We start from the raw sequence: 144179 nt of genomic DNA, 5'->3' as shown, positions 1-144179 counted from the left end.
GCCGCAGCGTGGCGCAGCCAAAGGGCTTGCGGTGCCGCGCTGCAGCACTTTCTTGTAGATCTGCCCGCTGGTGAGGAACCGATGGACATCACCCATTGGCAGGCTTGGCGAGCTGGAAACTACTGCAAAGACTGAATTTCCAGCTCGTCTTTTGAAGCGATAAGCAGCCGATGTCCATTGGGGGGTGGGGTGAAAAATGCCACAGGACCTCAGCAGCGGCTTCAGCAGCCTTTTATTTTTCAGGGGAGTAGGTTGATGGGACAGAGGATGAAAGTAGATAGGTCTCTCAGTTAGTTCTCGGCTTGAAGTCCAGCCCTATCCAAGCCATGCCCCCTTCTCATACTGCACATTTTGGGGCTTATTTATGAGCTCCTTGCAGAACTTTTACCCCGCCAGTCCATCACTTTGTTGAGGCACTGGCAGCGTAAATAATGCGCCATGGTGCGCCATATTTACAAAGTGACGCATCTAGGCACATGGGTCACTTTGTAAACCCCTGCGCGACATTATACCTGCATCAGGTATAATGTATGCAGGGTGGGTGTTCCCCCACAGGAAAGCCTTGTAGAGGTGGCGTAACAAAATCCATCAGATTTGGCGTAGTGCAATCTATCAGATTTCACTGCGCCACTTCTAGGGCAGCACTGCGTTAAAACCTTACGCCTGCCTCACAGCAGGCATAAGGGTGGCGCAGGTCCTTTCACATGGAGCTTGCCCCATGTGAAATGACACATTGCGTCTGTTTTCATACACACCCCAGCAATTCGTCACTTTTGCGCCTGCAGATAGGTCAGGATTGCTGAAGTATCTATAAATTCTTGCGACATGGAGCGCCATACAGTAAATACTGTGCATCCAAGGTGTCGCAAGAAGGGCGCATTGAAAAATGTCACATTGCTGGTTTCCCCCGGGGATATGACACTTTTCATAAATGACGAACTTTATTTTCAAGTTGTAAGAACCAAGTTCACACAACAAATTAAACCCTTACATAAACAGGGTCAAAGTGATGCAGACTTACCTAAACTGAGCATAAGCTATGACTAAGAATGTTACTGTAAGGTGGAAAAATAAAAACGTTACCCAAAAATAGGAATCTTGGGTAGTAAAACTGTTTTAAAAAAATCTTTCATCAGTGCTGTTGCACAAGTTACGAAAAATGCATAGGTTTGGATATCAGATAAGCTACGCTAAGCTTATGTATGTTGACAACAGTACTGGTTATCACTGAAATATTTGCTTCACATATAGATTTTGAAATATTATTATTTTGTCCCAGTATTACTGGTAGCCTATTTTAACTTAATTGAAGGCTCTTTTTACCTTGTACTTTTATGGATATGTTGTTTTTATCCGAATAAAGTTCATATTGATTGATAGATTGATTGATTGATTGATTGTCCCAAAACATGAGCTTTTCAGTATTTATTAATACACATATTTTTCTATAAAAATATGCTTTTCACGTTTGAAAAACGAACTCATTGCCTCCAAATAAATGCCTGTGATTTTCAAAGAACATCTACATTTTGGCCTGCAATATCAGCCTTTTCAGTTTTAGTACATACATGTTTCAGATTCAATTATTGCATCATCAGTTTTATCAAGTGCTCACATATACCACTACCACATTGATAGATTCTGCCTTGCATGTATTGCCAACTTGGGCAATTGATGTCCACACTATGCGAATAATTACCATAAAATGCTAAAACCATCTGTATACAATAAAATATCAGATATGCCTTATGAAAATGTAATTTGCAATATTTTCATGTAAAAAAAACTAACCTTCGTATCACAACATACAAAAAATCATAGCGAAAATCCAGTGTAAACAAAAATAGAGAGGATAGCACTCCTATAAAGCAATAGTTATAACAGTAAAGGCAAAAATAAGTAGCCCCTAGTATGTGAAACTCTAGTATTTATAGAGTAAACACAAAGACATGCAATAAGGTGACATTCAATGGCAATGATTCAGATATAGAGTTCTGAGATATAGTCCACTTGTTTTTTATTATCTTCAATCTTTATTCTTATGATTCCAAAGCACAGGTTATTCCAGCAGGATTAAACATCACCAACACGTGTTTCGTCCTACACAAGGACTTTTTCAAGGCTTGGTAAAAGGTGAGCTAAGCTGTCCGATGGGTGTCCAAAAATAGAGTGGTAAGCCAAAATTATGGAAGAGAATAGGATGTCAAGCTGCACAAATAAGCAAAAGTTGTATAAAAGTCAGGTTCTCAAGAACGAACACACGAGCGTGGACCGGGATAAATGTAGTAGTAGAAGACGACAACCATGATAAGTTGAGACGCCTAAGTTAGGGCTGTTACATGACCTCAATCAGACAGTATCTGGAGCGCGACAATCCAGTGTACATGTCTGGCAATACTCTACCTATTTCTGTAATGCCCCTTAGGCACCACTGTAGATTTGGGCCAGACCAAGCACTTTTAGGAACCGCAGCCCAGACATGTCCTTCTCATGCTCTATCATTGACGTCCTTCGCCGTCCTTCGTTACCTATTAGGCTTATGTGTTATGTTGTTATGTTACAAGTTTTATATAGCGCAGAGCTGCCCCAGCAAAGGGGTATTCCAGCGCTGACAGGCAGGAATTGGGAGGCTACTAACTGAAGGCAGAACCTAATGCAGAGGAAAAAGGTGCATTTTAATGGCCTTGTGTAGAAGGAGCGTCCTCCTGCACGCACACTCCTGAATCGGGGAACAACCGCCAGATACTGGCCCGTAGATCAAAGTTGGTGGGTGGGTGTATTGGGTAAAAGCAGGTTTGCCAGGGTTTCTGGAGCAGAGAGATTCATAAGTTTAAAGGCGATGCAGAGGGACTTGACCTCGATGTGCCTAGCCACCGGCAACCAATGTAGTGGGCGGATGGCGTTAGAGTTCTAGCAGCTGCATTTTCAACCCTCTGCAGAAGTAGAATTTCAGCCTTGTTGACCCCCAGGTAAAGTGAATTGGCATAGTCTAGCCTAGACATGATTGAGGCCTGGATGATGACTTGACAAATAGAAGGATCAAAAAAGCCCAGCGGCAGTTTGAGCCCATGCAGGAGTCTAAAACGGGTCCCTGCAATTTTTTTGGTTTGGACCTGGAAACTGAGGGCCGAGTCGACCCATACACCCAGATTTGTAACCACCTGTTTGGGGGTGGGTGCACATCCCAAGGTCGCAGGCCACCAACGCTCCCTCCATAGCTCAGAGTCTCTCCCAACCAGCAAAACCTCAGATTTGCTAGTGTTAAGCTGGAGGCAGTTGGCAGTCATCCACTCTACAACAGCTGCAAGATCGCTCTGGCACATGAGAGCATCCTGTGTGGAGTTGTCAGAGAGTGCTACCACCAGCTGAGTATCAGCATATGATAATACTGTTAGTTCTCTGCTCCTGACCACAGCTGCTAACGGTTGGACATACAGATTGAATAGTGTAGGGCTCAACGCTGAGCATTTTGGAACCCCTTTTTGATAGTATGTATCAGGGAGGCGAATGGGGGTCCGTCCCATGGAAAGTTCTCTCAGAAAGAAATGTGGTGAACCATCTCAGGGCCGTGCCCTCGATGCCAGCCGCCTCCAACCGTTGCAGCAGGATCTGGTGGGATACTGTGTCGAACGCTGCACTGAGATCTAATACAATTAGTGCCGAAGTACGTCTGGCATCTAAGGCTACCCCCAGATGTTCGGTGACAGCTAGGAGAGCAGACTCCGTGCTGTGACCCGGGCGGAAACCGTTCTGAGAGGAGTCAAGCGTGCTGGTATTTTCCAGGAATCCCATCAGAATGGAATTGATGTAAGCCTCAGCGATCTTGGACACCCACGGAAGGAGAGAAATGGGGCAAAAGTTCTCAGGTTTGGTGGTGTCCAATGTAGGTTTCTTTAACAGAGGGACTACCCTGGCTTGTTCATAAGCCCTAGGAACAACGGCCATGGACAGGAACATGTTTATCAACTGACAGAGAGGTCTAAGGAACAAAGGTAAAGATTTCAAAAATTGCTCAGGTTTTAGGGGATCTGTTGGAGAACCAGATGTAACCCTGTTACATAACGTACACAGCTCATCCTGGGAGATCGAAGTGAAGGTGGCGAGACTGAGGGTGGAGAGGGGTCTATGGGCGGAACCTAAACTCATCAAGATGAGGGGGAACGTTCTATAGATGTTCTCCACCTTCTTGATGAAGAAGGCTCAAGAACCTCACATTGCTGGTCAGACGAAATCAAAGGCGCTATAGATGGCCCTGCCGCTTTAAGATCTTAAAGTATAGAAAAAATACTTTTAGCGGGATTGCTGCTACTCCTGATTTCGACCACAAAGTAGGCCGCCCTTTCCTTCTGGATAGCCCTGTGATAGTTCTTGATGGATGCCTGATAATGCCCCCTCAGAATGGGGTCATAATCCTGTCCAACCTATTGCATGCTTTCCGCATAGTTGCAAGCTTACTGTTATACCATGGACTGGATTTACTATTGCGACTCTTAGACCACTTTGCAGGGATAAGTGTGTCCAGAGGCCGCCGAATCCAGTCAGATAGAGCTTATTCGGCTGCATTGAGATCATCAGGCATGCTGTGGGTATTTATAAAGAGGAGGGCATGAAATTGATCAATGTTCAGTTTGTGCCAGAGACGTTTAAAGGATGACTTCTGAACAACCCTTTGAGAGGGCTCTACTCCTGAGAGTGCCATAGGTATCAAATAATGATCAGACAAACTCACGGGATAGGAGTATTAACTGTGAGGGTGGAAAGTTTAGAAAAAACTGGGTCAAACAAGTGGCCTGCAGAATGGGTGTGGCCTAGAACCAGTTGAGTCAGCTGACAGACAGCAAGATCTGCTAAGAAATTAACCATTTCCGAGTCATGTGAACTATCCAAATGCAGGTCCAAATCGCCAATAATGCTAAAATTGGCAGATCTCATAGCCAAAGTGCTGCCCTAAGCTCTTTAGACGGCCCGGGCGGGCGGTAGACCATTAACCCGGACATAGTATAGCTGGTGTTAAAGGAGATCCCAAAACGCGCGCACTCACAGCCAACCAAGACTTCTTTTGCAAAGGTGCATGTGTAGCAGGATTTGAAAAAAACTGCGACACCACCACCTCTCGACTCTCTGTTGAGAGTTGCAATGCTGAAGCCCTGGGGAAGCGCCAAAGCTGGCTCAGCTTCCATGTCAGCTGAGAGCCAAGTCTCTGTTAGAAAGAGAATGTCGGGACATTCGTCCTGCAGCAGGTCGTGAACCTCCGCAAAGTGCTCTGCTAAAGAGCAGCAATTAAGGCTGGAAGGAGAGGGAAAAATAGGGGAGGATGTAATGGCCCAAGAATTAAAGCAGCAACTTTTACAGCAGAACTGGCCCTCAGGCAAATTACATGGAGGGTGCTCGCAAAGACTGACCAGTTTCCTGATAGCCTGAAGGTCATTGCAAGAGTAGGTACCAACTGAACCAGTCAAAACGTGTTTAAATTTGGGAGAGCGGCGAAACTAGACTGCCCCCTCCGGCCCCGGAAGTGAGTCAACAGCAAGGCAGGGCAGGGCAGGGAGTGAAAGTGGACGCCCTCCACACAAACGGCATGCAGCCACAGTGGAAAGGGGCAATTAGAGAAGCAGACATCAGGTAGGAAGCGTCAATAATGCATATAAAGTTAAAAGCGCAGGTAAAAGTCAATGACCATCAATAGAATACAAAAAGTGAGAGTAAAACACACACAGCCTCACCAATAAACGCATGCTATTTTCTACATTTTTCCCTTTAGAAACAAATCAGCATTATAAACAAGCATTTGCAATGCAATAGGTCTCGCATTAGGAAAGTTTGAGCTATTGGTATTGTAAATGGCAAAGTTTTTATTTATGTGTTGTTTTTGAAAATAGCGAAATTAATAGCTTTGTCATTTACAATGCCAATAGTTATAGCTTTCGCAAATGTGATACCTATAGCATTTGTAATGCAATATGTACTCCTCTGTAAATCTATTATCTTATTTATCATAAAATGCAACTGGTTTCCCTTCTTTAGACCTCTGCCTAACATATATATCATACGGGGAAATACAGAGCTAACCAGAACTGCCGGCGTACATACCACACATCTACAGGCGTGCTTTTAACTCTCACATTCCATTCCATCACAATGTTAAGCACACGATCATTAATAACTCGATAACTGCACTTTGGTACTCATCCTGCGCAACCTACAACTACTTCCCACAAACGCTCAAAACAAGGAACGCACCCTCCCAGCCACATTCCCACATGGTGTAGCTTACCATCCGTGCCAGTAAGGGCTTTAGCACTCCACGGAGGGGGGCTTCATCCTCTGGATTTCCATGTCATGCCCTGGCCTTGCAGCGCTGGTTGCTGGGGGCTCGCAGGAGGTGCTGCAAGGGGCGGGTCCGCCTCGGTAGCACGCCATCCCTGGGCTGCATAAAGCTAACCAGTATGCGCGGAAGTTTCTTTTCGAATCAGCAAGTCACCGTGCGCCGGGTGTGTGTGACTCACACAAGGTCGGAAACTGTAGGTGGAATGCCCAAACGGGTGCCTCTCCCCTTGCGGCACAACGTCCTTGTTTACTTTTAAAGCTAGCACAGGTAACAACCACGGGTGAAAAGAAACAGCTGATTGGCTGGCACAAAATGCAAGCTTTCTCCTTATCAGGAGGTGCTGCAAGGGGCGGGTCCGCCTCGGTAGCACGCCATCCCTGGGCTGCATAAAGCTAACCAGTATGCGCGGAAGTTTCTTTTCGAATCAGCAAGTCACCGTGCGCCGGGTGTGTGTGACTCACACAAGGTCGGAAACTGTAGGTGGAATGCCCAAACGGGTGCCTCTCCCCTTGCGGCACAACGTCCTTGTTTACTTTTAAAGCTAGCACAGGTAACAACCACGGGTGAAAAGAAACAGCTGATTGGCTGGCACAAAATGCAAGCTTTCTCCTTATCAGGCAATCGAGTATGGAGACGCGGGCGCTTCAGATCTAATCAGTATAACTAAAAATATTTATAGAGGGCACAGCTACCCATATACGGGCTTCCCGGCGCTAACAGCACACAGTCAGGGCATGTGGAAAGTATTACTCTGTTTGGGTGAAAAGACACGTTTTCAGATGTTTCTCAAAGCGGAGAAAATTCGGTCTCATCTTAAATGAATGAATAGTAAGTGTGTTTCAGAGTTTGAGACGAGGTAGCTAAAAGACCCGCCCTCCTTCTTTAGCCGCAAGTCAGAGTTTTAACCCTAGCATCCCCTGAAAGGTGGCTGCCCGTGGTGACCCTGGGCTCGTCGTCTCCATGTTCCTCGCTTCTTTCTATATCAACCGTGGAAGATAAGGGCTGCCCTCGACTGTATAAACAAGTAACATCACAAAATGCAGCAAAAAGGAGTGAGGAGACACGGTAGACAAAGGATGGTGAAGAGGGCATAGGTAAACAATACCGCAAGTCACCGCCTTCCGTCACTCTGCCGGCCTGCGACCAGGAAGTCAGGCAGGCCGGCGCGACAACAGGAAACAGGAAGTAGGAGGGCGGGAGCCTACCCCGCCTCCCACGGAAGAGCCGCGATTGCATGGAGCCGCCGTGTTTGGAACACCGGAGCAGGCAGGAGCCTACCCTGCGCCCCGGTGCCGAAGGAGGGAAGAAGAGTCCTGCTGCCGGGCCCTGCAGCTGAGGAGAGCCGCTGCACGAAGGAAGCCGGTGAGTGGGTTGCTGAGCGGGGGAGGGGGGAGGCGGGGGAAAGCATGTGCGCGCGCGAGTGCGGGCGGGCGGGCTGTGTGTGCGTGCGTGTGACTGTGGGGGAGGGGGGTGTGTGTGTGTGTGTGTGAGCGAGTGTCTGTGTGGGTTGCTGAGCGGGGGAGGGGGGAGGCGGGGAAAAGCATGTGCGCGCGCGAGTGCGGGCGGGCTTTGTGTGCGTGCGACTGTGGACGCGCGCTCCCGCGGTGAAAACTGCGAGCGCGTAACAGATTGGTGTACCGTTTTTCAGCATTCTCACTAACGGGCCACAATAGGTCTGAAGCAGACACCTCAATGCTCACGCATTGAGGGTGAGGTCTGCTCGACCTAATAAAAAACTAGGGTGCACAATGCAACACAAGAAGAAAACTCCAGCCTCAACACCGACCCTAGAGAGGAACGTCGCACAACCACTCCCCTAGAAGAGCAATTTACTTCATTCAAATTTGGAAAAGCTACCAGCTGCCTCCAAAGGTTCACAGAAACCACCTGCCTCCCTTTTGGACTGAGATTAGATACTTCCAATTCAGGAAAGAGTTTAAGACTCATCTCTTTAAAGAACACTACATCACAATGCATTAACAGTCCACAACTCAGTTTCCTCTCCTATTTGTCGTTGACTTTAAGCTTGTCTTTGACGATGTACAGCGCTTCGCTCCCTTTTGGCTGGGTTTGTGCTATGTAGATGTTGCCTGTACCCCCGAAGTCAAAAAGAAGCTGCCGTCCTCACCTCTATATCTAGAGGAACCAATTTTTCTCAACATCTGGCAATGAAAGAAAAGTGCTTCTCCACCTCTTCTGAGAAAACCTACTGCCTCATCTTATGTCCAATGAAGCCCCATTTTCCCCGCCCATCTGGCACAGTGAGGACTGTACACCACATATAATTCATCCATAGTAACCCACTTTCCCCCACACCACCCTCTTTATACATTTCTCATGAAACCTACCTGTTTCATACCCTTCCACAGAGAAACCACCTGCCTCATTCCCTTCCCTAGCGACTCAATCTACATTATACCCTTACCCTGGGAAAGTAGATGCTGTATACTTTCCCCCGTGAAACCACCTTCCCCACCCTTTGCCAGAGGCTCCTCAACATGACTTCCAGACAAACTATCACCAAAGAAATGACCTGCTTCAGAGAAATCTTCTGCCTAAACCTCGGCTCCACAAAAATCATGTCTCTTCCTCTGTACCAGGAAAATCACTGCTTTATCCTCTGTCCCAAAGAAAGAAATTGTAATACTCAACTGCAGAAAACAAACCACTGATTTCTTGGACTTCATCACTTTCTCCTCCATAAAAAACACCAAATATGTCAGCCATATACGACTTCCAAAAATGAATGGAAGTCATTTTTGCGAATCCCAAGACTGCCTATCCTCCCCCTGAGAAACACTGTTCACCCTGAGAAGCACTGTCTTCCAATCTTTCCAAACCTTCCGCTATCACCTCCCACAACACTGCTATCTTCTACTATCAACAGTACTCCATCCCCTCACCACACCTCACTATTTCCTTTTATAAAATCCTGTCTCATATCTTTCACAATTCCTTCACTCCTCTTCCCATCTTACCTGTCCCACACAGTAGGCCATAATAAAAACAGTTGTAGCCGGCACTGGGAGCCCAATAACACCATAAGCTTGGCTGGATGATGCAGATCAGGCCAACAGAAGTGCTTGCACAGCAACCACTGGTGGTAGATTGACCAATCCAAAACCCAAAGCTCAGCCACACAAGCAGGCAGCAGGGTTCAGTCCCTTCCATGCTCCCCCAAACCAATTCAGGGTCTCCGTAAGCACTGTCATGGTCCACTGGTACCTCAAAAGCATAAGGTAGCTGAAAGAGGTGGTGGGTCGCCCCATCTGTCTGTCACCTCCGGACTCACTTCTATGCCTCAGACCTATTCCTGGGATATAACAGAAGTGCCTCAGTAGCAGATCTTCTCAGGTGTCAACTGTCCAGACCCAACCGATTTCTGTGGGAATTCCATCATACCTAGCAACAGTGTATTATGCAAGCCCACTGTGCTATGCTGTGCTGAGCTCTGTACAGTGTGGAAGGACTGACTGGATACGGATGGTCATTTTCTAGTTTAGTTGAGTGTGCTAGCCAGTGGGTCTGTCAAACTTCTTGTCCTGTTTCTTTATCTCCTTGTATGCTTGTTTAATGAGTTTATCTTGATTTCTCTATCCTTCATTTTTTGTCTTTGTTATGTGTAATGTTTCTCAGACATGAGACTCTTTGATAGCAAACTTTTTTTTATATAATCCTTCTAACTTGCTTGTTGCTGCTTGCTTTCTAGCTTGTTTTAGTCCATTTACCTATCCTTACTGATCTTTTGATCTACGTAGCTTGTTAGTATCGGTGAATGAAATGAAGAGTTTATATAGCACTACACATACCCTGAGATGTCTAGGCACTTTAACAAGGGTAGGCAAGCAAAGGTGAGGGAGAAAAAACATTAGTAGAGTCAGGTTTTTAGGCGCTGTCTAAAATTAAGCAGATTGGATTCTTTTTTGAGAAAACTAGACATGGAGTTTCAAAGTTTGGAGGTGGTGTTCACAAAACGTTTTCCTCCCCATTTAACTTTGTACGCCTTGGGGATGATGAGGTTGCGGCTGTCTGATGATCTGAGTGATCTGGCCAAAATGTAAGGATTGTAAAGTTGCGAAAGTTGCCAAGGACCAAGACCAGGTGGAGCCTTAAACGCAATGCACAATGATTTGAAGTGAATGCGTTTGCTGATGGGCATCCATTGTAACTCTGCGAAAGCCTTGGAGGCCGAGTCATAGCGGGTAAGCCCAAGCAGGACTCTAACTGCAGCATCCTGCGGCATCTGAAGTTTATGTATGCTATGCCTGCTTGCACTAGTGAGAAGGGTGTTGCATTAGTCCAGCCTGGAGGCAATAAGCGTTCTGACTACTGTTTTTCTAAGCTCAAGTGGGATAAGTGGAAGTACTTTTTTCAGGATTTTAAAAATGAAAAAGCAAGCAGATGTGGTGTGATTAATCTGGGTTACAAAGGACAGTTTGATGTTGAAGAGAACTCCAAGATTTTTTACTTTATTAACAGGTGTCGGAGGAGAGCCCATATGATTCGGCCACCATCTGTGGCTGTGAATGACAGAGTAATTCTTCTGAACAGACCTTAATGGGACGTTGTTTAGTTTTTGAATGGGTTTCTATATATATTAAGGCCTTTTACATTTATAGCTGTAAACGTTGTACTCACCCACATTAATTGTAATGCATTTGGTGATGGCACTGGCACTCACTTTTCCATCTCAGTTACATTTTAACCCCTTCAGCGCGGCGCGAATTTTCGCGCTGTGCTGAGGGTTCTAAGGTTCTAACGGGCTCATGACGGAACGGTTCCGTCATCAGCACAGCTCACCCGTAGCTGATGACGGAACCGTTCTGTCATCAGCATGGAAGGGGTTAAGGGCCTAAATCAGTGCCTTATATGCTTGGCTGATTTAAAATAGTACTTGAAAATGGATAAAAGACCCATCAGTCACCTAGATATATAAATTTAGTTCAAGTGGCTCCATTCAATTAACACCATTTGGTGTGACAGTAGAGACAGGCACATCAAGAAGAAATCTCCACTTTTGAGTCCTAGAGAAAAAGCAACAGATGGAACAAGTAGCATCTCGTCAACAGTGGGTGTCGCTCTAGTGTTCCTGCTTATTTTGCTCTGCAGTCTGTAATGGCAACACCAAGATGGTGGCAGTAGCAGTGGTTGGCAGGGAACCCATAGAAAATCTGCCTCCAGTGCCATTGCTGAGTTCCATAACAGGTACTTGCTTACCTATTGATGCCTGCTTAGCCTGGCATACTGAGGAAAGTTCAAATGGAGTACTGCTGAAGTATTATGTGGAGCAGGCATGATTGCAGCGGTGCTTAGATCGGCTGCTGTGAAGTCCCACCATCATGCTGCTTGTTAGAAATGGGGATCTCTAGTTGGTAGCGGTTTGCACCTTTGTCCAAGTAGGGACCCTTCTTCCTAGTCAGGGTAAGGGGGATACACTTTTAAAATAACCCCTGCCCACCCCCTTGGTAGCTTGGCACGAGCAGACAGGCTTACCTCAGAGGCAGTGTGTAAAGCATTTGTGAACACATACAGTAATACAGTGAAAACACTACAAATGGACACCACACAAGTTAAAAAAAATAAGCATGACTCTTGAAAGGTAGAAACAGTTCTGTTCAAAGAAAATGTGGCATGCGACACTTTTACACAAAGGACCTTGGATGCGTCAAAAAATGCAAGCAAAAAGGGTGACAGGGAAGGTGATGCGTCAGTTCCTTACACTCAGGGAAGGCGACATGTTAGTTACTTAAACTCAAGGAGGGTGATGCGTCAGTTCCTTACTGTGGGGGATGTGATGCGTCGGTTTCTTATCGGAGAGGAAGTGATGCGTCGGTTTCTTACTGTGTCCCCCAATGATGCGACAGACTTGACACTGCAATGCAATGCGTGGCAATCCTGTACGATGTGATGCGTGAAGACCTGGGATGCACTGCGATGATTTCAGTCGCGTCCCCCTTGATGCGTTGGTTCTTCCACAACCGGGCCTGCGTCAGAATCAGTGCGGTGATCTCAGATGTCGGAGATCAGTGCACAAGACTTGTCACATGGCAGACACTTCATCCGAGAGCATACGCTGTGTCGATTCCTCAGCGGAGGTGATGCATTGAAAAATTCTTCTCGCACCGATTCGATTTGTCGGAAACAGGCAATGCTTCTATTTTCACAGTTTTCAGAGAGCTGGAACACTGGCAGACACCTCTCAGCAGCTCAGAACTCCCTGCGAAGGAGTTCAGACGAGGACTGGGGGTGAAGTCTTTGCATCCCTGAGACTTCAGAACAGGAGGCAAGCTCTATTTCAAGCCCTTGGAGATCTTCCTCAAGCAGGGGACACAGCACGCAGTAAAGTCCTTCTCCTTTCCTTGACAGAAAGTAGCCACTGCAGCCAACCCCAGACAGCAAACAGCACAGGGGCAGTCTTCCTCCTCAGTCTCTACATCTCTTCTCCTTGGCAAAGGATCCTCTTGATTCCCAGAAATGATCTAAAAGTCTGGGGTCTGTGTGTCTCTTTTTATAATACAAAATCCTTTGTTCTCTGGGGCAGAAAAGCTTTTTGCATATCCAAAACCAGTTCTGTCCACTCTGGTGCAGCTTCCTGGCAGGAGGTGGAGACAGCATTGTCCTTGGTAGACCAGGCCTATTCAGGTGTGAAAGAAATCTCCTCCCCTTCTCTAAATGCAACCCTGGGATATTCAGCCCAGCCCGGACTCACCCTGGAAAGGCAGGACACACCTAACCCCCCCCAAGTGGCTGTCTAAACAGAATGCACATCCCCAGCCCCAGTCACTCCAAAGTCAGACAGTCAATATACAACCCAGCAGAGGCACACTGGATGATTAGGCAAGAAAACACCTACTTTCTAAAAGTGGTATTTTTTAACCCGGAATGTGAAAATCACCCTCACTAAAAGATGCATCTTAACATTCTGAGTTCAGGCATATGAAACCTTATTTTCCTATCTTGATCCTGTGGGCAGTAATGCTCATAAGATGTTATGAGCAAAACTCCCCATTCTTTCCTGTGAGACAGATAGCCTTACAATAGTGAAAAACAAAATTGGCAGTATTTCACTATGAAGGCATGCCACACACATCAGGGCATGTCCTACCTTTCACATACACTGCACCCTGCCCACAGGGGTACCTTGGACTACCTTCGGGGGGACTCACATGTAAGAAAAGGGAAGGTTAGGGCGTGGCAAGTGGATGCCCTTGCCAGGTTGACATGGCAGTACTAGACTGCACACAGGCACTGCAATGGCAGGCCTGAGACAGTGTTGCAGAGCTGATTGTGTGTGTGGCACAATCAGTGCTGCAAGCCCACTAGCAACATTTGGTTTATAGGCCCTGGGTACACATGGTGCACTGTACTAGGGACTAACTAGTAAACCAAATAAACCAATCATGGAAACATCAATCCTTAATAACAATTTACTAAGGGAGCACTTACACTTTGGCACTGAATAGCAGTGGCAAAGTGCCCAAAGCATCTAGACCAGTAAAATCGAAATCCATCACACAGTAAAATACAGGAGGCAAAGGCAAAAATGCAGGGGAAACCCACACCAAGGCTGCCAGGTCTAACACTGCTGAAGGCTAGCCATTTGCTGCATGCTGCTTGTGGTTGTTGCTGATGGTGTTTCAGAGCTTAACTCCTCTGGAGAGACTTCAGTGGATGTTACGACTAGCAGGGTAACCCAGATCAGGATCTTAGTGGTTATTTGATTGTTTTGAAATGTAGACTACCATTCAAGGGTTGCTTTTACTGCCCTCTCAATTGTTTAATCCCCCAGAAGGAGCAGACTCCCATCTTGTATAATGGCTAAACATCCCCAAAGCAAGAAAATGGCCAAAGTTAGCAAGCATAGAAAGCACCAAATGTAGTGGCACACAAAGGAAGGAGGCCTTTTAGTGAATGAAAGAAGCAGACGTCAATATAAGCATGAACTTTAATAATAGGCCAAAAAAGTAAGCAAGCAGTAAAGTAAACATATAAGCAAGCTAGAAGTTAAGAAATAGGCTAGTAACAACATGGATGCACATCTATATTAGCTAACCAGGAACCTCACCGTAAATACCCTCAGAAACAGCAGACAATGTAGAATACTAGCAATAAAGACGACTTACCCATAGGTGGTCTCGGAATCCTCAGTCTAGTCCTCAGCCAGTGCGAAATCCCCAGCAAATCACTGAGGGACAGATTTATCATTGTGTTATGTTGCCCTTTACGTCACTCAAGGTAAGGGAAACACAACACTAAAGTCAGATTTACCAAGAAACGCAAATGGACCTTGCGTGGCTCTGCGGTGCTTGGTAAATGTGAAGTAACTACAGGTAGGGCGAGCCAATGCCTTCCATTAATCTGACCCAGGTAGGCATTCCATGGGTGGAGTGTGGGAGTTCCCATGCATCCACCCATGGATTTTGGCACATTCCCAGATTTAGTGAGTGGTCGACCTCAGAATGCGTCAAAATGCTATGTGTCCCCCGGACAGGCATAACAAGGAGATATATGTTTATTTCTCCTTTGTTTTCCTCTTTCTTAGTCTGCTACATTCTAAAGAACACATAGAAAGAGGAAAAAGCCACCAACGCTAATCATGCCTACAAGGCAGGCACCCTTGCACCACGGATCAAGCATACTGCATTGACGCAAGGTGCACATTGTGCACCAGTGCAAGGAGAGGACATGTATTCACCATATAATGGTAAATATGATGCATTTCTGCCCTGTCTCTTTTACGTAGCGCAGAACAACAAGGAGTCTTGTTGGGCTGCGTTGCATTGCGTGAAAGTCTGATAGATGTGGCCCTGGCTGCTTTTCTCCAGGCAAGATGTAAAATAGTGACAAACTCTCGCTCATGAAGAAGTGAGAATAGCCTACTTTAGGCTTAATAGCAGAAATAAAATCACTAAAACTCTTAATGGTCTATACTTCAACCAAGCCAGACAAAACAGGTTAACTAAACAACATATCAAAGAGGGTCTGCAACAGAAAGTCAAAAAGTCGCAAAGAATCCAAGATCTGGAAAATAGAAACAACATTAAACAGTATGACATTTCATAAAAGAAAAACAAAATAACATCATACCTAACCGGGCTAGCCTTTTAGCTAAGATACAAAAGCGGCCTGCAGGCAGGCGTCTCAATATTCAGAAAAACTCACTGCCCTGATCCAAAACTAACAACCACAACAAACCCCAAGCCAATAGGCAGCATAATGCATCTCACTGAGTTCACTCAAGCAAGAAATATCCTAAATGCCACAAGGAAAGGAAAGCCCCCAATGTGGTGTTACAATTACTGTATATTCACCAGAATCTGGCAAAGGCTAGGATGAAACATTCCTTAACTGGAGGTCTTTAAAGAGCTACCAAAACCTAAGATTTGAAATAATATGTGCAGGAAAATGTAAAAGCAATCCTCAATTACACGACCAAACCATTTGTTGATCTACGGTCTTCAGCATCATTTCCTATTCTTCCTGCCCCATACTTCCTTGTTTCTCGTTTATGTGAAGCATTGATACAAATGAGTCTGCATCACAACGCTGCCGAATCTATTTTTAAACAATTCTGTGCCTAACGTGAATTATTTTTGTTGTTTCCCCTCTCCTTTTTTGGCCTTGGGCAGAAGTGCTCCTGCTGTTCTGTGTGCTGGTGCTGTTCAGTTCTGCGCCGCAGTGCTGTTTAGTGCCAGTCTATCTTCTATCCAGATGTTGAACACACTACTTTCATCTGATCTTGCTTTGGAGTACTTTTTTTGCTTTTTACACTTTTTTCTCTTTATTGTGGACCTTCTCAAGAGACACATGTGGTTTTCACGTATATTTGCCTTAGTGTAAAGCGGCACGATGGCTAAAAGAAGAAGTTATACCTTAGACATCAAAGTAAGGGAAACAGACACTTTAGCTACATTCAGCCTTTTCTCAGGTCCTAGGTGATGAAGGGGAGATGGCAATAATTCTGATTTATCATTTTGCACTAGACCACATAGACACCCACCTCACCTTTAGAGCACCAGAAGCATCCCACTTAATCTCCTTTTCTTCTCCTCTGCAATCGCAGTTTTAGTCAACGTGTTAATAGATGTTTCTCTAAGTCTTCTACAGTTATATTGACTGTCTCTCAGTCTTGTTCCTTTCACTTCCACCGTGTTCAACAACAGAATTCCATTTCGAAAAATGTGTCATTCTCCAGTACTTGTACAGGGTCTGCAAATGCATATTATGGAATGGTTACTATATAATTAAAAGAAAGGTCATCACTATACATTAGAGCACATCACACACAGTGCACTATTCGAGGGATTCCCACGTTGTTGGCATGTGCACAATGAACACAATGAAGCGTAATGTATACATTACTGCTCTTGTTAGGCAAGGTTTTCATTTCGTAAAGCAATCCACTTTCTTGTCAGTTAAACTGGGACTCACTCTCCACAGCACATGCCCTCTGCAAGAGAAAAAGTCAGCGATTGCTCCCATCATTGTAATACAAGGATCCAATGGGTAACAGCTCAACCAACAAGTGTCCCTTGTGAGAACCACCCAAGTTATAATTTAGTGAGATCAAGCTGACTGCTTTGCCAAACTTAATGAAGCACAACAATCATATTTCCAATTGTGGACCACACTCTTTCATGGACAAACAACAACATTCGTCACACTATTAAGTGCAATAGGTTCCTTTTCTCTAGGCTAGCCTCTCCTCTACTTACAACCAATCTAGAAAATTACCTTTTTGGTAACCCACTCTCAATTTAGATGGAAGTATCCATTCTGGGTCTACTTCTATTTCCTAGACCTGCAGCACCTCTTGACAGGGTGAAGGAAAAGCTGGCTAAGCAATAAGGCACACTTGGAAGTGTAGAATCGAGTCCATATTGTGTGCAGGACCTCCTTCACAGTAAATTATAGAAATAAATATCATATTAAGACAATTCACGGTTGTTCTTTGGTTGATTGATTGTTAGTAAAGTGTAGAAGGTAGCACACACACACACACACACACACACATGCACACACACACACACACACATATAAATATGTACCCCTACCCCCACTTGTTTTCATGATGGAAGTCTCTTTTTTATTGAAATTCTCTAACCATTGATATATCCCTTACATCTTTCTGGCCGCTGTCGAAGTTCGGTGCCCTGCATAGCAGTCAAAATCAATTAACATAATTTGTAACAAAGAACGCGGTCCATTTCTAACAAGATTTTTTCCTTTTGCTTTTATTTATTGATTTGTATGCAACTTCGATTGTTCCATGGTTTTCTGTACTCTGGATATTTGCCACAGTGTCCTGCTGTTCTATAAATGTACACTGCTAAATGTTATTCGGATCTTCATACGGCACTGCCACTCGACCCCGAAGGGACATCTGGGCGCTCTGACAGGCAAGAAATGACAAAGGCAGCTAATTAAGACTAATTGAACCTTGTTTTGAAATGTTTTTTAAAAACCCTATAAACGATCAACGTTTTCTAGGCTGTATTAGAGCCAAGAGAAGGAAAGGTTTTCTGCTGTGGACCTTAGCATTTATGTCTGGTTGTTAATAAGGTCCACATTAAAAATTGGTCAGAATAGGGTGGGGCCTTTACCACTTCCAGTAAATAGATTTACTCAAGATTGAGGTGCTCACCATGTGTGGTGGATAACTCCTGTTCTGAGTTTTTAATTGAAAAATGAGGCATAACAATCAGAACTGGTTTTTAACACACCAACCTCTACGTTTCTCTTTTTTCTGGTCTTTTCCCCCCAACAAATTTCTGCACGTTTGACCTGCAGCAATTAATCAGGGGAAAACTGCAACGGTGTGATAATCACCACACAACTTGTGATTCCGATTCCGTGCAAATTCTTGTTTGAACGGGGATCAGCATATAGCCTTCATTTTATAGTGAGGACCTAAGACCCCGATTATGAGGTGGTTGCAACAGGGGGTGCATTTAGCAAACCCCGGCAATAACGATACCTAGGATAAGCTTTACTTGGCGAAATTTGTCACAGGAAAGGGTGGGATTTCCAAAGCCTGCTCAAGCTCATCTTTGTGCAAGGATTAGTAGTTAAACTCCTAGTAACAATTGGGGCACCGAAGACCGTTCACAGCATATTTGTATATTACATGAAGTCAAAAAAAGTACAGCAGTGTACCCCTGTGTGGTAGACTGTTTCTCCAGCACCAACAGCATGGATGTAGCCATCTACTTTGCTGCACTGTATCTGCAGCCACTGCTGCAGTACAATTCAATGAAATACTGTACATTTAAATACTCCTCTACAGTGCAGGTAGGTGTGAGCCATGGCAGTACATGTTATCTTTTGATATTGTATCTGTGCTTTCAAACACCCGCGATGCTGACTGAAATAATGAGATAAGTGGATGACAAATGCACAGCACTACTTCGCCTGCTGTCATTGCAACATTTTAGGAGTCAGGAAGGCATTATCTACCATCCCCACTGTGTTTTCAGAAATAAGAGGCAGATCGTTTAATGTAAGTCTGTAGTACTCTGCAGGAGTAGAGCAACAAGTTCAGAGCAACAGTGTGAAGGCTGCCTTTGATAATATTCACCACTGATGTGCTGTTACGGCTAATAAAAGGGACAGACATGCAGTACTCAAACAAAGTTTTACTTGTATTGAAGCCAAACTAAAGAGCATATTTACGAGATTTACAAATTTGGCAGCGCCGCTCTCCGACATTTTCAAAACACAGGGATGCGCTGTATTCACAAGAATACTGAACACAACTGTGTTTTCCCTAGGGCTGGTGCTAAAATTAGCTGCCTAGCACCTAGGCAGGCACCCTTGCATCATAGTGCACATAAACAAACACTAATGTCGATTTGTCACTTCTATGTGTGCTGCAGAATGCAGCACACATAGAAGCAGCAAATCATCATTATTTAATGATTGTTTATGTGCAGAAAGGTAAAGGGTGTTAAGTAGTTTATTTATTTTTTATCATACATTATTTGTTAATTAATATTAATTCATTTGATTAAACTTTTATGAGGGTAATTGTTTAATTATTTTAGGTGTGTGTTCTGGTGTTCATAGGAGTAAAGGGTGGGAAGTAATGTGTGTTTAATTAACATAGAGTTGTTAATTAATGTTAATTATTTGATATTTATTTTGGGTAATTATTTTTGTGTGTGTTGTTTTTACATTTAAAGGGGTAAAGGGTGGGTATTAAATACATTTGAATTACTTTATTATTAGTTGTTCATAGTAATCGTTTTTATTTTAAATATAAGTTTTAATTGTATTATTATTTTATATTTTAATTTCGGTTTGTGTTGTGGATATTATATTGTTAAAGTATGTGTAGTCAATTCATGTTTATTAGTTTTTTTATTAATTATATTTTTTATTGATTATTAATTATGTTAATTATGGAAGTACATTGTATTTAAAATGGTGAAGTGTTTTGTTTTTGTTGTGGTGTTATAGGGTAGGAAATAAAATAAATACATGTATGTATTGATTAATTATTTTGTTATATGTAATTAACACTATAATATGTTTTCTTTATATATATATGTAACATATTTTATTTTTCATTTGTTAAATATTGTTTAGTTATTTGTATTATTATTTAAAAATGTTATATACATATTTTTTTTAAATGTGTGAGTGTGAATAGTAATTTTTGTCTCTCCAGTATCCAACACTTTCCCTACTGTTGCACTCACTGGAGTGTGAATAGTAATTTTACCCCTCCGCTATTCAACACTTTCCCTATTGTTGCACTCACTGGAGTTGGATTAATCATTTTAATCCTGCGCTCTCCAACACTTTCCCTACTTTTTCTCTCACTGGAGTTGGAATAGTAAGTTTTACCCCTCTGCTATCCAACACTTATCCTACTGTTGTATTCAGTTTGAGTGGTAATAGTCATTTTTACCACACCCCTATCCAACACTTTCCCTACTGTTGCACTCTCTGGAGTGGGAATAGTAATCTTTACCCCTCTGCTATTCAACACTTTCTTTACTGTTGCACTCTTTGGAGTGGAAATACTAATTTTTGCCCCTCCGCTGTCTAACACTTGCACTACTGTTGCTCTCAGTGAATAGGAAATAGTAATTTTTACCCCTCCGCTATCCAACGTTTTCCCTACTGTTGTACTCCCTGGAGTTGGAATAGTGCATTTTATTCCTTCGCTATCCAACACTTACCCTACTGGGGCACTCACTGGAGTGGAAATAGTTATTTTGACCCTTTTGGTATCCAACATTTACCCTACTGTTGCATTGATTGTATTTTGGAATTTAAGTTTAAATATTTTTTAATAGTTTAATGTTTTAGTTTATTATAGATTTTTGTTTTCAATTTTTTTATTTAAATTATAAATATTAGTTTATTAATTGTTTTAAAGTAAATATATATGTATAAATTATTATGTTTGTGTGTTTATCTTTTTTTATTAAGTTTATTTGTTATATTTTATTAAAATGTATATTCAATCTATTTTATTTTGTTAAAATGATATTTAATATTTAATGCATATTATTTTATTATATATTGATATATATGTTGATATTTTATACATCTATATTTTTTATATCAATTTCAACATTTTTAGTCGATATTTTTGTAGTTACCTGTTTAAGGATAGGAGTTGACATTTTTGTTGTCTATATTTTTTACCCCGATATTTTTAACATCAATATTTTTTACATTAATGTTGTGTCAGTGATCCACTATTGTTGCCACCCTCCTACTCTCCCTGCCTGCTTTTCTCTCCATACCGTTTGCGCTTTATTTCTCATTTTTTTTGTCACAGTGAGATTAGAGACTTGTTTGCATTTTTGATTCTGGAATCTACTAGACTTGGCTCGGGACTCCCAGTGGACCTCGGACTGATCACAGCCAGACATCTGGCTCGAGCCTTAACTGGCTCGCTTATGTCTACCACTCACTGGCTTCTCTCTGTCACTCACTGGATTGCTTTTTTCTCGCTCTTTCTTCTCATGTCTTGCTTCTCTCAATATCATTCACTGGCTCGCTTCTCTCTCATCCACGGTGTTGCTTCTTTGTTTCTCTTTCTCCCTTGCTTGTTTTTGTCTTGTGCTCGTGTCTTTTCCATCTCCTCTGCTTCTAGGCTTGTGAATGAAGGTCCTCAATTCACGTTCTTCATGAATGAGACGCACTCAGGAGCAAAATGTATCTCTATTTGTGTTTTGCTCCTTTTGGAAGGACCACATGCTGCTAGATGGAAAAATAATGTGTGGGCATTTCTCAGAATTCTTTAATAAAATCATGATTATCCATCATATTTGCTATAACCATTTAAAATAAATTTAAGCAGCTCCCTAGTTGGTTTCTTCATGTGCTTGCTTTATTAGGTTTACATTTCAAAATGGAAAACTTCACTGCTTTTCTATTTTTTTCTTTACTGGCATGTCCACAAAATCATATCCCAGGCTAGTAAAAAAACATGGAAGGGCCAGGTGGTAACTTTAAGGTCAAGATGAGTGCTTGCCCTAATCAGGATGTGTCTCACGCCTGATGAGGAGGGCTTGTGCCAGAACTTCAAACGTGCCTTTGCTTAGACCTCTACTTTGTGCTGAGCTGTTTTTTGACAACTGAATAGGCAGCAGTAAATTATTTAATCAAAGGTTCACGGACCAAGCACACCTGCTGCATAGGTCCTGAAGTTTTCTAGCTTAGTATACGATTAGTTCATCCAGTACAAGTTGTTTCTTTGCATTCCGAGGTTTCTAGCACTAATGGATCAATAGGACCCCAAATGACCAGAACGCAAAAAAACTGTGGACAGTATGGAAACCTCTCTGCCCAAACATGTAGCAGACATATGCTCCAAATTTTCCATATTTTATATGGGCACTTGAGTTCATTATCTACTCAATGCTACTGCCATTCAATGTTAATGAAGTTTTGAAGTTACTTCAACAATCACATTTATTTTGTTTTTTCATTTTAGTAGCGTATGTGAACGCATTATATAGCACTTTCTACCCTTGTGAAGGCATAACATCATTTACTACTCCGGAAGCTAAGTTTAGTAATTCATTTGGTGTTTTGTTTATTTGGGTTAGGTTTTTGTTTTCAAAATATATCCTTCTATGTATTTACGACCATTTGCGGTGGAATTAACAGTTAGATGTGATTACTAGAGGGAGATTCGGGGGTATGTTAGTTTGTGTGAAGGATTAGTGGGGTGAATCGGCAACGTAGAGAAGGGTTAGAGTCTTGATAGATTGCAAGCATTCAATTATCAGTCTCTACATAAAGGAGATATTATGGGCCATGGATTAGAATATGGTCAAGTCACAGAAATACAAATGGAGTGAAAAATCAGAGGGCATGCAGCTTTTAGGTCGCAGCCTGATTGATAAAGACATGTTGGAGACATTCAGAAAGTTGACCTAGGAATGCATTCTGCCCTTGAATTACCACTGGCTTTCTATTTGCTGGGCGTACTTGCTGTTTCCTATCCAGATCGAGTTTGTCCCTCCTATTGCCCAAACCTTGTTCACTATATTCTAGCATGATATCACTGTCTGTAAACAGGCCCTCAAGTCTTGTTCTTATCTTGCCACATTGGCTGTGTATTCAAAGACAGAGGTCAAATGTCAGGTTGTGTCTTTTAGGGAGCTTGGTGTTTATGTTTTTCTCTTTGACTTCAAAGTGAGGGGATTTATGTGACAATATTGCTGGCTAATGGTCCTTTCAATTGAAGATGTGTTGTCTGTAATGGCAGTATGCTACCATACCATGCATACTACGCACTACCCCACTCCACAGTACTCTGCACCACTCCACCCCACTGCACTCTACTTTTCACCAATCCACATTACGCCATTCCACACTGTGTCTCTGCACTATTATCTGCATCAGTCCATTCTATCCCTCTCTAGTCTACACCTCCCTACTCTATGTCAATGCGCTGTACCCACACTACTCTACTATGCACCACTGTACTCTTCGCCACTACACTCGACACCACTCCACGCCACTCCACTCTATACCACCCCACTCTGCAAGACTAAACTCTATGCCAATGCGCCCTACTCCATACCACTCCATTGTACACAAGTGCACTTTATGCCAATACCCTCTACGCCACTCCAATTTACTCTGCACCAATGCACTCTACTCTGAAAAATCTACTCTACGCCATTGCACTCAGCATCACTCCATTGTACTCTGCACTACTGCACTCTATGCCACTGCACTCTATACCACTTTACTCAAAAACAATGCACTCTACACCACTTTACACTGCACTCTAGCCCCTCCACTGCACATCATTGTACTAAGCCACTGCACTGTACACCACACTATTCTAATCTGCACCACTGCACTCTATGCCAATGTACTACACTCCACTCTACTATATACCACTGCAGTCTACCACAGTATACTCTGCAACACTGTACGTCTGACAGTCGAATTTATGCCACTTTGCAACGCTTAACTCTATGCCACTCTGCGCTCCTCTACTCTGCATCGCTCAGAGCTATGCTACTGCACTCTATGGCAAGCCACTCTAATCTGCCCAGCACCACTACACTTTACAACACTCTACTCTATACTACTACACTCTACGCCACTTCATGCTACTTTTAAACAATTTACTCTATACCACTGCAGTCTACACCACTGTATTCCACGCAGAGCCACTCCATAATACACCAGTCTATTCTACACTGCTGCACTCAACTCTAAGCCATTCCACTATACCTCTCTCTACTATGTTACACTGCACTGTTTGCCACTGCACTCTACAACACTCCAGACTACACGACTCCACTTCACTCTGCACCACTCCACTCTGCATCACTCCACTCTGTAACACTGCACTCTGCACCATTTAACTCTACTCTGAAACAATCCACTCTATTTCACTGCACTATCCACCACTCTAAGACACTCTGCACCACTCCACTCTATGCCAGTGAACTTTATGCTACTCCACTCTATGCCACTCCACTCTACACTACACCACTCTACTTTAAACCACTGCAGGATATGCCACTCTACTCCACTCTCCCTCATGTACTTTACACTGCACCACTCTACACCTCTGCAGTCCACGCTATGCCACTCGTCTTTAAACCTTTGCACTCTACGTCAATGCACTCTACACCACTTTACTCAAAACCAATGCACCCTATGCCACTGCACCTACGCCAGCTACTTTGCACCACTGCACTTCACACCACTGTACTCTACAACATTCTACTCTATGCCACTACAACCTTTCATTGCAGTCTGCAGCACTGTACTCTGTGTCATTGCTTTCTACATCACTCTACTCTACAGAACCCAATGCCCCTGCGCTCTACGTCCCTGGACCCTACTCTGCACCACTGAACTCTAAACTATACCACTGCACTCTATGCCGCTACTCTCTATGCAACTCCAATCGGCCTCCCTCCACTCTACGCCACTGTACTCTACACCTATTTAGTCTATGCCTCTCTATACCACTCTGCTTTACACCTCTGCCCTCTACAATGAACCACTCCGCTCTACCCTGCTCTACTCCACGCTATGCCACTCTACTCCACTCTGCGCCACTCTATTCTATGCCATTGCAATCAATGTGACTGCAATTTACTTTGCACCGCTCTATTCTATGTCAATGGACTCTACGCCAGTGCACTCTACACCTCACCACTTTACTCAAAACCAGTGCACTCTACACCACTGCACTCCGTGCATATCTACTCTGCACCACTGCACTTTTCAACACTTCACTCTAGGCCACTCAACTCCGCTCTATCATACTCCACTCTACGACACGACACTCCACCATATTCCACAATTTGATGCTCAACATTATTAAACTATGCTTCACTAATACTCTACTCCATCCTTTACCACTTCATTCAACAGAACTCTACTCCACTCTGTGACATTCCGCAACACTTCTCCCCTCTCTGATACTCTCCACTTCACTCTGATCTACACCACTCCACCCTGCTCTACACCACTCCATGACACTCTCTACCACTCCACTCTAATACACTCTACTCAACTCTACACTGTACTCCACTCTATGCCACCCAACTCTATATGCTTCCACTCTACTACGCTCTACTCTCTCCATGACACTCCAAAACACTGTATGCTACTCCACAACACTTTACTTCACTCCTCTCTACGCCTCTTAACTCTACTGTATGCTACTCAACACCACTTCATAACACTCTACTCTAATCTACTCTACTCCCCTTTACCACACGCCACACTACCCCACTCTCATTTACCCCACTAACTTTTAGTCATGCTGAAGAGCAGCCACTCTAGTGTACAACATTGCTAAAACATATTGGCAAAACCAATAGTTCTTGCATATGCGACAGCTATTGGCTCTGCCAATATTGATTACTTGTGCTTACTGCCAGGTAAAAACCTTGCTGGTAAGGAACGTTAAAAACATTATAATGCTCCCCCCGTCATGTGAGAAAAAAACTATGTCATAGGGAGCATTATATTTTTTCTTTACAAAAAGAAAATCCCATTTTGAGATTTTCTTTTTGTAAACAAATTAAAATGACCCTGTACTACAGTGCTGTATCCTGTTGATGGAGCTGTGTAGGAGAGAGTAAAATTCATTGACTGTAACCACAGTTACAGCGCTTCCTGCCAATGCTTTTATAATTGACCGCCTGCTTGGCGGTCAGTTATAAATTAGGCGGGTGGTCCCTCCATCATGGAGACAGAGTCATTTACTCTGTCCCCATGGCGGAAAGGCGGGCAATTTGTCTATATATAAATTCTTCTCATTGTTTCTCCAGCACTAGTAAAGTGGCTGTCCAAGGAGTATTACATGAGCAATTGTTTTCAATATGGACACCTAACCTACCACACAGTGACTGTGAGTCTATAAATCTGCCCTGATTCTATTGGCATTCAAAGGGCAGTGAAATACTCAAGACAATGATAGCCCGGACAAATGTGGCCCTGTTTGCCAAGTCCATGAAAGGAAGGCCATATCTGAACTGAAACTTACATCTTTTCACAACCATCAAAAATTATAGATGCATAGAGAGCTGATAGTCAACATATACCATGATTCTTAACTGTAGGGCTGAGTTTTGGTCCAAAGAACGCTGGCTGTGAAAACAAAAATAGAGATGAAATGTCCACTTCCATTCGAAATATTTCTGTTTTTCCAGCATAGAGAGATAGTTTACTCACTCATTTTGCCAATGTATTTTACTTAGAAACATCTCATGCTGTTCTGTCGCAATACGTTCTCCAGATTAACCATCAGTTGGTCTTTTTTTGCATAGAGGGGAACGTGCGGAAGAAACATCTTGAGTAAGAAAAAAAAAGGAAGGAAGCAATTGTAAGACTGTGAGGGAGCAATCAAGGAACCCTGTGCAAATACAATAAACTTTAAATTCATATAGCCCTAAAGGGGAAAAACATTGCAATACCACAGTATTGCCATGTTTATTTTCCATTTCGAGGTGCGTAAACCAAATTTCTGCGGTAATGTGTCTTGATATGGCTTTCCTAGAACCTTGCTGATTTTAGAGTGATCCAGCATAAGTCACCCACCTTGATAAAAGATGCTTAATGAGTCATGAATAAAAAGCAGTGCAACTTAAGGGACATCTATGCTGCCAAAGGACAAAGGCATTCACATTGTAACTTGAGAGATAAACCTTCTGCAGGAAGTCTGAGCTTGCTCTTTCAGTTTCACCTGAGGACGAGATCAGCGGTCTGAATATAGGGCCAGATGTATCAAGGCCTTTGCGACTCGCAAACGGCATTTTTGCATTTTTTCCTGTGTAGCAAAAAATCGCAATTTAAGGAATCGCAATAATTTGCGATTCCTTATTTTGCCATAGCATTTAAGGAATCGCAAATTTTGCGATTCCTTAAATGATATGTATGAAACATTTTTGGTAGAGTGGTGTGGCTTACTGGTTAGAGGCGGCAGACCCGGAAGCAGAGATCAGCCCGGGACCAGGGTTCAATTCCCGACGCGGCAGGGTCGTGGACCAAGGTCAGCGGACTCGATAATTCTCGCCTCGGTGCCTACTCCAACTATGGATCCCGCTCAGCAACTCTGGGCAATAGCTTGCTTAATCTCTACTAATGGCCCCATCAGCGCCGGGGATGCTTGTCTTCACCTTGGAGATGCCCAGGAGGGACCATCTCACAGGGAAAGCCAGGATGGGTTCCCCAGCGGTATACAGCGCCGGGACGCCCCTTTGCTGGGGCAGCTGTGCGTTTTACAAGTATACAACATTTAACATTTAACATTTGAATTGCGAATTTGTGTTAAGAAATCGCAATTTACCACCAACTTGTAGTTGGTGGTAATTTGCGATTTCTTTTAATAATGCCCTATTTGGCATTTGTGAGGGTGGTATGTGACACACATACATGCCCATAGGGCATGTATGTGTGCCACATGCACACACATGTAGATTTCAGGGGTGCAGCAGGGTGTCTTTGAGACACCCCTGCACCCTTGAAATAATTCTGAAATTGCGATTAGCAAATTGCGAATTCGCAATTTGAGAATTATTGCACTATCATTCCCATGGGCCTCCTGGCCCATAGGAATGCATTGGAAATTATTCTTTATTTGCGAATTCACAAATAAAGAATAATAAGGAATCCCCTAAAAATAGCGATTTTGTACATACATACCGTTTTGGGAATTCCAAATAGCGATTCGCAAAAAATCGCTATTTAGGAATCGCAAAACGGTATCTTGATACATCTGGCCCATAGAGCATACTGGCTTGTGTAATCTGTTGATCGTGATTTTCATTTCAAATTGTTACCTATGAAGGATGCTTAGAAGATGGACTATTGTGAACAAGGCATGCAGTCGATAGCCTCTGCTGAGGATGTTAACAACACCAGGGCATATTTACAAGCCGCTAGCACCACCGGAGAGTCACTTTTTTTAACACTCCGTTGGCGTTGAGTGCTGGTCTATATTTACGAGACCATACAGGGCCGCCCTGCATTGCTTTTCATGGCCTTGTAAATCAGGTCCCTTTCCACGCATCACTTTGCGTGAAAGGGTCGTACAATGGGCGTTGCTGTGGACGTGCCAAAGCAACACCCATTGCTTTTTGACACTACCCCAGATTTAGAAGGATGTAAAAATCTGAGAAAGCCCAAAAAAATAACACCATTGAAAAGCAGGCATTAGAGTGGCGCAACAAAGAGAAATAATATCATTTCTCCTAATTATTTTGGCTTTCTGCAGCACACATAGAAGGAGCAGATTGCCGTTAATGATTGTTTATATTTAGGAAGGTGTCCCGTCGTGCACAAAAACAATCCTCCTTGCAACGTGGGCTCGCTGTCACCATGGCGCAAGGGTGTCGGCGTTGGTGCTAGGCATTTGTTTTAGTTCCAGTGCAAGGTAAAACTCTGGGGTGCGCCATATTCTTGCAAATATGGTGATTTCCTGTGTTTTTGATATTATGCAGCGCAGCTAAATTGCTTGCAGCATTGCACCATTTCTTTGTAAATATACCCACTGTCTCCATGAACAAGATGTCTTTTTTGTTTTCACACTTCAGCTCTGACAGCAGACAGAAACCAAATGTTAGGTTAAGGTGTCTCAAGGTATCACTTTCTGATGTTTGATTTGACACTACCTTCTTCAACGAACAAGGGCCTGTTTACAAAGACATTTTCCAGTGCGTAACGTACTACCCCTATAATATTCTTTTAGGTAGTCTTATTTTGGGAATTAACCCCAAAATAATTAAAATGGGAATAAAAGGAGAATGTTTTATGCAATTGGTGCAAATGGACAGGACTGTTCCCTGCTCACACTTTTACTGATTCATTCACCGAGTATAGAGGTTTTGGGGCTGATTCACAAAATCATGTAAGAGTATGTAAAAGAGAGACTCTGGAAAACATATTGTGTAAAAAATGTCTATTGTTCACATATTTCCCATCTTATCACCCTCTTACTTTCCCACCACTGTATCAGAAGGGTGCCCACTCTTCTTTCCCCTTCACCCTGATTTGCGTTCAGAATGTGACTCGTGCTTCCATCTCATCACTCTAATTTGCTCAAATTTCTCTCTCCATATTTTACGCTCACCTACATCTTTCCCATTTCCTCTCCTAAATCCACCTCTCTTATTATCACCACCACTCCCTGCTCAGTTAGACCGGCTGTCTTGACTTCTCTCAGTTAGCTCCCGTACAATCTTCAACCTTGTCTTTAACAACTAACTGTAGCTAGTCATTGATTCTACCTCTCTCTAATCGTCTGCTACACCTCCCCCACCTTCCCACCTATCTTGAACATTCTCTGACGGTTTTTTGACTTAGCAATGAATGCATTTACAACACATACCTTCACCATGCATCCATTACCATGCAGTACCTTTAGCTTTACAGCTCAAGCCTTTACCATGCATATGTCTTTACCATGCATGCCTTTTCAGCACAAGGGAAGTACACATAAGGTAAGTGAAATCTCTATATCTATACTACTATTATAAAGAGAGAACTTGAACCTTTTGGCCAGGTAAACTCCGGAACCACAGCACCAATCACAACACCCAATACAGCGTTGGAAAGGGCAGTTGCAGCAGAAGGACATAGGCTATACATTTGTACAACATATACATTACGAAGGGCAAACAACATTCCGGAGAAAGTAGTTCCTTGTGGGCGTTGTTCTCAATGTGGGCGGTAACATTGGCAGAGGGGCATGTCCCATTCGCTCGGTTTCAAGCACTCAAGCACACACAAAGCAACAGATTCTGCAACCACACACAAGCACACACACAACACAGCAACCAATACATTCTACAACCACACACAAGCACACACACAACACAGCTACTTCTGCATGCACGTCCACTTCAGGAGCGATAAACACCGTTTTATGCACATAGCCTTGAGAGCATAAACATCGTTTTCCTTCAGGAGCATAAACTTAGTTTTCCACAAATATGCACTAAAAGAGGTCGGCAAATTCGGTAATCACTGCCTCCGTAAGGGTTCTGAGCCAAGATAAGCAAAGGGGCGCGGCTTCGGGCCCAAACGGACCGGTAACATCCAATCGCGCAACACTCTTGCCCGCCCCTTCCACCAAACAACCATCCAATCGCAGCACAAAACCTTCCCACGCCGTTTTATACATGTAGCCTTCTGGAGCATAAACATCGTTTTGCTTGATGAGCATAAACATCGTTTTTTTTTTCAATATGTGCACAAGAAGAGGTCGGAAAATACGGTACTCACTGCCTCCGCAGGGATCAGAGCCCAGATAAACATAGGGGCGCGGCTTCCACCAGAAAAGGAACAGTAACATCCAATCACGCAACAATCGCCCACGCATTCCAAAAAACAACCATCCAATCACGGCACACTGTTGGCCACGCCTTCCACAAAACTATCAATGGCGCCACACACACAAACACGCAAGTACCACATTCATTGGCCGCGCCTTCCTGCAAACAACCAATGGCGAGACACACATTACACAAACAACCAATCACGCAAGCAAACACACATGTATCACATTCATTGTAAAGAACAATACGGAAAAACTTCACCCATTGGTCCAAGCATTATTGCTTTCGGGGACACTAACGCGGGCAGATACACATTGGCACAGGCCATGGACAAATTTGCACGCCGAGTTCCACCACAAGCCATTGAGGTTTCAAGTACGCTCTTTACACGCGAATTCCGTAGGCGCACACTGTTGTTGCAAGGGGCTACACAGGGGGCGGCCAGCAACATAATACCCGAGAAATCACAAGCCTCTTTCACATTCTACAACGAGGCATCATCTACGCTCATTACAAGCCATTACCGGACTCGTGCACTGTTGTTGGAAGGTGCTTCACAGGGGGCGGCCAGGGAAATATTCAGGAAAAGAACAAGTCTCATTGCACGTTAATTCACGGCGCTTTACTACCGTCTAACGTTCTTGCAAGGGGGATGCTAAAAAACGTGCTCAGAACACTCCCTGTAAAAACATTGCTGGCAGGGCCACGAACGCGATAATAAATAAATCGGCACTACTTTCACACAAAAAATACTCAGAGGCCAGGGGAACATTCAAACTCTCAATTCCACAAGCCTCTTTTACATTCCACAACAAGGCCGTATAAAGCTGTTGCAAGGGCCTGCACAGGGGGCAGACAGGGAAAATAAAAGCACATTGAACAGGGGGCAACCAACAGTTACATTTCCAAGGGACTGCACAGGCGGCAGACAGGGAAAATAAATAGGCACATTCAACAGGGGGCATCCAGGGAATATACAAAGGCACATACAACAAGGCACAGTTACATTTGCAAGGGCCTGCACAGGGGGCAGACAGGGAAAATAAATAGGCACATTCAACAGGGGGCATCCAGGAAAAATACAAAGGCACATACAACAAGGCACATTTACATTTGCAAGGGCCTGCACAGGGGGCAGACAGGGAAAATGAATAGGCACATTCAACAGGGGGCAACCAACCAACAGTTACATTTGCAAGGGCCTGCACAGGGGGCAGACAGGGGAAAAAAAAGCACATTGAACAGGGGGCAACCAACAGTTACATTTGCAAGGGCCTGCACAGGGGGCAGACAGGGAAAATAAATAGGCACATTCAACAGGGGGCATCCAGGGAATATACAAAGGCACATACAACAAGGCACATTTACATTTGCAAGGGCCTGCACAGGGGGCAGACAGGGAAAATAAATAGGCACATTCAACAGGGGGCATCCAGGAAAAATGCAAAGGCACATACAACAAGGCACATTTACATTTGCAAGGGCCTGCACAGGGGGCGGACAGGGAAAATGAATAGGCACATTTAACAGGGGGCATCCAGGGAAAATACAAAGGCACATACAACAAGGCACATTTACATTTGCAAGGGCCTGCACAGGGGGCAGACAGAGAAAATAAATAGGCACATTCAACAGAGGGCAGTACCGAGAAATATTAAAAGCTTCATAATATTTTTTCACACATTACTTTTCTCCCCCGGACAACGTCGGGACGGGCTGCTAGTAATCTATATTTGTGTGTATGTGTATGTATGTATGTGTATGTATGTATGTGTATATATGTGTGTGTGTGTAAATATATATATATGTTTGTATATAGGTATATAAACACACATTTTTTTTAAATTGGCGGGAAACCCCCCAAATGCCCATTTATTAATCACTTTTACCATCCCATACCCCTCCACCCCTAAACCCTGAAAACACCCTCACCACCCTCTACCCATTCCATCCCCAAACCATAAAAACACCCTACCACCCTATACTGCTACCCATCCGAAACCCTAAAAACACTGGGGCCGATTCACAGAATGAACTTAAGACTCAATCCTAAACTTACTACTGTTTTGGTATTCACAGATTGCACTTACTACTTTTGGTATTCACAGAATGAATTTACTACTTTTGGCATTCACAGAATGCACTTACTACTTTTGTATTCACAGAAGTTAGGACTCCTAACTTTAGGACTCCTAAATGCCTTCTGTGAATATCGAAAGTCTTAAAATTACGATTTTCTCAATTTAGTAGTAGTAAAGTTAGGAATTTTACTACTAGTAAATTGAGAAAAATCCTAATTTTAAGACTTTCGGTATTCACAGAAGGCATTTAGGAGTCCTAAAGTTAGTAGTCCTAACTTTACTACTACTAAATTGAGAAAAATCGTAATTTTAGGACTTTCGGTATTCACAGAAGGCATTTAGGAGTCATAAAGTTAGGAGTCCTAACTTCTGTGAATACCGAAATGAGTAAGTTCATTCTGTGAATACCAAAAGTAGTAAGTGCATTCTGTGAATACCAAAAGTAGTAAATGCAATCTGTGAATACCAAAACAGTAGTAAGTTTAGGATTGAGTCTTAAGTTCATTCTGTGAATCGGGCCCACTGTTACCACCCACTACCCCTACCCACCCCAACCCTAAATATATATATAAAACACACACACTCACCTTATATATACTTACCTTGTGATGTAAAGGCATGTGTTGTAAAGGCATATTTGCTGTAAAGTTTAGTTATGTAAAGCCAATGCTTGGTAAAGGCATTGCATGTTAAAGGCATTGCGTGGTACAGGCATCACTTTATAATGCCTGGGTAACAAAGGCTGGTTCCCTTCTCTGACATCAGTTTTTCCTATTACATCTACCTTTGTCAGGCAGCTTGTTCAATAACTTCCCTCTTGCCTCTACCTTTCCTAGTTTTCATCTCAGCTCACTCCTGCTCCTGTTTCATCTCATGCTACTCTAGGAAATTAAAAGCTTGACATCCGCGGAAGGCACTATGGTCTGGGGAAAGATGTCAGCCAGTATGCCTCCCCCTCTCACGGACACCCAGCAGAATGATCTGGGATCTTTGCACTTCATGTACCTCTACACACATCAAAGGCAAGCCATATATTCGAGTCATTCTGTTCCCTGCACCTCAGAATTACAGATAGCCCATGCATGGGTAGACCCATGAGGTGGCGTAGGTGCAATTACGGTGCATTACGAGGTGTAGACTGTGGCAACCTTCGGAAATTAGGAATCATACAGGAAATCAGAAATATCATACCCTATTGCACTTGTAAAGTCCTATTTCTATGCAAAATGTCACCCAGTAATTTCAGCAATTATTATTAGCTGAATTTTCTGACTCAAATGCACTAGCTCTGTGGAGTTACCACAGATCTTGTAACCCCAAGTAGGCCGATTACCGCTGCCACTTGCCCCATAGGGATTACTATGGGACTTGCAATGAGGCCCTCAAAGAATTTTCTTGCTGGAATTTCATTCATCTCCAGGCAGGAGAGAAAGTGAAAATGCACTGGACATGCAAGTGGGTTCTTAGCCAGACCTCAGAAAGGCTCTATGCCAGGATCGGCTCCTCCGTTGGAGCGGAGAAGCGTCGCCCCACTTAATTACTTCCAAAGTAGAGAAAATAAAATTGTAATTCATTACTATTTTATTTTTCATCCTCCCGTTCTGAACAGAGCACCAGGACTGGGGTGGGGGCGCTGCTGAATGACAGCAGCCGGAGGAGAGTGGGCTGATTGTGCACTTTTCAAAGTGTGCATGTCCCTTTGACGGCCGGCCACACATGCATTTTGAAACCTCTCGCCCAGCTGTCTTAAGACAGCTGGGTTGAAGTAAGTGCAAGGCTCCAGTGTCCTCAGGAGCGGCGACTAAGACCGCTCCATCCGTTCAGGGCGCTGCTCTCACAGCATGAGAGCAGCTCCATGATTGATGCCTGCACTGTAGTGCATCTAGTTCCTGAGACGAGTTCCCAAGTGGAAGGGAGGAGGACTTTGGTTCAGGTAAGTGTTATTTTTTTTAATCCCCTCCCTCAGATACCAGCCACCATTGGCAGTCTATTGAAGGCTGAAATGTAAACAGCGAGAACACGGCCAGTTACGTATGTTTACTGAAGCGGTGAACTATCCTGACGTATGAGTTTGTAAGTATCAGAAGAATTCAGTTTAGAGGGGCTCTTATCCCCTGCATGCAAGATGCACCCCCTGCATGAGGGCTGCTGACAAGAGGGTTCTGAGCCTTTCCAGCCCAGCCGTGAATCCAAATCATTCCTCATCAACATTTTGCAGTAATAAAGTGCATTTTATGGCACACGCAGTCCTGGGCAGTGGGCACAAGCACACTCAACGACCTCTGTACAGTGAGTACTAATGCCTCACAACCCACACTGCCCCGCTGTAGCCCTGTACCAAGGCAAGGCCTCTGGTTATTGCCCAAAACTGGGGAGGGCCTTGACCGTCTTTCATCTTCTGCCAGCCCTACACTTGAAGTTCTACATTGGGACACCACAGTCCTCCTGAGTAAGACTGATATCAGGTGTCAAATGGACCCTTCCTCCTTCCATGGTAAAGCTTTCCCAGTCTTGGCTTCCATGAGCATCACCCAAGATGGCCCTCGAGTTCCCCCCTACTCCTTTCCCCTGCAATGGAGGCTGCAGACCGCTGCCGTGATACAGTACTTCTTGACTCACGATAACAACCTGTGGGTGGCCACTTCACAGTTCTGCATGAAATGGGCCCTGTTGCATCTGTGTAGTGTGTGCCAGACCATACGAGGGCTGCTGTGCCTGCTTGCCTCTTCTCTATTGTCTTAGCACAGAAGCCCTTTTTAGGTCGAGCCTGAGCAATGCATGCATTGCTCTGCGAGGCATGCTGTATTCGAGTATGGAGTTGAAGCTCCGCCCACTCTCCGCCCATATTTTTAACTGGCTTGTGTCGTTGTCCTTTGTAAATGCTGGCATCTGATTCGTTAATAGGTTTGTTAGTCCCTCCTTAGTACCTACCGCCTAGTCTTCATTTGTAACCTCCGATGAGGACTGGCCCTTTTCCCTTTGTTGTTACACGGTATGTCTTTTTTATTTTGTAAGCAATATGGGGCATATTATCAAGCACAGCTTTAACATTATCGCCGTTTTAGCGGCAGAAACCTGCCGCTAAAGCGGCGATAATGGGCTTGATAATACGCCGTCGAGAATTACCATAGAAGCCCATGTTCAGACCAGAACATGGGCTTACACCGGAAATCACAAGGGCGTATTATCAAGCCCATTATCGCCGCTTTAACAGCAGTTTTCTGCCGCTAAAGCGGCAATAATTGTAACGCCGTTTCTTGATAATATGCCCCTATATTCTTTAATGTGTTTCTTCTTCTGCAATCATGACATTCTTTCCTGCAACTTTCAGCGCGCTCTTTCCCCTTCCAAGCAGCCTTTGACAATGCGTCCGCTTCTTTGAAGTGAAATTGGTCTCGCATTTACAAGAGTTTGAGCTATTGGCATTGTAAATGACAATACCTTTTATTAATGTGTTAAATGTCGTAACAGATAAATAAAAGGTATTGTCATTTACAATGCCATTAGCTTTAACTCTCTCAAGTGCGAGACCTATTGCATAGCAAATGCTTGTTACAAGGAAGTGAATAATCAAATGCAAACGCACACTTGTTGCTACATTTTGTTGTAAATGACGTAGCCTACTGTAAACAGCTGCTAGTCAATTTTATTATGGTTATTAGAATTTTTTCAACTAAGACCCTCCAGAGAAATGGGTCGGACTGGCCGTTGTGGGCACTGGGTGTTTATCCAGTGGGCCGCCAGTGTGGGGACCAGTTTTGAGACGGGGACGTTTTTTTGTTACCGGCGGTTGGCAATATCGGTCCCCTGTAACAAAATCGGCCGAAACCGGCCCTCGCAGACTGCTCGGCTGCACCTCCCCTCCCCCAGGAGCGGCCCGCCGAGCAGTTTGCCAGGGCCGTTTTCAGTTCCCAGTCCGGCCCTGCCCGAGAATCACTGTTAGATATACTGCCTTCTTTTATTATTGTTTCCAAATACATAGGGCAAATTGACTGTGGTGTTATCTTCTTAATTCCCTTTTTTTCTTGCATGAATCTCCCTCACCCACAGCACTATAGAACCCTAAAATTTTGGCAAATATCAACAGCTTGTAATATAGTCCAGAGAAATGAGGATGCCCTTGATATGTACGTGTCAGTTCGCCGGGGAGGAGTGGGTATCCATGTCTTGTGCCTCGGGTATAATGATTTGCTGTGTAATCGTAGTCTGGCTGGCCACAACTGCTACCTGCACAACACAACCCTCTGTAAGGGCCTTCCAGCCCAGCCGTTAATTATTCCCGCTTTTATTGTTTTATCCAAATGCGTGCAAGCAGACTGTGTTGTCTTCCTAATTCCCCTAAACAGAGGTGAACATCACAAAATAATGCTTTAGTCCACTGAAGCAGACTGACAGACTCTCTTCACAGTAAATGCGTATTAGCACGGCTGTCTTACCAGAATGTCAATTTTGGGATTTTCCAGCTCCCTCCACACCTCTGAACAGATGAATTTTGAAATTTTCAAACAAGCCCCTTTTCAAAAAGAACGACTAAAAGGATGCTCGTTTTGCCCTTTGGCATGTGGCAAGAGCTTATCTCGAGTAAGGTCTAATGCAGGAGTTCATAGTTACTCATCTGATTACACAGAGCGTTTTCACCATATTTTCAACTCACTGCAACACTGCAGGAGTGTGTTATGCCAACTATGACACAAGGCTTTTCACAAAGCATTAAAAACTTGAATATATACATTCTCAGTCAATACATTTACACAGAACTGCAGAAGAGCACTACTCAGATGTGGAAAATTATTTAAAAAGAGCGTTTTCCTCCTTTCCCTTAAGATGAAAATGTAAAGTATCTATGCTAACATGATCTGAATGCAAGCCGTAATACACAGAGGGGCATATTCTCAAGCACTTATTGCCGAGTTAGTGGCACTTTATCACAGCCAAAGTGGTGATAAATGTATCACCCAATTCACAAGCTGGTGCTACCAGCCGATATCACCTGTTTTCCTGCTATGGCAGCCGCAAAATACATCGCCACAGATAACACCAGCAACTAACACTAATGATACACAGAGTAGGCATTCCTGTGCCAAAAGCCGCAACAACACCACTTCGCAACATTCTCAACGACCAGCCAGATCGTTGATAAGATCCCAAAACAGGAGATAAGGCGCTTTAGCAGCAGGAATTTAACACCTGCTCTTACCTGGTGTAAAGTTGGGCGACAACCTGCACCATAAAATGGAGCCCAGCCCAGAGCCACACCTGAAGAACAACAGATGCCATGGAGCTACTGATCATGCAGCTTGGAACCCCAAGAGGGCCACAACACCCACCCCCAGGCCCTGACCTCTACACCCCGCCCCCTAGACTACCATATAGGCAATGCAGACAAAGACAGCGGACCTTCAGAAAAAGCACAAGCCTTACCGACTTAACACCAGAGGATGTCATTGCCCACTACAGGCTCAAAAGGATAACCATCCTCCGCATCCTATTCATCAATGCCCACATGCTGATGGTACCAACACAGCGAACAGCCAACATCCCTCTGCAGACAAAGCTGCTGGCTGTGCTGCACCTGTTGGCCTCTGGTACCTTCCAACCAACAACCACCTGAGCCGGAGGAGTCTCACAGCCAGTCCTATCAAAGTTGATCACAACTGTCTTCATCATCAGCCATCATCAGCTTGGTACCCCAGGACCTTCGCTTCCCCCACACTGCGCAGGAACAGCTGGAGACCAAGCAAGGCTTTTACGCCATAGATGGCTTCTTGCACGTGTTGGGGGCAATTGACTGCACACATGTCTTACTTGTGCCCCCTGCCGACACTGCACACAATTACTGCAACAGAAAGCATATGCATTCCATCAATATGGAGGCAATAGTGGGCTACCGGAGACTCTTCACTAATGTCGTCGCTAACTACCCAGGCAGATTGCATGATTTCTACATCATCATCATAAGTGCTTCCAGGATGGCACCTATGGAAATCCACTGCTCGTTGGTAAGTACCAAATGAACAAACCACACTCCTCAACTCCACAATCATGCATCTCACCACTCTGAGAATGCGTATGTTACAAACTCACATACAACATGCCCACCTACCAGACACGACAGCACAAATTACTGTGGTAACCTGGGCTAGCCATGTACATAAGCCATCAACGGCATTACACCTCAGCCACACATTTGCAGATTGTGGGGAGAGGTGGGAGCAAGACATGTGTGAAGGAGGCAAGAGACCCATGAATGAGAATGTACACAATACCAAGTGTGGCGTGGATGTGCTGACCAGACTGCAGTATGCAGACCACATACATATCCATGTCGACATACACCCTTGGTGTTTAGAGTGTAGTGGACAGTGGAAACAACCATGTTACCTCAGCCACTGGGGAAGATTGCGGAAATGTAGCTTGTAACATCCCCCCTGTAAGCGTGAGCAGAGTGAGCTGGCTCAGCGTACACCAGGCTATTGTATGGGTGTGAATAAAAAGCAAGTAGCTCTGGGCGTGGTTCTCTTCCGGAATGGCCAACGTGTCTGCCAGGGCGGTGCCTCTCACCCCACCATGAGGCCGACGACATGAGCAGTGTTGCCTACGATCCTGTGCACCCCAGGCCGCTGGTCCCCAGACCATTCTTGTCCACCCCTGCGCACCCAGGCCTCATTGCTCACCTGCCAACACCGGCATGTGTCAAAGAGGGCCCACCACATGTTGGTGCAAGCTCCAAGCCCGAGGTCCACGACCTTGGCAGCCTCCTCAGACAATCGCTGGCCTCCACGACAGAGGCCCCCAGCACTCCTTTCTCATTGACATACACCACTGCCTCCGGCCTACACTGCTGTCTCGTAGGTCACATATTTGGAACTGAGTCTTGATTTCTCAATGGCAGAGTTCATATCATTATACACAAGGAGAGGAGTAAGAGGAAGACGCAGTTCAGTCCGGAGGAAAAAAGGATCATTGTTACGGGTTGATCGAACACTACCAACAACTGCTCTGATGCCACTAACTCTGTGCATCGGTAGCCAACGACACGTGGCTGTGGGCCCCTGCTAACTGCTGCCTCCGGCCTACACTGCGGTCAAGTAGGTCACACATTTGGAACTGAGTCTTGATTTATTTATGGCAGAGTTTATTTCATTCTACAGGCCTCATCGCAGACTGCATCTCCTTTCGGCTCTGGTGTCACCAACTCTTTGCATAGCATTCCATCGACACGTGCCTGTGGTCCCTTGTTGACTACTGCCTTTGGCCTACACTGCAGTCAAGTAAGTCACACATTTGGAACTAATTCTTGATTTATTTACGGCAGAGTGTATATGATTGTATAGGCCTCATCACAGACTGCATCCCCTTTCAGCTCTGGTGCCACTAACTGCGCCCTGAAAATCATGGACACCCACAGGTTGAACTTTGGTGACATCTGAGTATGTGGCCTGGGGTTGTCTTCATCATCATGTAGCTGATTCTGACTTGGTGTTAAGAATGAGTCAGTAGCATTCATCTCCTCCATATTGCCTGTTTCTGCTTGGTTCAACCCTCTGCATAATGCCCTGGAAGAACACCTTCCACTGTCCCCCGAAACACTCCGCGACATTCACCTTGGACATCAACAAGGACCTGCTCAGCTCTCCTGGCCCTATCTCTGTGCACCGTAAGTCATCGTCCCGTGGCGGTGTGCCTGTGCCGGCCGCAGTAAATCCGGTGCCACTCACTCTGTGCAGCTCAAGTCATGGACCCTTGCTGTTTGAAATTTGAACTTCTGATTGTCTGATCACTGTTGTAGTTGTTGCCAGCACCAACCACTCCCTGAGGGCTGGCTTACACCCCACACACATCCAGCACAGGCGTCGCTGGACATGTGACCCTGGCAATAAAAGGGGCCGGGTGCACCTGCCCATAGCCATTTCCACAAACTATCTAAGTGTGTCTGTGTGGTCATCATTATGTATGCATGAGAGTCCAGGCCCTACCACATAACATTGTGCTGTGTACAGCGGGCGCAACCATGTCACCTCAGGCAGTGGGTGACATGGTTGCTGTGTCGTACCCCCCTGTAAACGTAGGCGGAGTGGACTGGTGTACGACAGTCCAGCATACGGGTGTGGTTCATCAACCGGGGGCTCTGGTCGTGGTTAAGTTTTGGCCTTGCCAAGGAAGTAAATAATGCGTGTGTCTCTGTTCAAGTGTCGGTGCCACCTGTCCCGCAATGAACAATGTTGCAATGTAGCATGCCCCCGGAGTGCGGACTCCGCCGAAGAGGTAAATAAGGGAGCGTAAGCCCGTTCTGGGTCCTGGATCATACATGCCAACTGTTGTGTGTGTGGATATTGCCACAGCATAAGACAAAGGTCTACCCTCAACTGCATCGCAAGTTCAGCCAGCCATGAGCTCTACATCTGTGTCCGCCCTATCCTTACCATAGAACTAAACACACGTGGCCACCCACCTTCAATGCACAACATCACCGTGCTGTTGTCAGGCTTGCGGAAATGCGGAGACAGGCATGACAATGGTGTGCCGTAGGAGTGCAAGTGATGCAACTGCGCTGCGCACACTAGTAAATTGGCTCAGGGGGAGGGAGAAGCAGCAGTGAGGCTATGTAATACACATTGATGCCGCTCATTTGCAACAAGCAGTACATGTCAAACAGGAATCACTAAGTCACACATATCACACACCACTGAGTCAGTGAGCCTGCCAATACATTATGCAGAACCTAAAATTAACTCATGTCTCTTTGCACTGTCACAGGTGATCAAGGATATGCACTCTGCCCTTGGAAAATGACACCCCTCCGAGCCCCGAATACACAGGCCCAGAGGCAGTAGAATGCGGCCCACAAACGCACCAGGGGCATAGTGGAACGCACTTTTGGCGTGTTGAAGTCACGTTTCAGGTGCCTGGACATCACAGGTGGAAGGCTACTGTACAGTCCAGGCATTGTGTGTAAGATGATCATTGCATGTTGCGTGTTGAACAAACATATGTGTACCCACCAATGCTCCATGGATACAAGTGCCCGATGCACCGGATGATGATGAGGAAGATGAGGCAGGTGGACCACACCCCACTGCAGCTGCAGCAGGAAAAGCCCGAAGGAACACCATCATTGACAATTTCTTAACATGAGCACGTCACATTGTCACAGTCCTTAGCAATCATTGGACAGTACAAAATGACCATAGGTACAGCATGTGCAAATAAATTAATTACAACACACATTCCCTGAGTGCATGTTACTCCTCTGTACAAGCACATCACTCTGACTAGTGTAAGCGCAACATGTAGTGATAACAATATCATGATTTGAAAATAGATGGTGGGAGTGTCACCTCTGTACAGTGAGGCTGTTTAGGGTGTCACGTATTCGAAACGCCATTTACAGTGTTGCCCCGTGGAGTGCCAACCAGAGTCCTTTACAGATTGTCAAGTTACCCGGAAGTCCAGTTTGCAGGCTGATTGCTGTGTCATTGTTTTGCAAACAATATATGGCAGTCCATGTCGAGGTGCAAGGTTAGTGTCGCAGAGTGTATCGGGGGACAGTGGAAGGTGTTCTTCCAGGGCATGATGCAGAGGGCAGAACCAAGCAGAAAGAAGCCATATGGCGAAGATGAATGCTACTGCCTCCTTCTTACCAGTAAGGCAGATTCATCCTCATCTTCGGCCTCTGACATTTCATGTGCCTCATATGTGGGTGGTGGTGTTTGGTCTGCAGCACTGTGTAACACTGACACATCAGGGGCCGGAGATGTGGATGTAGAAGTAGCAACAGCATTCATCTGCGCAATGTCTTGTGGCATAACTCCCATGATGAGGATCTGCAGGGCATGGATGATCCTATCTACAGCTTTCTCGTGTGCAGCCGTGTTAGTCATTCTTTGTGCCTGCATCCGTCCCATGTTCTCCATGACCCTCCTTATGTTTCCCAAATCACGGATGACAATGCTGGAGCCACTTGGACTAGACAGTTGTTGTCTCTGAGTCATAACTCCAGCGACGCCAGCCATGGATTGTTGGTGGGCAGGGGGCGATGTCCGTTGAAGTGTAAGTGGTCCCTTATGGGACTTAGACACCCACGTTTGGCATCTAGTTTGGCTTCCATGAGTTCGAACCCCATCCGCACCTGTTCAGCCAGCTCCTTCTGGCAGTCTAACGCACAGTATTGGAATGCCATTTGTTCTTCGATGAGGTGCTGGGAGCCAGACGTGGTGGTGGGTGCTTTCTACTATGTGGTCTGTGCAGGTGGTGGGCTCACCTCGATGGTGCTGAGCTGACCTGCTACTGGAGGTGGGGTGCAGTGGTTGTCCATGAACCATTGGAGTTTGTCTAGGTCGATGTCCCGCAGAAGGTGTTCATTGTCCCTCTGCAATGTAAAGGGGAGATGCAGTTTCACAATGTGTTCCATGTATGTTGACGCATTGGCGAAGTTTACATACAGACTGCATGACAATGTAGATTGTGACTGTTTGTCAGGAGATGCCTATTTGATGTCGGACAATGGACATTTGTACTCCATCACAGATGTGAGGTTGTACTTGTACATTGTCATCTCACAGTTTTTTTCTCTGCTTTTATGGTGCATTTTCCTGCATGACGTGTGGGAATTGAATGCCTGTCGCTAGTTATCGCTGATTTTTATATCGCAGTTTTGGGGCATCGCCACTTTTTTTGCATTCGTGTTTCGCATTTTTTAGGCATTGCGTTAATTTTAACAAAGTCATTTGGCGTGTTATCGGGAGACTATTGCATGGTACCGCTGTGTTGAGAATGCAACATTGTAGATATCAATAAGGACTAGCTAAGTAGTGAGAGGAAGACTCAATAGGTACGTGTACTAGTAAACCATTTGGTTTGTTCGTGAAGCCCTCACCCACCAACCTAGTTGGTGGCATGCTTCATCATCGGGCCCACCACAGTGACACCGAATGTGTCCCGGGTATGCTTCAACGGCAGAAATACTGCAGAGCTGGTATGATTGCTGAGTGTGCGGTGTAATGAGTGAGTAAGTGAAGGTTTAAAAGCTATACAGTGGGTCCCAGTACCCGAGGGTAAATAGATAAACTTTAATCACTTGGCCCTTGTTAGCAACTAAAAGGCAGTCGGACGTGCTGGAGTGCGGATTATGACCTCCTGCGTCCTGTGTGGTCTACATGTTTCAACCAGGCCTTTTGAAACTGGCTTTCCTCAGGACCATTGAGTATGTGAAAAAAGTGCTCGGGCACCGCAGAAGGAAGACAGGTCCAAGGAGGATCCAGACCGGCAATTCCGGTCATTTTCTCTGCCAAGTGACCCTAGGAGGATTTTACAGTTCACTAGCCTGTTAAAGCAAGAGGGAATCTCCCGCTAACATATAACGCACCTTAGGGAGTGCGACACATTTATTATAAAAAAACAACACAATCACTATAATTTAGTATTTTATTATTTACTTGCACTTTTTTCACATACTCAATGGTCCTGAGGAAAGCCAGTTTCAAAAGGCCTGGCTGAAACATGTAGACCACACAGGACGCAGGAGGTCATAATCCGCACTCCAGCACGTCCGATTGCACCCGGTCCTTGGTCCAGCACTGGACCGCAAAGGAGCCGGCCAGGAGCTCCAGGCAATTAATGTGGAGTACTTGCTGTTGAGGAGACCAACTCCCGCCGGTGGAAAACTCCCCACACCGCGCACCCCAGCCTGCCCGGCTAGCATCCGACTCTATCACCAAGTCGGGAGCTGAACCGAAGATTGCTCTTCCGTTCCAAGCCTCCATGTGAGAAAGCCACCACTCCAATTCTTCATGCACCTCCTCTGTCAGCGGGAACACCTGCGAGTACGTGAGACCTTTCCGCAGATGGTGCGCCTTCAACCGCTACAGGGCCCGATAATGCAACGGCCCGGGAAGATTGCCTGAATGGACGTTGAGAACAGACCTACCAGACTAGCAATCTGCAGTAGAGAAGTCCCCTGCTTGGCAAGGGTCTGACGGATCTCGCGGCGGATCTTCGCCACCTTCCTGGAGTGCAAACTAAGTGTGGAAGAGATGGAGTCTATCACAAATCCCAGGAAGGAAGCCTTCTGAGTCGGAATCAAGAGCGATTTTTTCTCGTTGATGACAAACCCAAAAGACTGAAGGAGGTCCATTGCCATCTGCAGATGGTCCCGAAGCTGTGAAGGACATTGACTCAGTAGAAGCATGTCGTCCAAGTAGGCGAACAAGCGGACCCCGTGCACCCTCAAGTATTCTAGCACTGGCTTGAGAACCTTGGTGAAACACCACGGGCCGAGGAAAGCCCGAACGGAAGGCAACGGAACTCGTAGGCCTGCCCCCGCCACAGAAACTGGAGCAAGCGCCTGTGTGGAGGAAAAAACGGTACCACCAGGTACGCATCTTTTAGATCCAATCTTACCATCCAATCGAGTGGCAGGAGAACATCCCTGAGCAGGTGAATGTCCTCCATTATGAAGTGCCTGCTCACCAGCCACTCGTTGAATTCTCGTAGGTTGATGACCGGTCTCCGACCTCCGTCGGTCTTGTCCACCAAGAAAATATTGCTGAAAAAGCCCGAGGGATGGACCACTGTCCGACACACCGCCCCTTTGCGGAGCAACTCGGCCACTTCCTCGTCTATCATAGCCGCGTCTGACGTGTAGAAAACTATAAGACGGGGAGGACAGTCTTGACGAGGGGAACCGTAAAACTCTATCTGAAACCCTCTGACTGTTTGGAGTACCCAAGCTTCCCCGTAAGCTGCAGTAGAGAAGTCCCCTGCTTGGCAAGGGTCTGACGGATCTCACAGCGGATCTTCGCCACCTTCCTGGAGTGCAAACTATGGGGGTCATTAGGATGGAGGATTTTCCGCATCCTCCGGGCCGGCGGAAGCCACCGCCGGCCCGGAGGATGCGGAAAATCCTCTGCGGACCCACCAGGATCCACCGCCACATTAGGATGGCTGGTGGGTCATGGTTTAGGTCCGCAGCTTTTCCGCCGCGGCTGGCTTACAACCGCGGTGGAAAAGCACTAAAATGGTGAAGGTGTCTCTCAGACACCGTCAGCCAGATTAGGATGTGCATGGAAACATGCTTTTCCGCGGCAGCTTTTCCGCCGTGGAAAAGCATGTGTAACTGCACTGCAGGGGCCCATTGCGGGCCCCCTAGGTGTAGTGGGGGGTGGGGGGTGCACATGGGGGGTACCTATGGTACCCCCCTGCATTTGCATGCACAATGCAGCAGGCACCGCGCGGTGCCTGCCGCTTTGTGCACGCAAATGCTGTGCATGCATTTTTAACATTGCTGCGGGTGCAGCTTGAAGCTCCACCCGCAGCAATGTTAAAAATAGAGGATGTGACCGCCACCCTGGCGGTCACATCCTAATCTGCACAGAGGGAACGCCGCAGCCCATGCGGACGTTCCCTCATGCTCTGGGGTCGCGGACGGACTCAAGTCCGTCCGCGATCCTAATGACCCCCTAAGTGTGGCAGAGATGGAGTCTATCACAAATCCCAGGAAGGAAGCCTTCTGAGTCGGAATCAAGAGAGATTTTTTCTCGTTGATGACAAACCCGAAAGACTGAAGGAGGTCCATTGCCATCTGCAGATGGTCCCGAAGCTGTGAAGGACATTGACTCAGTAGAAGCATGTCGTCCAAGTAGGCAATCAAGCGGACCCCGTGCACCCTTAAGTATTCTACCACCAGCTTGAGAACCTTGGGGAAACACCACGGGCCGAGGAAAGCACGAACGGAAGGCATCGGAACTCGTAGGCCTGCCCCCGCCACAGAAACTGGAGCAAGTGCCTGTGGAAGAAAAAACGGTACCACCAGGTACGCATCTTTTAGATCCAATTTTACCATCCAATCGAGTGGCAGGAGAACATCCCTGAGCAGGTGAATGTCCTCCATTATGAAGTGCCTGCTCACCAGCCACTCACTGAATTCTCGTAGGTTGATGACCGGTCTCCGACCTCCGTCGGTCTTGTCCACCAAGAAAATATTGCTGAAAAAGCCCGAGGGATGGACCACTGTCCGACACACCGCCCCTGTGCGGAGCAACTCTGCCACTTCCTCGTCTATCATAGCCGCGTCTGACGCGTAGAAAACTGTAAGACGGGGAGGACAGTCCTGATGAGGGGAACCGTAAAACTCTATCTGAAACCCTCTGACTGTTTGGAGTACCCAAGCCTCCCCGTAAGCGCTTCCCAAGCGGGGAAAAGCTGTGCCAGCCTGCCTCCAACTCGCATGTGTGCAGCAGGCAAAACACTCACCATTGGCATTTCCGTTGTTCCCTCTACAGCCTCGGCCTTGGAAACACTGACCTCTGGTTGGATAAAAGTTGTTGAAGCGCTGGTCTGACTGATATTGTCTGCGCCCGGAGCCTTGCCCCCTGCCCTGGGGCTGTTGGTTCTGTCCACGGCCAAACGGGCAGCTCCTGTCCCGACCGGCCTCGCGGAAAACCCGAGGATTAAAAACCATTTTAATATTAGCCTGCGCTTTGAGCAAGGACGTGAACATGGCAACAAACTTCCCAAGTTCGTTTATTAAAGGCTCGGTAAACAGCCCTCCTTGAGCCGAAGCTCCTACCTCAGAACATGCCAAATCCCCACGTTTGGGATCTACTTTTATCAGCAATGATCTACGCCTCTCTGTTGTGAGCGCGCAGTTTGCATTGCCCATAAAACAGATCACACGTTGCGCCCACACTGATTAGATCTCGGGGTCAATCAAGGAACCCAAACTACGGGCCTCCTCTGCCATGTCCAATATCTTGGTCATCGGACCAATGGCATCCAGCAACTTGTCCTGGCATGTGCGCCACGAACGATCCCTTTTTTTGGATCCTTAATAAACTTGGCGAGGAACGTCGCCCTTTTGCCCTCAATATTGGGACTCAGAGACACTTTGCCATCTAGAGTAGGCCAGGGGCACTCTGCTCTCAGTCGGCTCCGCCCCTCATTCTCCAAAGGTTTCCTGAGGCGAGACGCCACATACAAGGCCACCTTCTCAGGAGGGACCCATTCCGCTGAGCGAGGATGTACTATATCATCGGGGTCCAACATATCTGAGATGCCCGCCTTCGGAGGGTCAGTAGACCCCGATGGCCTCCACGACCTCGACTAGCCTGTCTCGTTGTCAGAAGCATCCGGGTATCCCCTTGCTGTGTTGCAGGAAACACTGGTGGAGGGTCCTCATCCGAAGGCGCGGGACCCTGAGGAAGTACAATAGGGGCCGTATGCTCCAGAAACACCTGTTTAAGGTGTTCGAAAGCATCTGTGTCCACCCCTTTGTCACACTTTTTCTTAGGAGGGGGAGGCCCCTGTTCGTACGGGTGGGCCTCTACTGAATCGCCAGACGTCCCCGGGACCACAGAAGGGGGCTGCCCCCTTTTCACACATAGTTTCTCTATCTTGTCAGCTAGTCGCTGCTCCATAGAGGTCATAAGGTCTGTGACCGCCGTGTAAATGGAGTTGTCTACCTTAGCATAAAAATCATCGTCCCACTGCAAATACGCCAATGAGTCTTCCTCCTCATAGTATTCGTGCTCCATGCCCACTGTGATTCGCAACCACCACAAGTAATACAAGTAATTTATAACTGATTAGTACAGTCCTCGTGAAAATTGGTGCTGGGAAACACCAAGGAGCACTCCCACGCGTAGCGCAGTAATTCAGGAACTGAGGATTTCTCAGTGGTGACACACAGCCAATGGCACAGCTTTGACGGGCTTGCGGCCCAAGGACACCCCCACTCCCAACTGTACACAGGGAAAATAGCCGCCTGTCAGGGTGTCCGTGAGGGACCTAACGCGAGGGCCCCCACACAAGTACTTAACCGACCTAACAATCAGGCGTGCTGGGACTGATCCCACAGGGTGCACCGCACCACTACCTATCCTCCGAGCGTCGTGAAAGATTTGGGCAGTACAGACCCAGAAACAACCTGGGCTATAGAATAGGCGGCACGGGTGCGGACATACACTGGTGACCGGAGAGCTTTAAGTTAGTTTCTGACAGAAACACACTCCGGGACCTAAGTACCGTCGCCCCCACAGCGCCCTCTAGTGGGTGGAGGACCGCACCACAGTCCCCATATCAACGGAAAAAAGACCGCTTAAGGAGCGCACAAGCTTTCCCGTGGTCAGCAGGGGATCTGTGGAAGGAAACTGACAACAGTTCAACGATCCCCACAAACAAGTAAGACCCAAGACAATCACTAGGAGACTAATAAATGCACTTATCTCGAGCTGCCGAGATCCTCCACCGAAGAAAGAGGAAGTGCAGGAAGTTGCAAGCTGATTTATGGGATGACGTTCATGGACACTGTGAAAGGATTTGGCAAATACTGTTTTTCTTTTCCCTAGTGTTGTGGGAAATGTAGTTTTCTGTTACTTATTGATGATGAGCTGCTGTGGAAATTTATTAATAAAGGCAAAGAGAAAATATAGCATAATCATCGCCTCCGGTCCTGACATAGAATCATGTAATGGTCTTTTCCCGCTCCCATCCTTCCCATAATCTCAGCGCCACACACTGAAGCCCCTGCATGTATTTACCAGCTGCTGAGAGAAGGTGTTAAATGAGCGTGTTACACCTCTCTGAATAGGAAATACTGTACAGAATCCTGCCCTGTACTTCAGGGTGTGCACAATTATTCTCCTTTACAAGGCATTTAACTCAGAATTGTATGGTACTGGTGAGGTGCTACCGCAGTATGCAACTCCAATTTAGAGCTAAACTGTCATAAATAAGTCATTGAAATGTCACACATATACACAGATCACTTGACATGTAATGCTGTAGGAGGAGCATATTCACACATTGGTTTGCAAATATTAAACAAATGAAACAAAAAGTTAAATGAAACACATACTGGGACTGCCATGCTGTGATTCTTGGCAGGTTGCGAAAATGTTTTGTTCTGCATAAGTGCAGGACACATACCAGAAAGATAGTTGGAGTCCAGTAACTCTAGGAGGCAGAACTGGCCAACCAGAATCTATAGCCTGAAGGCCAAGCAGACTCATGCTTGGTAGAGGCTGGGAGCCTCAAAAGGTGTTGCTAAGCAAAAACTAAGCAGTTCCGAAAAGTTGAAACATTTAAATGTTTCAATTTTGCTCTGCTCAGCTGCGTTCAGAAGCTATTTGTATAATGAGAGGAATGATAATGCCTGTTTCTCGATTCATGTTTCTTCCTTTGCAGCCCCTGAGGCCAGGGGTCGCAAAGGAAGAGCCAGGGGTCACAAGGGGCAAGCTAGGGGTAGCAGCTGTGACCCGCGGTGACCCCTAAATTATGTCCATCAGAATCCTGTCCAGATGCAAGAGCCCTAGTGCCCTTTATCTTTTTGGGCATGTTAGACCTCTATTGTCCTTATTCAAGTACCCAAGAATTAGGTCCCACAGTTTCACAAACTTGCTTGGTTCGCCCTTCAAATGCATAAGCACTTTTCTAATTGGCTAGCCACTGCCATATAATCTGTAACCAAAGTTCCGTTGTGGGGACAACACCCTTACCCATAATCCTAAAATTCTTTAGTTGTAGCAGGAGGTAGGACATTCTAATCCTCCAGACTAAGCATAGCCTTCTTTCGAGGTTCAGACTGCAGTGTCACTCAAGTCTATCGCTAACATTCCTCTTATGACTCAGAAGATCGATGATCAAAAACATGTGATCTTAGGACATGATCAAAGGATGTGTATTTTGTTGACTTTGTCCCTACATTGCCTCCAGCATAGCCTGGATTGTCTTTTATTCAGTGTGCAGTCTGGTGGGAGTGTAGTGCCATCTATACAGTACTTTATACAATGTTCCCAGCCCTGTGTGTGGTGTGTAAAGTTGGTACTGCGAGTAAAACTTGCTTCTAGTTGCTTCTGGTCAAATTGGAGGTCCATGTCTTTTTCCAGCTGGCTTGATATGAGTATTTGCGGTCAGTCGGTTTCTTATTGGGTAGGGCATAATGCCTTGTTTTCATCACAGCTTATTCTTCTCTGAGCTCGGAAGTATACAAAATCCCAACTAGGCATTGCCACTTATTAACACATGATCCGACTTTGAAGGATGTGATTAAATGCGGGCCTACAATGGTCCATGGTTGGGGTACCACACTCAGGCAGACACTATGCTACAGTGCATTCCTCCAGACACGCAGAAGTCTCGGCTGCCTGCTCCGCCTAAAGGGTTCTACAAATGTGGAACATGCAGTTTGGTAATGGACAAAACTACGTCTTTCCATTAAAACATGGGAAAGACCAACAAGATTGATAAATTCATTAATTGCAGCACCAAATATGTTGTATATTCAATACTATGTGTATGTGGCCAAATATATATAGCCCCACCATCAGGCATTAAAAGAACTCTTACAGGAACACCTAAGGTCCATACCTACCAATATGGCACACCATCCAGTAGCAGCACATTATAATGCCTTACACAGAACAGATGAACTAATGAACATTGGATTCACAGCATAGACACAGTTGGTCATATGCCAAGAGTAGGCGACAGGACCGTGTCCCTCAGACAACTGGAAAGCAAATAGATTATTAAGCTCAGAGTGGTGGAAATGGTTTAAACACAGATGAGGAATTATATGACTTTCTCTAACATAACTTACTCCATCTGTTGTGTCACACACATTATCATGCTAAGAATTTTACATCCACTAAGAATGCACTTATGCAGCAGTCATTTTTGTCATATACGTTATATCATTATAAGTGTCCATTCTATATTTGTCTTTCAAGTATCCACTTTTCACTGTTATAAATGGCAATCACTGTGCAATCACAATTGTAGTTCTCTTTCCCCCTCAATGAACCACAGTGTCCAACTTCTATTTGAAAAAACATCAAATGGAAAATAAAATGTAATATAGACCTAAGTAAACATTGATCTGTTTATTAAGTTTATTGCAAAAAAAAAGGTTTTATTAACCAAGCTAAACATTTGTCTAATGTAAAGATTATTGACTATGTAAAAAAGATTTAGATCCCTTCACAACTTCCACCATGGGTTGTGCCCCTAAACATTCAACATTTTGACAAACTAACACATGCATGACGCCAATCATACTATGTTGTAACTTTTTCTCATGCATGTTTCATATATCTTTTATGGATATAGTAATCTTTTAAGTATCCACTTTTCACTTTTATAAATGGCAACCACGGTGCAATCACATTTGTAATCCTCTCTCCCTTTTGGAGTACCTTCAGATGACCATGGTCATGCAAACAAGACCCACTCACTTACTTCTGGGTAACATTTACGTTTGTTGAAGAACTACGGCGCAGCGATGGTACGATATATCGGTAAGCCATATTTAGAGTTGTTCTTTATGGGCGGTAAAGAATGTATATCATTACTTTCACAAGTGACCAGTCACTCACTGGATCCTTTGTTTTCCTCACAGCACTGACTTATCATAGCCCTGCTGCACTTTTGAACATACTGGGGCTTCAATAGTTCAAGGGAACGACTTTCAAGCTAAGGTAAGCATTTAGCTTCTTGTTACCATTTACGTTGCTGATCATTTTCTCCTAACTCTTGTGAGTGACGTTTTAATCACAGGGAAGTGTGTCCTGTTTTCAGCACATTCATGTCTTGGTCTTGCTGTACTCCGACATTTACTGGTGCTCTATTTTATTTACGCGAATTACACTGAAAGCTACGGTAAGCACTTATATCTTATAACTTGTTCATGCCCCTGTGTTTCCTTACCTGTTTGTGGTTTTGTGGCAGAGCATTTACAGCGCTTCCACAACATGAAACTTAACAACAAAGCTTAATTGTTTGTTGCAGCGAGACTAGTTTATTTATTTATTTATAAAGTTTTATATAGCGCGAACTTGATTCCGAAGGATATCAGAGCGCTTTACAATTTGAGGCAAAGGTAACAAATCAGAACATTAGTCTAACATGGGGAAAGAAAAAATGCTTATAATACATTTTCTGGACATTTCCTTTACCTCAGGTAAGAACGTAATCAACTTACGGCGAGTGGGATTTGTGTTGTTACAGCGCCCAGTGCAGGGCAGGAATGAGAGGCTGGAAGTTGCCGGCGCCAATGACAAGTTTGTGTCATCGATTTCGGCAGCCGTGCATTACACTCGCATTCTAACACTACCTTTGCGTTAGGATGGGTAGCAGAAAGCAGCCTGCACCAACAAAATCAGTCTCAAATTGCAGCATGTGGATCACCGTCTACTACAGTTTATCGATAACTTTTCAGGTGGTGCTCAGAATTCAACATCAACATACTGATTACTTACTGCACTGGCCGAACCGCAATAAGCATCAGTGTGAACCGGTTTACACCAATGTACAGAGTTTACACACCATTGGTATGATAGATTGGTGTTTAGCAGTATTGAGACTGTATTCTTGGAAAGATATGGAAGTTTAAATAATGGGTTCTTCAAGACTTGGTCTTATGATGTACATATGGTTGATTTGGGATACAGTTGCCATGTATTAAATACTTGGTTTTATGTCATACGTATGTCTTATTTGGGATGTGGATGACATGCATTTAATCATGCTAGTTGCTTGCAGATAATATTTACAGCATGGAAGGGTTCGTCCTGGGGTCCTTATATTGAAAGCCCCATTTGTTTGTCTGGGGTACACTCCAAAGTATTTGTTTCCCATGTATACCATTACATCTTTCTGAGACATCGCGTACTGCGGATTGACATTGTGTGGTTCCTTCTGGTAAATGATCTTAGATATTCCAAACACAGGGACACCTTACTCTTTTAACATGCTACCAGATTGGTGATTATTTCTCACAAGCACTCACTCCGTCGTACACCATTTAGTATTTAATACATACCTTCTTTCTTTTGCCCTTTGCGGAGGTTGTATCATGATCCCCTTGCTCCTCCCAAGTGCTCCCTCTCCATGTTGTGGTCCGATTTGGTTCTTGGTATCACATCAATTTTAGCACTTAATAATTCTATCTTGTAGATTTTCGTATCTCCTTTCCACAACATAGCATGCAAATACAATTACTGTGATTGGTGCAACATCAAGTTTGCTAAGCTTGTCTAAAATGCTTTGTATGATTTCAAAGCGAGCACGCCAGAAACGCCGGAGCACACCGCGAGTGACCAGTAGCAGAAGCGGGCTCCTGGTAGCTGGTAGCCGGTAGCTGCCAGAACATTGCTGCGAAGAACTGCGAAGAACCGCGGAGCTTCTGCTGACCCACGGCAGCCGATTTAAAAGCACTATCATTAACTGCACAAGCAGGACACCGTCGCGGCCACCATCGCAGCACAGCACAGCCCCTAGCCATCAAACGCAGCATGCCGCACACCTGCCAGGAATCCCGTGCTGAACCGGCTAGGGCTGGGGGCCGGGGGCTGGCTTCACTGAGTTCCTAGCGCAGCGGACGGCAGGCAGAGGTCAGCCGGCAGAGGTCAGCTGGCAGGCAGAGGTCAGCTGGCGCGAGCGAGCCTCAGGGAGCTCCAGCCCGCCTCCCCACCCTCCTCAGCCCAGCCGGTGAGACTGTTCAGGGTCACTGAGGTCGCAGCACAGCTCTGCCGTGAGCGAGGGGCAAGGAGCTGCAGGCAGGCGGGCAGGTGTGAGCGCTGAGTTTTAAGCGCTGTGATAACAACACTGCCGCTGCAGGGGGGGCGGGGTTCAAGGTTGTGGGTGAGGTATTGACAGTGCTACTGAGCCTGGCTAGAGGCTCCGGATTAACTACGCTGAGCACCCGCTGAGTTCCTGTGCCCCAGAGTTTCCATCCACCTGCCTCCTGTGTGGTGCCATTGCCACTGCCACCGCTCCATCCCCTGCACGAGTATAGGCACAAGCACAAGGAGTTTAACTACTGGGGACTGAACAACCGGGCACTACATTGGAACAGTAAGCCCAATTAAATGTAATGTTGTTATTATAGCCAATTATAGCCAGTACAAAATCTGTAAGCCACATGTTCTGGAACTTTCTTGAAAGACGACTATAGTAAGCTACACTGAATCTGTAGTTAACACGTGCAAAAAAGCTTAGCCTTGAGTGGGACAAATTGCCTATATCACCGCCTCTGCCTATACTGCAATCCCACAATCCTCGCATCGTTTCCTTCCTGACGGCAGCTGCCCCAGACTCTATGTGTGTTGTGCTCATATAGGAAGTGGTTTTACACGGCAGAGAAAGGAGGGAGCAGACAGGCTTGGGAGGGCATGCAGGACTTGTGCCTTCAGGCTGAGGAGGGGGAAACTAGGTTTGTCTCAGAGTGACAATGATAGATACAAGGAAAATAGAAATATATAACACAGTTGTTATTATAGTCAATAATATGAGATCAGGAAGGGAAAGGACTGCAGGTACAAAAACAAAACGCGTAAAAAGGATGCAGCAATCTACGGTATCAAAATAGGTAAAAACCAAGGCACCGGGGCTGACCCAGTCTCTTATATCCCCGATTGCACGGATGTTTGAGAAGGCAGGTAAAATACCAGATAAATTCCAATTTACGAAGGACCCAACAGGAGCTCTTATGTCAATGAAATTAGAAGCAATTAAGGACAACCTACAGACCCCCATGAAACCTATGAGTAGCGAAATACATAACATGCCACAAAACAGTAACCAATTGGAGCAAACAGAGCAAAATCTTGATAAAAACCAACTTGTAAACTTAGATATACTGATCGGAGACCAATTGCAATGGATAACTCAGCAAGAACCCTCAATAGAGTTACAAAATTGCAATATAAAGACGGAGACTGATGGAACGGGAAATGCAAATGTAAACGATGATGACTTTACTATAAACAAACTGCACTCACAAGTGCTGGAAACTAACCAACATCATTATGGAGATAGGATGGAGCAGGCGGCCCCAAGTTGCCCGATTGAAGTTAATGTTGAAATCAACAAACGGTTGTGTGTGCCCCCTGAGCAAGTGGAAACACACCTAATTCAACATGGGGAAGAACACGAGCGTGTTAACAAGACTGATATGCCCTTTGAAACAACATTAAAAGAAACCAAAATGTTGGGGGAATATTCTGAAGGAACTCAGGAAAATAATGACTGAGCTTCACTTACTACTTCAATTCTTACTGATAACAATATGGCGGAACAAAAAAATTCCCGGGGCAGCAAACAAACTAAGTCTGAAATGGCTCATAACCCAGATATTGGAAAAAAACATCAAGAAGAAGCAATACCCTGGGATATCTTTTACCAAACATCGACCCTCACGCTAGAAGCGCTCCAGTACCAATCAAATAAAATGGACATACAAATCGACCTCCTAAAAATGATAGCAAATAATGTTGCGGGAATCATCAACAAACTTGCCCAACTAAATGATCTGATAATCAGAGTTCAAATAGAAAATGAAAAACGACTTCTGATTGTATCTATGTACCTATTATGGAAAAACTAGCAGTACTACCGGCAGTTTTAACTAGTATAATAGAAGATACCAAAAGAAACATCAAAGTCAGTCAGGTGAAAGTTATGACGGATAATACGGCTACTAAGGAAAGGGAAAAAAACCAAAACTGCGAATGGCTTTGATACCTCTAAAGGCACAGAATCAAAACAGTCAACAAAACTTCATGATGAAACAGTTAGTTTACCAGTCCACCAGATCACGGAACTACCGGGGAACGAAACTATGTGTATAGTTAACCATGAGGATCAAAACGATAATCATACTGAATCATATGGATTCTCAGCAATGACAAAACGACAAAGGAAAAAACTTCGCAAAGCAAGAAAAAAAGATAAACCGAAATTAACTGCCACTATAAAGATAGACAACGATCCGATATCAGCAACTACTGAGTATACAGAGAAAGGTAGAATCATCTACTTTCCAATCTTTGAGAAAAAACTAACAATTGATCCAATACAAACAATGTGCCACCTAGTAAATGAAACACAAATTCCTATGAGAAACGACAATGGAGTACTGGAAAGGCAAATGGGTAATCGGTCCCGAGATAACCCGCAACAGATAACCAAACTGGATACAAAGTGAAAAGAAGAAGAAAGAGGAGCAAGCAATTGTACCCCTGACAAAATGAACGGAAGTAGTCCAACTAAAACAACCCAAATATTGATTCCTCACCAAATTCACGTCACTGATGAGAGAATAAAAAAAGATTGGGCCCTTACAGTGTCGAAGGTAGGGAATTGTCCCACAAAAACACAAGAATGGGACCATTTACAGATCAAAAGCAGGGAAGGGCAAAAAACAATTAGCTACATACCCAAGCAATTTGAGAAAAAAAATGTCCCTACTGATTAAACCCCCATAATCAGTGAAAAACTCATATTTACACCAGCATTTCAATCCAGAGGTAGGCACGACATACTTAATAGGGGGAACCTACTTAGACTATTCAAATCAATACCGGCACTGACCAATATTGATAGTGAGGACATTTTCTCTGTCGAGTTTTTGGAAGGGAAACCTAATATTCAGACTTCAACGCTAATAACATTAAGATCACCAACAATAGTTGAACAGATTATGAATGAGCAATTGACATTTAAAACCTGGGGCATAGTACTTACCAAACAATTACCAGAGGTTTACCCCACTCTCTTTATTGGGGAGGAAACAACACTAAAGCACAAAAAGGCAGACAAACAGACCATTTCAGTCTTAAAAAATGCACTTGGCAGATCCCTCACAAAAAGCATATGTACCGACCCACAAAACACCATAGATACAAATTTAGAAACAAATGAAAAATGGACAAATATGGCACTTCACAGTAACCAGAAAAAATGATATGGTAGCTCATTACAAGTAGGAGATAAAAGTAACGATAGTGAAATAGTAAGATTATGCTCATGGAATATAAATGGATTGAGAGGTAAGATCCAAAATGCTCAGATAGATTCCATAGTGGGAAAACCACAGATTATAGCATTACAAGAAACCTGGGAAAGTAACCCATTTATGCTACATCGATTCGCCGGCTACTATAAACACGCAAAAAAGAGCGAAGGTGCGGACGAGCTAGTGGGGGCCAGGCAATATTTATCTCTAATACGCTTCAGGTACAGCATGAACAAGTGATAGTAGATAGCACTAATATCCTGATAGTTAAACTAAACTATAAAATAACTAACCAAAACTCTAAAACATTATATCTGATCTCTGTATATATCTTGCCTACCAACCGGAGTAGGGAGGCAACCTGTGGAACCCTGAACAATGTTCTTATTAATATAATGATAGAGGATCCTCTAGCAGATTATCTGTTAACCGGGGATTTTAACCTCAATCTCATGTCATCCCACATAAGAGACGATACAACACTATCGCAAAACCATCAATGGCTAATTCCCGAGCAGGATCTAGGAATAGATAATAACGCCAATGAGAATAGAATGGGAAAAAAATTTGTAAAGGACATGGAAGCAATGGGACTTCGAATTCTCAATGGTAGAATAAAACCAGACGTTCCACCATCATACAGTTACTTTGGGTATACCTTACACTCCAGGATCGATTACACCATGACTTCGTTATTTATGTTTCACAACATTACCTCGTACCAATTAAAGAATGTAAATGAAAGTGATCACGCCCAGCAGACAATTATAATGAACATCGGAGTAAATTCAAATAAGGACTATCAGTCAGTTCAAGGGCAAATTGGTACTACTAATTATAAAAAACTGTTTTGGAATGTTGGAAACAAAGAAATAATGAATGAACAAGTGGAAAGGATCATCGAAGCATGCTTTAAAGAAACGGTAACAAAAACAGTGATAGAGCAATGGGAATACTTCACTGGGATGCTGACCAAAACGCAAATTCAAACACATAAGAAGCAAAAACATAAAGAACCAATCAGGGATAAGGAACACCACTTAAACCTGCCATATACAATAATGAAATTGAAGAAAGAACGAAACAGGACTATCAGGCTAATAAAGAAGCCGGGGATAAAAGCTGGAAATCTGGGAAACTTGAAGCTACTAAATCAAAATCTGAAGAAGCTAATATGGGGTGAAAAAAATCAGGCAAAACACACAACTTGGGCAAAAATATTGCACGCCAGCAAGCAGAAGAATCCAAGAGACTTCTGGAAGATTATTAATGGACTTGCTAGACCTAACAAGCAGGTAATCTCATCACCACTAACTGAGCAAGAATGGGAGATTTTCTTGAGGAGACATTTAAATCAGGACACTTCACAGTCAAGTCCACTCGAAATGCGATATGGGTGCAAAAACGACAATGATCCTGAATTTTCCTTTAAGGACAAGGAGTTGGATATGCCAATACCCATAGAAAAAGGAGAGATAATTAAATTTATAAAAAAACAGAAAAATGGTGCTCCTGGACCAAATGGGATACCGTTTGCTCTCTATAAAGAAAACCCAGAACTATGGGCGACCATCTTAGAGAAACTATATACAGAAGTCATTATAACAGGAATTGTCCCTAAGTCATGGCGAAGATCCTTAATAACCCCAATATTTAAAAAAGGAGATTGGGCTCTTGCCGAAAACTATAGACTGATTACTTTACAAGATACGGATGCCAAGCTATTTGCAAGAATTTTGCTGACAAAACTATCCGAATGGGTGAGGGAAACAAAGAAATTTCCCTTAAACCAAACAGGCTTTATACAAGGCCTAGGAACAACAACAAACACAATGTTTCCCGCCCTACTAATGGATAAATCAATCAGACTGAACCAACCCCTGTATTTATGTTTTATAGATTTTAAATTAGCATTTGATTGTGTCAAAAGAAATCTTCTTTGGAACAAACTTGAAAAAATGAATATTCCAGTTCCCCTCCTCAAGCTGATTCGCCTCTTATATACAGAGACATGGGTAAGTGTGAGGATGGGGGACGTCCGAACGCTATCAAAGGAGATCCCAGCAAAGGAAGGCCTGAAACAAGGCTGTGTATTAGCCCCCCTTCTTTTTAATCTGTTTCTCGCTGACCTAACTGGAATACTGGACGATGAGAATGCACACTGTTGGACCCGGCCCTTTTGGCAGGTTCACCCCGGAACTTTTTGCTTTTTCCTAGCCTGTTTCTGTGACCTGGTGTTGGTGATTTTAGGCCTCTGCGCACTTTTTCACTGTGGTACAGTGTAAAGTGCGTGAGCTCTCTGTGTATGTGTGGTGAGTGACCTGCCCTCCCATAAAAATGAATGGGGAATATGTATGCCCATGGTAGTTCCTGATGTTTCGGGAGTACAGGGACGAGTTTGGTATGTGCGAACTCGTGAGATTGAATGCTGCGCAATGGTATATGCGGCATGATTGTGTCTAGTGTAGAAGTGCCACTTTTAGAAGTTGGCATATTTGTGTAATTTGTGTCTGGCGTGTGATTGGCTGAGGCTGGCTGGTGAGCCTGGCTCCAAGAGTCTGGGAGGGTCTGCCCCGGTGGTGAATGGAGTGTTTAGCATGCTGATGTGAGGGGAGGAGTGAGCCTGGGCCTCCTTGTGGATTGACCGTCTGGTTTGAGGGTCCTGAATGAGGCTGGGTTTTCCCCACACAATGCTGGCTCCACCCCCTGGGGTGCATCTGATGTGATTTGATTTGAATAAAATTTATATTGCGCAAACAATAACCCGAAGGCATCAAGGCGCCTAACTAAGCATATCAAAATTTATGAGCCTGACACCATTACAAATATGCCTGCACAAAGAGATGTGTCTTCAGAGCACTTCTGAATGCCTGAAGAGTGGGTAGGGATCTTAGTTCCAGTGGGAGGGCATTCCACCACTTGGGCGCCAAGGTGGAAAAAGCCCTGCCACCCCATTTAGCTCTTCTAGAGCGAGGGACTGACAGCAGAAGTCTACTAGAGGAACGCAAGTCCCTGGAAGGAGTATAGCGGGACAGGATAGATCCTACACCAGTTGAACTATTTTTCGCAAGGGCCATGTAGGTCATACATAGGGTCTTGAAACGGATACGATCCTCAACAGGGAGCCAGTGTAACAGCTTTCTGGCCGCTGTAGCTGAGGCACGTTTGGGGAGATCCAGCACAAACCTGGCGGCAGCGTTCTGGACTACTTGCAAGCGCTGTAGTAGACCTTTATTCAGTCCAATGTACAGCGCATTGCAGTAGTCCAGACGAGAACCAATGAGGGCAACTGCAAGCTGTTTCCTTGCCTGCAGTGATAGGTAATGCCTTATCCTCTTCAGGATGTGGATGATGCCCCAGCAGGTAGAGATGGTTCTACTAACCTGTTTACCTAGGTTGAGGGCAGGATGTCCCTAGCCTGGTCAGTGTAAGGAATTCCCTATAACCAGTTCTAGCTGGTTCTCACACTGCCTGTGGGCTGTGTCCCCTTCCAAAAGGTTCTTGTTTCTGACTTGAATCCTGCCAGGGGCGTGCTGCTGCTTGGGCCCAGGGGAAGGCTTGCCTCCCTGAGCCCTGCCCAGCCCCTGGATACCTGATGGACTTTCCCTTTCTGGGAGCTGCTGTGCTCCACCTTATGTCCTGGACTATTGAGGTCCTGGACTCCTGAACAACTTTGCTGGAGGATTTCTCCTATTAGGAGCTGCTGCGCTGCCTCCTTGATGCCTCAGGACTACTGGGACCCTTCTTGATGTAGGGGTCATCTCTGGGGGCTTGTGGGTCTGTCAGTGCCCCCAGCGCGATGGAAGCAATTTATTTGGTCCCATAGCACTTGAGAGCGCTTTTTGCTGTAGTGCGAGCGTGTCGCCGTCACGCATTTTGCGTGTGGATTGGCAGGTGCCTACCCTGCGACTTTGCCCACATTTATTTAATTATTTAGCGAGTGCCCACCTCGCTTCTATGTTTATTTTGAACTTCGAGGGTGCCCACCCCTCGTTATTGCCTCCGTTAAAGACACCGCCGCAGCCCGGGGGAAAACGCCGGAAGGAGATGTCCGGCCCGCCGCCTGGTTGTGGGCGGGGCCGGGAAGATGTTGTTTCCGCTTCCCCCTGCCTGGGGGAAGCCATGCTGTGCCCGTCCGGTCTCCCGTGAGGAGAGGGAGACCGGAGATGCTGCGCTGAGGGAGAAGTGAGGCCAGGAGCAAGCAGGTGAAGTCCGTGGGGCTCCCGTGCTACGGTAGAGCCCCGCCTGCTGCCAAGTCCCGCCTGCAGCCAGGGAGGAAGAGGAAGAACGCCGCGACTGCACCCAGTAAATGGGGGCCCCGGGCTGTACTAGAGAGAGGGGGGGCGTCGGGGCACATTGCCGGTGCCCGCCCCCCCTCCTTCCGCTATTTGGCTAAGCCCACGAGGGCTTCAGGGCATTGAAGGCAGTTCTTGAGCCTGAAAGGCTCCAACCACAAGGGCATTATTGCTTTGAGCCTGCAAGGCTCCATTGGGGGCATATTGGCATATTTCGAGTACCCCGAGCGGGACTCCAACGATTGGGATGTTGGCGTCAGAGCCTGTGTGGCTCCAGCAGTGGGCGCAATTTGCTTGAAGGGCTACTGAGGGCCCTGTCGCAGTTTTGTCTCCAGCTGCCCAGCAATTAGTGGGAAGCTGCACCGTTTAGGTGCAATTGGAGAGAGAGTCCCTGTGTGGGACAGAGATGGTACAGAGGTGCCAGGCCTTCTACAGCTGCGCAGCACTTAGTGCCAGCTGCAACGTTTAGGCCTTGTGATTGTCCACAGGTGCCCAGCAAGTAGTGGGCACCTGCAACGTTTACGTTTTGCGCCCCTGACTGGCGCTGCATTGGCAGCGCGCCCTGACATTCTGGACACAGGGCTCTTTAGTCCCTTTATTAGATGGGGCCTGGCATGTGATTTTATATAGGCGCAATGTGATCATCTATGTGATGGTAATTGCCTTATGTAAGTTTTGCGCAATGTGATGTGGTGCTAGGAAATGTAATGCATTTAATATGATAACGCACCTTGATCTTACACCTCTGAATGTTTTTAGGCATCATGTTTTTTTTGCGCTATTGAGTTGTGTTCTGGCACCTCTGAATGTTTTTATGCATCATGTGTCTTCTCTGTCCTTACACCTCTGAATGTTTTAGGCATCATGTGTTTTCTCCGGTACCTCTGAATGTGTTTTGATGCATCATGTGCCTTGCTCTTACACCGCTGAATGTATGTTTTATACATCTTGTGTTTTCCTTCCCTACACCTCTGAATGCTGTGATGCATCATGTGTAATGTGTTCTTGTTTATACCCCTAACTGTATTGTGATACTTAGGTGGTTGTTCTTTCTAGTACAGGTGGTCCTAGTGAGGTCCTGGTTCCCTGCGTGACATTCTCCTAAGGTGGTTAGGGTTGCGTAGGTGGTACTTACCTGTTACCAGTAGTTACTGCTTGTGAGTTATAACTGTTATTTTGTGCTATACTTATTCTAAGTTCTAGAAGTGCTATTTCTACTAAGTATTGATTCTGACAGTGGCCCATGTGGCCCTGTCCTGGTGTAAATAATCCCTTGTGAATATTGCCCGTGCCAGTTGGCACAATGTACATGTGTGATTTCTATCTGATGTGTTTTGACAATACAGAAGTTATTTTTATATAACCTTGTGTGGAGTTCCTTTTTTGGTGTGCCTAGGATGTTGTTGCTGGTGTGTGCTGGCGCAAATGCTTTACACATTGCCTCCGGGATAAGCCTGGCTGCTCGTGCCAAGCTACCAAAGGGGGTGAGCAGGGGTTATCTTGGCGTGTGACTCCCTTGCCCTGACTAGAATGGTGGTTTCTGCCTAGCTTTGGCGTCAGCCCTAGCCAACCAGAAATAGCCAGTTCTAACACACACACACCGAAATTAGCTGATAAGCGTCTCACGAATTTGATGTATGCGGATGACGTCATACTACTGAGCCACACGAAAGTGGGACTACAGCGTCTTATTAGGCAGACTCATACATACTCGAAGGAGAACGGGATGGTCATAAACGAGACAAAAACTAAGATCATGGTAGTGACCAAAAACAATAAGAGAAAACACAAAAGTAAATGGTTTATGGATACAACTGAGCTGGAGCAAGTAGAGGTTTATAAATACCTGGGTGTATTATTTGATGCGAAGGGCAGCTACCATTTACAAAAAAGTGACATACAAAGAAAAGCGAACTCATTAACTGCAGCATTCAGAATCGTCCAAAAGTCACTTTCCAACCTAACCTATGGTCCTCTTCTGAGTATAATTGGCGCAAAACTCTTACCGACTATCACATATGGTAGTGAAGTGGTAATAGGTAAGGATAGCGAAACTCTGACCAAGATCATAACCAGAGTATATCGGGCCCTATTTCATCTCCCAGCAAACGCATCCCCGGCCCAAGTAAGGTTGGAGTTTGGATTGACCAATCAGCAATATGCAAGGCAAGGCCAATTTATAAAAGTATGGAATCAAATAAAAAATGACCAACAAAATGAGATATTGCACCTATTATGGAGAGAAATAAATAATGAGATAAACTCTACTGCAGGGATCTACCTAAGGGAAGCAATAAAAGATTTTGCGATCACGTCAATATGGGAAAACAATATAACCAAGACATCCTTTAAGAAAATAATTAATAAATCTGTAAACCATCTATCCATCTTAAATGACAAAGCTATCCTCACCAAAAGAAAACATGCATGGGCGATAATTAACGGTTATAAAAAGAAGGAAATCCAACAATATCTAGTAACACCCTGGACGGAAAAAAACAAACAGGTGCTCCTTAAAGCCAGATTTGGATCAATGCCAGGCTTGTGTCACCTCCCCCCATGGGAGAGACCGGAAACTCAAAGGAAATGCAGACTGTGTAATAATGGTGAGGGGGATATGCTACATCTTTTGTGTACTTGCCCCGAACTTTTACAGGAGAGAAAATCATTACTTAAGCTTCCCTTCAATGCACGAGGCATAAGGACTTGTAGGCAGGCCTTGATTAAGTGCATGAACTCCAATGATATCATTTTAAATGCTTTCTTTGTAAGGTTCCTAATGATAGTTAAAAGGAAACTATCAGCCAGATTCATCAAGCGAAATTGCGCTCGCAAAGGGCCAGATTCTAAGAATCTGGCCCTTTGCGAGTGCAATTATTGCATTTGGGATTCATCATCCCAAATGCAAAATTCGCAATTTAAGAACTCGCAAATTTGCGAGGAATAGCATTTAAGGAGATTCCTTAAATGCTATTCTTGAAACATTTAAAAATTGCAAATTCGCAATTTAGAACCGCTATTTACCACAAAGTCAAACCTCGTGGTAAATAGCGAAAACTTAGAAAAATGCATTTAAATGCATTTTTCTAAGTTGCATGTTACACATACACATGTCGTTTGGACATGTGTGTGTGTAACATCTGTGTGAATTTACATTTCAGGGGTGTTACAGGGTGTCCTTTGGACACCCCTGCACCCTTGAAATCGCAATCTCATTTGCGATTAGCTAATTGCTCATCGCAAATAAGGAATGACTCTCCATTCATTCCTATGGGCCTTTAGGCCCATAGGAATGAATGGGGAGTCATTCCTTATTTTTAAAGGCCCATAGGAATGAATAGGGAGTCATTCCTTATTTGCGATTAGCAATTAGCTAATCGCAAATAAGGAACCTGTAGGAATCGCAAATAATATTGCGATTCCTACATGAATCCCGCTTTGCGAGTCTGGAATAGCGATTCCTTATTAATCGCTATTTCAGACTCACAAAACTTTACAATGATGAATCGGGCTGTATGTGTTTTAACTATTTTAAATATTTAATCACCTACAATCCTGATGCATTGACATTTTAAGTGTTTTTATTCATGAATACAGTTTTTAGCTTTGTTTGAGATGTGTAATATTGTAAGATTTTAAATAATCACCACAATAAACTATTTTGTACTTGTACTTGTACTTGATTTCACAGCCTTGAAGAAGTCATGTGGACGAAGCATGTGTTGACTGTCTGTTAAAATCCAATTGTCAACACTACAACATATATGGAACAATAAATGGAGAGACCATATTGAACCTCCAAACGACTATTCTTACTTTTTCTTATCAAGGAATATATTGAATCACAAGTGTGTACTGTGGTGCTATTGTTGAAATTTTGCCCTGACTGTTTTTACAGAATGGAAAAAATTCACCCTAGGTGGCTGGGTGCTGCCACCACGTGAGCTCCACAATTGGACTACTTTCTTTTTCTTCCTGATTGGTAGCTGTGTCATATGTTACGTTAGTACACTGATTCTCATTTCAAGAAATATAAGACACTGTAGGATTGATGTGCAGACAATTGGCATAGCCACCACTATTGTAATTAGTCTGTGAATGCTGACTTGCACTCAAAACTAGGTTCTTGCTCAGGTTAAGCACATTGAGTTTTGATGGATTAAGAAATGGCAATGTTTGTTGACAACCGAGATTCATTATTGGATGAGCTATTCAAAAATAACACCACCAGTAGCACTCAATACTGACATAGAGGGGTTAAAATGTAAGTTAATTAAATTTGAAAGTCTTGGAAAACAAGAACTGTCAATGTGGTGGGATGCAAAGGTATTAAAGAAATACATTGCGAAACAACAAGTCCCAAGAGGTTTACGAATACTAATTTTCCCAACACTTGAGAACCTAGACCCTAATCACCTGATGGAATTGGAGCATCTTTTACTCGTGTTATCAATAGGTATGATGGAAATATTATTAAGAGATACAGAGAGAAAAATAAATAATTTGTTGTCAGAAATAAAGACATTAGAAAATGAAATAAACAATCTAAATCTACGTGAAGCAACAGACAAAAACTGCCAGATCCTCAGAGAAGAACTTAAGAAACACCAATTGTACATATAAGACAACAAAAATTCTCAAAATCAAAAGGGATGAGAAGGACTATAAAAATGGTAGAGTATGCACCTTTGCTTGCAGATTTGATTACATTAAAACCTCTTCACCAAAAGATGTACATGGGCAATGTGAAATAGGACAAGGATCAATGCCATCTACTGGTATATCTCATATATTTAGTGTTAATAGTTTGACAAGTGTAGATTCCAACATTTCAGAAGAACCAACTGTCACCACTTCCAATAAAAAAAATGTACTCGAACTACAAAAGGTTGCACAAGGGGAACAGACAGAGATTTATAAGGGAACAGGCACCAAAAAACAAGAAGGGGGAAATCAAGATCGAGAAACAAGAGAACGAGAGCGCATAACCACCAGGTTGGCAAAGCGGGATCAGAAATGATTAATACTGATGTTACTCGTACTGACGATCTTGACAATGACATAGTGGTGATTAAATTATCAGATCATGTGCTAAAAACAGCAGAAATATATTTGGTGAGCAAAGGTTTGGGGTTCTGTCCTTCTGCTTCGCCTACATTTGCAGAGTTGCATGTAGATTGTTTTAGGTTTATTTGGAAACTGAAAATACAGAAATTCTTTGTTACAAAAACTATACCAACACCGCTGTTAGAACAGGCACACCCAGGGGAAAGTGGCACCACCATTAGAGATCCTAGGGACATATTCACCCTGCTCTCCCTATATGATCAATCTTTACCTGACTCCAGTCAGGATTTGAGGATGGCATTGGATATAGATTCATATTTGGGCAATGATAGTGGTCTAAAAAAGAGCTCCACCCTAACTCCATGCTTGCCATCTGACAATGTAATTCACAGATGTTTTCAAGAAGTAACAGGGATCTGTACAAATCTGAAGACAAACCCACACAAGGCCTGACATGACGGAAACATAACATCACCCCACAAGAAAAACAAGCATTACTCTCTCTTAAAAAATACCAATCTATTGTGCTCAGAGAGGCTAATAAAGAGAGTGATGTTGTCCTCATGATCAAAATGGATCACATCAAAGAAATCGATAGACAACTGGCAGACAAAACAGCCTACCAGAAACTGAACAGTAATCTCTTGAGGGACACAGATGACCGGGTGGAAGCATGTTTGTAGCATTGGAGGGACTTAGGCCTAATATCTGACACAGAGAATTGTTATCTTTGTAATACAACCACCAAATGCCCCTGTATCTACATCCTACCCAAAATACGCAAGGGGGGATTTCTCCCCAGGGAGACTGATTATTTTAAGCATATGTTCCCGACCAAAAGATTGTCTGAATATATAGATATTTACACAAGGTGATGGATGGAATGTTGCACATTGGCAAAACATTCGCCCCCAGTCACAGATCTGGGTTTAATCCATCTTTATTTGGCTCACCACGCCACCCCAGTTCAGACATGGTCATATGCAAATCAGTCTTGACCCTGTGCCTCGTGGGAACAGTCCAGCCTGAACTGCCAAGCCATGCCTTCCCTGGACTGGAATCAATCATCCTAGGACCGGTTTCTGGCTATCAGCCGTTCTCAGCCAGGATTGCTTGACTCCAGTGGCGTAGTGAGCACAGGACCCACGTCTGGGTATACCCTTCCCACATAGGGCGAACAGCAAAACATACAAGGTAATGGACGGAATGTTGCACATTGGCAAAACATTCACCCCCAGTCACAGATCTGGGTTTAATCCATCATTATTTTGCTCACCACGCCACCCCAGTTCAACATGGCCGATTGGGACGGGTATGCTCAGACATGAATCCCGTGCTCTCCATGCCACTGGAATCAAGCTATCCTGGCTGATGAGGGCTGGAAGCCCGTAACCGGTCTAGGATGCTTGTTTCCAGTCCAGGGAGGACCTGGCTTGGCAGTTCGGGCTTGACTATTCCCATGGAGCACAGGTTCAAGACTGATTTGCATATGACTGGGTTCAAACTGGAATGGCATTGTGAGCAAAAAACGATGGATTTAGTCCCAGATGGCTGTATTGGAGAGAATGTATGACATTGTTCTGCATTCTGTCCATCAACTGTTGTTTTTGCATGTGTCTCCCTGATTGGGAAGGGTATGCTCAGACGTGAGTCTCGTGCTCTCCATGCCACTGGAATCAAGCTATCCTGGCTGATGAGGGCTGAAAGCCCTTAACCGGTCCTAGGATGCTTGTTACCAGTCCAGGGAGGACCTGGCTTGGCAGTTCAGGCTTGACTGTTTCCATGGGGCACAGGGTCAAGACTGATTTGCATATGACTGGGTTCAAACTGGAATGGCATGGTGAGCAAAACAACGATGGATTTAGTCCCAGATCGCTGTACTGGGGAGAATGTATGACATTGTTCTGCATTCTGTCCATCATCTGTTGTTTGTGTATATAGATATTTACCCTCAACCGTTTGTTCACAACCTGCTCTCCTCCATAAAAGACTCTCATGCCCTACTAAATAAGATTTCGATTTATGAATGTATTGAAGGACATTTTCTGGTAACACTGGACGTATGCGCACTTTATAAGTGCATAACGAAGAATAAGAGCATTGAGGCAGTCCAACATTTTCTGGACACTAGACCAGCCACACTGTTAGAACACACAGAAATGCTATTACATTTGATACGCCTAGTACTTGACAATAACATATTCACGCATAATGGAGATTGGTACCGCCAAGTGCAGGGAGTGACTATGGGAGCCTGCTTTTCACCATCTTTTGCAAATATGCATATGGGTTTGTTTGAAAAGGTACACATTTGGACAGATAGCCCCAATGAGTTTTTGGAACATACATTGTATTGGGGTCGTTATATCGATGATGTAAACAATGTTCTGGTCAGGAGAAAGTGACACTCTGACCAGGTTTTGCACCTATCTCAATAACAATACCTCTAACATTGTACTCACATGGGAATACAGTACAAAAGAAATCAACTTCTTGGACTTGAACATCCGGATGGATGGTCAACGATTACAGACACATCTATACAGAAAACCCACGTCTTGTAACTCAATACTTCACTCTACCAGTGCATATCCAGCGTCTCAAATGTGAGCAATTCCCTTTGGTGAAATGATAAGGACCAAAAGGAATTGTATCGAAATAGATGCCCTGGAGGTTGAATTAGACAACATTGAAAAAAGATTCAACAAGGGGAGCTGTAGGAAGGTCATGCTAGAAAATACAAGACGAAAACTGCCTCATATCAAATGGGATAATCGATTGCTGACTTCAGGGAGGAAAAATAAAATGAACAATAAACCCCAAAATTTAGCTTTCATCGCACCTTATTTTGCTCTGAGCTCGGAAGTATACAACATCCTAACTAGGCATTGCCACTCACTAACACACGATCTAACTTTAAAGCAAGTGATCAAATGCAGACCAACATGGTTGGGTTACCACACTCAGGCAGGCACTATGCCACAGTTACATTCCTCCAGACATGCAGAAGTCTTGGCCTTAATGTACAGTAGTGTCCAAATTATATTTGAAAAAGCATCACTTTGGAAAAGAAAATGTGATATTGACCTAAGTAAATATTGGTCTGTTGTTAAGATGATTGTAAAAGAAAATGTTGTATTAACCAAGGTAAACATTTTTCTAATGTAAAGATTATCGGCTATGTAAAAATAATATATAGATGCATGCACAGTTTCCAATATTGATTTTACACTCAAACATTCAACATTTTAACAAACTAACACATGCATGGTGCCAATAATACAATATTGTAACTCTTTCTAATGCATGTTTCATATGTCGATTATGGACATTACAATCTTTTAAGTATCCAATTTTCACATTAATAAATAGCAGCCACTGTGCAATCACATTTGCCTCTCTCCCTTTTGATGGACTGTCATGTGATTATGGTCATGTGACCACGGCACACTCACTTTTCTTTTAAAACATATTTCATTGAATGTAAAGATTATCGACCATGTAAAAAAGATATAGATGCATGCACAGTTTCCAATATGGATTTTAAACTTATACATTCAACATTTTAACAAACTAACACATGCATGGTGCCAATAATACAATGTTGTAACTCTTTCTGATGCATGTTTCATATGTCTATTATGGACATTACAATCTTTTAAGTATCCACTTTTCACATTAATAAATGGCAACCACGGTGCAATCACATTTGCCTCTCTCCCTTTTGATGTACCATCATGTGATCATGGGCATGTGACTACGACACACTCACTTTTCTTTTAAAACATATTTATTGAGTTTTGGTGTAACACATGTAGGAAGGTGGATATCTGAATATATGGTTACCCCCACTTTTTGCCTAGTGTTTCGCTGGTGTTTAACTTAGTTGGCCTGGGATCCTGCTATTCAGGGCCCCAGGCTATCTGCTCTCTCTGTAAAATGGACTCCATGTACTTTAGGTACATATCCAATTGGGTATTGGGTCACCTTTGTGAGCCCCTGTATAGTGTACCATAGGTACCCAGGGCATAGGTGCATCCAAGGCCTACCAGGGGCTGCAGCATGTATTATGCCACCCCTGGCTGGCCATCCAAACTGACACCACAGGCTGGTCACTCAGCCTGGGCAAGGTTGTGTAATCACCCCTTGCTTAGATATAGTATTCCTATATCTACCCTTATATATAGACACATGTAATGTAAATGTAAATGTAATTTGTACTTGTAAAGCACACTAATACCCCAATTGGGGTGTCCTGGCACTGTAACACATACCGCTGTAGAACCCTTCCTGGCTTTTCCCTGTGAGATGTCCACTCCTGGGCACCCCCAAGGTGAAGCCAGGCATCCCAGCGCTGTTGGAGCCGTTGTGGAGCAAGCTATTGCCCAGAGTTGCAGAGTGGGACCCATGATTAGAATAGGCATCGAGGTGAGAAATATCAGGTCCGTCCGAGGAAATTGAGCCCAAGACCTGCCGAGGCGGGAATTGAACCCTGCTCCCGGGCTAGACCTCTGCATCAGGGTCTGCCGCTCTAACCATTGAGCCACACTTCTCCACATATACCTACCTCCATGTATACCTATAAGTCGCTCCTATTGCAGGCCTTGACAATCCTGAAGGCAGAGTGCTTGGTTTTCTGTGAGATGGTGCTCTAGCATGAGCTGAGCATGTATGCAGCTTTTGGAACCATGTCCTTATAGCTGTTCTATGATATAGCCATACCATATACTCTTAAGTGCATTATAATCCTCGCGGTTAATGCTAACTTTGGTTTGGCTTCATCAAAACATGTTGTGTAAGGTGTCAAACACTTTGGATACTACCCCAGCCAGTTCTGGCGGCGGGGGTAGCATTCCACCCTTCTGGAGGGAGAAGACATGTAGTTGTAGCTTTACCCGGTTAAAGTTAAACAGAGCTTCAGCATCACAAAATGGATGCTGCTGCCACAGACATGAGTCTGACCTCCTGCTGCTGGATGAAACTCCGGCAGGGGAGGCTTGGACAATAGGTTTCCTGCCTTGGGAGGTGCGAGCACTTCCCCAGACAGGCTGTAGTGTATTGGGGCAGGGTGAGTTGAAAGAAATGAGACACTGCCTGGGGCACACAAGGTGCTCCATGCATAGCCCGGTTCAAACCAGTTGCTGGGGCACTCCAGCACCAGCTCTGGCGCGAAACTGGACAAAGAGAAAGGGGTGTAACCACCCCCTTCTCAGGTTCCACCCATAGGAGGGACCTAGCAGGTAATCCAGCCCCTTAGATTAGTATAATGTTAGGAGCTGTGTCTAGAGACATTAGATTATCCTGGAAGAAACTCTGAAACAAACTCTTGGACCATCGACATTCCATTTCGACTGGAAGACTGAAGATATCTCCCTTGTGGTGAAGGAGTGACCACCCTGTGCAAACAGGCACCAACAATAACCCACCGGTTTGCTTTGTCGACACTCCCGCCGGAACCCGAAGACTTAGCGATGCAGCCTCTGAAATTCCAGACTTCTCTGACTCCGACTCACACGAGAGACGTGGGACCGGACCTCCTGCAGTACCTGCTTTATGCTAACTGTGTAGCTTCTGAGGTATCCTCGAAGTTGTGCATTGGGGATTGAGAAGCCCCAACCCCGAGCAGTAAGTGCACTGAAGCTCAGCCCTCCACACTCCACGAATGCCACGTGGGGCCTGTGCCTGCATTTCTCCTCGATGCGTCTTTCTGGTTGCCAGCCCGTTGGGTAGTGGCCCTCCTGAAGACATCCTTTTAAAACAACACCACTTGCCTGGTTGCTCCGGGCTTGCTTCTGCTTTCCTTCTGCCGCCTCCTGCTCCAGCCTGCTCCTGCCTGCATTCCCTGCCGCATTCTTCCTCCCAGAGGCCCCCCGAGCGGACCAGCCTCTGCAGTGCCACCCGCTAGCCCGCTAGCCCGCTAGCCCGCTAGCCCGTTCCCGCCGCAGCTCGCCACAGGCCCCGCCCACCACCGGCCCATTGGCCGAGCCGAGACTGACGCCCAGCTGACCCGCCCATCGTCCCCCTTCTTAAGGAGACAGCAGGGAGAACTCGGGAGTGACCACTGCGCCTTTCACCAGGCCGGGTCGCCCCCTTGCTCCTCCTGCCGCCTCCTGCTCCAGCCTGCTCCTGCCTGCATTCCCTGCCGCATTCTTCCTCCCAGAGGCCCCCCGAGCGGACCGGCCTCTGCAGTGCCGCCCGCTAGCCCGCTAGCCCGTTCCCGCCGCAGCTCGCCACAGGCCCCGCCCACCACCGGCCCATTGGCCGAGCCGAGACCGACGCCCAGCTGACCCGCCCATCGTCCCCCTTCTTATGACGCCCCCGGAGCGACCGCGCAGTGGACGCGCGCAGCGGGAGCACCGATTGAGCGCCAAAGGTGGGCCAAAGGTAAGCCCGTCTGCGCCCGTCCGCGCCTGGACCGCGCCCAGCACCAGGACCCCTGGCCCCCACCGACAGAAGACGACCCGACTGTCCTACAACGCCACCGAACTCCTCGCACTCAACACCAGCGGGATCCCTGGATGCTACCGAGCCACCCCGAGGCGCACCCACGGACCCTTCGGCTGCCACGCCTGCAAGTTCACCTGCATCCGGACCTGCCCCACACCAGCACCCGCCAAGCCGAACACCAGCAGCAACCACCTCAAGTGCATCCTGCTCAACACCCGCTCCGTCCACAGGCACGCCATCGAACTCTGGAACCTCCTCGACACCACAGCTCCTGACGTCGCCTTCCTCACAGAAACCTGGATGAACGACTCCTCAGCGCCCGGCATCGCCATCGCCATCCCAGAGGGCTACAAGATCACCCGAAGAGACCGCGTCAAACAGACTGGAGGAGGCATCGCCATCATCCACAGGGACACCATCCACATCACGACCAACACCGACGACACCCTGAAAACCGCCGAACACCTACACTTCCATATCCGCACTGACCCGAAGACCACCCTCAGAGGCACCCTGATCTACCGACCCCCGGGACCACGCACACAATTCAGCGAGGACATCGCCGACTTCGTCAGCCCGCACGCCCTCCCCTCCGCTGACTACATCCTCCTGGGGGACCTCAACTTCCACCTGGAGAACAACAACGACCGCAACACCACCACCCTGCTCGACAACCTCGCCAACCTCGGACTCAAGCAGCTGGTATCCACCCCCACCCACCTCGCCGGACACACACTCAACGCCGTCTTCTCATCCAGCAAAGACATCGCCTTCAGCCACACCACTGGACTCCACTGGACGGACCACAGCTGCGTCCACTTCACCTTCAGAAGAACGACGATCCACCACCACCAGCAACCGGTTGCTCGAAGAAGCTGGAACAAGATCACAGCCGACCAGCTCGCCGCTTCCCTGAGCCAACACCCCCCCGCCAGCTCAGCGAACCCCAGCCAGGCCGCCGACAACCTCACAAAGTGGATCAACAACTGCGCGGACAAACTCGCCCCACTGAGGACCCCGCCTAGCAGACCCGGCAGCAAGAAGGCCCCATGGTTCACCGACGAACTCAAGAGCTCCAAGAAGAACTGCCGAGCCCTCGAGAAAGCCTGGAGAAGGGAACCAACACCGGACAACATGACCGCCCTCAAGCTTGCCACCTGGAAGCACCACCAACTGATCCGCGCCACTAAGAAAACTGCATTCAAGGACCGGCTAGACAACAACGCACACAATTGCAAGGAACTCTTCAACATCGTCAAAGAGCTCTCCAACCCCAACGCTGGAAACAACGACATCACCCCATCGCAAGACCTCTGCAACTCCCTCGTCTCCTACTTCCACAACAAGATCGCGGACATACACAACAGCTTCAGCACTCAACCGACGCACGCCACAACCGAACCTCCGCCCCCCACCACCACCCTCCGCGCCTGGACTCCGATCAGCACCGAAGACACCATCCGCTTGATGAACTCCATCCACTCCGGATCTCCGACCGACCCCTGCCCTCACCACGTCTTCAACAAGGCCGACGCGGTCATCGCACCCCACCTGCGGGACATCATCAACACCTCCTTCGACACCGCCACCTTCCCGGAGAGCTGGAAGCACGCCGAACTCAGCGCCCTACTCAAGAAACCTACAGCGGACCCCACCGAACTCAAGAATTACCACCCCATCTCGCTCCTCCCGTTCCCAGCCAAAGTCATCGAGAAGACCGTCAACAAGCAGCTGGCCGCCTTCCTTGAGACGAATGGATCCCTCGACCCCTCACAGTCTGGCTTCCGAGCCAACCACAGCACCGAGACCGCCCTCATCGCTGCCACCGATGAGATCCGAGCCCTGATGGACAACAGAGAAACAGCGGCCCTCATCCTCCTAGACCTCTCCGCTGCATTCGACACTGTCTGCCACCGCACCCTAGTGCAGCGCCTCAGCAACGTCGGAATCCAGGAGAAGGCACTGGAATGGATCATCTCCTTCCTCGACGGAAGAACACAGAGAGTCCGTCTACCACCGTACAAGTCAGAGGCCACCGAAGTCATCTGCGGCGTCCCTCAAGGATCCTCGCTGAGCCCCACCCTCTTCAACGTCTACATGAGCCCCCACGCGGCCATCGCACGCCAACACAACCTCAACATCATCTCCTACGCTGACGACACCCAGCTGATCCTCTCCCTGACCAACGACCCCGCCGCTGCCAGAGCCAACCTTCACGAAGGGATGAAAGACGTAGCCGAGTGGATGACGACCAGCCGCCTGAAACTGAACTCAGACAAGACGGAAGTCCTCATCCTGGGTTCCTCGCCCTCCGCCTGGGACGACTCCTGGTGGCCCCCCGCCCTGGGCAGCGCACCCAAACCGACAGACCACGCACGCAACCTGGGCTTCATCTTGGACTCCTCCCTCACCATGACCAGACAAGTCCACGCCGTCTCCTCGTCATGCTTCAACATCCTGCGCATGCTACGGAAGATCTTCCGGTGGATCCCCACCGAGACCAGGAAGACGGTCACCCAGGCCCTCGTCACCAGCCGACTGGACTACGGCAACGCCCTCTACGCCGGAACCACCGCCAAGCTCCAGAAGAGACTCCAGCGGATCCAGAACGCCTCAGCCAGACTCATCCTCGACATCCCACGACACAGCCACATCTCCGGACATCTGAGAGACCTGCATTGGCTCCCCGTCAACAAAAGAATCACCTTCCGCCTCCTCACCCACGCACACAAAGCCCTACACGATCAAGGCCCTAGCTACCTCAACAACCGCATCAACTTCTATGCTCCCAAACGACATCTCCGATCAGCCAGCCACGCCCTCGCCGCCGTCCCCCGCATCCGAAGAACGACAACAGGAGGAAGGTCCTTCTCCTACCTGGCCGCCAAGACCTGGAACTCCCTACCGACCGACCTGCGCCTGACCCAAGACCACCTCTCCTTCAGGAAGAAGCTCAAGACCTGGCTATTCGAGCAGTAGCAGCACTCCCCCCCCCCCCCTAGCGCCTTGAGACCCTCCGGGTAAGTAGTGCGCTATATAAATGCCTGTGATTGATTGATTGATTGATTGATTGTAAAGGGGAAGCTCCACAGACCTTGCTGGTCTGAACAGAACCCGATCTTCTCTTCCTGCATGGGTTACCTTTGCCAAGGCTTGTTGGGTCCACTCCGGATACCGGCACTGCCAACAGCTAGATCCTTTGTGGGACAGTCTGTATTCCGCTCTTGTTTGTTGTTGACGCCTCCTGGTCCACGTGGCTGCAGAGACAAGCTTCATCTGCTTACCTGATTGCATCTCGACATCGCCTGGTTCCTTCCTGGTTCCTTCCTGGTCACTGGCTAGTGACCCAGACTCTGTCCCCTCTGCTTTCAGGTTCTTCACTGCTCTGATCCACCCTTTGATCCATCCGGACATTTTCCCCCTGGTCGCTTGCAGTACTTTCTTGCAGCTCTCCATAGGATTGCTTGACGAAACCCGACACGAAAGAACACCTATGCACCCGGCTTCCCTGGGTGAGGTAACTCGAGTACTCCGGTGCTCCCGTGGGTAATAACTATCCAAGTGTCCTAGTGTAACTGGGTTTTCCCGTAGTCCACCTGGAAGTGTCCGAAATCTACTACTTTGTAACTTTTAGGTTCCCATTGAAAGTCTATGGTAACCCGCGTGTTTGTTTAGACACTGCACACGCATCCTGTGGGACTCCTACTTCCTAACCTTTGGTTGTTCAGTGTAGCCCCAGCGATTTCCTAGGCCTACTCACCTTTCCTGAAGTGGTTCTTATACCACTTACTTAGTATATGGTTCGTGAGGCCCCTAGGGCAGAATTGCATTTGTGCAACTTATAGTATGCTTATTGAGTAACTTGTGCTGTATTTCGAACTCTGTCCTCATAAAGAGTGCAGAGGGGTTGTGTTAGTAATAAATACATATATATTTGATATATACCTTGTGTGGTGTCCATTCATTTGGTATTCAAGGGATTATAATTGGTAAAACAATTGGCTTCACATGCTCTCTGAAGTATTAGCCTAAGACTGCTTTGTCCATGCTACCACTAGGATAGCTGGTCTATAAGGTTGACTTTACAACCATCACCATAAGGGTTGTTTGGACTGATACAGGGTGCCCACTAGAATAGTGGACATCACATATCAGGCCAACAAGTTCTTATACTGTCATCATCTTAGGTTACAAGGCGTGCATTGCATAGATATCTGTTGTTGAATTACATTCAGCTTTTTTAAGTAACCCAGTTAAAGTCTTGGTATCTTCATATTGGCTATGTTCATTCAAATCCTCCCTCAACGACCCCCAACATCCTCCAACTCCCCCCTCCCTCTCCCGCACTATAGGCCAATGCATGCCTCGCCTTCTAATATTTGTCGCCTCTCCCTATTAATCCTTAGTGGGCTGTGTAGTCTTCGTGTTTACATCTCTTTGTCATGTTTAATCCAGTTTGTGACCACATCACACTCACTTACATCTGGGCAACACTTACATTTGTTGGAGAACCACGGCTAATCGAAAGTATGACATATCTGTAAACCATAATTAGTGTTGTTCTAGTACGGGCGGTAAAGAATATATATTAATACTTTTGCAAGTGACTGGTCACTCACTGGATACTTTCTTTCACTCACAGCACTGACTCATCATGCTCCTGCTACACTTTTGAACATACTGGGGCTTTAATAGTTCAAAGGAATCACTTTCAAGCTACGGTAAGTAGTTTTCTGTTACTAGTGTTTACGTTGCTGATCGTTTTCTCCTAACTCTTGTGAGTGACATTTCAATCATGGGGCATTGTGTCTAGTTTTCAGCACATTCGTATTTTGGTCCTGCTGCCCTCGGACATTTATTGCTGCTCTATTTTATTTACGAGGGAATTTCAATGAAAGCTACAGTAAGCACTCATATCTTTAACTGATCATGTCCCTACGTTTCCTTTACGGTTGTGGTTTTGTGGCAGAACATTTACGGCACTTCCACCACATGAAACTTGATAAGCAAGCACTAAGTAATACGCTGAATCAGAGATTGGCTACGGAGGACCACGCATCCCATTAACCTCAGGTGGTCGCTGCCGCACCTCCAACAATGGCGGTTTATGTCCGGCTTGCTGGCTGGCGTTCCCGGTGGCTCTCTCCTCGAGGCGGGCTCGGTTTCCTGGTGACAGCCCTGGGCGATATGCTGAGTGAATTTCCTGCAAGTGTGTACGTCACGGTGCAGCGTTGGTGACTGCAAGGTTTTTGGCGTACATGGGAGAGCTGACGGGAGCGGCCACAGATCACAGAGCATGTTCAGGAAGGTGAGGAGGAGACAGGTGTTTCCCTAATGGGGATTCGGAGCGATATGAGGCCACGACCGAACAATTAAGCATCCACTAGATCCCTGCCATGTATTTAAAACCTCATAATTTAAGAGAGGTTTCTACTGGAGGAAAAGCCTTATAAATATAATAAGGGAAAGTGAACAAGATAAAAAGGTGAAAAAAAAACAAAGATTCAAGGAAGAAGCAGACACTGGGAGACCCCCATGACCCCCATGAGCTGATATAGGCAAAAGGGGGTAGAGAGAGCAAAGGCGATCAAGGTGATCAAAGCGAAGGCGAAGGAAGGTCATAAAGGGACCGCCACAGCCTATAGAAATAAAAAAGATGTCAAAAGTGGGCAAACCTCTAAAACATGGGAATGCCATTACCAAAATTGACTCAGCGGTCCGTCTTAAGGCTAGAACACTTCGAGCCCAGGCTAAGGAGGCCAAAGAGATAACCAGGCTGGTTAGTAAGGAGAACACCTCCAACTCATATGGACTTGACAGTACCCTTGAGAGTTCAGAAGAGGATCTGCCTCCCATAGTATCTTCAGAATAGGTGGATGAAGCAAATACAAGTATAACTGCTGCCATACCCCAGCAGGATATCCCTGTGGCAGAGGGTCCTAATAAGGGGAAAGAGGCCAAACAATTTGCTTTATTCCTGAAGAAAGCTACCTTACAATCGCCTTCTCCAAGCTCTAGTCCAGTCCAGAAACTGTCCAAAGAGCCTTCAGTAATGTCAGCGTCACCTGCACCTGCAACAGATCTGGCTTCTAATAATCAGGAGGAATTTCAATGTAATCCTGAACCTGTTCATTAGACAATTTCTGAGGCATGTTTGGGCCAAGATATGTCATGGTGGGATGAACTCTTTAATTTCATTAAAGGAGCCGACTACTCAAAATACGAGCCAATCCAGGCCACAAGGAATATCAGAAATAAATGATCTAATCGCCTTAAATATGTCAGCAACCATGAGGACCACTTCCCAAGCTGAGATGCAGCCTCAACCTTGTGTGCCATTGCAGGATCAGGCATCGTCAAGTGGCCAGGTGTCTCCTGAAGAAACCATGGTCAGAAATATGTTTCCAGGTGCGGATACACCTCATAACGATCCTTGCCTAAGCACGGAGTTAACAGGAGAATATCAACTGAGTATTAAAGATATGCTGAATTTACTACTGGATGAAGTTCGCTAGATGAAAAGATCTCAGAAAATTTAAATTGCTTCTCTGCACCAGCGATTAGGGAAAATTGAAGAAACAAATCATGCCTTCCTATCAAACTTCAGGAGGCTGAAGCCAGAATTTTAGTGCTAGAGGACCAGATGATCACAGTAATTGGGGAAGTTAAAGAGGCAGTCAGGAACAAAAGTTATTTGGAAAACAAACTTGAAGATCTGGAAAACCATTCTCGGAGGTCCAATCTCCAGATAGTCGGAGTTCCAGAAGGCATTGAAGGCTCCCAAACCATGCTATGGGTTAACTCTTTTATCAAGCAAAAGGCTCTCCCGGAATTTGAGGGTGATCTCACTATTACCAGGGCTCATCGTGTTCCAGCCCAGCCTTTCCCCAATTCACGATACCGCGGACAATATTGTTAAATTTTGCAGACTATCGGGTTAAAGAAAGAATTCTGACAAAAGCAATTCAACAGAGACAGTTTCTTGTAAACTAAACTGTTAAATGTTGTATTTTCTCTTATATGACTGCTGCCGCTGCACGTAGGAGGAAAGAGTTTGTTAAGATCCTACATTTATTTAAAGCCAACAGTGCTCAAGCCTCAATTGCTCAGCAATCCAAATTGAGAGTTCTTGTCAAGGGCAAGTTTTTTATGTTTCTGACCTAGATGAAGCCCAGGCACTATTGAAAGAGATCTCGCAAGACTCTAGGGCCTAAAAAGAAAGGAAAGGTTCAATGTAATTTTACTAGATGGAAAGGGGAGAGCTCTCTATGTCTAAAGGCAATGTTTAAATGTTGATTGGTTAAATGGTTAATTGTTATTTTTGCATTTGCCACCCCGAGTGGGATGGGTATGCTCAGACGTGAGTCCCATGCTCTCCACACCACTGGAGTCAAGCTATCCCGGCTGATAGCCAGAAACCGGTCCTAGGATGCTTGATTCCGGTCCAGGAAAGACATGGCTTGGCAGTTCGGGCTGGACTGTTCCCATGAGGCACAGGGTCAAGGCTGATTTGCATATAGCCATGTCTGAACTGGGGTGGTGTGGAGTGCATAAAAAGATGGATTTAGGCCCAGATCTCTGTACTGGGGTGAATGTATGACATTGTTCTGCATTCTGTCCATCAATTGTTTTTTTTGCAAATGGTAAATCAGTCAACGCTAATGGAATTTTAAATAAACAAAAATACGTGGCACCTTTATAAAATGGCTCATATCTTTAAAGTGATGTTCTTTCAGGAGACACATTTAAAATTACATTCTCCTAAACTATTTTTACCCAGGTTTTTTCTCATGTATTTTTTGCATCAGCTGGCCTTGCCCTGAGAGGAGTTGGCATCTATTTCTCCAGAATATTATCCTGGGAATTTCTACAAGTTCAGAGAGATCCATAGGGGAGATGGCTATGTGTAGTGGCTAGGTTACAGGGGAAAATCATGAATTTTGTAAATTACTATGGTCCGGTCTCGGATGACATTTCCAGCCTGGTCAAAATTAATGAGCTTTTGAGGGAAGTTCCGGGGCAGCTTATCGTAGGAGGGGATTTTAATTTCATACAGGATTCAAAAAAAGACACTTCAAATAAAAATAAAAAACAACTGAAACCGAACACCAAAAGAATTATGGAGGCCTTCAAGCTAGAATATCAATTAGTAGATCCCTGGCAAAATAATATTCCAGACAAAACAAATTTTACCTCCTATTCGCATCGTTTTCGAACTGCATCTCAAATGAATTTTTTTCTTATATCAAGATCTCTCCAGGTCTCTAAGGTAGATAGTGGGTGTAATCCCTTCTCAGATTATGCAAAAATTGAGCTCAAACTTGTATTTGGTGGGGAGAACAGAGAGCGGTGCAGGTGGCAGCTGGACCGCACTCTGCTCCAAGATTAGGGTTGGGTGACGGGCTTTAGAGAATGGATCTCTGAATATTTCAAGATTAACGAAAATACTGCGGAGCCTTTCTCTGTGTGGGTTGGGATGAAGGCGGCAGCTTGCGGTCAGATCATCGCCTATACGGCTGCCCAGGTAAATGTTAGGAGGCTTAAAATAGCTGAGCTACAAACTGCAGTCAAAAAAGAATATGCCCTTCAGCTTCAGCAGTATCCCAACCAACTTGAGCAGGCGAGAACAGGTCTGAAGGACTTTTTTTGTGTTGGAAGAAACTTGCAGTTCAAAAATGTACCAGCAAATGGTTTATGAAGATAGCCAGCTAGTAGGGAAAATTTTGGCTAATACAACAAGAAAAAAACAGGAAGCGGCAATAATATCGAAGGTGCGGGACCCCTAGACTGGTCTGAAAGAGGTCAATGGCGACAAGATTCCACAGATTTATTTAGAACATTTACACCCAATTTATTCTACAGAGTATTTAGTAGGGGAAGAACTGATCCAGGATTATTTTTCTAATATAGACATTCCTAAACTTTCAGATAAATGGATCAGTCAATTAGGATCTGATATAAATTCCGCCAAAATATTGACTTCTATTAAAGTAATAGCCGGGGCAAAAGCATGTGGACAGGATGGCTTCCCCATCGAATTTTATAAAACCTTTTCAAATGAATTGTTGGCACCTTTGAAAAAAATATTTAATTATATTAAACAGGGAGGTTTGGTTCCCACAACTTTTAAAGAAGTGATAATTGTGTCATTTGTCAAAAAAGATAAAAGTCCTGAGGATGTTAACTCCTGTAGGCCGTTAGATTTTTGAACTCGGACTATAAGATTTTAATCAAAGTATGAGCCAAATGTTTTTTATTTGCTGCCCAGGAGGTAATTCATAGAGATCAGACAGGTTTTATAGCAGGGAGATCTATGGCAGCTAATACTGAGTGTTTAATACAAGCCTTGGATTATTTTAAGACCTGCTCAACTCCGGCATGTATTATAATGGTAGATGCTGAAAAAGCATTTCACCTGGTTAATTGGACAACCCTGTTCTTTGCCCTTAGTCAGTATGGTTTTCCATCTCAGGTCCACGATATGCTACGCAATATTTATCAGGGGTCCTCGGCCCAGGTATCAATTAAAGCTAAATGAGCAAGATCTATAAAAATAAACGGGGGACTAGGCAGGGTTGTTCACTTTCACAGCTGCTTTTTACTTTTTTTATAGAACCATTAGTAATTAAAATTAGAAATAGTGCTGCTATCCAAGCCCCTATTCCTCAAATGGCCAAGCTGAATGCCCAATAAAGAAAATATGGAAATTGTATTGAGGGAAATCAGGGATTTCGAGCAAATTGGTGGCTATAAAATAAATCCTAATAAAATAGAAGTCCTTGCCCTCAACACTGATTTAAATCTTCTTCCATCTTGTTTGAGGGTTCAAGCCGCTAGTCAAGATCCAATTATACAACTTGGGATATTTGTAACCAGCCAGTACCATCAGTTATATCATCTGAATTATACAAGAATGAAAAAAAAAATCAAGAGACTCTTGGATCAGTGGCTTTTACTCCCTCTTCCACTAGTGGGCAGGGTTTCACTAATTAATATGTCGATATTACCGCTGCTATATATTTCTGTTTAGTAATGTCCCCATAAAAATTAATTCATCCTTTTTTAAAGAAATGGAAACGATGCTTAGAGGATTTGTATGGGGGAAGAAAGTATCGAGGGTTAAGCTGTCAGTAGTGCAATTATCTATCACTCAGGGGGGCCTAGCATTACCTCATTTAAGAACATATTATGAGGCTGCTTTTTTATATATAGTGGCGGGATTGATAGGATCTAAATGTATTCGAGACAGCTTCTTCTTTGATAAAATGCTACAAGAAACTGGTTCTCAAACTCAAGTGTTTTTAAAAACCTTCAAACTTCCAAAAAAAACTAGATATAAGACCTTAAAGGAGTATTCTTTTAGACTTCAATCCTTTTTCAATAAGATGGGCTCCTCCGGTATCCAATATCTGAGATTGAGAGAGTGTACCAGCCTTGGTCTCCAATTTAGTGTAAGCCATCTAACAAATTGGGAAAATTGTGGGCTACGGGAGCTAAGACATTTTATTAATCAAAACAGAGTGGTTTCCTGGCAAGAGGTGATGGCAAGGGCTGACAACTCTAGGAGACCCATTTTTCTTGAATATTTGCAAGTTGTTCATGTAAAATAAATCTTAATGGCCATTTTGATTCTCCAAATGAAGTTGTGGTAGCCCTTTATGGGCCAAAGTCAATGGCATAGGGAACTGGTACAGGCTGCTAGATTGCCAGGGACAAGTATCATTGATAGAGAGTCATCTGGGTAAAATAGGCCATGAGATACAATGCATTTTCTCCTTTAAGGACTGGGAAACCCTATCCCACCTAGGAAGTGAATCCCTGCGCGCAGCCAATTTTAAAAGGATGGCATTTCTATCACGATGGCTTGCTTACTTGACTCCGGAAGCCTTCGGGAAAAGATATCCGGAGGTTGAAAACAAGCGTTTTAGATGCCGGGCCAATAGTCAGGGTGGGTGGCACCATATTATTTTCCCTTGTCCACGGTTAGAGCCCTTTTGGGAGGCAATTTTTGTGGTTATGGAGCTGGCAATCGGGAAGAGAATTCAGCCCAAGGCTGAGGCGGTCTTATTTGGTGTATGTAAAGATAGAATGATGTTAACCAAGGCTGAGGAAGTGTTTTTGTTCATTTCTTGCATGGTAGCCCGCTCCTTAATCCTTCAGAATTGGAGATCTATTGATGTTCCCTATCAATTGAAGTGGTTCAATAAAAGGAAAAGGACTCGTAACTTTGAAAAAGCATATGCAAGTCGGTGGGAGCCATTAAAAAATTTGAAAAACATTGGAAGTTCTTTGGAAACTTAGAAAAGTTAAAGGGGGGAAATTAACCCTTGATATTGATGTTGAAATTGTAGCAGATTTTGTGACTAAGAGCACTAGCACTTTTCTTCTGTGGTTGCACTTTAGAAGCATTAGCACTTTTCTCGGCTGTTGCACTTTGTAATACTTGCACTTTTTTTGCTGTTGCGCTTTAGTGCAGGTTTTTGCGCATTGTCTTTTTTCCTAAATCATTGATGATGGCATTGGCTGTTACAGTTATATCTTTTTTAATCTTGCTATGGAAAGAAGAAGCTATTTAATGTTTTAAAAGGTTTCAATATTTGTTTATTTTTTTTATTTTTTGCAAAATGTAAATCATGTACCTAATGCTCTGCTCAATAAAAAATGTGATTAAAAAAAAGAAAGAAACTTAACAAGCAAGCTTCATTGTTTGTTGCAGTGGTACTAATTTATCTTTTTTTTTTGTCCTCATTACGCAACAGTTTAAAGTAAGGAGATTTTCAGGGACCCTTCTTATCTTCCCGACATCTCTGAGAAAGGGAACCCCTTACATCCATATACTTGTAAGGAGGAGGATTCTTGTTTCGGATTGGGGTGAGCTAGCCATTATGGCTACTCTTGCAAGCCTTCCTCAATATTGTTGCGGTAGCATAATCATTGGACATTGTAGTGGAGTATGATGAGGAATCCAAGTAGATGACTACCACATTATATACACAAACCATAATTTAAGTCACCCCTTATGAAACTCTTCCCAAATATCCCAGAATTTATATTTTTTAGAGCCTAGCTTCTTATTTTTGTCTAAGTTATACACTTTCAGAACTGACGCCAGCCATTCATTAAGGGTCGGAGGGACAGGATTTATCCATTTTACACAAATCTCCCTCCTTGCCAAAATTATCAGTATGAAAATTAAGTTCTCTTGGGCTTTAGAAAAAGGTCTTACTACATTCATACTTGTCACCCCAAAAATAACTAAGTCCATACTTACAGAAAGTTGTCTTCCCATTACCCCTTCTAAGGTAATACCCACATCTTTCCAGAAGCCATCAAGACTGGGACATCGCCAAAACATATGTAAGTCGTCAGCCATCTGTAAACCACATTTTGGGCAGCTCTTCACTGTGGCCCGTTCAGTTTGGATAGCCTTTTCGGCGTCCAGTAGGCTCTATGAATAGTGAGCAAATGATTTCTTTTGAGAGCAGCAGACGTTACAATCGACCAGCATTTGCTCATAGATACTTGCCATGTATTACTTGTATCCAGCGTCGGCAGGTCTTTTCCACAGATACTCTCTGGAATTCGGAAGTCGTCCTCCCCGGCCGAAATTAGGGCCCAGTACCAGAAGGATATTTCTTTCAAGAATGGTTTTCTAGCCTGCATCTTTATTTCCAGGGAGATATTACCTTTCCTAGTTTCTTTGAGAGACTTGTTCCATCTCAATAGTTGATAATATTTGAAATTCGAAAGAGTGGAGTTTGTACATTGAGATAATCTTTCCCAATCAAGAAGCTTATTTTGAAACAGGAGTTGTCCCCATTCTGTTATTCGAGCAGATTTTAGGGGGATCGCTAAACTGTCCCTAAGGCAGTCTGGTGTAGTCTGAGAATCCCAAATCTGGGCCTTATCGCTATAGAAGGGGATATCTACTGTAGATCTGACACAATACCACAATCTAGCGACTGATTTCAGGACCTTCAATTTAATTTTTTTAAAGAACTTCGGGTGACCGAATTTATATAAAGTGGCTGGTGTTAATTGTTAAATTTTGTAGGAATAATGGGTAGTTTTCGTAAGAGCCCAACAACACTCTACTATTTTTAAATTGGAGGGCCCTGCAGTATTCTAGGAGGTCTGGACTAGCTATACAGCCCTGCTCCTTAGTTCTCCTTAGTTTATGCCAGGCGGTTTCTTGGTTTTTTAGAAGACCATATAAAACTGGATACATCTCCCTGTATCTTTTTTATGTTTTCTTTATTAAACTGGAGCGGGATCGCATTAAAAATAAAGGTGAATTTTGGCAAAATTGCCATTTTTTATGATGTTGGATTTACCCAGGAATGTTAAAGGCAGACCCCTCCATACTTTCAAGAGCTTTTTTACCTCAACCTCTACCCTATGGAAGTTTATATGGGTTATTTTATCAATATCTTTTACGAGATCGATACCCAGGTATCTTATTTTTTCTTTACAAAAAGGGGATACAAAATCTTCATTCCAGCTCATAGTTTCGGTTTTAGTTTGATTTATCTGGTAACCAGATATCTTCCCAAAACGTATTAAGGTCTCTTCTGTTGTTTTAAGAGCCTCTTCTAAGTCTGAAGTAAAAATCATGAGGTCGTCTGCATAAAGAGCTACTTTCATATGCCACCCTTGATAACAAAATGGGGAGATTGAAGGGAGATTCCTAAGGCACTCTGCGATAGGCTCAATATAGAAGTTAAAATGCAAGGGGGAGAGGGGACACCCTTGGCGTGTTCCTCTACCTATCAGGATATTGTTTGTTAGGTTGCCATTAATTAATATTTTAGCTCTAGGAGAGTTATAGATGTTTTCTACGATTTTTAAGATGTTTTCCCCCAAATTAAACTTCTTTAGAACCTCGCTTAAATAGCACCAGTTAACTCTATCAAACACTTTAGCAGCGTCGATCGTAATTATTGATAAAGGAATTTTCTCTAGGATGGCGATATCGATTGCCCCGATCAACTCGTGTGTGAGGTCTTGAAGGTGTCTTCCTGCCACGAAGCCCTTCTGATTAGAGTTTATTAGTGACCCCGCGATTTTCCCTAGTCTTTATGCCATGATTTGGGTGATGATCTTGTAATCACAATTTAGCATGGATATTGGGGCGGTAAGATTCACATCTTTTCGGGTTTTTACCTGGTTGCAAAATGATAGAGATGGTTGCATCATTCCATGACTCCGGGATTCTGTCATTATTTATAAAAATCTTATTAAATAGCACTGTTAATTGGGGAGCCAGTGTGTCTTTTAGCCTTATGTAGAAGTTGTTAGGGAGGGCATCAGGACCTGCTGCTTTACCTCTCTTTAATTTTCTTATCGCTAGGTCTACCTCTTCTGTTGTTATTTCGCTATTTTAAATTTATTTTCCTCAGAGGTTAGAACTGGGATGTTTTGTGCGTCTAGAAATTTGGTTATTTCTTCGATTTTAGGATTACAGTCCTCCGTATAGAGGTTGGAGAAGAAGGCTGAAAATTCCTCCTTTATTACTTGTCGTTCGGACCCATTTTGGGAACTATCTGTTGGGTCTATACGACTTATTTTATTTCTAGCTTGGTCTGTTTTAAGCTTCGAAGCGAGCATTTTCCCGCAGTCCTCTCCATATTCATAATGGGCGAGTTTACTACTTTCCCATCTCTCCCTGATTTTGCCCTCTAGTAATAGTGATACATTTTCCCTCAGTTTAAGCCTTTCCTTAATTAGGTCTTGACTTCTCTGGGATGATGTATCTATCAAGATCTGTCGATCCAGTGTTTTTATATTTTCTTCTATTCTCTGGATCTCTTTTTTTACCTCCCTTGATTTATAGATTGTTAGGCCACAGATCTTGCCCCTTATTACTGCCATATATGCCTCCCAGACCGTTTGGGTTGAGGCTCTCCCGTTGTTGTCCTGGAAATATAGTTCAGTCTCCTGTATAAGTTGGTCAATTATTGCAGGGTCTAGGAGAACTGAACGATCCAGTGTCCATCTCGGGATCGTTATATCGTTAGTTATTTTTAATGTCATTTGGACAGCCGAGTGGTCTGAAAGGTGAGCTGGAAGATGAATCACATTATGAATTTTTTCTACTAACCCCTGATCTATTAAAAAATAATCAATTCTCGATTGTATACCAAGCTTTTTGTTATTAAAGGTAAATCTATCCTGTTCGATGTCCTTCTCTTTCCATACATCGATAAGGCTTAAATCCCTTTTGTATATTCCCAACCATTCCCTCATTTTTGGCAGGCTAGCCTGTTTTCCTCTAGGATTCCGATCTGCTTTTGGATCTAGGATGATATTAAAATCTCCGCCCAAAATCACAGGAGAATTTACCGAAATCAATTGGGAGTATAGTGATTGTAGTGGAGTAGGATCATCTGTGTTTGGTCCATTGTACCCAGCTACAATAAAACTGTTACTAAGTATACTAACCTTAGCTAACGCCCATCTCCCCTCAGGGTCTATCTCAGATGATAAGATTCTTGCTTTCAAAGATTTTTTTATGAGGATAACAACCCCTTTTATAACACACTGTTGGTCAGTGCATACATAATCATCGACCCAGTGGAGAGTTTTAATTATCTCCTCCCACTCTTTTTTAAGTAAGTGTGTCTCTTGTAAAATTAAAATTTCACTATCAATAGATTTTAGAAATTCAAAGATTTTCCGTCTCCTGCTCTTAGTTCCTAACCCGTTACATTCCAAGAAATAATTTTTATATTCTTTAGGTTCCTTCCCATCTCTTTCTGTTAAATAGTTGAATTCCATTATTAACCAGCTGGGCCCTGATTATCTCATTTCCTTTAAGATGAGGACTTTTTTTGTATTTTTCCCTACTTTGCTCCCATCCCCCGTGTCCTCCTCCCTTCTTGAGTGTGCATAAAACCAATTGTGGTTGTGGTTATGAAAAATAAACAGAAATAAAAGAAAGAAGAAGGCACGGGGAGACACACTCCCTCCCTGGGAAATCCTCCCTTCCCTTTGGGCCTTAATTATAGCCCACTTTGAGCCCCTTGCCTGAGTACATAAAAAAAAGCTATTTTGAGGGTGCTACTGTTATTGCTATTACAACCTACACTGCTTCATTATTGGATGTATAAAGTGTATTCAAACTAGGAATGAGAATGTATTTGAATTTGATCGCGCATTTGCACTAAGAGAGAATCAACTTCTAGAGGATCTCTGATGTTATACATCTTATTCCTCCACATTATCCTGAGTGAGGCTGGAAACTTCATTTGGACTGTTGCACCAAGTGATTTTAGTTCGGGCATTTTTTGACCCAGCTCCCATTGCCTGTCTTGAGTCACTTTCGCAATGTCGGATCGGATCCTAAAAGACCAGTCGTCTCTGTTATATGCCCCACTTTTTAGAGCTTCGCTCAGGATCCTCTCTTTGAGATTGTATGATCTAAAGTTCACCAGGATCAATCTTGGGTTCTTTCTCTCTTTGGGTTTCCCAAAAGGATCACGATGTACCCGCTGAATGTCGTTTTCCAGATCTAGGGTTTTACTCCATGGGAAATGTTCTTCTATTAGCGATATTATACATTTCTTTATATCTCACCCCTCCCGCCCTTCCGGAACATTGAGAAATCTCAGATTGGACCTTCTGGACTGATTTTCTAAAGCTTCCAGCTTTTTCTCTATGCTTTTGTCCTTTACTTTCAAGTCTCTAATATTCCGTTCTGTTAACTCTACTCTCTTAGTCAGGCCCACAGCTTCTGCCTCCACTGTGGAGACTCTCTCATTTAACGCTAATAGTTTTGAGTCCAGAGATTCGAATCTGTCATGTAGTTTATTTTGATTTTCCTCTGATACTTTAAATCTGGATCTCATCTCCTCAAACATCTTTTCCATTAAGACCTCCATATTGTTTCTTGATTCACTCTGAGGGTTGTCAGATTTAGAGTTAGTATTAGAGTCAGAGATAGTAATAGTATTCACCGAGGTTGAAGAAGGATTCGTAACTGGGCATTTAGACACAGATACAGATCCAGAAGAGTCCAGAGGTGTACTTTAAGCTTGACTCAAACTCTGGCAGGGAGGTGACCTCGGGATTAAACCCTGAGCTAAAGCCGGCGTCGATGGCCCCTCTTGCAACTGGTTTTCTAGCTCCCTCGTGGAGACCTCTGCCGGAGAGCTACTTGGGCTACTTGGGTCACCTATTAGAGCGGCGGCCGGCTGCTGAGTCCGGTCGGGAGCTCTGTGCCTGAGCTCTCTGGAATGGCGCTGTATGAGGAGGAGGCTGCTGACCATTAACAGCTAGCCACCACACAACTCAGTCATCGGTGCACCCAGGGGGTTTTCCAGTGCTAGTGGGATGTGTCTGTTTTCCGTTCAACACCTACGCAAGTTTCCGAGTCTCTGAGTGTCTGATTGAGTCATTGGTACATTTATGCGACGCGGCGCAGTAGAGACTTACTAGTTTCCCACTGAAAGAGGTCAGGCGTTTCTTCAGTTCTCCATGCTGATTTCTTTCGGAGTCCAGGCTTCGCTGTTGCAGCAGAGGCATTGAGCTCTCGAGCCCTGAAGCGGAGCCCTCACATCGGTGAATCAGCGCTCTACACATGCACAGACGCCGGGAGGTGGGAGGCGGCAGTGCAGGCTCGGCAGAACTGCAGGAGAGCAGTGAGCCGGTTTTCGATCTCCGTTAGAGGTAAGGCAAGGGGGATTGATGTGCTGAGAAGTCGGGCTCGCCTTCTTGGGGGTTACGAAAGCTTTGAGGTCCGTCAGAATAATTGGTTTAAGGCGCAATTGCCCTGCCTGGAATCCCTGATCAAGTTATATTGGCCCCAGTTTAAAAACGTACTACGATTAGCTGACTCTCCCCCTAGTTTGAGAGTCCTGAGCAACTTAAGTGACCCCGATAAACTCATTTTGGTAGATTACTCCGTGGGAGTTCCGGAAGATAAAACACTACCTCACTACTCACAGTTCCAGTACCAATATACTATCACAGGGAGGCTCGTTGAAGTAAAAGTGGAGGGGGAGAAAGAAAGTTCAGATAGTGTTTCCTCATCTCCCGAACTGAGAGAGCAGACCCGGATTTCAGCTAGCTTCCAGGAAACAGGTAAAATTGATACTAAAGTGGATAAAGTATTTATAGCGGATCCTGAACAGCAGGAAAAGTCCTCTTATTGTCTAAGGAACAGGCAATTCCTTAAGAAAACAGCTCTTCCGGTTCCTAAACAGCCTGTAATTCCGTGAATTACAAAGAGAGTTTCACGGAAAGCTCTGAAACTACAAATAGGAAAACCGCTAAATAAAAAGGGGCCGGTAGAAGGGAAGCTGGAAGTAGGCGAAAGGGGAAGAAACTCTAAAATAAAAATCACCCCCTCATTGAGGTCCCATTTCAAAGTGCAGGACAAGGCTCAATTTAAACCCGCTATGGAAAGCTCTGCTTCATCAGTACAAGCAGTGGTACTAGTTTATCAATCCCTTCTCAGGGCGTGCTGGGAATTCAACATCAGCATACTTATTACTTACCGAACTGACCAAACCGCAATAAGCACCAGTGTGAACTGGTATACACCAATGTATATAGTTTATACACCATTGCTATGATAGATTGGTGTTTAGCAGTATTTAGACTGTATTTTTGGAAAGGTATGGAAGTAAAAATAATGGGTTCATCAAGACTTGGTCTTATGATGTACATATGGTTAATTTGGTATACGGATGGTATGTATTAAATACTTGGTTTTACGAGGCACATATGGTTTATTTCAGATGTGGATGACATGCATTTAATCGCGCTACTTGCTTGCATATCGTAGTTATAGCATGGAAGTGTCCATCCTGGGGCCCTTATACTGAAAGCCCGATTTGTTCATCTTGAAAATACTCCAAAGTATATGATTCCCACGAATACCATTACATCTGTTTGGGATATTGTGGACTGCGAATTGACATTGTGTGGTTCCTTCTGGTGACTGATCTTAGGTAGATACTCCAAACACAGGGACACCTTACTCTTTTAGCATGGCACTGGATTGGTGAATATTTCTCAAAAACACTCAAGTCAAATAAACTTTATTCAGCTTTAAAGACCATAAAAGTTTGTACAAACAGACATACAATACAGTCTAAAAATTTCTACATAGCATACTTGAGCAATACCAAGTGAAAAATCCATGCACTCATTTTCAAGGATTAGACAGAAAGAAATATAAATGTTCTTAATATCACATTCACAACCCGGTACAACATAAATCCTAACACTTCATTAGTACATAAATAGAATTTAAAAGGTGAAAGGTAAGATAATTCACATTTGACTATTGTAATTCATAATGTTTTCTAATGATCATTGCAACTTTATAAAAAAGTAGTCACAGCAGTCATCGCAGTGCAAATATCAGGTGTACCCAAGGAGTGCAAAACATCAAAACCTTTATTATAGGTGCATGGTCAGATTACCCTCAAGAAAGGAGCCAACAATGTTCCTCTTGGCTCTGCATAAAAGGGGCAGAACAACATAAAGTGCAGGGTTCTCTGAAGTGCCATATTATCACAAGGGCAAAGTGTGAGTTTATCGACCCATCCTGACTGTTTTGGGAATGCCATTAGAAAGTGCAAGGTGCATAAGTGGAATCTAGTTAAAATAAATTGAGCCCAGATATTGGTAGTACAAGTAAGATCAAAATGCTGTCGAACAGGATGCACATGTGAAGGTCCTGCTCAGCTCCCGATGTGAGCGAAGCTCGCTTGTCCTAGAATAGTATGCCTTTTTTATGATTGTTTTCATATTTGAATTAATACTGGCAGGGTTCTTGTAGAAACGCCCCAAACCTGTCTCATGGAGTCTATCTCTCACAAAATGAAGCCAGGGGATCGAGAAAGCACGGTCTAGCTGAGTATAATCATTGATATTGTCCCTTGTAAATGTTAGTTTCTCTGACAGCCAGATTTTGGCCCATAAAAGAAGAGGGGCGGTATCTATTCGATCCTGTAAAAATTCCAGTCCCAACTCCTGATGACAAAAGAGTGAAGGGGCACTATTGGGGGTCATCAACAGCCTTTTAGTAAATGTATTTTACGGGACCTGAAGTTGGCGGCTTTCGTGGTAACTCCAAACTCCTGAGCCATAGGATGTGATGGATAAACATTTAGTTTTGAATCAAGTAACCAGCTCTGTCACCGGTTTATGACCTAGTTTGACGGCAAAACAGAAAAGCCCCTCCACAACCCTGCTGGTATGCTGCACCCTGGCAGTGACCAGGGGACTCCAATTCATAGTATTATTAAATTTATTCCCCAGGTAGGTAAAATTAGTCAGCGTATCAATAGTCTTTCCCTTTACAGTAAACTTTCTTGTTTTGGTAGATTTAGTGATGCATGCCATTATATGATTATATGAGATTTCATAAAATCGACTTTTAAGTCAAGGGGGGACATGAAATCAGTAAAACCATTGAGTGACTTTTGAAGGCTGTTTGCTGTCAAAGCCATTAGCACTGTATCATCCGCATATGATAATAGCGGAACTGGGTTGCCACCTATTCGGGGGGAAATCAAAATTCTTAGCTATTAAAAATGCCTCAAGGCCATTGGTATAAATTAAAAAAGAAATGGAGCTACACTGCACCCCTGCCGTACACCTTCTGTAAAGACAATGGGCCTAGTCTTTTCCCCGTGCGAACCATACCTTATGGCAACAGTAGTGGTGGCATGAAGTCTGCGTAGAAGAGAAGTAAGAGACTCCTCAGCACCCATTGTCCCCGATAGGGCCCACGGCTTCTCCCACAAACACTCACTCCGTCGTACACCATTTCATATCTAATACATGCCTTCTTTCTTTTGCCTATGCACTATTAACCTTTGCGGAGGTTGTATCATAATCCCCTTGCCCCTCACGAGAGCTCCCTCTCCATGTTGTGGTACAACATGGTTCTTAGTATCACATCAATGATATCACTTAATAATTCTAACTGGTACATTTTGTGTATCTCCTCTCTATGGCACAGCATGCAAAGACAACCACTGAAATTGTTGCAATGTCAAGTTTGCTGAGCTTGTTTAAAATACTGTATATTATGATTTCGCAGCATTGAAGAAGTACTGAGGATGAAACACGTGTCGGTTGCCTCTTAAGATCCTATTGTCCACACTATGAAGTATATGGAACAATAAATGGAGAGACCACATTGAATTATCAAACTACTATTTTACCTTTTTCTTACAAAGGAATGTATTGATTAACAAGTGTGTGCTTTGCTGCTATTGTTGAGTAGGGTAAAACTATAAAGTCTTCAGATTTAATGTTACATTGTTTGAACTTCTGAAAGGGAGTTAGCGGGCAAATAGTTGAGTGTCTTATGTGTGTGTGTGTGTGTGTAACATTCGATGTCGAAGCTGCAAGTAGTGATAGCTCTCTCTATCTGGAACTTGGAGGGTAGCTTTGATATCCTCAAATGGGCTGATTACTCTTGTATGATAAAAGACAAATACTCTATAACATTTCACCATTATCCTGTACTGGAGGGGTTGCCTAACTAAACCTGAGAGTAAGTGTTGCTTACTACCGGGGTCATGAGTACAGATTTGTGTGAGGAAGTCTCTGTGTCTAGTCAGGTAATCCCAGCGATTTAGAGTAACTGTGAAGATTGTCAACACATATAATTGTGATAGTGCTGGAGCTGGAGTTTTGTTATCCACAAAAGTGTGATTTTTAGCGCCAACCCTTGCTAGGACAGAATGTGCTTTCTCGTGCTCAAGTATGCACTCCTGACCCCTTAATGCCATTAATTGTTTACCCAGTTTTTGGAAGAATTAGATTTGTGTTCTGTTCCAAGGGTATCAGTTCCACCCGTAGACTTTCCAAGTTAACTTCCCTCAAGTGACTATCTTCTTGAATACATTTCCCTTACAACTCTGCCTTGATGGCATCCATGGCATGTCTTCAAATCCAGTTACCCAGTATTGTTGAACTTAAAGTACTCCAAAACAGCATCCTGAATTCCATGCACAATAAATGGGTCCCTTAGTAGAGAGTAATTCAGTCATCAAGTTCTGGATGATCCATATTAGGCCAGCCAAGTTCAAGTAGTACCGAGTCATGATCCGAGACAATCTGGCATATCTGCTCCCCCTCACAGCTTCTGATCAACCAAGAAATAGTAAAATCACACATAAGTTTGATGTGCCGCAGAGAAGTGGGAATAGTCTACTACAAGTGAATGTCTGTAGTGCCATGAGTCTACCATGCTAAGATTGAGCAAAAAAAATTCTCGGTGCACTCAGTGGTTTGGCATTAATCAAAAGTTTTTTTTGTGTGCAACTTCACCTTTACACTGTGTCTGGCAGTGCTAAACGTATGCAAAACAAAATGGGTTGGGAACACTCTTCCCTAGGGTGTGTGCACTATTTCTTGAAAACACAAAGGTTTCTTCTCTCTTTCTCAATAATAAAGTTTCAATGTTCAAAATTATAAATCCAATATTTATAATAATTTTGAACATTGAAACTTTATTATTGAGAAAGAGTGAAGAAACCTTTGTCTTTTCAAGAAATAGTACACACACCCTAGGGAACGGTGTTCCCAACCTATTTTGTTTTGTCTACCATGCTAAGGTCATGAAGTAGAGAATTAGTCACGGCAGAAAGGAAGTCCCCGAGACCTCTGATGTGATTTGTCTAATGAAGAATGCAGTACACAACTAAGATCCTCACAAAGGGTCACAGGATACTCTGTGACCCTTTGTGAAGATCTTAGTTGAAGCCAGCTATTTCCTGAACGGCAAGAACAATTAATTTCTTACGAGCCACATTAAGGGCATAATTGGAAGCAATGGTTACCGAGGGATGTCCCCAGCACACAACCACCACCAGCCATCTATCATGCTTGTAAGCTTTCAAGTTGGGGTCTGTAAACTTGAGGTTATCTTCGATCTGTATAGCCACTTCAGCTGTTTTAATGGGAACTGTTGATTGGTTCTGCATCCCCAAAAATCTAAGACTCAGGCAGCGTTGGTCTTTTTTTTTAAGTGTTTCTCCTACAGCAGACAGATGTCCTTCTAGAAAATGTAAATTCTGTCAATACACCTAGGGGCTTAGTTCTGTTATTCTGATACCTGACATTATATGTGATTACTGTAAGTATTGAGTGAGAGGCCATAATGGGACAGAGTTAAAGGAAGACTTACTGAAATCCGTGAGTTTGCTAGTGTATGGTAGTTTAAGTGTGGCCATGATTGCACTTGGTGTATGAGTTTGACCCTCTGCCCTCCCTACTAAAACCCAAACCTGAACAAATGTAGCCAAAAAAATAGAAAATCCTGTCAAGAGGATAAAAGATAATCTGCAGGAGGAATTCTCTCGCTTGTCTCCCACACTATGCATTCCCGATAAGAGTGCACTATTGGGGTATAAAGCCCCATTTACCTATATCTGCATTCCCAGCCCTCAGGACCTCCGCTTCCCTAGCCATCTGCTACAAAAACGCCAATGCCATGAGACCTGGGTGATCCAATAGTTTAGAATTGCAGCATTATACTATTTTCAATATGTTTTATTATCGCTGTTAAAAATATGGTTGTGTGTGATATTGTAATTCATGGCTTTGTTAATAGTATTTTGTAGGGCTTTTTGCTTTTATATATTGTATTTCTTTTTAAAATGTTATTTTGTTTGTAAAATCATTTTAGGAGCTGGATGTTGGTTTTATAGGAGAAGGAGGTGCCATACTTTAATTTTTTACACTTTTTAAGTTTATTATGTTTAACATTTTCTTTGTGTTAGCTTTTTATTTTATTTTCATTTTTAATGTTCAAAGTTTATTTGTAATCTTTTATCTAAAAAAACTGTTTTAAATGTATAAAATGTTTTTGGTTACTGGATAATTTAAAATACATTTCTGTTTTTCTAATTAGTTAAAGCAACTGAATTTATTTAATTTTAATACATTTGTTGGCATGGAAAATAAGGTGTTTGAATAATTTGGGATTTGATTGAGATTTTAAACTTCCATTCATTTCAGCAATTTATTCTTAAATTTTACATTTTTTAAACAAATTATAATCATTAATTTGAATTATATCATAAATATTTGTCATTTTTTAAACGATTTTAATAGGACTCTCAATTTACATGTTTATGATGTAAGTTTTTTTTGGGATACCTCATATGTATTTCTGTAATGTATTCTTTTAAGTGCAATGTCTAATATATAGTGGTGATAGTAAGTTATATTGAAATCTAAAAATATATTATTCTTCCTAGTGTCTGTCTGTCTTTTGGGGTGTGAGAATAGTAAATTTCAGCATTACAAAGTCCAACACTATCCCAATATTGTTCCATTTGGAGGGGAATAGTACATTAGTCCTTATCTTGCTTTTGTTTTCCACTATTGTGATATAGCTGCGGGGATTGTGATTACCAACGTCATCACGATCTTCAGTCTCACCGCAAAAATGTAAAACAGGTTTTAGAGATAGTTGTTCTAGAAATACACTAGAAAAACATGAGTTTGAAGTGTACAGTAATAAACCCCTAGTATGTAAAATACCATAATGTGTGCATATATGTGTTTTTCACTTTATGGAAATGGCGCGACTATAGCGGTTAACTGCATCGTCGCGACTTACTGAAAAACCACGAAAATGGAAAATAGTTCTTAAAAATTGATTTTAAAGAAACTTAGTACAAAAACATGAGTTTAAACATGTTTATAGAACCATGTATATGGTAATATGTGTATCGCAATGTTTAGAATTGACTTTTTTAGTTAATAATTTTGTATGTGCTGATAGCCAATGAATATCTGCTTTGGTTTTGCGATTTTGCCATGTATTCAAGAAGATCGCATCGTGGTCGGGAAGAATCCCAAAAACAAAAAAAAATGATTTTTATAAAGAAAATTAACAATATTTTGGGTACTAGGGTGGCTCTGACAAGAGCCTTTGTGCTGATTGTCTGTATATGACAGCTACACATAAGACCAGATGAAGAGTTTCAGGTTACTTAGAAACACCCTGTTGCCTTCATCTGTAAAGTGCACTCCATCACTTCTATAAATTTCATGCATGTCAAAAGGCAGATTTTTATTATACATACAGCCCATACAATGGTCTTTGAGGAATGCATGACATGACATGTTTCCTGGCTTTGTCAATCTGTGGACAGAATTGACTTGACCACTTCCATTTCGGTCTGTGGCATATATTAGAGTACACTGTGCAAAGGTATCTTTTATTAGGATTTACAGCCCTACCCCAGTCAATGGCCTAGGTCAATGCCACCACAGTGCACAATAATGAGGTGAGGAGCTTTGCAATCCACAGTGGTTTTAACCAAAGGCTTTAACTGATGAAACTTTAAACCTCTCTGGCCAAACCAACTAATTTCCACATTTGCAATCCCTGTCAATACCTCTCTTTTTTGATGCCTCTTTAGCCTGGTAGGCATAGCTGTGACAAACAATCGACACTAAGACTTTTCAAGTTGAGGAGTGTTAGATCTGGGGGTCTCTAGTTGGCAATGGTATTCACCTTTGTCCAAATATGGACCCTTACTTCGAAGTCAGGATAAGGGGATTACACTCCTTAATAACCCCTGCTCACCCCCTTGGTAGCTTGGCACGAGCAGACAGGCTTATCTCAGAGGCAGTGTGTTAAGCATTTGTGAATATACACAGTAATACAGTGATAATACTACAGATGGACACAACACAGGTTTTATAAAAATAAGTATTCTTTATATAGACTTAAACACAAGACCAGAAATGACAAAAATCCACAATACTACACTTATGATTACTTAAAAGAAGATTAAAGTTGCTTAGTTCAAAGTTGATGATGAATGTGGCAAAGTTCTCAACAAGTACATGGAAGCGTAACGCAAAGTAAACAAAAGGCTCTCAAAAGGGGAGATGCGTTGGTTCTGTGATCCGGGGAGATGATGCGGCGTGCCTCAATGCTTGTGCGGAGTAGGGGATGCGTTGTGATCCTTACCGGTACGGAGGTGATGCGTAGATTCTCGGCCTGCGGGCCCGTTGTGGTGCGCAAGATGGTGCCTTGATGCGATGCGATGATCCAGTTGCGATGCGAGAAGATGGCGCCCTTGATGCGGTGATGCGATGATGCCCTGGCATCCTTGCGACGACTCAGTACTAACGAGCCCAACAGGCCCTGCGACATGCTTCTCCAGCGATGCGATGGCGACTCTCACAATGGTGTCACGCTTCTTCCGTGATGCGACAGCAGGCAGCTTCGATGAACACACGCTTCAGGGAGATGCGACGAAGACTTGCTTCTCCGGCGATGCAACGATTTCAGCTGCGGCGGGTACACCCTTCATCTCGATGCGTCGCGCTTCCAGCCAGTGGCATGCAAGTGTCTGGAGTCAGAATTCCCAGCAAGGAAATTCAGTGGGGAGCTAGAGGTGAAGTCTTTTGTCCCTGAGACTTCAGCAGGAGGCAAGCACAGTTCAAGCCCATGGAGAATATTCTGTAGATGAAAGTCCTTACAAAGTTCATTCTCCTTTCCCTTGACAATGAAGCAACTACTGCAGGCCAACCCAGCAAGCAGCACACTGGCAGAGGGGCAGTACAACTCCTGCAGCTTCCTTGGTTCTTCTCCTTGGCAGAAAGGTTTCTTGGCCAGAAGTATCTAATTTCCTGGGATCAGGGTCCCAATATTTGTACCCCAAAATCATTTGTTCTCTGAAGGCAGAGAGGCCTCTGCCTAGTCCAAACCAGTTCCTGAGCACTTTGTTTACATGACTCTCTTCTTCCTTTCACTGTGCAGGGCATAGACATCAGCCGCCCCACAGGAGAAGGAGCCAGCACAGGGGAGGGAAGATACAGCTCTGGAGCACTCTGTTGACATGATTCCTCCTCTCCTTTCACAGTGCAGGGGAGGAGACATCAGACAAGCCACAGGGGGTGGAGCCAGCATTGTAAAGGGAAGGCCCAGCCCTATTCAGGTCCCAGGTGCAACTCCTCCCTCCCATCTAGATGTAGATCTCTCTATTCACCACCGGGCTGCCCCAGCCTGTCTCCTGGAATCCCCCAGGCCTGTCACTCACAAACCCAGACAAGGAATACACAACCCAGCAGAGGCAGGCCTGGATAGTTAGGCAAGAAAATACCTACTTTCTAAAAGTGGTATTTTCAAACACAGAATATTAAAACCAACTTTACTAAAAGATGAATTTTATTATTCTGAGTTCGGGCATACTAAATTCTGGCTGCTGTGCCGTTTGTGCGGAGGGCGGTTGTCGCCATTGTTTACACAATCCCTACTTCCGGCAGGACGCGGTCTAGTTGTCCGCCGGAAGGAAGGTATTTAGCCACACATGCACCAGACGCGCGCAGCCGACGCTAGCAGCGGGCGCGCTGCGGGCGCGCTACGGGCGCACGGAAGGCGCGCCTAAGGCAAGCCCGTCTGCGCCCGTCCGCGCCTAGCCCGTGTCGAGTGCACAGGATGCTGCCAGTTTGCAGAAAAACAGGATATTGTACTCTAAGGAGGAACTTTATGCCATCAATCAATCTAGGGAGGGATGTGAGGTATGCCCTCTTAATGCTAACTGTAGATGTCGTGGCTGTGGTTTTGCCTTTTCGACCTCAAATACAATTCACACTGCTACTCCATTTACGTTAGAGGGCAGCCGGCTATCCAAGATTTTAATGCAGGGAGTCATAAACAAGCTAACGGTTCCCAAGGCATTGAATAAACTCGGCAGTCAACAGTTTGTGGATGAGATGGCATCCAATTTCAAAAGCAAAGTACTGGATATTGTCTGCAATTTTAAAAACCGCTTAGGTGCTCAGTCGGCCCCTAGCCTGCAGGCAGCAGTTGCTGGCACGAGCAGGTTTTTCGAGTTTTCCCCTGTGGCGATTGATACAGTGAGCCATTATATTATGGCTTCTAAATCAGGCTCCCCATCGGACCTGTGTTCGTCAGCTTTTCTGATGGACCTAACAGACCTGGTGAGTCCTGTGTTGACAGACATCTTCAATAGGATGTTTTCAACTTTCCTTCTAGTTGGAAGGAGACCTCTGTTCTCCCGCTTCTTAAGAAACCAACTTTAGATGCCTCTATGACATCGAATTATCGCCCCATTGCACGCCTTCCTCTTCCAGCCCAAATTGTGGACAAAATTATGAACGTCCAATTGACGCAGTTTATTGATGACAATGGGCTGTTGGACCATTCTCAATTTGGCTTCCGCAAGGAACATAGTAACGAGACAGCACTCATTAAGGCGACCGAAGAAATTAGAGCGATTATGGACGGTGGAGGCACTGCGGCACTAATCCTACTCGATCTCTCCGCCGCGTTCGACATCGTTGATCATACTCTCCTGATTCACCGTTTAAAAACTTTAGGTATGGATGGCTTGCCGTTGGCCCTGCTGGCCTCCTTTTTGCAGGAGAGGAGATCAACGGTGTCACTCGACGGGATTAATTCGGAGCCTTACCTGCTGCCTTCTGGAGTTCCGCAGGGAAGCTTGCTGAGTCCATTGCTGTTCAATGTCTATGTCACCGAACTTGCGTTGCTGGTCAGGGATTACGGCTTCTCATTAATATCATTCGCAGATGACTCTCAGATTGTGGTGGCAGCTCATAAAAAACAGAGCTCCCCTGCTAACTGCATGGCCGCCATTAACATCTGGATGAGTAGTCACTGCCTTAAACTAAACTCCGAGAAGACGGAAGTGTTGATTTTTGGCAATCTACAACCTTCCTGGAGCAATCTTTGGTGGCCGGTAGAAATGGGCTCGCCGCCCACTCCAACGGCAAAAACTAAAAATCTGGGCATTTTGATTGATAACAGACTGACGTTCATTCAACAAACCAATGCCATTGTGTCTGCCTCTTACTTCCTGATAAAAAAAAAATCAAGAAGGTACTTCCTTACATCCCTGAGGAAACCAAAAAAGTGGTCATCAACTCCCTTATACAGTCCAAGTTGGGTTATTGTAACGGGCTTTATTTGAATGCCCAGAAGCAGTGTAGTTCAAAATTCAGCGGCTCGCCTTTTGCTGAGCCTACCTCGGCATAAATTCATCTCAGAAGAGATTCAGAAGCTGCATTGGCTTCCAGTGGTGCAACAGATCAAATTTAAGGCGCTTTGTGTAGCCTTTAAAGCCCTGACACAGAAGGGTCCGTTGTTCCTGCAGGAGCTTTTCGTGTGGTACCATCCAGGCAGATCATTCCGCTCTACGGGTGCAAAACTACTAACAGTGCCAAAAATTCGGACACTGCATTGGGGAGGACGGAGTTTCCAGCACGGCACTTCTAAGCTATGGAATCTGCTGCCACCTGAGATTAGGAAGGCTAGCTCTCTTACAAGCTTTAGAAAAAACTTGAAAACTTGGTTGTTTCAGTGACGGGTGTCGGTTGGGGTCTTGTCACGGTTCTAGTGCAAAGACACAATTTTTGGTATTTGCGCGCTTTATAAATATCATTATCATTATCATTTACAAGCCCTGGGCACACATGGTGCACTGTACTAGGGGCTGACAGTTAAATCAAATAACCCAATCATGGAATAATCAATTAGTACATCAGTTTAATATATGGAGCACATGCACTGTGGCCCTGATTATCAGTGGCACAGTGCCCAAAGCATAAAACCAGCAAAAACATATCAAAACAGAGGAGGCAATCGGTCAAAAATGGAAGGGAGACTCACGCCAATGATGCCAGGTCTATCACGGAGCATTAGCAGTTAGGAAAAGCCTCAAGCTGAATGACGTCGTTTTCCAAATGAAAAGCATTTAAAATTAAGGTGTTTCCTTTTTTAAAAATAAATATATATTTCATTGGATGCTGTCAGTAAGTAAGTGAATAAAATTAGGTAGTACGTTGGATGAATTAGTAAGAAGTTCTATTATTGGCTATTATTGGCAGTTGTTTAAAAACAGACTGCAATACAAAAGATTGATATGCTTCTGAATCTGTGCAGTAAGCCACACCTTCTGCACCTCAATTGGAAGTACCATGGTCTTTCTAGAATGTGCTTTGAACGTGTGCCCTACTGATTCCAGTAGGTTGCTACACCCAGTCAGCTAAGAGTGTATTGGAGGGCAAGGGTGTTAACCCCTTGCATGCTGATGACGGCCCCCATCCGATTGCCCCCTCCAGGCCCGCGGTGGCTATGCCAGCCTGGCGGGGGCAATCCGCCCGCCATCCTAATGACCCCCTTAGTATTCACAAATGGAGATAGAATAGTCTAAAATGAAAGATGTGCTTTAATATGCTGCCTTCCTCATGCTCATAGAGTGGAAAGTTGAAGAAGTTGCCATTTTATGGTTGCTTTTTATAATAGGGGTGTACTATTATTGTGCTTAGTTTTCAAATCCTAACGGGTTCCAAACTATGTAAAAAGAGCTCAAAACAACAGTATAATATACAACGTCAGCTAACTGTATGTACATAACTTTTTAGTTATTTCAAAACATGTACATTAGGAAAGAAGACGTATATGGGTGTTTAATAAAAAAAAAGAGTATCACGGTGATATGAAAAAAACACGAGATGAACTGTATCTATCAGAGGGTATGTGTTTAAAATGTTAGTACAAAATGTTTTGGGAAGTAAGAGAAAAATGAATCAGTGCCCCTTTATTCCATTGTGTAGTTTATAGAAAAATAACAGTATAGTATTGCTCATAGTTGTAACGAGGAATGTATTTAAAACTAAAAAAATTTAAATATCTAGGCATCATGTGCATAATAGATACATCTATGTTATTTGCATTCTGGGATTTGTAGTACTTTTCGTCACATTATTACACAGGAGTAGAGTAATCACAAGTAAAACATAACAAAATGTTCTTCACCTGTATATGTGTTATAAGGTAGTAATATATGCTAGGTATCTATTAGGAAGTATTTGTCAATGTTTTTTTTTACTTATATGAGTGGTTGCATATGCTTAGATGGTGTGATTTCTTTGTGGTTGCAGATAGTTGTATGTATGGTGGGACTCGAGTTTATTTAAAGATGCTGAGAACTATATATTTTTGGAAGGATGGCTTAATGGTGTATAGCTATTATGAAATCACATATATGTCTACATAGTGATCTATGTTCTTTAAGGCTAATGAAAAATTCATGTTTGTGGTAAAGGTAGTGCATTTCTTTAAACATGCTCTGTTTAAAATTGAGGAGAGTTTATTTTGGTGTGTAACTTTTCTTTGAGAAATGCTGAATATATGTTTTAAATTCACAAGAAAATCTTGAGAAATTATGTAGGTATGCCATTAAGGAAAGGAGGTTTTGTGCTTTGAAAAAGTGAGATTTGTTGTTTTGAGTTATAGAAACTTACTGAGGCCTGTGCATGCTGAGTAACAGAGCAATGTATGCTTGCAGAGAGGCATGTATTGGATTATATATGAAGTGTGATTTCAGACACATAGGTCATTAGAAAAGGAAAGATACACTAAAAGAGATAGTTTGATACTGGCAAAAGAAGTTAACCATTGAGTTACAGATATAGTAACAACTTTTATGTATCTAACAGCAATGCAGATACGTTTGTTATCCTCTCTGTCCTTGGGATCTGCGTGATGTTAAAATAGGGCCACCTCCTGATCTAACAAAACCCAGAATGCTGTAATAGCCTTGGGTTAAGGAAGGATCAAGCGAGGACAGAGAAAAAGGCGGGGAAGGAATGGAACAGCAGGGAGGGAGATCTGAAAGACAAATAACAATAGCGTTGGTACCAGTTTCTATAAACCCTGTATCAATAAGACATAACAAACAAAAGCTGTACCCTCTACCTGTAAAGGAAACAGAAGTAACTGTAATGTAGAAGATACAGCTCTTCACCAACATCCGAGCCCTGGAAGGACGCGAGCGGTGATACTTCCCCCTGCAACACACAAAGAATAACATCCCTTATCTATTGTTCTATAATTCTCTAGCTGTAGGGTGAGATACTTGTGTGGTTATACATACCCCATGTGGAATGATCATGATGGGAAATATGGAAGAGTCTTGAGCAGTATTCTGAGGAACCCTGTGTTCATTAGCACATGATACAATTAATAATATTCTTAAATGGGTTACGTCACCCAGTAGTATGTATGTATGTATGTATTTGCATACTTATATAGCGCTACACTGTCACCCAGAGGGTATCCTGGTGCTTTGACTCAGCATAGCCGAAACCACCGATGCAGAAATCACACTGCTCTTGGAAACAGGTGGGTCTTCAAACCTCTCTTAAAGGTTAGAAATTCACCCTGACTCCTCAGCAATATCGGGAGAGAATTCCAAAGTCTAGCAGCCACAAAACTAAATGACCGACCTCCCATTCTTACCCTCTGGATTCTGGGAACCGTCACCAGACACGCAGAGGAAGAGCGTAGGCTCCCAGAGGTAGAGTACCATGAAAATAAGTTCTGCAGCAAAACTGGACCCTGTCCATGCAAGGCTCTAAAAACCAGATAGGATGCTTTAAAAAGGATCCGTTGATGAACAGTCAGCCAATGTATATCCAGTAGTGCCGTGGTGGAAGAGGCAGTGCGCGGGCGAGAAAGTGCCAGCTTGGCTGCCATATTTTGTACCCGCTGCAACTTGCCCACCAGCGTTCTAGGCGCCTCCAGAAGCAGTGCGTTGCAATAATCCAGTCTGCTTAGGATGATACCCTGCACTACCTCTGGCCTAGCCTGCGCTGGGAGCAATGGTAAGACATCCGAAGCAGCATCAGGCAGGTGGCTACGGTTTTAATAACGAAAATGTCCAGTTGCAGGTTGGGGCCAAACATGACCAACAGATTACGAGCAGACTCTGCTGCAGTCACTGCCCCAGAAAAGGAGGAAGGCCAGAAATCATCTGGCAATGAGCGCGGGACACGATCATTGGAGCAGTGCAGCACCTCCATTTTTGACCCATTAAACTGGAGGGAGTTGGAACGTAGCCAGTCTGCTGTAGCTGTCATACAACGGTGAAATGTCTCTAAGGAGACGGCGTATTTGCCCTCCAGAGAAAAGACCAATTGGGTATCATCGGCGTAATTAAACACCGAAATACCGAAGGAGCTTATCAATTGGATGAGAGGGCGGAGGTACAGATTGAATAATATAGGACTGATGGCCGAGCCCTGGGGCACCCCCTGCCCAACTTTCCGCACATCTGACCTAAAAGGCGGCAATGCCACCACCTACTGCCTGTTGTTGAGATACGAGGCTAACCAGTCCCTTGCCAACCCCGTGATCCCGATCTCCTCCAGCCTCCGGATAAGGGTGGAGTGGCTGACTGTGTCGAACGCGGCCGACATGTCGAGCAGCACTAGAAAGGCTGCCCGACCCATGTCGACCCGCGAGCGCAGATCATCCAACACGACCACCAGCGCAGACTCCGTCCCATGCGCTGGCCGGAAACCAAACTGGGCCACATCCAACCAAGTGTTATCCTCTAAGAATCTGGATAGAGATCGGGTAGCCAGCTTCTCCATGATCTTAACTGGGAAAGGGAGCAAGGAAATGGGCCTGTAAGCAGGTGGGATCGAGTGTGGGTTTCTTCAGGAGGGGTGAGACCACTGCCAGCTTCCAACTCTCCGGGACAGTCGCGGTGGCAAATGACTGATGGCAGATGGAATACAGTGGATGAAAAAGTTCTTTCTGGAACAGTTTCCAGAATTTATGCGGGAGTGGATCCAGCGGGGAGCCTGATGACACAGTCTGCGCCAGTTTGCAAAACTCATCAAAAGGAGGAAGAGAAAAACGACTCAGCTGGGGTCGACTGGGAGATTCATCCGGGGCCCCCAGACTGAGGGGGGAGCGATTCAACTGGGGTCGACTGGAAGGTTCTTCCAGAGCTCCCAGACTAAGGGGGGAACAACTCAACTGGAGTCGACTGGAAGGTTCTTCCGGAGCTCCCAGACTGAGGGGGGGAACAACTCAGCTGGGGTCGACTGGAAGAAGTACAGTACCTGTGCCACCAAAACAGTAAGTTTCTCTTGGTTTCTTTTTCAGTACTTATTATACCAAGTACTATTTGCTGTTGCTTAACAAGGACTGAAAAGCAATGCTGCAATATATATCACAAGGATCCTCTGCACGAGCCGCAAGACGCAGGCTCTGCCGACAGAGGACCAACTTACCAAGCCTGGTAAGAGGAAACAATATTGTGACGAGATTTCGTCCTCCTCACGAGCCGTGGCAAATAGGCTCACCAACGGAGGGCAAACGTTGCAAAAATAAACATAAGTGGAGAATGACTCCACACGAACCACAAGTCGTCCTCCGCAACGAGCCCTGGCAATACGACTCTTCCAACGGAGGGCAGGGCAAGATTAGTTAACGAGCTCCCCTCGTTACAAGTGAACCTGTCTTCCTCCGCATGAGCCGTGGCAAATAGGCTCTCCAACGGAGGAACAAACGCGGTTCTACAACAACCGGACGAAATGCCGATTCTTCAACATCCGCGTACTCCACACGAACCAAACAAGAGCTTTCCTTCTTCTTAGGAACGGACATGCAAACTCACCAGAAAACCAAGAGCGCTGTCACCAGGTCGATAGCGATTCAAAATATCCGACAAGAGGAACAGGAAGTTTCCTCCTATATAGAACCGCCCATCAAGTACGCTCTAAGCATTCTGGGACATGTAGTTGTTCCACCTCCTTTCATGATACACAGAAGGATGACGATATCCTGAGGCGCTCATTGGAATCCTAACAGTACACCCCCCCTCACCGAGAGCGCCGTAGAGGGCCAGGACGCGACGGATATCTCCTACAAAACCATGCCACCAAACGTGGTGCATTCACACCAGACGCAGGCTCCCAAGTGTTTTCCTCCGGGCCGTATCCCTTCCAGTACACTAGATAACGAAGGCCTCGCCCCTGCCACCTTGAATCAAGGATACTCTCCACCTCGTATTCCAGCCCGTCCTGAACCACAAGTGGCAGTAGGAGTCTCTTCACAGAAGACAAGGACGGCTTCAACAGTGACACATGGAACACCGGATGGATCCTCAGGTGCTGCAGGAGTTTCAACTTCATGGCCACTGGGTTGATGCACTTCACTATAGGATATGGACCGATGTATCGAAGGTTAAACACGCTGTGTTTCTGGAACCTGATATTCCTAGTAGATAACCACACCATATCCCCCACCTGATACAATGGACCAGGACGCCTGTGCTTATCGGCCGTGCTTTTGTACGCCACCTTTGACGCCTTGATATTGGCCTGCGCCCTCACTAATGTATCCTTGATGTGAGAAACCCTCTTTGCGGCTTCAGGCACTTTGTCTTCCTTGGTGGGATGAAGAAAAGGAAGGAAACGCGGATGGCGCCCATAGTTACAGTACAAGGGAGATACATGCATGGTGCTATGAGTCGCATTGTTATATGCCACCTCCGCAAGCCACAAATAGTCCACCCACTTATCCTTGCCGTGAGCCACATAACATCTCAAAAACTATTCAGAGTCTGATTGAGACGCTCCGTCTGCCCATCCGTCTGCGGGTGGAAACTGGTGAACAGGGCCGTCTCGATATGCAAAGAAGAACACCAGGACTTCCAGAACCGTGCCGTAAATTGGGAACCTCTATCAGAAACGATAACAGCAGGCAGTCCATGTAGACGAACAATGTGTACCATCAACAGACGTGCAAGCTGCCCTGCTGTGGGTACTTGAGGACAGGCAATGAAATGCCCCATCTTAGTCAGGAAATCAATGACCACCAACACTGCTGTACACCCCTGGTCCTTGGGCAGACCTACCACGAAATCCAAGGAGATGCGCTCCCATGGAACAGAAGGAGTGGGGAGTGGCTGCAGAAGCCCGGCAGGGCGACGATGATCAGCCTTGACAGTAGCACAGACATCACACTGTGATATCCATTTCTTAACATCGGGTCTCAGGTATGGCCACCAACACCGTCCATTGATTTGTTCCACTGTCTTTTCCATACCCATATGCCCCGCACTGGGAGAGCAATGACACCACTGATACACCTGTTTCCGAAGAGGCACTGTAGGGACCAGTAACCACCCATTGTTCACTGGGTAACCATCCTTGATATGCCATTCCGTGTGACTTCGCAACCAGTTCTTCCAGTAAAAGGTGTTTATTCCCTTAAGGATCCCTTGTAGAAACGTATCAGGCTGTATAACACATACCAACTTGGCTGGGTCAATGATAGCTGTTTCCACTCCAGCATCAGGAGACTTAAGGGATGCTTGTCGAGTTAGCGCATCAGCTTTCTTATTCTCCGCCCCCGGACGGAAGGTTATAGTGAAGTGAAACTCTGAAAAGATAAGCATCCACCTAAGCTGCTTCTGTGTGAGGTGTCTGGCGGCTGTCATGAACTGGAGGTTTCTGTGGTCAGTGTAAACAGTAACCATATGTCTGGCCCCCATCAGAAAATGTCTCCATTCAGTGAAAGCGACCTTTATCGCCAGGAGTTCTTTCTCTGCAATACAATAATTGGTCTCAGCCCCATTCAGCTTCGGGGACATGTACGCAACCGGATGTAATTGTCCGGTCTGATCATGTCTTTGTGAAAGTATGGCTCCAAGTGCAACATCAGAGGCATCGGCCTCGACAATAAATGGCTTGTCCGGATTGGGATGGGCTAGTACCGGTGCAGACACAAACGCTTCCTTCAATGTTTCAAAAGCTTCATGGGCCTCTTGATTCCAGACAAAAGGCTGTGCTTTTCTCAACAGATGTGTGATGGGAGCAACCACTTGAGAAAACTGTTTGATGAAACGCCGGTAGAAATTAGCAAAGCCAATGAAGCATTGAACGCCCTTTACATTCTGAGGAACCGGCCAGTCTTTCACCGCTCGGATCTTACGTTCGGCCATCTCCTGGCCATGTGGGCTGAGCATGACTCCCAAAAACTCCACAGTTGAAACGTGAAAGTCACATTTGCTCAATTTGCAGCACAGGCTATGCTTTTGCAAGATCTGTAATACTGACTTGACATGGTGGACATGCATTTCCTCCGACTCAGAGTAGATGAGAATGTCATCAATGTAGACAACAACGTAATGGTCCAGTATCTCTCGCAGCACATCATTGAGGAAGTACTGGAATGCGGCTGGGGCATTGCAGAGCTCAAACGGCATGACAAAGTACTCAAATAGACCATACCTGGTCTTAAAGGCGGTCTTCCATTCGTCCCCTTTCCACATTCTTACCAAATGATATGCGCCCTTTAAATCCAACGGTGTAGATGGTGGCTTTCTTCACCTGCTCCAGTAACACATTGATCAAAGGAAGGGGATATCTGTTCTTCACCGTCACAGCGTTTAGTGCCCTAAAGTCACCACACTCCCTCAATTCCCCATTCGCCTTGGGAATGAAGAAAAGAGGGGAGGCAGCCGGGGATTTAGAAGGATGAATGAAACCCAGTTCTAATAATTTATCCAGATAGGCCCCCAGATGCACATTCTCAGGTTCAGTCAATGCGTATAGGCGTCCACTCGGAATCACAGCCCCAGGGACAAGGTCGATTTGACAGTCATACTGCCTATGTGGAGGGAGCATTTCCGCTTGAACTTCATTAAAGACCCCTTTGTACTCCTTGTATGGCTCGGGCAATTGTACTCCCTTCTCAGCTGCCGTGGCCACATACTCTCCGCAAGCTAAAGCGGAAGAAGGTCTCTTGTTGACCTCGTTTTCCAAAGAATATGAGGAATTCATTGTGATGATGCCTGTACCCCAATCTATTTCAGGATTGTGACGTTTTAACCAGGGGATACATAAAATGATACCATATACCATATGTTGGTGCCTTGATTATGCTGATTGTGACCCATTCCTTATGACACCCAAACAGCATTTCTGTCTCGCCTTTATGATAACCAATGGGGCCTATGTCTAGTTTCCTCCCATCTACAGCATATACCTCTTCACAAGTGTCTCTGGGGATCAAACGAATCCCAGCTCTCTTTGCCTCCGTCATATCCGTGAACATACCTGTGGCCCCTGAGTCCACCATAGCATGAATAGAAATCCACTTAGCCTGTATTAATAACAAGATTTCGATAAACAAATGTTACGCCCCCACAACTCTCCCGTGAGTTCACTGACTCATTGCTTGGCCTAAACTTCTCCAAACACATCTCTGTTGCCACACACAATAAAGGCCATATATTAGACCAGATCTGGTCTACCAATTCTGACATTTCCCCTCCCCTGGTTCATCCCTGTCCCTGGTCCGATCACTTTTTCATTTCCTTTTCCTTACACCTATTCTTGTCTACCTGCCCGCCGGTCCCTCATAACTTTCAGGCCCGAAACTGGAAACATGCTGACATTCCCCACTTTCACTCGATTCTTGCCTCAACATCTCCTCCTGACTATTCTGCTTTGAACTCACAAGCAACTTCTCTCGATCAGTGGCTGTCCTCTGCCTGCGACGTCGTTGCCCCCATCAAAACTGTTAAGTCTAAACGTCCCCACGACGCTCAGCGCTGGTTTACTTCTACTCTGAAGGCGGACAAACTTCGTCTTAGACAGGCTGAGCGCCGCTGGCGGCGCAATTATGACCCTTTACTTAAAATCAGTTACATTGACCTACTAAAAACGTATAAAAAATCGATCATTTCGGCCAAACTCTCTTATTTTTCTCAGAAGGTCTTGACCTCGGCATCCAAGTCCAAAGAAATTTTTTCTATTGTAGCTGAGCTTTCCCTTCCTGACCGGGTCACTCCCCAGCCCCTTCCTTCTCAAGCCCTGTGTAATTCTCTTAATTCTTTTTTTTCTGACAAGATTTCCGCGATTAAAAACAACATTCCCTCTACTACTCTATCTCACGATTCTGTTCTCCCTTCCTCGAATCCTCATTCTTTCTCTAAATTTCCCCCTATCTCTTTGGACATCTTTCTTTCACTGCTTCAGACTGTGAGCTCTGGCTCGCCTAATGATTGCTGTCCTACGTCTATTCTGAGAGCTGCTTTTGTGGCCTGTCCTGGCCCCCCTCTTGATCTCTTAAATAAATCTCTCTTGTCAGGCTCTGTCCCCAATGCCTTTAAAAGCGCTGTGGTGGTCCCCATTCTAAAAAAACCTGGTCTTGACCCTACCACGTTGGCTAATTACCGTCCCATCTCCCTCCTCCCTTACCTGGGTAAGGTCTTGGAGACCTATGTCACCCGCTGCCTCAGTGCCTTCATCGAGGAAACTCATTTCCTCGACGACCGGCAAGCCGGTTTCAGACCTGCTCACTCCACTGAGGCAGTGGTGGTGGCAGTCATGGACACGCTGAAACAGGGAGCTGACAAGAACTTGGCCCAGGCCCTTGTACTCTTAGACCTTTCAGCCGCATTTGACACGGTCGACCATGGAATCCTGGTCGACCGTGTCAGAAATGCTGGCATCTCTGGCTTGGCCCTGTCATGGGTGGTATCCTTTCTCCATTCCCGCTCCCAATCTGTTCGCCTTTCCTCTTTCTCTGCCCCTCTATCTTCTCTCTCCTGTGGTGTCCCCCAGGGTTCTGCTTTGTCCCCGCTTTTGTTTAATCTTTATATGCAGCCCCTTCTTGTTTCCCTTCGTCAGTTTTCAGTTACTGCTTTCAATTACGCAGATGATCTGCAGCTTATCTTTCCTATTAATTCTTCCTCTTCTGCTTGTTCCAACTTTCAAAATGCCATGCTCTTTATCTATGAGTGGATGAACCTTAGCCAATTAAAGCTTAATCCAAGCAAAACGGAGCTGGTGGTGACTGGCGGTCCTCTCACTCCCTGGTCTCCCAACTTCTGGCCTACCGCCCTGGGTTCCCCTCCTTGCCCAGTGAACACCGTGAAGAGCTTGGGGGTTACCATTTCTAGTGACCTCTCGATGCGGCCTCACATCAACACCGTCACTTCGGCCTGTTTTTTCCATCTCCGCCGAATCGGGAAGATTCGCAGGTTCTTATCCCAAGAGGCCCTCATTCTTGTTATCCTTGCCCTCATCACCTCACGTCTAGACTATGCCAACTGTCTATACGTGGGGGTTCCTGCCTGTCACCTTTCCCGACTCCAACTGGTTCAGAATCAGGCAGCCAGACTAATCTTTCAGCAACCTAAATACCAGCATGTCACCCCTCTGCTGAAGACTCTACACTGGCTCCCTGTTGCGCAACGGTGTGTTTTTAAAATGGCTTGTACCATTTTTAAATCCCTGTTTACCTGTGCCCCTGCCTTTATTTCTTCTTGTCTGCACGCTTATGTTCCTCCCCGTCACCTCAGATCGTCGGCTCATAATCTGCTGACTACTCCCAGGTTTAACCGTAAAAAACATGGGGGCGCTTGCTTCTCTTTTCTTGCTCCCACTACCTGGAATTCCCTCCCTCTTGTTATTCGTTTGTCCACCGACTATTGCTGCTTTCGCAGTTCTTTGAAAACCCACTTGTTCCGTCTGGCGCACGGTTAGCTGCTCTGACCCTGAATGTTTCTTCTCCCGCCTGGTCTTGAGCGCCAAGAAACCAATTGGTGAATGCGCGCGGTACCAAATCCCTTTTAATAATAATAATAATAATTTTAATAATAACATTCTTCAACATGGAAGGGATGCAAACCTGACTCCAAGGAACCCCTTCGTTCACCTTAGAGTCCTCTAGTTTTCGGACGGTTTCTCCATCGCTGCTGATGCCCCTCTATTAAGGCGGAACCTAGACATCTTGGGTTTAACAGGGCATTCCCGAACAAAATGCCCTTTTTTACCACAATATAGACGGAGCCTGTTTTTACGACGCAGCTCTTTCTCAGTAGTAGTTAAGCCGACTCTAAACGCCCCTATATCCATGGGTTCAGAGCCAGTGGCAGGGTTATTGTCTATGGCCTTCGAATGGCCATACGAGGGGACCATTCTACCTTTAGTTTCATGGTCTCCTTTGCATTCCCTTAATCTATGGTCCAAGGGCAAAACCAGATTAATTAAATCCTCACACCCAACTGGCTGGGGATCAATCTGCGCTATGATATCTTTCATATCTTCATTTAATCCCTGATGGAACAATGATGCTTGCTTTGGCTCAGGCCACTTTGTCTCCGTAACAAGCCGCCTAAAAGAATTCAAATAGGTCAAGATGTCCTGATTTTCTTGTCGGAGCTCCAACAACTCTTTATCAGCTGTGTATGAGTCTGCCCTTCAATCGAATATCTTTGTGAATCCGTCTCTAAAGGCTTCCCAATCATGTATGATAGGGTCATCTCTTTGGATCAGTGGGACCGCCCACTGTGCTGCGTCTCCTGCTAAGTAAGAGATAAGGAACGCAACCTTGGCCTGATTGGAGGGAAAGGACCGAGGTTTACAAGAGAAATGCAGCATTACCTGCATGAGAAATATTTGTACCGAGCCCGCATCCCCCTTAAAACGTTCAGGGTTAGCTAGAGGGATGATAACAGGCATTTCTACCACCACCGGACTAGGTGGGGTGGTACTCGAGGCCCCTGCATTAAAAGGATTCCTCTGGATGGTATCCAATCGATTACGCAGATCTGCTGTCTCCTGCCTAGAGGAAATCAACTCCGACTGTACTAGTACTAGAGCAGCTAACACATCATCAAGAGAGGCCATTTCAACAACCGCTGACCAGGAGGATGTTATTTCTTGGGTCGGATATTCTGTTATCCTCTCAGTCCTCGGGATCAGTGTGATGTTAAAATAGGGCCACCTCCTGATCTAACCAAACCTAGAATGCCTTAATAGCCTTGGATTAAGGAAGTATCAAGCAAGGGCAGAGAAAAAGGCGAGGAAGGAAGGGAACAGCAGGGAGGGAGGTCTGAAAGACAAATAACAATAGCGTTGGTACCAGTTTCTATAACCCCTGTATCAATAAGACACAACAAACAAAAGCTGGACCCTCTACCTGTAAAGGAAACTAAAGTAACTGTAATGTAGAAGATACAACTCTTCACCAACATCAGAGCCCTGGAAGGATGCGAGCGGTGCTACTCCCCCCTGCAACACACAAAGAATAACAGCCCTTATCTATTGTTCTATAATTCTCTAGCGGTAGGGTGAGATGCTTGTGTGGTTGTACATACCCCATGTGGAATGATCATGATGGGAAATATGGAAGAGTCTTGAGCAGTATCCTTAGGAACCCCGTGTTCATTAGCACATGATACAATTAATAATATTCTTAAATGGGTTACGTCACCAAGTAGTAATATGAGAAGTACAGTACCTGTGCCACCAAAACAGTAAGTTTCTCTTGGTATCATTTTCTGTACTTATTATACCAAGTACTATTCGCCGTTGCTTAACAAGGACTGAAAAGCAATGCTGCAATATATATCACAAGGATCCTCTGCACGAGCCGCAAGACGCAGGCTCTGCCAACAGAGGACCAACTTACCAAGCCTGGAAAGAGGAAACAATATTGTGACGAGATTTCGTCCTCCGCACGAGCCGTGGCAAATAGGCTCACCAACGGAGGGCAAACGTTGCAAAAATAAACATAAGTGGAGAATGACTCCACACGAACCACAAGTCGTCCTCCGCAACGAGCCGTGGCAATATGACTCTTCCAACGGAGGGCAGGGCAAGATTAGTTAACGAGCTCCCCTCGTTACAAGAGAACCTGTCTTCCTCCGCATGAGCTGTGGCAAATAAGCTCTCCAACGGAGGACCAAACACGGTTCTACAACAACCGGCCGAAATGCTGATTCTTCAACATCCGCGTACTCCACACAAACCAAACAAGAGCTTTCCTTCTTCTTAGGAACGGACATGCAAACTCACCAGAAAAGCAAGAGCGCTGTCACCAGGTCGATAGCGATTCAAAATATCCGACAAGAGGAACAGGAAGTTTCCTCCTATATAGAACCGCCCATCAAGTACGCTCTAAGCATTCTGAGACATGTGGTTGTTCCACCTCCTTGATGACACACAGAAGAATGATGATATCCTGAGGCGCTCATTGGAATCCTAACAACGTTACAGTCACCCTAGCATTACTCAGGCACTCATCCAATCACTCAGCTGCTACTCAGATACTTATCGAATCACTGATGCACAATGTATGCACTTATTGCATCACCCAGGGACTACAAATGCACTCTTCCAATCACAGAGGCACTAATTATGTACTCATTGAACTACGCAGGCAACACCCATGCGTTCATCCAATCACCCAGGCACTAACCATTCACATATACAGTCACCAAAGATGTACCTATACAGTTATTAAAACACCCATGAACTCATCCAAACACTCACTTATAACGCATGCACTCATTCAAATACTGAGGCAGAAACCATGCACTCATGCAAACACTCAGGTACTAGTAATGCACTTGTCTACTTATGCAGGAAGTACTATTGGAGTGAACCTATCACACAGCTAGAATCTCTGCTCTCATCCAATTACTGAGGCAATACTCTTGCATTAATATAATGACCACAGCAGCACACTTGCTTTTATCCAATCACTCAAGCTTTAACAATGGATTTATTCAATTACCCAGACATTAATCATGCACGCATGTAATCAGCCAGGCACTACTGATGTAGTCATTCAATTATCCAGGCAATATGTATGTAGTTTTGTAATCACCCAGGAACTACCAAAAACACATGGGCATCAGTCATGTACTCATTCAATTACTGAAACACTACTCATGCACTCATGCAATCTGTCAGGTGTATGCACTGAATAAACACATAAATACTATGCATGCATTCGATCTAGTCCCTCGAGCCAACTTGTGAAACACACTGAACAAGTTAGGTATGCCACCCGATATTCTGACATTAGTTATCAGATTACATGAGATGAATCATGCAAAAATACAATGAGGGGGTATGGGCAAGTCACCCCAGAATTTCCCGTAGAGCGTGGGGTACGTCAGGGATGTGCCATGGCCCCCACACTCTTTTCATTATATGTTAACGGGATAGTTGAGCGTATGCTCTCAGAATCTGTAGACGCCCCCACTTTGGCTGGAAAGAAAACCCCGATATTGTTATTTGCTGACAATACTCTCATATTATCAAAAACTCCAAGTGGATTACAACGGGGGCTAAGGACATTTGAGGACTTTTGCACTGACCATGGGTTGGAGGTAAACGTGGCAAAAACTAAACTCATGGCATTTAACCCCCACAAAAACCATAAAGGGGATTTCTTTATGAATGGGTCAAAAGTCGAAATGGTGTCAGATTTTGTTTACCTGGGCATACATATCGCCAAGGGCACTAAGTGGGAGAAACATGTCCATATGGCGGCTCTGAAACTTTGCCAAAATGCAGGGGCAGTATTGATTGAGCACAAGAAATCTATGGCTAAGCCAATCCGGCCAGCCCTCCAAGTCTATGAGGCAAAGGCCTTGAGCTCCGCACTATACGGTGCCGAGATATGGGGGTATGACAATCTGGCGGCCTTAACCGTTGCTGAGAACAAATTTCTCCGAAATCTTACTCACCTACCCAAAAGTACACCAATGAAACCCCTACGATATGACCTAGGTAGAAAAGCTGTAGCAGAATTGGCTAGATTGCGCCCCATACGATATTGGCGTAGGTTGTGGGTAACACCTGATCTTGCCCATTATGCCCAGGGTTTTCTGGATGTAATTAAGAACGACCACTTCCACAAGATTGTATGGCTAAAAGACCTCTTTAAAAACTTAATCGAAATGGGAATGAAAGGGTTGTGGGAGAACCCCGATACAGCTTCATTCCCATCGAAGGTTGTTTTAAAAGAAAAATATTGGGAAATGATTGAATACCGCAACTGGAACATTGCCGATCCCTCCTCTATGGAGTGTCGTTTCCTAGATTGTAAAGCTTCCCCCAAGTTAGAGCCATATTGGGATGGGATTACAAAACCCGGGGATCGAAAGCTTTATTTCCAACTATGAGCAGGATCACTCCCAATAAGAACATTAACTGGAAGGTGGATTTCTGGTAGTTCAAACCTGTGTCCGGCATGTATGGCGGACAAAGAGACCATTGCCCATTTTTTATTTGTGGCATGGCTTATAGCACTCCGAGACGGGTGTGGCTAAAAGCTGTCTGTAGACTCCTTGGCACGCGAGATAGTGCAGTGGCCCTAAGATTAATTCGCACAAGCACTTTACCCGTCATCTCATATGCAGTGGCAAAATATCTTGGATGGGCCTGGGCTATCAGGAAAAAATGTCTGACATGATTGAGTAGATTCCCTGTTGTCTTTTAGTGATTTTACATCTTCTTTTTATTCTCTTCAAAGGGCTTGTTTTTATTAAATCATGTATTTGAAGTAGCTTACATATTATGCTAAATGAAATGGTTCTTGAGCATCTTTTAAGCTAGTATAGTTTTACCTCTGTTTTAAGTGATTCTTTTAAATGTATGTTTTAACTAGCATTTTTTAATTGAAGTGGTTCTGTTTTACTAAATGTAAACATTGATAACTATGCTTTTATGAGTTTTTTACCTCGAGTAAAGCTGCTTTGAATTGAATTGAATTGATTTGATTTTGTATTATGTGTAAGTCAGTAGTAAAGTAGTTGGTATACTAGCTAGAATAAAAATTCAAATATACTTCTTTTTTTATTTTACAGATCAGTATCTACATAACTACAGACAGAATGCTTACAAAAATGCAGAACTGAGACACAAAAGGGAAAAAATTTCAGAAAAAGTAGTGAAAGAAAAATGAGCTACTGGTAAGAGGACAAAGTCATTTCTTAAAAATATATGTGGACATTTCCAAAGATTACAAAATAAGGAAAATACAATTCAAACTATGAGAAAGAATAACAGTGGACAAAATCTATATAACCATAACAGGAAAGAATGTAACAAAGATGGACACACCTTAACCAGGAGACAGAAGCAGTTTAAGGAAAACAGAGCTAGAATGTTTCATAGTAGAGTTATTATAAATATACTGAGAACTATGAACAAATATAGAAGGAGTGAGGCACTGAAACAGAAAGAACTAATTGAGAGAGTAGTTGATGAGGCATTTGCTCTGAATTGGAAGCTTTTCATTTTGATTATAAATAGAATGAAGATTTTGACAAAATGCAGTTGTGCATGAGGAGACAAAAACAGAAAAAAAGGTTATTGAATAGAAGTAACTTTTCTACAGTTTTTAGTAGAGAATGGATACATACTTCTAGTACAGAACCTTTCTTTAATGAAGAAAGCTATCTCCAGGATAATAGATTAGATCTTGCTATTCATGAAAGAGGACGATGTTATGAAATGAAGAATAGCACTCCTATAGCCAAAGAGGTGACCTGGTCCCGCTAAATGTTAAAATCATTAATATGATATTCTGGAAAGCCTCTTGTGATGGAAGAGATTCAACGAAGAAACTGGAACAAGCGCTAGATATGCGATAGTGTTCCAAATAGGTAGAGTTTTTTTATACTCTTTTCCGAAAGCATCACCGGCAGCCATCCTTAGCCTGATCCTACCTGAGCCTCCTTTTATCAGATAAGTCCTTTACTGTGCATGCCTATTCAGCTACATATTTGGAACACTGTTCCAGTTTCTTTGTTAAATCTCTTCCATCGCAAGAGGCTTTCCAGAATATCATATTACTGATTTTAACATTTAGCGGGACCAGGTCGCTTTTCATATATACCTACACGAGGCTTGTTTGATAACCAGACATCCGACCTTTTTGTGATATCGTTGATTTTAAAATTAATAAGACATCGCTGCACATTCGGTGCACCGCATTTTTAGCAGCCATTTATTAGAATCAAGAACATCCACCAACTATGGAGCTGCAGGTTTTAATCACTAGGAACTAATCACATTGAAACAGGATCTATAATTGTGTGGCTTTCCTGAAGAAGGTGTTGTATACGCCGAAACGCGCGTCGAGTTAATAAAGATATTGCCACTTTTTAACCCTTTATTTATACATATTGATTAAATGTGATCTGTTACATATTGTGTTTCATTTTTTAAAGGTTTTGTATTAATATCATTTGTTTAGATAATATGAGTAGAAATTATTAAAATGGTAACAACTTTGAATATATTTTTTCCGTCTTCCTTGGTTTTCTTAATGTTATAGATATTGTGTATAATTGCTTTATTGACATTTCCTAGGAGTTTTTGTCACTACCATTACCTGTTATGTAGTCTATGTCATCATCTGTGGATGTGGTAAGGTCTATGTGGGCAGCACCACCAGACAACTTAAGACACGCATACAAGAGCACCGCAGAGCAGCACTGAACAGAGACACATCCTATGCACTAGTATCACATGAATATGAGAGGGGCACAGACAGAGAATGCTTTAGCTTTCATGGTATAGACAGTGTTGGGCCGAACCAGAGAGGCGGTGACAGGGCATTAGCTCTGAGACAACTGGAAGCCAGATGGATCTGCACATTGCGTTCTTGAGTCTGGGGTTAAACTCAGATAATGAGATGCACTTCTTCCTTTAAGTTCCATAGTCTGCTTGCTTTGGGGTCCGAGATGACCCTAGCAACGCCCCTAACCCAGCTAATCGAGTCTCCCTGTATCTTTATAACTTATAGTACCTAGTATATCGAATGCAGATTCAATAAGAGCTAAGTTGACACATATAACACCTAACTAACATGGGGAACAGTATACATATTTGAATCTTTCTGCTCTTAGCACCACCTTTTTCAAATGTCCAGGTGTCCCTGTCCATAATGTAATAATCTGCTTAGATCGATTCATGTATGTTCTTTTTTATCTATGAAATGTCAACATCTTTTGCAAGACCATCTTTAACATCATCAAGTTTATATGAAATGTCACTATCTATTTGTGTAAAAAAAATGATAAGTTCATGGCACTGTAACTCAATTGCCACTTATTATGTGTTTTCATAAATCTCTGGTACTGTAACCTAATTTCCATATCATAGCTCCTCTTTCATGTTCTCTAGTGCCAGGCATGTAGTTTATAATATATACGAAAATGATGCCTAGGAAATAATTAACCTAATTTATTTTCAAAGGACGAGAGAAATCAATCATCCCTTCCTGTGTGAAGTCTATCACATCAACCAAATAAATTATACTTAATTTCTAATCCTCCATAGTCCAACCGAACCACACAACACAATACAAACTTCTAATTGATTTTTTATTTTTTGCATCAACTAGAGAGATTTAGCTCAGGGTTATTTTGATTTTCATACCTATATTTTAAATATCAAAAACAAAAACAAATATATGTACATCACTTTACACACACAAATATATACACAATATACATACATTAATCCATTTGTTTGACTTTTTTTTAAATTTACAAATATTCTAGCCCAAATTTTTTAAGAAAAGGATGCTTTATACACAATTAACCAAGCAGTCCTATAACACAAGATCTACCAGAACTGAAAAAGGGAGCAAAATGTGGTCTATCTTATTTCAACCTTTCGAATTCTTATACTCCGTATGGATTTTATTTACACAAAGTATACTTTTTTGGCTGGTGTCTTCTTGTAAAAGTGATACGTTTATGGCACTGTAACCCAATTGCCACTTATTATGTGTTTTCATAAATCTCTGGCACTGTAACCTAATTGCCATATCATAGCTCCTCTTTCATGTTCTCTAGTGCTAGGCATGTAGTTTATGGCACTGTAAATTACAACAACTAAAGAGTGACAATTAATGTGAAGCACATACTATGTGTGAAAGATGAAGAAATTAATTAGAAAACTAAAATTCAAGAATTCTCAAGAGAAAAGGGGGAGAGCAAAAAGACGAAAGAAAGAAGACAGAAGAAATTTTTCTTTTGAAGAAGGACCCTCACTCACCACCTAGTGGTGAAATGCTTCATCATAGGGTCCCCACTGGGGTGACCGAATGTCCCCCCAGTGTGCTACAACGCCTGTATTACAGCGGAGCTGGATTTTATGTTTTTTATGTGAATAACAACAGTAGTGTTAGTGGAAGTGTATGTGAATTAAAAGAAACAGCATGTGCCCGCTATAAACTTTAATAAAGGGCCAAACTGTTTCGTTAAAAATTAATGGACACAAATAGGAGTCTAAATAATAGAAAAAACTCTTGTCCAGTGTGAAAGGTCAACATGTTTCTGCTCTTGGGAGTGATTTCCACTCAGCATTCTTCAGGACCAAAGCGTGTGCTACCTCCGGTGGTATGCGTGCGCTAAGACGCACCCTACCGTGAGGATTGTGTTAGAAATGTTATAACTCACAGAATTACCGTGGGGGCTGCACCAGAAATTCACCAGGGCCCACAATCTGTAGGAGAGACAGACAGAACAATAGTAATACAGAATACAGATGTCCTGGTTATCAATTAAGCATTTTACACTGTCAGATTCAACAGCAAACATGCACAAAATTCATATTGTCTATACTCCCAATTTTTCTTGTCAGTCTGCCCTCCCATGGCTATATATATTTTCCGTTCTCTCTCTGCTGTAGAGAAAAAGTATAGACATTTCCTATCAGGTTAAGAGGATCAAGGGTCATGACCCTCCACTTGGTTAATGTGCGTAATTCGTTTTTTTAAAAAGCGCGCTCAGTCAATCGACTAAGTTAATCAACAACTCAGAGACTGTCGGTATGTTTATATGCATGCATTTAAACCACCCGTATTTATTAGAGACACTTTGTCCCGAGTCCCTGAAAGTATTTCGTGCCATTGTCAATTGTTAAGAATGGAAGATACATAAATCTGTAATTTAGAACCTCACCGTAGCTTTAACATTTTCGGGCTACATGGGCTAACGCGGCAGGGGTATTCTTCACGTCGCGCCCTAATTAAAAAATTGAACTTACAATTACACCGTCTGGCAGTTGTTGTAGCACAGACAGCATTGTTGCAACATAGTGATCGTATCAGTGTCAAAGCCCAGCTCACCTGAGTTTCTGTTCAGTTCTGATGGAGGTTGAAGACAGTCCGACCCCACCCTGAAACTGCTTGTTCCAGCACACTAGTTTTAAAACAGTGCACTAAGAACCAGAAGCTCAAGGGAAGGGTCGAAGGGGATAAAATAAAAAAAGAGAGACAACACCGTTCTTGCGTTTCCACTGTAGAAGAGCTGCTAAAATCTGCGGCCCTCTCTGACTTCTGTAGAAACTGGTGCCTAATGAAACATAAACAAAGAACAGATAAGTGCAACCTATCCCTAAATGTGTTCCTGACTAAACCCTAATCTTATTACAAATTCTTTTGTAAAAGTACCTCTTGGATCCTGGTCTCAAGCTTCCAGGTTTGGAATGTGTTACTGTTCTGGGATGTGCTTTCTATTACTGTAAAACTTCTGTAAAATCAAACGAATATCATTATCAGAATTACCAAAGTCTAACATTCACCTTAATATAACTAAAGCCTAAATTCTTAATAGCTAACTCACTTTTCACACATTTCCAGACTTTTTATAAAACAAATACTGTGCTTTTACATCAAAATACAGCAGGTAATTTGTGCAAGTCCTTGATTTACTGTTTGCCTTGCTGTCAATGGTTTCCTCTGTTCGATTCTTAAAAAAGTTCCATGTAAAACTATGTTTATTTCACAAAGTTCCACAAAGTATTCTTGTAACAAAGGGTTTGAACCACAAAGTTCGTGGGAGATATCTTGTTCCAAATTGTCTTTACATGAATCCAGAAATCGCAGATAAAGTTCTTTCAGGTAATAAAAGGTTTTGCACTTACTTGTTGCTGAAAAGGGATACTGATCAGTCTAACCTTGACCTCTTTCTCTTTTGCAGGTCGATTGCAGTGGACAGAAGAGGGGCTGAGGCAAGAAGTAGCCGGAAACCAGAAGAAGGAAGAGCCAGAAGCTGCGCCCGTTGAAGTCAATGAAGGTCTGGAGAGAGCAGGAGTGCCAACGCCGAAGGATCTGTTCTCAGGTAAGTGGGAGGTAGACGAGCACAAGCACTGGGTGAGGCTCAGGGGCTGCCTTTTATAGACAGGGCTGGGTGTGGTTCGAAGAGCTGGGTGTGGTTCGAAGAACTGGGTGTGGTTCTCACAAGCAGGTGTGCAGAGCTTCAGTTATTATGCTAATGAGTTGAAGTAACACATGGCCTAGGGAGGAGTGTTCTAAATGCGCCTTGGTAAAAGCAAGGTCCAATGTTTTCTAAATAAGCCTTGGTAAAAGCGAGGTCCAATGTACAAACAAGACAACAATGTCCAAACATGTGAATACATTGAGGAACATACACAGAAGTCTTAGGGAGGGGCTGAGATAACAAGAAAGGCTTTCAGTAGTATGTTTAAAGAGAGCTATTACAGAAACCACTAGTGCAATGAGAGGGGACATGCTCTTTGCTGTGCACAAACCCTAACAGTCGCCCCCCTCAAAGGCCTTCCTACTGGACGGGGTTTCCCTGGATTTTTTAGATAAAACTGTCTAATCAACCATGGGGCATGTACATAGGACGCTGGTTCCCATGAATTCTCAGTTTCGTCATATCCTTTCCATTCTACTAAATAAAACAGATGTCCATGAATTCTTTTTGCGTCTTTTATGCTTTTCACTTCATATTCTAGATTTCCCTTAATTGGCATGGGTGGAGTTGGTGGTTCGGGTCGGGAATTTGGGTTGTACAGCTTAAGCAAGGACACATGGAATGTAGCATGTACTTCGTATTCTTTTGGCAAGTCCAATTTTACTGTTACCTTGTTTACTATGGCAGTTATACTAAAGGGTCCAATGAAACGTGGTTGCAGCTTTCGGGGTCCCTCTATATTTAGGTTCTTTGTGGAGAGCCATACTTTATCACCGATTTTATACATTGGGGCCTCAGATCTGTGTTTGTCTGCTTGACTTTTCATGCTTTCTTTGTGCTTTAATAAATGTTTCCTGGCCTTGTCTTGTATGTCACCTAATCTCGTTATTCTATCTGTTACTGTAGGCAACAGGGAATCGTCTAATAAAATGGGTATAGCTCTCGGATGATACCCCTGCATGAAATAGAATGGTGAGAAAAGTAGAGCTGCATGCTCAGTATTATTATAAACAAACTCCGCTACAGGGAGAGCTTCCAACCATTCACTAGAATAATCAGCCAATAAACAACGTAGCGTTTGAAGTAAGGTTTGGTTCAGTTGTTCAGTTTGTCCATCTGTTTCTGGATGGAAAGCAGTGGATAATGCCACATCTATTTTCAGTTTTTCACATAATTTTTTCCAAAATCTAGAGTTGAACTGGCTACCTCGGTCTGACACCACTTTACTTGGCAAACCATGTAAACGCACAATTTCTCTTATAAAAATATCGGCAAATTCTGCCGCAGTTGGCAATTTCCGTAATGGTACAAAATGTGCCATTTTAGACAAAAAATCCACTATCACTAATACTGTTGTGAAGGATTTTACTGGTGGTAAACCTACAATAAAGTCTACACTCACAGTGTGCCAAGGTTGTTTGGGTGATGGCATTGGTATTAACAAACCGTCAGGGGCCTTATGAGAAGATTTATGTCTTGCACAAACTGGACAGGTAGTGACAAATTGCTTAATGTCCTTACTCATATTGTCCCACCAAAGTGTTTTTGCACATTTTCCAGGGTTTTTACCCAGCCAGGATGACCTGCCAACGGTGAGGCGTGATGCCAAATTATCATCTGTGTTTGTAATTCTGTAGTGGGCACTAACAGCATGTTGTCGTGATACAATAAACCTCGTTGTATTTAGTTATGGGAATCCTTTAACCAATATTGAGGTGCCATTTGCATGTGTGCATTATATAGATCTGTGATGAAATCCTTCTGTTGTACTGGTGCCAAAGGTTTTTGGGGAGGAATAATGGGTTCTCCTATTTTGTCTTGTTTCATGTCTGAGGTATGTCCTTATCTAGATAACACATCAGATTGAATTTGTTGTGCACCTGGTCTATAGGTTATAACGAAGACAAATGTACTAAAAAAATTTAACCTGCTCATCTGACGTGGAGTTAATGCTTTTAGTGATCCAAATAACTGTAGGTTCTTATGGTCAGAAAAGATGGTAACAGGGTACTTGGCTCCCATTAAAAGGTGCCTCCGTTCAGAAAAGGCTACTTTGATAGCTAATAGTTCTCTTTCAGCCATAGTTTAATTTTATTCAGCTGGTAATAACTTTTTGGAATAGAAGGCTATAGGATGTAATTGGCCATCTATTCCATCTCGTTGAGAGAGAACTCCTCCTAAAGCTACTTGTGAAGCATCCGCTTCGACAAAAAATGGCAAGTCAGGATCAGGATGTTTCAGAATTGGGGCTGAAGTGAACTTTTGTTTCAGGAGTTGAAAGGTGTGAGCCGCCTCATCAGACCAAAGAAATTGTTGCCCTTTCCGCAACAAGGTGGTTATTGGGGCCGCAATGTCTGCAAAATGATAAATAAACCTCCTATAAAAATTGGCGAAACCCAGAAATTTCTGAGCATCCTTCACAGATGATGGTTCTGGCCAATCAGTAATAGCACTAATTTTCTTTTCATCCATAATTATTCCTTGAGGTGACAGGCAGTATCCTAAAAAGTCCACTTTGCTGACATTAAAAGTACATTTTTCTAATTTAGCAAAGAGATGATTTTCTTTTAACTTTGATAATACTGCACGAACATGTTGGGTATGTTCTTCCGGGTTCCTAGAGTAAATGAGGATGTCGTCTATGTATACTATGACACAAACGTCCAGGGATTTGTGTAGGACCTCATTTATAAAGAATTGAAAGGCCGCAGGGGCATTACACAACCCAAAGGGCATTACTGTGTACTCAAATAGACCAAACTTTGTCTTGAAAGCTGTCTTCCACTCATCCCCCTCTTTTATTCGGACCAGGTGGTAAGCTCCCCGCAGATCTAGTTTAGTGTATACAGTAGAATGTCTTAATTGATCCAACAACACAGGTATTAGAGGAAGAGGATATTTATTTTTTATTGTAGCCTTATTTAGTCCTCTATAGTCGATACACGCGCGCAGAGATTTATCCGGCTTCGGGATAAAAAAAAAGTGGAGATGACACCGGAGATGTAGAATGTCGGATGAACCCAGACTATAGTAGGACGTCTAGGTAGGTTCTTAAATATTTGGTCTCTTGGTCAGTCAAAGCATACACTCTGTTATTAGGTAAAGGGGCCCCTGGGATGAGATCTATACGGCAGTCATATGACCGATGTGGGGGTACACACTACCCTTCACTGGATCAAAAACGTCTTTAAAGTCAGAATATTCAGGAGGGAGACTTGGTTCGTCTTGTGTAACACTAGCACAGTGTATTACTGAGCTCTGTTCTGTACCTGCTTCTTGATAGCAATTGGTTCTACAGAATGAGGAATCCAAAGTAACTGTTCTGTTCACCCAATCAATTTTTGGGTTATGAGTTGTTAACCAGGGTACCCCGAGAATCAAGCCAAAATTAGGGGTATCTATCAGATCAAAGCTAATCATCTCTGTGTGCCCGTTTTAACAGACCATGACAAGGGGACTTGTTTGTTTTGTAATTAATCCAGAGGTCAATTCTGACCCATCCACTGCTCATACTGCTTCTGGACAAGGCTTTAGGCAAATAGGAAGACCTAATGTGTTAGCTAACTTATTATCCACAACATTTCCTGTTGCTCCTGAGTCCAGTAGGACAGGGAGAGAAACTCTAACTTGGGTAGTAACAATTAAAAAGATCTGAATTATGAAATGTCTAGGTATGTGCGATACCATGAAGGCTGCAGAATTAGAGGTTTGATTAAGATGTTTTCACGAGCAAGTAACCTTTCCCCTTGTCGAGCTTAATCGTTTCCCGACTCAGTTGAGGAGATAGAGGAAACAGTACCCTTTCGTGAAGTTTTAGGTTTTACGGGACATTCTCTGGCAAAATGTCCTGCCTTGCCACAATATAAACATAATTGAAGTTTTCTCCTTCTTTCTTTTTCCTCTGACGTGAGTGGACCTCTGAGTGTCCCTATTTGCATAGGCTCAGGTTCAGGGAGTTTATTATCTGTGTCTTTCTCCTCATGTCTAATAAAAGTTAACCGCGATTCCAGTTTGGATTTATCTCCCTTTCTTTCTCCTAGTCTGTGTTCCAATTGCACGATTAAATCTACAAAGTCAGAATAGTCTTCTGGCAAATCAACTATATGAGCCAGCTCGTCTTTTAACTCGTCTCTCAAACCTTTATAAAAAAGGGAGACACGCTTGTCTTCTGGCCAACGTGTCTCGGTGAGTAAACGATTAAAACTAGTGAGATAGGTCAATAAATCCTTGTTACCTTGTTTAAGATTTAAAAGCTCATTATCGCTTGCCTGCATAAAAGTGTGTTTTGCAAAAAGGCTGGTCATAGTACGTTTACATTTATTCCAATTATGGAGGATGGGATCATCTCTATCCACGAAAGGAATTGACCAATTGGCTGCTGTACCGCCCAAAGGAGACACGACGAATGCCACTTTCGTAGCATCAGTAGGGAACTGGTGTGGTTTACAAACGAAGTGTAATTGACATTGATTGATAAAAACATGGAATTTGTTACTATCTCCATGAAAACGTTCAGGTGCTGCTAAAGGCACAGCATTAGGAACATTAACAGTAATCTCAACTGGGGGGGGAGAAAGTTGCATGTTTTGCTTCCGCCCCTGTCTCTGAGAAGGTTTTAAACAAAGGCGTAAAAGCTGTGTTCCACTAAGATTCCCTAGGTTTATACCTGCTTAAATCCTGTTTTAAAAAGGTGTTTTCCAACTTTAATTTCTCTATTTCCTTTTGCATATGTTGCAAGATGCCATACACTGATTCATTATGGGCCAAGTCCTCGTTTAGGGCCTGCGCCATATCCGTGACGTCAATACCCTCTGTTTCTTCCAGGGCATTCATCGTCAAACAGAACTGAATATTTTAAAAGCATGTGCTTCCGTCAAAGCCCAGCTCACCCGAGTTTCTGTTCAGTTCTGATGGAGGTTGAAGACAGTCCGACCCCACCCTGAAACTGCTTGTTCCAGCACACTAGTTTTAAAACAGTGCACTAAGAACCAGAAGCTCAAGGGAAGGGGGGAAGTGAATAAAATAAAAAAAGAGAGACAACACCGTTCTTGCGTTTCCACTGTAGAAGAGCTGCTAAAATCTGCGGCCCTCTCTGACTTCTGTAGAAACTGGTGCCTAATGAAACATAAACAAAGAACAGATAAGTGCAACCTATCGCTAAATGTTTTCCTGACTAAACCTTAATCTTATTACAAACTCTCTTCTAAAAGTACCTCTTGTATCCTGGTCTCAAGCTTCCAGGTTTGGAATGTGTTACTGTTCTGGGATGTGCTTTCTATTACTGTAAAACGTCTGTAACATCAAAGGAATATCATTATCAGCATTACCAATGTCTAACATTCACCTTAATATAACTAAAGCCTAAATTCTTAATAGCTAACTCACTTTTCACACATTTCCAGACTTTTTATTTAAAAAAAACCTGTACTTTTACATCAAAATACAGCAGGTAATTTTTGCAAGTCCTTGATTTACTGTTTGCCTTGCTGTCAATGGTTTCCTCTGTTCGATTCTTAAAAAAGTTCCATGTAAAACAATGTTTATTTCACAAAGTTCCACAAAGTATTCTTTTAACAAAGGGTTTGAACCACAAAGTTCGTGGAAGATTTCTTTTTCCAAATTGTCTTTACATGAATCCAGAAATCGCCGATAAAGTTCTTTCAAGTAATAAAAGGTTTTGCACTTACTTGTTGCTGAAAAGGGATACTGATCAGTCTAACCTTGACCTCTTTCTCTTTTGCAGGTCGATTGCAGTGGACAGAAGAGGGGCTGAGGCAAGAAGTAGCCGGAAACCAGAAGAAGGAAGAGACAGAAGCCGTACCCGTTGAAGTCAATGAAGGTCTGGAGAGAGCAGGAGTGCCAGCGCCGAAGGATCTGTTCTCAGGTAAGTGGGAGGTAGACGAGCACAAGCACTGGGTGAGGCTCAGGGGCTGTCTTTTATAGACAGGGCTGGGTGTGGTTCGAAGAACTGGGTGTGGTTCTCACAAGCAGGTGTGCAGAGCTTCGGTTATTATGCTAATGAGTTGAAGTAACACATGGCCTAGGGAGGAGTGTTCTAAATAAGCCTTGGTAAAAACAAAGGTCCAATGTTTTCCAAATAAGCCTTGGTAAAAGCAAGGTCCAAACTTGTGAATACATTGAGCAATATACACAGAAGTCTTAGGGAGGGGTTGAGATAACAAGAAAGGCTTTCAGTAGTATGTTTAAAGAGAGCTATTACAGAGACCACTAGTGCAATGAGAGGGGACATGCTCTTTGCTGTGCACAAACCCTAACAATCAGTAGAAGACCATTCAAACTTACTTCTAGGGCGACGACTCCCCGCCGAGTACCTATGTGCAAGCACTTCCGCGGCCCGAATGAACAGTGAATGCTGGTGGGATTGGAAGTATATCCATCTCACTGCGGTCACATGTAGGGTCACGTGTGGGGCCTGAAGTTGTCCGAAACTTAATTCTTAATTGTGAGGAGAGCAATATGTTTCACATCTTACATGCGTATACTTGCTGACAAAGAATAATTACATTGTCATTGTAAGACCCAAATCCAGGTTTTTTCAGCATAAGTTATCGAGCAACTCTGGAGACGGACTCCCCCTAGTCATTGCTGAACCTGCGGCGTATGACCACGCCCCATGGTAACGTCATAACGAGATTCGCCCGTAGTAACGTGTAAGCCTGCCCCGTAGCAATCCAACCCCGAGCTGCAGTAATGCTTTATTGACAACCTCAGTCGACAGACAGGTTTTAAACAACCGTAACAGAGCAACATTTTAGAATATTATTATCGATTGTCTATAGATCAAAAACGTGCAGGAATGTCACATTTAGGATGGTGTCCAATCCTTATATATTCCCAATATGCTGAGGTGTAAACCGATTGGCGCATATGGTGGTTTTCCCTATGAGGAATTCTCATAAAATTACTAGTAATCGGGGAATTATTCGTGAAAGGGATTTGTTCATTACAACTCGCATAATGAGACCCTCTGTCTAATAATCAATCAGAACTCAGTCGCAGTACTTAAAAATCTTAATTTGTCAGATGTATACAAGTTTGGAGAATGTCAACAAATACTTGTATGCAAGTGTATAATAAAAGCCTGAGTTTCTTTTGAGGTTGTACTTTTCTTCGAGCGGAGTTTCATTCGAAAAAGTATAAGGATGACTCTTAAATTCTGTTCCTAATCAGAAGTGGGATCTCACCGTCTCATTACCGAACTCCAAGGAATATCGTCATTCATACCAGTAATATGACTCGACAGACGATATATCCACCTCTGTTCTTTTTCAAAGAGGTTTGCCTCATTACTGTCAGCCATGTGTTCAATAATTGTCCACCTCATGTCGTTGGGCGTGTGTTTGTGCTCACAAAATGCGTTGTCAATTTAGTGGTGTTACGCTGGCAACGAATATTGCTACGATGCTCACAGAAACGTAACTTTATACATCTTGTGGTCATCCCTATGTATCTCAACCCGCAAAGACAGGTGATAAGATACACAACATTTGATGTTTGCAGTTAGTGTGATGTCGTTGCTGCCATTCCTTACCAGATTCGAGATTCAACATTCTGGTACTGGTTGTCAAATGGCACACACTGCAACTCCCACAGGGAAAGTGGCCAATGATCAGGGGTAGACCCCATGCATTTAGGACTGTGATTTCTTTTGTTTTTTGAACCTTCTTAGGACGTGTATGGACAAGGGGGTCTTTTAAGCTACTCGCTCTCCTATATGAGAAGAGAGGTTTCTCCCAATCATGCCTATTGCTCATTAAGATGCACCAATGCTTGTTAATGCATCTGCTGATGGTGTTAGATACTGCATTATATGTCGTCACACATGTTAGAGGGGGTTCAACTTCATTTTCTTTGTCATAAGTCTCAAGCAGGGCATCCCCATGTTGGTTCCTTACCCTCTTGAAACTGTTGTTCAATATCTTGTCAGGGTAGCCTCGTTGTTTCAATTTTTCAGTTAGTCCAGATGCCTGTTCCTTAAAATCCGATATTTCACTGCAATTTCTCCTTATGCGGAGGTATTGTCCAAATGGAAGATTTTCCCTTAAAAGGCGTGGATTAAAACTCCCAAAATGAAAAAGATTATTTTTGGCAGTTGGTTTATAGAATGTTTTAGTTCGCAGTTGGTCTCCTGCTCTTGTAATAGTAACATCCAAAAAGACAATCTTGTCTGCTGAATGTTCATGGGTGAAATGCAGATTCTGATCACAGGAATTAACCCATTCATAGAAAGTGAGCAAGATGTTCTCTGAACCTTTCCAAATCAAAAGAACATCATCTATATATCGTTGCCACAGGACGATATAAGATGAAAAAGGGCTGTTCTGTGACCAAAATGAACTGTCGTTCGAAATGGTAGACATAAAGCCCCGCCACACTAGGGGCAAAAGTACTGCCCATAGATGTCCCTGTGGCCTGGAGATATATGTCACCCTCATATTCGAAAACATTTCTTTTGAGCGCCAGAGTAACACACTCCACTACAAACTCGCGGGAGGTGGAATAATCCCAATCAGTCTGTTCAAGGGCCTCAGAGATCACTTTTATCATTTCATCCTGTGGAATACAGGTATATAAACTTTCAATATCCAGGGTCACCAAGTAACAAGGGTCCTCTGGCAAATTGATGGTTCATAGCATTGCCAGAAGGCTCTTAGTGTCCTGGATATAGGTGGATGTTACTTGTATGATCGGTCTGAGGAAAAAGTCGCAATATTTTGACAAAGGCTCCAATAAAGAGCCTATTCCGGAAACAATCGGGCGACCTGGTGGAGGAAAGACATTGTTATGAGTTTTCGGCAATGTGTAAAAGTATGGAATTTTGCCCTCAGAGGTCATTAGAAAATCAGCTTCACGCTTTGTGATAAGGTCATCCCTTTCTGCTGTGGTAACTAACTCACAAATATCATTTTTGAGGGCAGCCGAAGGGTCTTCCCTAAGTAATATATAGTTATTGTTATTCCCCAATAGTCGTCTGCATTCACAGTCATAGTCCTCCGAGTTTTGAATGACTATGCCTCCGCCTTTGTCTGCACTTTTGATTACTATTTTGTCATTCTTATGTAGTGAATCTATGGCCTGAAACTCTATTGCAGGCAAGTTTTTATATGGGACTGGGTCCTCCAATGTCTCCACCTCATGAAAAACCGCGTGTTCAAATGCAATTATTTCAGGTGGAACCAAATGGGTTGGTGGAGAAAAAGCGGACTTTAGTTTGAAGCCTGTATCACTCTGTGGGACTTGTGTTTTATCTGTCGCCTGATGTTCAAAAAAGCTCTTCAAACGCAATTTGCGGAAGAACTCACTCAATTCACAGTGCAATATGAATTGATCCAAACGGGGAGTAGGAATAAACCCAAGACCTTTTCCCAGTACCCTACTTTCAGCTAGACTTAGTGTGACCGATGACAAATTGGTCACTAGACTCTTGCATTGCTTGGTCCTGCTCTCTGATCCAGTGCCTCGCTCCAAGTGTTGGTCCCTACCGTTTCCTCCTGGTCCCAATGTACCTGATTGGTGCCCTTTTGTCTTCCTCTTCCCCTCCGAACCCTGGCTAAAAAATGCTGGGGATACAGGTTTTGCTGGAATTGTGGATGTGGGGCGAAACCTGGGTTCCATCCCATCATGGGGGGAAAGGGGAATTGATAGGAATTGGGTTGAAAAGGTGCCATCCCTTGTTGTTGTTGAGGGTATGGTTGCCAATTATGAGCAAATTGTTGCCCTCTCCCTCTACCTCGATTGGGTTTGCCTGTGCTTCCTGTGCTAGACCCGCTACTGTTAGAATCATCAGAACCATCTGAATTATAATCGGTTTTATTAGATGGTTTGAAATCAGGGCTAGAGTAAGGGTAAGTCTTAGCATAAGACCAACGTTTCAGGTCTTTTTGTAGTTTTTGAGCTTTGGATTGGGCCAAGTTGTTTCTGTATTTATTTTGCTCTTTATTGAGCTCTTCCAATCTCTTTTTATAACCAGTGAGTGTTGTTTTAAAATGACTCTCGGTAGTTTGAATTTCAATCAGAAGTGTCTCTGAGAGACGTAAGGCAGTTTTTATTATCAGCACTCCCCAGTCTCGAGTGCAGTGCCAGGCAATCTGGGCCCACTCTTTTCTAAAAACAGCGTCATCAAGAAAAATGCTCGGGCGTTGGTTACTATAAGGCCTCATGGAGCTGTGTTATTTTGTAAATATTCTTTTAGCATGGTGCCGTGTAGAATCGCAAGTATTCTACTCCTTTTTAATTCGCCCAATTTCTCCCATTCAGTTGTCTGTGAAATGGTTTGGGACAGTAAGGGATCTGAGAATAAGGAGGAATCTCCCAAGAGAGCATCCACCTCTTCTCTCGAATAAGATAGACCTAAATCTTCCATTCTGGACACAATAAAGGCACTTAAGTGATAAAATAAATACTCTTGCAGTTGTGCGCTGCTGAAGATATATATAAACAACAGGAGAGTTAGGGTTCCCAATGGGTCACTCCTCAACCCCTCAGAATTAAATTACAACCACTAAAGAGTGACAATTAATGTAAAGCACATACTATGTGTGAAAGATTAAGAAATTAATTAGAAAACTCAAATTCAAGAATTCTCAAGAGAAAAGGGGGAGAGCAAAAAGACGAAAGAAAGAAGACAGAAGAAATGTTTCTTTTGAAGAAGGACCCTCACTCACCCCTTAGTGGTGACATTCTTCATCATAGGGTCCCCACTGGAGAGACCCAATGTCCCCCCAGTGTGCTACAACGCCTGTATTACAGCGGAGCTGGATTTTTTGTTTTTTATGTGAAAAACAACAGTGGTGCCAGTGAAAGTGTATGTGAATTAAAAGAAACAGTGTGTGCCCGCTATAAACTTTAATAAAGGGCCAAACTGTTTCGTTAAAAATTATGGCACTGTAACTTAATCGCCACTTATTATGTGTTTTCATAAATCTCTGGCACTGTGACCTAATTGCCATATCGCAACTCCGCTTTCATGCTCTCTAGTGCCAGGCATTTAGGCCTTCCAACATAAACGCTTTTTACTCTATGCTTTCTCTTTCCCCCTCCCACTTTGGGCTGTCTCACTAATGGTTGCTATAAACCTTACCCACCTTCGCATAGCTACCGTTGGAAATTTTTCGCTCACTCACTTGGCTATCACTGGTCTCTCTTGTTAAATGGACTGTGATTAATATTTGAACTCACTACATCTCCACGTGAGAGTTTTTTTATGCTTCAACATTTTCTATGTAAGCTGTAGTATTAAATCATGCAGCTCACGAACTTCCAAGTAGGTCCGACTGCACATGACTATTGTTCCATTGCGTGTCTTTTTCTACGTTTAATTTTCGGTTGGGGCACATGTCTCTATTTTCGCTGGCGATACGCTCTAGCTCTCTTCTGATTCACACCGGGAAATGAGTATGACTGCATAAAAGTGGGCTTTCAGGCCAACCGGAAGCAAACATACTTGACTTCCGGGTCTTTGCCGACATATCTGCCATGCTTTCAAGCTTCCGGTTGTACATCGCACCAGCAATTCTGGCAGCTTGACGTACACCAGACACGGCTCCCACGCGTTGACTTGGACCGAGAATTTTGCAGGTATTGGTACTGGCGAGCTTTCCTGGCCACCTTACTTTTATGTCGTTTTTATGGCATACTGCTTTGGACGCCGCGCATTGATGTCGTATCATCTGTGACTCTTTGTGGCTCTATGGCGCACCACTGCGCGTTCTGTTTAAATTCTTAGCACTTTTTTCTGTTTGTTCTAGTTCAACCGTATTGAGCATTGCTGTGAGCCACGGGCCACCGCCAACAACTTATCATGAGCTTACACTTACCTACCTTACAGGAATACTGTTTTTAATATAGAGACAGACGAAATTGTGGTTTCTTTTTTCAATAGAGACCACGGCCTGTTATTAATGCTACACGATTAATAGAGGTCCGCACTCACTGGGTTCATGTTAACTGCATTGTCTGCACCTAGCAAATACCTCTTCCGATAATGTTGTGATACTATATTATAAGCTGAGCCAGTCACTCCTCTTCTGTTCTACTATTAGCCATACGCCTAACGTCCTTCAAGAGTCCAGGTTTATTTTTGCGCCCTCATGCATTTTTAATGTTCTACTAAGTGACAGGCTAACTATACACCGCTCCCTTTATTCTAGGTCCTTGTGCTTTCTTCAATGAGTTTTTCCTGTACACGGGACAATCTCTATTCTGGACCAGGTATGTCACGCTTCCACTTGGTTCATACTAGACACTCCTCTGAATGCCAGTTTGCTGAATAGATTTCCTAAGCGATATATCTTTCAGACTTTATTTTCGACACGCCATCTTGATATTTTCCCATACAAAGACCTACTAATCTACATTTTCTGGTAAGCTACTCCAGCATTCACTTGCTGGTAGTTTTGCAGACGGCATGGGTTATGCAGCAGTTTTGAAAATGACACCATTGTGTCATTTTTCTTTTTCTTTCTTGTGGTTTCCACTAGCACTATTTCTTAAGATGTGTGCAATTCACTCGCACTTGTTAAATTCAGGTGTTTACCACTTCACAAAAAAAAAAACAGCACGGTTGTCTCTACTTTGTTTTTCTTTTCTTTGGGACCCCCACTCACGCTCCATATCACTCCTGGAATCTTCCGGAATATCATAGGGCCGTCTCGAGTGATCACTCACCCCTTCTCTCTGGGAATTTCACACACCTGTTTCTTTGACTACACCCTCAAAACTCCAATGCATTAGCACTCTTTCTGTCTCTTCCATGTCTATCATCCTTTGATTTCTCTGTATTTTCCATCTCTTTAAAAATCCTGATGTATACTTTTAATTGTATGCTATTACAGCCCTGAAGAAGCCCTATCTCTGGGCGAAACGCGTTGGCTGTTGTCGATCCTGTGCATACTACGTATACATCTGACTAATAAAAGAAAAGTATCAACACATAAGCCATCTCGTCGACTTAAAAATGTACATTTGATTTGTTCTTTTTCTGTTGCCTCTCATCCACAAATTGTTATATTTACTTTATGATCTACTAGCAGCAGATCATTTGAGGTGGACAATACAGGCTAATAAGATTGTGACAAAATCTGGCAGTGCAATCCGCTAGAACCAAGCGGCTTGCTCTATACAAATACTGTTCATTTCGGGTCGACTAGCACACCAGATTCTCGCTTACTTAACTTCACATGATGAGCTTGGACGATGGGAGATAAGAGCTTGCAAAGGATCTTTTCAAACCAAATAGCGAGATGAAACAAGTGGTCTCCAGTGGGATAACTAAAACTGATGGCCTAAAAATGGAATTTCAAAAGTTAGAAAGTTAGAAACCCTTAAGAGATACCTCGACAATAAAAAAGTCCCTAGGGGGCTGAGGCTATTAACGTTCCCCAATTTTGACGATCTGGACCCAGATCTCCTATCAGAAATGGAGGACAATCTCCACAACTCATCATTCACCATGATGAAAATTCTAATAACCCATGCCGACAGAAAATGTATCAAGTTACAGGCAGAGATTAAGATTCTTGAGGACGAAATCAAACTCCTAAATCTACCAGAAGTGACAGCCAAGAATTATGTGATACTCAAGGAACAGATCGCGAACCATCAGGCAGTGATTAAAAATTGAAAAATGCATAAAATCATGGGAGATGACCGAGACTATGATCATGGCCGCATTTTTACCTTTGCAGCCAAGTTCGATAACATTCAGGTACCCAAGACTGTCACGCCTAGCCCCTCAACTGCAGGGTTCATCTCTGGTATCAGTGTTAGCTCTGAGGCGTCCTCTATTGATGAGCCCAACAGAGAAGGAATTACAGAGACAGGGGCACAGGGTTCCTCATCTTTTTTAGAGGAGATCTGCAGATTCAGAATTGGAAACAGAAAACAGAGAGATAAACCAGGAGAGGGGGGAGGAGAAAAACCATTGGAAAAAGAGCGGGTATTGACAAGGTACCAGAAAAATCAGATTATGAAACGTCAATGACACATGTTATAAATATAGCCAGCATGCTTTTGCCCAAGGATGTTGTTGAAAACTTGGTGGTGAACTTGTCTGAGTATCCTCTCAATGTACATGAAGTTAATGTATTGAATAAAGGGCTTGGATACTGTCCAGTGTATGGTGGTATTTTTAGTGACCTACATGTGGACCTGTTTAAATTTGTGAGACGTGCCAAGCTTAAATGTCACTTTGCCCTTAATAGCTGTGAGCCCACTAGATATGTGGTGATTGTACCAGAAACTAATGCTGATGTGTCAAATGTGAAGAATGTTTCTCTACTTCTTTCACTTGACAATGATAACGAATTGTCCTATGATTATGTCTTGGAAAGTATGAATATTTTACAAGACTACACCTGTGACAGCGGCCTTCACAATAGATCCAAGTTTACTCCCCAAGGTGCGGATCTAAATAGTTTGGATGTCTTTCACAAATTGGTGACAGAGGAATTGTGGCACATAGAAGACAGACACTCCCACAAGTCTAGGACATAAACCAGGTACAATCTTACACCACTTGAAAGGGCAGCAATACAGAGCCTCCGGTCAAACGGTGACATCATAATAAGGTAAGAGGACAAAGGGGGCAATGTGGTTGTGATGAATAGAAGTGACTATGAAGGAGAGGTTACACGACAACTGAACACACTACACCAAACTTGGTCACAATCCCTACAAACTAGCCACCATGAAGATCAACACTAAGCTGAGTCATTGGAAGGAGATTGGACTATTGTCAGACACTGAACACAAGTTTCTCACCATTAGCAGCCCCAGATATCCTTGCATTTACCTCCTTCCCAAAATACACAAAAACATACCCTTCCCTCCCGGCCGGCCCATCATCTCTGGTATCGGCTCAATAACAGAGGCCCTGTCAAAGTTTGTAGACACCTTCTTGCAACCACTAGTTATTAATTTGCCATCATATATCAGAGACAGCACAGACTTACTGAACAAACTAAGTGATCTGGACTGGGACGAGAGAATGTGGTTTGCCACCATGGATGTCGAATCCTTATACACTTGTATTAAAAGAGATCTTGGGGAACAGGTGATGGAATCCTATCTCTCTACAAGACACGCTAGCTTACATGACCACAACCTAATGTTACTAGAAATGATATACCTGATTCTAGATAACAACTACTGCATATTCAATACCACATGCTACAAACAGGAACAGGGGAGCGCCATGGTTTCTAAATTTGCACATTCGTACGCTAACCTCTTTATGGGGTGGGTGGAACGAACCCATGTGTGGTCCAGAGCGGCCGCAGAGTGGACAAGGCATGTCCAATCTTAGGGTCGCTACATTGACAACATCATCATCATCTGGACAGGCCCTGGTGTTGAACTACAAGATTACTTTAGATATCTCAACAATAACAACCTCAATGTCACCTTCACGTTGCAAATGTCACAGACCAAAATTCACTTTTTGGACCTGGAACTATATGTACAGGGGAGGAAGATACACAGCACATTACACAGGAAAGAGACATCGGTTAACAGCATCCTACACTACAGTAGCTCACACCCACCATCTACAAAAAAAGCCACCCCCTTTGGTGAGCTTTTGTGAATTTGCAGGAACTGTAGTGAGGAGTCTAACTTTACCCTACAGTCCAGGGTGGCTACTGATAGTTTGAGGAAAAGGGTCTACGATTCTGACACACTCAGAAAAGCCAATAACAGGGTCCTGAAAATCAAAAGGGAAAACACCTTGTCAAGCAGACGCCAGAAGAAAAACAGTGAAGTACAAAGACTCTCTTTTGTCACTACCTACTGCTCTTTGAATCATGAGGTCTTCAAAGCACTGGGCAAACACTGGGCATTACTAAAGGGGGTACCTGGGTGAGTCAATCCATCACTGATAGACCATTAATGACCTTTAAAAGGAGCAAGACAACAAGGGATGTTCTTTGCCCCAGCTACACCTTACCGATGGTTCCCCAACAGCAACCAAAAAACTGGCTGACTAAACCCAATGGCTTTTACACCTGCAGTAGTTGCAACATTTGCCACTTGGGCTGCAATAAGACACTGAAATTCAAATACAATACTAACACCGAACATAGCATCAGACAATTTATCAACTGTCTTACCTGTTATGTAGTCTATGTCATCATCTGTGGATGTGGTAAGGTCTATGTGGGCAGCACCACCAGACAACTTAAGACACGCATCCAAGAGCACCGCAGAGCAGCACTGAACAGAAACACATCCTATTCACTACTATCACATGAATGTGAGAGGGGCACAGACAGAGCACGCTTCAGCTTTCATGGTATAGACAGTGATGGGCCGAACCAGAGAGGCGGTGACAGGGCATTAGCTCTGAGACAACTGGAAGCCAGATGGATCTGCACATTGCGTCCTCGAGTCTGGGGTTAAACTCAGATAATGAGATGCACTTCTTCCTTTAAGTTCCATAGTCTGCTTTCTTTGGGGTCCAAGATGACCCTAGCAATGCCACTAACCCAGCTAATCGAATCTCCCTGTATCTTTATAACTTATAGTACCTAGTATATCGAATGCAGATTCAATATGAGCCAAGTTGACACATATAACACCTAACTAACAAGGGGAACATTATACATATTTGAATCTTTCTGCTCTTTGCACTACCTTTTTCAAATGTCCAGTTATCACTGTCCATTATGTAATAATCTGCTTAGATCTATTCATGTATGTTATTTTGTAACTATGAAATGTCAACATCTTTTGCAAGACCATCTTTAACATCATCAAGTTTATATGAAATGTCACTATCTATTTGTGTTAAAAAAGTGATAAGTTTATGGCACTGTAACTCAATTGCCACTTATTATGTGTTTTCATAAATCTCTGGCACTGTAACCTAATTTCCATATCATAGCTCCTCTTTCATGTTCTCTAGTGCCAGGCATGTAGTTTATGGCACTGTAACTTAATCGCCACTTACTATGTGTTTTCATAAATCTCTGGCACTGTGACCTAATTGCCATATCGCAGCTGCGCTTTCATGCTCTCTAGTGCCAGGCATTTAGGCCTTCCAACATAAATGCTTTTTACTCTATGCTTTCTCTTTCCCCCTCCCACTTTGGGCTGTCTCACTAATGGTTGCTATAAATCTTACCCACCTTCGCATAGCAACTGTTGGGAATTTTTCGCTCACTCACTTGGCTGTCACTGGTCTCTCGTGTTAAATGGACTGTGATCAATATTTGAACTCACTACATCTCCACGTGAGAGTTTTTTTATGCTTCAACATTTTCTGTGTAAGCCGTGGTATCATATCATGCAGCTCGCGAACTTCCAAGTAGGTCCGACTGCACAAGACTATTGTTCCATTGCGTGTCTTTTACTACGTTTATTTTTCGGTTGGGCCACATGTCTCCGTTTTCGCTGGCGATAGGCTCTAGCTCTCTTCTGATTCACACCCGGAAGTGAGTATGACTGCAAACAGTGGGCTTTCAGGCCAACAGGAAGCAAACCCACTTGACTTCTGGGTCTTTGCCGACATATCTACCATGCTTTCAAGCTTCAGGTTGTACATCACACCAGCAATTCTGGCAGCTTGACGTACACCAGACACAGCTCCCATGCATCGACTTGGACCGAGAATTTTGCAGGTATTTACTGGCGTGCTTTCCTGGCCGCCTCACTTTGATGTTGTTTTTAGGGCATGCTGCTTTGGACGCCGCGCCTTGATGTCGCATCATCCGCGACTCTTTGAGGCTCTATGACGCACCACTGCGCGTTCTGTTTAAATTCTTAGCACTTTTTTCTGTTTGTTCTAGTTCAACTGTATTGAGCATTGCTGTGAGCCACGGGCCACCGCCAACAATTTATAACAAGCTTACGCTTATGTACCTTACAGAAATACTGTTTTTAATTTAGCGACAGACGAAATAGTGGTTTCTATTTTCAATAGAGACCACGGCCCGTTATTAATGCTACACGATTAATAGAGGTTCGCACTCACTGGGTTCATGTTAACTGCATTGTCTGCACCTAGAAAATACCTCTTTCGATAACGTTGTGATACTATATTATAAGCTGAGTCTGTCACTCCTCTTCTGTTCCACTATTAGCCATACGCTTAACGTACTTCAAGAGTCAAGGTTTATTTTTGCGCACTCATATATTTTTAATGTTCTACTAGGTGACAGGATAAATATACACCGCTCCCTTTATGCTAGGTCCCTGTGCTTTCTTCAATGAGTTTTTCCCGTACACGGGACAATCTCTATTCTAGACCAGGTATGTCACGCTTTCACTTGGTTCATACTAGACACTCCTCTGAATGCCAGTTTGCTGAATAGCTTTCCTAATTGATATATCTTTCAGACTTTATTTTCGACGCGCCATCTTGATATTTTCCCATACAAAGACCTACTAATCTACATTTTCTGGTAAGCTACTCCAGCGTTCACTTGCTGGTAGTTTTGCAGACGGCATGGGTTACGCAGCAGTTTTGAAAATGACACCTTTCTTTCATTTCTTTTTTTCTTTCTTTCTTGTGGTTTCCACTAGCACTATTTCTTAAAATGTGTGCAATTCACTCGCACTTGTTAAATTCGGGTGTTTACCACTTCACAAAACAAAAAACAGCAAGGTTGTATCTACTTTGTTTTTCTTTTCTTTGGGACCCCACTCACGCTCCATATCACTCCTTGAATCTTCCGCAATATCATAGGGCCGTCTTGTGTGATCATGCACCCCTTCTCCCTGTGAATTTTGCACACCTGTTTCTTTTACTACACCCTCACACTCCAATGTATTAGCACTCTTTCTGTCTCTTCTATGTCTATCATCCTTTGATTTCTCTGTATTTTCCATCTCTTGAAAAATCCTGATGTATACTTTTAATTGTATGCTATTACAGCCCTGAAGAAGCCCTATCACTGGGTGAAACGCGTTGGCTGTTTTCGATCCTGTGCATACTACGAATACATCTGACTAATAAAAGAAAAGTATCAACATAGGAGCCATCTCGTCGACCTAACTATGTACATTTTATTTGTTCTTTTTATGTTACTTCTCATCCACAAATTGTTATATTTACTTTATGATCTACTAGCAGCAGATCGTTTGAGGTGGGCAATATAGGCTAATAAGATTGTGACACAATCTGGCAGTGTAGTCCGCTAGAACCCAGCTGCTTGCTTCATACAAATACTGCATTACTAAACAACTAGTGTCTGCTATTAAGAAAAAGCTGCCTATATGTATGTGCAAGACTTCCTCATAAACATGCACCTTTCGCGACATCACGACGTCTTGAATATAAAAGATTTCAAGAAAAAAACGACACTTATTAATCCACTGAAGAAAATGCAAAGTTATAAAAATACAGGTTATAGAGCCATTATAGATAGAAAATTCAATTAAAAATCCTTTAAAAATTCCTCCAAACATTCATAGGTTACATGGACGCAGACACAAACGCACACATAGACATGCACACATTTGTAACAGGCAGCTGCATACACAGTTAGATGCAACCATATAAGCACATATACACAGACTTATGCACATATACACATGTAGTTAGGAAGTACATTTTGAAAAACAGTAGAAATTCACTGAAAAAAACAAAGGTTACAGAGACGTTATAGTTAGGCTCAGGTTTCACTCATACAAAACTAGTGAAATTCAGCAGTTATAATTGGCTGAGCTAAATATAACTTGCACTTTGGTTTCAAAGATTGTTTTTGTACAAACTCCCCATAAAAATATGACTTTAATAAACCCCTAGCATCTTCAATACGGTAAAATGAGTGCATATAGGTGTTTTATACATCTTAAAAAAGGTCCGATTGCTGTGGGTATTGAAGTCATTGTGACTCTTGGAGGATGGAAAGTAGGGTTCAGACACAGTTTTTAAAAAAGTTACTACAAATATGTGTGTACAAACATGGTCTGTAAGTTAGTAATGTGTGTATTGTAATAGTTAGAATGATTTTTTTTATTTTGTTTTGTGATTTTGCGACCTGATTGCAAATTTCAAAAATCCAAAAGAATAATAATTCCAGTGGTGTACGGAGAC

Source organism: Lissotriton vulgaris, chromosome 6, assembly GCF_964263255.1.
Source record: "Lissotriton vulgaris chromosome 6, aLisVul1.2, whole genome shotgun sequence".
Classification (NCBI taxonomy): domain Eukaryota; kingdom Metazoa; phylum Chordata; class Amphibia; order Caudata; family Salamandridae; genus Lissotriton; species Lissotriton vulgaris.
The sequence above is the reverse complement of the archived record's forward strand: the minus strand, read 5'-3'. Positions refer to the sequence as shown.